The sequence below is a fragment of the Protomyctophum bolini genome, assembly GCF_963924005.1.
Source record: "Protomyctophum bolini genome assembly, chromosome: 10".
NCBI lineage: Eukaryota > Metazoa > Chordata > Actinopteri > Myctophiformes > Myctophidae > Protomyctophum > Protomyctophum bolini.
The window spans coordinates 29,163,654-29,303,664 of record NC_137871.1 but is presented as its reverse complement, the minus strand read 5'-3'; the positions used below and the strand labels follow the sequence as shown (position 1 = coordinate 29,303,664).

The following is a 140,011-nucleotide window of genomic DNA, read 5'->3' as shown; positions in this document are numbered from 1 at the left end:
AAGCTCACACAGCGCTGCAACAAGTTGGAGCTTGTAGATAGTGATACACGGATGACAATAAACATTACACAGAATATACACCACTTTGCATTAAAACAATTGGTTGTGCATAGGAGGCACTTGTGAAACTATAGCCGATTAATTTTATGGATGTGGAGGACTGCATGGTGTTGCGCTGTCGCTGTTGTGAAATGATCGAGTGGCATGCGGAGATTTGCAAACTCAACTCAGTGAACATGCATATAATAATATAAATGACGGCTGAGGCTGATTAAGTTTGCATATAACGGCCATGGGCCGTTATATGAAGGAGGGCGGTTATTACGCAAAATGGTGTCGGAACCTGGGCCGTTATAAGAACGAGTTTTTGTTTGTATACTGACCTGTTGTGATCAGATTGGCTAACAGATTTTACCCAGCATGCAATAGTTACTCCCCTGAACCTAATTTAGATACATTTAATTTACAGAATACAGTATATTCACATATTTGTTCACGTTGATAAAAAAGTATAGAACTAATTATAACTGTCATCATATTACACCGATATCATGTTTTATCCCCACTATAATGTATAATAATCTTAAACCAAACAAGGGTTGGGTTGGAACCACGGTATAGTAAAACATCTAGAATTACCCAGAATGCAAAGGGGTAATCTTAAACCATGATGGACAAGGGTTGGGTTGGAACCACAGTATAGTAAAACATCTAGAATTACCCAGAATGCAAAGGGGTAATCTTAAACCATGATGGACAAGGGTTGGGTTGGAACCACAGTATAGTAAAACATCTAGAATTACCCAGAATGCAAAGGGGTAATCTTAAACCATGATGGACAAGGGTTGGGTTGGAACCACGGTATAGTAAAACATCTAGATTTACCCAGAATGCAAAGGGGTAATCTTAAACCATGATGGACAAGGGTTGGGTTGGAACCACGGTATAGTAAAACATCTAGAATTACCCAGAATGCAAAGGGGGCTGCTTTAAACTCATTCGCAACCGTGAGTGTAAACACACACACACACACACACACGCACACACACACACACACACACACACACACACGCCCAACCTGGTGGCATGTAGGTCCCACTCAGTCATGAAATTTAACGGAGTACTATCTTAAGACGAATACAAATTACATGGTTGAAAAGTCATACAGTACATGCTAATTTTTAGAAAAGAATACCTAATCTTTCTCTCTATTCCCTCAATGGGAGAGAGAAGCTATGACAGAGAGGGCACCCGCATATAGGTTCCCACACCACAGGGGTACCATAATGATCTACCCTAACCCAAAACCATCTGAAAAAAAAAAAAAATGGCTGACACGCCCCCCCCCCCCCCCCCCATATGCCCTCAAAATCAATAGCAACAATTACAATAACAATGGTGCCTCAGGGTGCCCTTTATACTACTATAGTCCCCCCCCCTGAGTCTCAGTAACTCTGAGGCGTCATTGAATTTTTTGACAGGGTCTGACTGGTTTTTCAATCATGCTGTAATATTTATATTAGTAGTATTTATATAACATAAACATACATCCATAAATTACAAACATTGATCGTTGATGGAATGTGGGCCCGCAGTACAAAAACACACACGTACAGGCCTTTCCTCTCTAGACGTTGTAGAGGCATTTTCATACTCTTTTCATAGTCATACACTTGCATTGTGTGCTCGGCGAGCTGGACAACTATGCACTACTCACTACTGTATGAGAACACAAAGAGGGCTCCAAGGTGACATGGAGTGGGAGGCAATTCTTCATCTGTTGGAGGTAATTAATTAGGACGTCAAATTCAGAAAGCGTCCTTGCCTTAATTCCTCGACTTAATTGGGGAATAATTTGTTTTTTGGGAGCGACAGCGGATCAAAGGTAATGAAGATTGACACCTGTTATTTATCTGTGCCTCAGCTGCCCACCCCAGAGTTCTGTTTACTGATGACTGTGCCCTCCTGTAAGGTTACACACACACACACACACACACACACACACACACACACACACACACACACACACACACACACACACACACACTATCTCCTTGTACGCTGGCCTGTGAGGTCACAGGGGTGACATCCCCAGAGAGAGCAGGGATTGGTCTGTTGCCAGAAAGATGCCACCCTCGCCTCCGGGGCTGAGCTATAGATGACAGAACCTGAGGTGTCCTCTGTGGCTTGACTGGCCACTTCACCATGACACACCCATCTCCTCCAGAGAGACGACGTCATTGGATGACAGCTCTCCCATCCATAAGGCTCGACCACTGGAATGCCAAAACTAAAACTATACCAGTGTACACAAACAACAAGTGTAAAGGTCCTCACCTGTGACCTGGCGCACACTGCTCGCCATCAGATCACCCGCATGGTATTAAAGCTGCTGCCTGGATGTTGAGGTGAGATTAGTTGACCTCTACATTCTGCATTAAGCAGCTTGGTATACTCACATCTCACAGGTAGTGTGTAGCCTATCATGTGTGTAATACAAAGTGTCGGCCTACACGAGTGGAATAGACCCCCCACACACATGCAGCCACATGGGAGATCATCCACACATGCATGCACAATGCACATATACTGTATGCATGCATGCACGCATGCACCTTTGCCCAAACAAATTCAGATATGCATGCAGGGCATCACATCACAGCAAATACACACACACGGGCAGCTTCACACATTGTGATTCACAGAGAGAGCGAGATGTGGCCAGCGAATGGTCTGCAGGGTCCCGCGGCGCTGTGCTCTGTTGTGCTCCGCGGGAAAAGCGAAAGAGCCTCTAAGACCCAGCATGCTCTGAGCCTCTAAGACCCAGCATGCTCTGAGCTGCTGTCTAAGAGCCTCTAAGACCCAGCATGCTCTGAGCCTCTAAGACCCAGCATGCTCTGAGCCTCTAAGACCCAGCATGCTCTGAGCCTCTAAGACCCAGCATGCTCTGAGCTGCTGTCTAAGAGCCTCTAAGACCCAGCATGCTCTGAGCTGCTGTCTAAGAGCCTCTAAGACCCAGCATGCTCTGAGCCTCTAAGACCCAGCATGCTCTGAGCTGCCTCTAAGACCCAGCATGCTCTGAGCTGCCGTCCGCTCTGGATGCCTATTGTTTTGCCTCCACCGCTGGTTGTTGGATATCAGATTATTGTAGGAAAGCGCTGGTCGCCGGATTCTCCTTTAAACAGAGGGTTGAAAGAACACAGTAGGGGCTGTGTGTGTGTGTGTGTGTGTGTGTGTGTGTGTGTGTGTGTGTGTGTGTGTGTGTGTGTGTGTGTGTGTGTGTGTGTGTGTGTCGTTTGGGGGGGGGGGGGGGGGGGGGGAGCGTGGACAGCCACTGGTCTGAATCTTGTACAAAGTGGTCAATGAAGACGAGATAAAAAGGGGCTATCATTTGCATGTGACAGATTGGGCAGCTTGAAAGAGTTAAGCGAGAGTGGATTAAAGTGCCGGCACACATCCGTTTCCATTCTCTTAATCCGTTTTGACCTGAGATCAGATTCTAAAAATGTCTTCTACATCCTGACAGTTTTCAGAAAAAGCCCTGTCAGTCGTTCTTCGATTTTTCAAAAAAATAGCAGACCTACAAGCTCGTAGCGCGCCACCTATGAGCTTGTAGATCTGCTATTTTTCAATAGCTAAAGCAACTTGTAGATCTGCTATTTTTCAATAGCTAAAGCATAACATAATGCTAATACCAAAAGGGGTTCCCGCCCAAAATGGGTTAATCCTCTTAGTGCCCACTTTTGATATCTGTCCTATCTCTCGCCGAGGTGAAATATCAGATTTAGTTGCCAAGCTTTGACTATATCTTATTACACCCTTATCTGACACTGAGGGGTTGGCAGTTGGCACAGGGGTGCAGGGTGGAGCGCTGAGTGCAAGGGTGGGGGCAGGAGCAGTTGGTGTTGGTCAAAGCTGTGGCATCAGCAGTGTTAGAAATAATAAAACACCCACATGATTTGGGGTTCCTGGCATAGTGGTTATTGCGGTTAATCTAAAAAAATAGATGATTTATGCATCATCATTTCACTGGTGGATTATGCTCTCATGCTCCCTTGTTTACAAAGCCAGACAGAAAACTTCCACCGGTACCACTGGTGAGTTGCTTGTATGGTATGAATCACTCTGGGTGCGTGTGTTGGCAGATGTTTTTTGGGTGGTGTGTGGCAGAGGCAGGAAGCTGAAGGTGTTTATATTGATGATATACATTTTTGTGTTACGTTTGTATGCTTTGTTAATTAATTTAATACATAGGACCACAACGGAAACAGGTCCCAATGACGTGTTATCTTTTTTTAGCTTTAATGTCTTACTGTACCTTGTGTTGTTAACATTTCTGATCAAAAAAGTATGCAATCAAACAAAACCAGTGCAAAAACTAGTGGGAATATGCGTGCACAGTGTCACCGCAATCGGACGCTGCGTTCATGTTTTGCAGCATTTTCTACAAAATGGGCCACTGCTGAAAACTTTGGAAGCCAATCTTAGCCAATCAGGATGGAATATGAGAAATCTAACAGACCCGACTTGATCACATGACTATAGAGATCATGTGTATCGTTTAGTGTGAAATTGGGATACAATCTGAAGGAGTAGGCTTAATATTAAAAGAAAAGGTGTTTTAAATAAGTCGGCCTACTGGTGGTGCTATAAAGAGCGGAAGTGAAAAATACAAGGTTTGTCCTTGGCCTCTAGTCTAGGGAGTGTGCACAGATCAATGCAGTTATAGGTAAAATCAGGCCAGTTATAGCACCACCATGAGGCTGATTTGAGAAGTTTCAAGTGGCATTTGTTCCAGGAATGTGCATGCAAAATTTCACAGAAATCACACAATGTGTTCATGATTTTGCGGCATTTTGTTCAAAACCTTAGCCAATCAGGATGGACTATGAAAAATCTGAAAGACCCTTTCATTGAATGGCTATAGAGATACTGTGTACCAATGTGCGTGATGTTTGGACAAAATCTGTAGGTGTACTGTCAAAGAATTGCAAGAATCGGCCTCCTGGTGGCGCTATAACAGGCCCTTGTGAAAAATGTGGGGCAGAGGTTCGGCTCTGGCATCCAGGGAGTGTTTTTGCAGGAGTTTGGCTGCGATCAAGCCAACGGTGTCAGAGATTAGCTGTCCACAGATGGACGGAGTGTAAACTCCCCATGTCTTCGAACTGGTGGAGACAATAAACCTACAGTACTGTATACAACTACTACTGTATACATGGTGTCTGTCTGCAAACAGACAGACACCATTACTCAATTCACACCTGTGTAGATGTTATATAAAATATCAATTTGGACATGCTCATACTGCACTTCTAATTCGATGATATTCTTGCAACACTGGGAAAATACAACAGCACAGAGGTCACTGAATGATGAACTTGATAGTGCCTAGGGCGAGACTTGTTTAAATAGGCTATCCAGCCGTGAGCATGACAGCACACCCCAGCCGTTAATAGAAGATTTGAGAATGCATTAATAACATTAGAAATATCATCAGTTGTGCTGATTAGTGATTAGACAGAGTTTTGTCAGCAGCATTATTGGCTTAGGAATGGAACAAAAAGGGCAGGTATACTCTCTGATGTTATAACATGATGTTAACTGATGTTATTTTAACATCAATTGGTACTTGTGGTACTTCAGTATAAAAAGGTTGGGAACCAATGATCTAGCTCATTTGGGATCTGTACACTATGTACTGCTGCATTGTTGCTAATTGTTGGCACTAATGACATGACATTGACATACCATCACCACCTAACAAGTCAACTAAGAAAATGCCACAATTTTCCTTTGTGAGACGTTCTAATTAATACAATGCCAAATCAATACAACCATAGCTGAGGTGCCCATAAATACACAGGTGTAATGGCAGTATAGTTTGGAGCCATGACAACAGTATATTGATTGATGGGTGAGTCGGGTGGTCGGATTAAGGGTTGTGATTTCAAATTACCGTTATTATAATGCATAGTCTTTTAATTAAGAAAACACCCTGTGCCTTAACAACATAAATGCACCAACACTTTCTTCATCTCGGCATAAACCCCGGCAATATTTAGGCCTGAGTTAGAGCTAACACCAGCCTTGCTATCCTGAGCTACATTTTGGAAAAGAGTCCAGGCTGAATAAGAATAAACAAACTGTTGAGCTGAGATTCCAGGCATATCATGTCCCCATAAACTCCTAATAATACAAAATCCTGCTGTTCCAACATGCACCACTTGATTTTGAGTGCATAGTATTCATTCAGCCCATGCTGGGACTATGGGAGTGTGATTCATGCATGCTATGCGTGCCACGGGGATGCCAGTGATTTAAGCTTAGTTGCCTGAGATGCACTCAGTCAACGTAACGTCACGTGCACTAGGGGCAAAGTCTCCTGTTTCACTGTACTGCAGGTGGGTCACTGGCAGCCATAGGACAGATTAGAGAAAGCTACAGCGGATGATGAGTACTAGAAGACGTGTTTGTGAAATACCGGAGAGTTCTCTCTCAAAGGCACTGTAAAAACTCCAGTACTGCGATCCAACGTACTATAAAATGACATACATTCTGTATAGGCTGGCGGAATGCGATCATAATCACATTCTGCAACACTGCAAAACCAGAACAAAGCATTGCATAGTTTATAAGAGTAATGTACACTTTATTTCATCTAACAATTTAAACCGGATGACTTTATGTCTCTTTGTCACCAAGGACCGCCACTGGATGTCACCGCCTTAAAGGAATGCTGACAATGGGAGAATCTTCTGACGTCTAGATGAAATTGCAAATGCCGGTTAGTGAAGACACGTTAATGAGAGTGGGGAATGCAGGTGAAATACCTCTAACAAGCCTTTGTAGGCAAATCGTAAACGTGTTTCCAGGGAGAGCAGAGCACCGGGGTGGGAACTCTGATGCTGCACTGCCTCTCTTTCGCTCATTCTCTTCCTCGTCCTGTCTATTTCACCTACATACTCCAAGCATGGGGCTAGCTGGGCAGAAAGTAAGCCTGAATGAAACAACCGCCATTGAGAACTGAGAACACTTTTTTGTTTATTTATCTTCTTTTGCCCTTTGCACAATAGTACAGCCGCGAGGGGTGCTATGGAGGGGCTGGCTATTTAGAGGGGGGGGGGCTAATGAATCTCGGTTTACATATAAGTCAATTTGGCTTGTTTGGCTTGTTTTCCACCAGAGGGGGCTCAAGCCCCCCCCCTTGCCCCCCCTGGAGCCATCCCCGAGTACAGGTACGGGTTTCATGGTGCAAGGGAAAAAGAAAACAACAGAAAACCTTCTCATCCCCGGGACCTTGGTAGACATTAACCGACACATGGGGTAAAGGAATCCCCATAGCCGTAGGGCCAGATCGCCTTCTGTCCAAATAAGCAGCGGTGCCTATACTACCGAGTAAGACAGATAATGAAGCAAGGTGGTGCAGGGAACAGCAATTACATGAAATCCTGGGAGGTGGTATTATGGACTTCAGCATGCCTTGAGGTTGTACATCAGACTGAAGAAAAGTGGCCGAGGAGAAAAAGACAGGAATGAAGAAATAGTGGGAGATTCTATCCTAGGAGATTCTCTCGACTTTGTTACATTGTAACCAGTGGTCACCCCGAGGTAACTTAATGTACTTACTGTACTTACTGTAGCCAATTAAAAAGTCTTCCGACCAAAGTTTCAGAGATAAAGTTACTTAACCACGTAAGCCCATAGTACTAGAGATCTGGGCCGCTACGTGGCGGCCCTCACATCTAGAGTTCAGGTCATGTTCTGATGGTGAGCTGAGCATGACGACGTGGTCCGCTGGTTGGTCCGGCCTTAAGTCAATTTTTAAATGGATATTTTGTTGTACGAAAATACCCAATCTACAAACTCACAATGCCTAGAATCTGGAATGTTAGGTTCTTTTTTGAGAGAGAGCGAGTGCATTTTCGGGGAACGGCATCAGCCGCGGAACACCCGTGGCAGGCGGTGTATCGGCGGCATCAGTCCGACACTCTACCCCAAACCCCAACCCAGAAACCTAACTGCAAAGCATGGCATCAGTCCGACACTCTACCCCAAACCCCAACCCAGAAACCTAACTGCAAAGCATGGCATCAGTCCGACACTCTACCCCAAACCCCAACCCAGAAACCTAACTGCAAAGCATGGCATCAGTCCGACACTCTACCCCAAACCCCAACCCAGAAACCTAACTGCAAAGCATGGCATCAGTCCGACACTCTACCCCAAACCCCAACCCAGAAACCTAACTGCAAAGCATGGCATCAGTCCGACACTCTACCCCAAACCCCAACCCAGAAACCTAACTGCAAAGCATGGCATCAGTCCAACACTCTACCCCAAACCCCAACCCAGAAACCTAACTGCAAAGCATGGCATCAGTCCGACACTCTACCCCAAACCCCAACCCAGAAACCTAACTGCAAAGCATGGCATCAGTCCGACACTCTACCCCAAACCCCAACCCAGAAACCTAACTGCAAAGCATGGCATCAGTCCGACACTCTACCCCAAACCCCAAACCAGAAACCTAACTGCAAAGCATGGCATCAGTCCGACACTCTACCCCAAACCCCAAACCAGAAACCTAACTGCAAAGCATGGCCTCAGCTGCGGGGCACTGGCAGTGCCGAACGGACCGACTGTGCAGCGGAACGGAGCTGCCATAATCCATCCACCTACCCCGGCAGCGTCGCGTCTCTCTCCGTTTAATTTTCAAATGGGTTTATTTTAAACCACTTGAACCCTAGCATCCCTATTCTGTGGTGAACATTTGCCATAGATAGCAGATCTACAAGCTCACAACGTGAGAATATATTTATAGCCCATGGGAATACAGCCGGGTCAATGAAGTATATGGCCAATGTGAATATGGTCAACTAAGTATAGGGTTTAAGTGCTTAATTGTCCTTATCTGAAGCAGTTCTTGGTTCCATAAAGTCAACCTGTTTAATGATGTTGTCTTACAAATCAAACATGTAACTGATGTATTATCTTGATCTATAATTCAAGTCATTTATTGCATCACATTTTCTTCCCATAACTACTGAGGACTGGGGGTGTGGGTCGGAGGCGGTAAACAACGTATCTGTATTTGTGTGTATTTTGTAGTGTATGCAACTATGCAATGATGTTTTTGTTGTGTGTATCTGTGTCTATAGGATCCCTTGAAAATAATAATACATCTCATCAAGGGAGTCTGCGACTTTCCGTTCAAGACATTTTGATATGCTATACTGTACATCTATTAAAAGGAAAATAGTCTATTTTCACATACGCTATGTGGCTGAAGCTGAAGAGACAATGACATGTATTGACACTGGAATAGTCTTTTAATGCTCATCAGCCCCAGACAGTGGAACTACTCAGTGGCCACCACAGTGTGGTTGTAGCCTGTAGGGAACAGCTCCCGCATGTGAGTAGACATGTTCTCTCTCTAGGTCGTACTTGAATCACAGTGATCATGAAGGAAAGCGAACTCATCAAGCCCCTTAGCTGAATACAAAAAAAGTTTTTTAAATGTCAAGCATGCAACAACTCATTGAGGAACATCACACCAGTGTGAAGTGAGTGGTGCAACTCTGTGTGGGGGTCCCCAGGGGGGGTCCCCGGAAGTTCCAGACCCACAGGAACGGGGTGCGCGTCCAAAACGGTCGAGAAATGAGTTACTGTGTGGGGGTCCCTGTACTGTACTGTACCAACCCAAATCATCATACTGGATACACAGTTAATGTGTGTGTGTGTGTGTGTGTGTGTGTGTGTGTGTGTGTGTGTGTGTGTGTGTGTGTGTGTGTGTGTGTGTGTGTTAGGCTGCGCAACAGTGTCACTGTGAAAACCAACAAAAGCTATTTATGAATTACAGCAGAAGCACACAAACAAATTTAGCCATAATGAGGACCTCCAACTCTCCATGGAATTAAACACGGTTGACGGTACTGATGTTAGAATACAAACTGCCCAGTATCCAGACCACTATCTGAACCGGATGTGCAATTAGTGTACACTGAACAGCATGCAATGCTATGGCTTTCATATGCTATTTACTTAATCCTCTACTGCAGTGCACATAGGCATAGGAGTCTCCTAAGGAAAGCAATCTGCCTGTATCCCTACATTTTCTCCATCTGCAAAGGGAACTGCCACCTTTCCGTCGCTCTATACGCCACCTTTAATCGCCAGAGGCTTTGAAGACAGCTAATTTCCATACTGATTTCTTTCTTTTCTCCCGCCTCTCACCGTAATTCCAGACCAGGCACAAGGTGAGCGGACACGTCTCTTGATCTAATGGTGGAGGACTAATTGCATTCTGGGATACACGCCTGGAATTCAGAATGTTCGGTGTAAAAAAAAAAAAGAGAAAATAAATGTATGTTGTGCAAGCAGACCACATACTACATAGGGACAATTAATAACCCTCCTTCAGGGGAGAGAAAATTGGACTGTCCAGCCTCCCAAAAGGCTGCATTGCTGCCTTTATTGATATCTGGGGCCAGATAAAGACAGGCCTGCCATCCCCAGGCAGTGTGACTCCACTGGGGCTCCACTGTGACTGGACTGTTATAAAGCCAGGTTAGCCCGCCTGCACCAATCATAGTAGCACAAACAAGCCCCATACCACACTGAATGCTAAGCCAGATCAGTCTCTGGGGTAGTTTGTCAGGTATTGTAGGGATAAAAAAAAGCGCTAGATTATTCTCTCACACACTCACACACTCACACCCCTGCCATCTCTCACGACTGCAACCGCCCACAGCATGCAAGGTTCTCTCTATCCCTGTGGTTGGTGTACTCAGTGGGCAGGGTGAACGTCGGGTGTTGATAGGCTGATGTTCAAATCAGCAGAGCTACTAATTACATCTGCCTTATGGAGCTGGTCACTGTGCATCTGATCACTGCCGGAGCCCAGTATTAAGGTGATGAAGTGTAACATTTAATGCTGGCACAATCATAGGGCAAAGTCCCCATTACCACGAAGGCACCGGTGGCACATTATGAAAAACAATGAACACACGGGCCCTCTGTGCTACAGCATCGATCACAGACAACATATGGGTGCCCACAGGGGGGGTAAGGGGTGCTTACCCTCCTGGCGTTTGTTAACTACAGTGCCATGGACGGTGTAAGAGGACGTGTCATATCCTTTCAAATATTACATTTTTCATTGGCCGTTCGTGGAAAGAAGGGGGGGAAAGAAATCAACAATAGCAAGACCTTCTTTAATAGCTCCACTCAGGTTTCAATGACAATGCACAGTTTCCCTGAGAGACAGAGAGAGAGAGAGAGAGAGAGAGAGAGAGAGAGAAAGAGAGAGGGAGGCGCAGCAGGAAGATAAAGATAAGTAATATATAAGTCTAACATGTGTGTGTGTTTGTGTGCGTGCATGTCTGCACTATCCTCGCCATTATAACCTCTTTCTCAAGGAGGAGCACACAGCAGCTTGTTGAGAGGGAGGGTGCTAATAGAATTACCTCAGCTAAATCAGTAACAGCCGCACAGAGATTTCACATTTAGATGTCAGATTCGATAAGGGATGTAAAAGAAAAACAAATATATGTGACAGGTTCGAAACAAAGACTTCATTTAAAAGTGGCATGTGTCATTCTGCTGCTTCATGTGAGCTGGCACGCAGCAGATGCACAGGGTTACCAATATTTGCCACTGCACGGTGATTAAACCGGAGGGGGCAAAAACACGGTACACAGAAGTGCTAATTTGTCTTGACTAGAAAACAGCTGTAAACACCCCCAAGGGGCCGAGGAGATAAGCGCGGTGTTATGGAGATGGTATCAGATGATGCCCCACCCAGGCCCCCGTTGTACATTTTCAGGTTTCCCTCCTCCATGTTGCGACTATTAATCAAGGCTGACATTGAATAAACACGGCACCATAAAGCTAATTGACCATACACCAGGTGAACAGCAATCTCTATGTTCACAGACCTTGTCCATTGTCTGTTCGGGGTGTTGCGTTTGTGTGGATTTATTTTACAAGAAAAGAAAAGAAAAGAAAAGGAAAGAAAGAAAGAAAGAAAGAAAGAAAGAAAGAAAGAAAGAAAGAAAGAAAGAAAGAAAGAAAGAAAGAAAGAAAGAAAGAAAGAAAGGGTATAGGCCTCCCAACAAAGGGAACTGATTTTGCACATTGGGGTAATCAAATCAGAAAGAAATCTCTGGCGTGCCATTGTGTCAGTGATTGCACCTATTGTGGTATTTGTTACCAATTTCAGATTGCAGAATGCTAAATATCAGGCTCAAATGGTTAAGCATGCAAAAACATGGAGGTCTTCTCAAAACTGCTTCTGCTGATGTCCAAATTTGCTAACGTGTAAAAGTATGCTGCCAGCCAGGTGGTCGATCCCATTCACTTGAAAGAAATTGAATTTGTTAAGCGATAGTTTGTGGATTTAGAAGAGAAACTGCCTAGTTGAGAACACAGCTAACTATGTGAGGATACAAACACTGCACAAAAAAAAGAAAAGGTTCTCCTCACATCTGACAGATTATCTAACTAAGATGAGGGAACATATTACTAGGAGTTTTTAGGCTTGATTTTCAAATTATTAAAGCTCTCAATGGCCTCGCATCTTCCTACTACTGTACATGACTCTGACTGCCTGCCTAGATATGATTGATTATCATAACGGCATAATATTTAAGTTTAACAAATGGGGCACATGTGGCTGTAAACATGAGAGTACTTTATATAAAGTATCTTAATTGTCATCTAACAGGATAAATAGTTGAATTAATTATGCACAAATAGAACAACTTTCCCTTAACCATGTATAATTTCAGAAGCAAATGGATCATTGGGTTACTAATTATTTATCGTTTTAAAATCAACAAACTGCATTTGAAATTGCTGCAGCTTTTGATGAATGGCACCGCTACAAACCATCGCGCAACATCAAACAGTCAGACGCAACAATCCTTTCATTCATTTGCATCGCATTATCCCTTCTAACGAAGGCCACAATCACACATTCAAACAATAAAATCTGCATCCGTTCTCTGGTCATGCCAGGAAAATCTAACAGCAAAATCATCAGTGACAATTTAACCACTTTCATCCTGCCGTACCCCCTATTGGGCATGTCATTACATGTCATACTTAAACAGGTAAAATGGTGCGTTTGCACCGTGATGCAAGCGCATCACGGTGCACCGCTATTTTTGCAAAGGGACTTAAATTGTGTAAAGTGGTTAACTCTCAGAGTTGTTCATTTAACTCTACTACAGATTTTGCTGTGCAGGGAAGAGCAGTTGTTTCATTAGACCCGAGAGAGCAGGTCCAGAAAAACCCAATGACACATAGTATGACAGGGCAACATCCAAACCAAACCTGGGTGAACTCACAAAATGAAAATGTGCAGATTTGGTTCCGGTGCCAGGTGCCACCCCGTCGTGCAGCCACCCAGTGTGTCAACAGAAGTCATGAGGAGGAGAAGTCACATTTTTGGCCCAGCTAAAACTCAGGAGGATAACAGACCACATCTCAGTCTCAGGACGTACAGGCCAGCTACATATACTGTTCAATGCGAGATAACATGACACACCAAGCACAAATATATCCACTCTCAGATTCACGGAAATGAGGTGGAGGAGGAGGAGGAGGAGGTGGAGATGAGATGTGGGAGGAGGAGGAGAGCAGCATGGCATTAACACTGACTGAATGACACCCACCCACTGTGCGCTTCCTTCCTCTATTCAACCAGCATATAGGTTTTCTGGGCCATTGCATTTTGGGACATTAGGATTAGAAAACATGATTAAATTAAAAAGTGGCACAACAACCACCACAACCACCACCACCACCACTGGCACGGCAATACAAAATAGTTGGTATGGCATGAGAGACATTTATAGGGCAAAGTGAGTTACGTTGTAACTCGCGGGTGTGTTGGTGTGCCAGAGGTGCTGTCTGAGCCCCAAGATGGACAGTGTGAGCTGATACTAATTGATGTCTCATGGCCAGGCTCAGTGTGGAAGGGCGTGTCGTCATTGACGGCTGACCCATACATTTAGGCTGTCACTTCCCCTTCCTTCTAGTTTATGCTTCGTCGTACGGCCATGTCGCCCGTCGGGCAGGGGTGGGGGGGGGAGCTGGGGGACATTTTCTGCCTTTATTGATAGTCCACACTCCACAGTGAAGAGAAGAGCAGAAACAGAGACATGCAGCAATGTCCACCAGGCCTGGGACTCACTGTCAGGCATCAGAGCCTATAATATAAGGTATACCAGCTGTATAAGTATGTGCCTTAACCACTCTATCGGCACCTCCAAAAGCACTAAACATGCAGTATTATTTGCCTCCGGCAAGGGATGCTTAGGTGAAATCAATTGTTTAGGACGCTGCCTGGATGAAGACCATAGTAATAAGTTCATTTTCAGCCACGGCCAAAATAAGCTTGGCAATGCCTGTTGGAAATCAATGCTCCGCTGTCTGTCTCTGGGTATCGTCTGTTAGCTCCTTTAAATCCTGATTTATACTTGGTTGTACATCGTGTCCCTCCCTCAGAATACAGCGCATCACAAGCGTGATGCGCTGTGGTTCTTGTAAATCTGCTATTTTCAGTGCAAGATACCGGTGCGTGACAAAGTATAAACCAGGCGTTAAGTCCTGCGCCTGTGCATGGGCAAAGTTCCAATGTCGAGCAGGGCACAGGGTGATAACGCCATCGGTCGGCGGAGCTTAGATATTCCTTTCCAAGTCAGCAGCAGGGACAGACTACAGAAGTGTGCCTTTCCTTGGCAGCAGAGGGAAAAAGACGAATGAAATGAAATCAGTTATTCTCTGTGTACTTTCTACAGTACTGGTTCAAGCCTTAGACCACAAACGCTTCAAATACAGTATGCTAGGGAAGAAAATAAACCCTAGTGAGGTCGTGAAACTCACATGACCTTAAATTGTCCAGTTTTTCTCTGTCTTAAAGTTGAAAAACAATCCCACAACAGTACTGTAAACACAGGACAGGAAATCTAATGCTATATGATATCATATACACACACACACACACACACACACACACACACACACACGTCAGTCTTTTGACAACTTAATGTTGTGACTGTCATTCATGGTCAATAAATGCATAGACAAAAGCAGGGGCTCGCAACTCACTTTGTAATAAATGCAGCCATGCAGGGCAGACTGGAAAATGTCCATGTGCTTGCAAAGTCGCCATTGAATTTTTGCCAATCAGCTAAAGAAAACATACGTAAGTAAGCTTTTATGCATTCTTAATTTGGAGCGTAATGCCAATAATATCCGTCTTCCCTTTCAGACAGGCTCAACACACACAGCATACAATGGCTTTATATTTCTGATATACACAAAGAGGCTTGTGGAACTATATATTTCAGTGGTTAACCATCGATAAACAAACTGAGGAGAATAGATGTGAATCCAGCATGCAGAGTGATGACACGCTATCGGGCCGATTTCTCTGTGCTCAGATGACTGACACTTTAATAGATCAGATCAGATCAGATGGAGTGTCTCCCATCAGTTTCTCTTTCTTCCTTTCTCTTTCTTACCCCGACCCAAATGACGGTGATGAAAACAAAAACGGATGTCTACCAGCAGATACCCATCTTTACACCTACTCACAACTCAACAGTCCAGCATTCTGACATGGTGGCAAAATCAATAGAGCAGCACACAAGCATCAACAGCGAGAAGTAGTTGTTGTAAAAGTCTGATTTATACTCCATTTTCTGCGACACCCTCAAAAGACAGAGTATAAATTGTCTGTTGTACCAACAGTATATGCAACGTGCCACCATTCTCAGGGAAACGGTGACATACAGTAAGCTATAGCATTATGACTGCTTAAATAAATTTACACCACTTAAAATAATTATAATACTAATAATTTTATTTAAATAGGAAAGCTATACTGCAATGTCACCCAAAATAAAAGCAACAGGCACTTTGTTGTAAAAAATAAAATGCCACTCCACTAGTGAGTAATGCTCTTCCATTACTGTATAACTATATGAAAATTAAACATTGCAAGTTGCAACATAGACTGTGTTGCAAATTGCCTGACATGTGCAGCTTTTATGGAAACACAAATGAGACATAGTTATATTGATACTGAAAAGATAATATAGGATATACCTATATCTCAGGTATTTTCCTTCTGGAAACAAACGCATGGCCTAATATTTCTTAACGTGGTACATTGGAAGTGTTCAAGTTCAGTTCAAAGTCAAACACTGACAAGTCTCAACCCTGACAACCCTACAGTACATGTGGGACTGGGGGTAAGTCCCATGCGACATACACGCGTCATGTCCAGGGAAGCAGGAGAAGTAGCATGCATGCAGTGTGGTGTGGTGTGTTACCTTGCAGAGGAAGCTGATGTTGAAGCCAAAGGTCTGGGAGTTCCTGGAGCCGGCGTTCATGTAGTTGCCGACCAGCAGCACGAGCTCCAGCAGCTTGCTGAAGCCCTCGCTCTTCTTCACCTCCTCACAGGCGAACGTCACGTTCATGATGTCCTGCCGGATGTTGTTCACCTGCTCCTCGAACGTGAGCTTGAACAGGATGCCGTTGAGGCGCGGGCTCATCTGTGAACGGAGGTCACAACAAACAAAGGAAAGGTCATGTGGTCATTTGTGATGACGATGAACACCAAAATCAACTGACAAAGTAAACCGCTGAAGAGAGATCTTGTCACTGTACATATCTTGTATATGTACAGTAGTACGGTACACGCACGCACACTTCCCTCACATAGTTTCAAGCTTGGACATAATGGCCACTATGAATACAGATTGATTTTGACTTGCTCATTAGTGTGAGACACAAGTTTGAAAACTTCTCTAGTACATGTAGAAGAAAGGTGTAAGGCTACCTTGACTACCTTGAAAAGGCACGACACGCAGGCACGCACACACACACAAAATGTAGAAGCACACGCAGCATATATTTTTGCTAATACTGTAACAACCTGATTTTCTTATTGGGGCACTTTTAATTAATAATACAAACAAAAAAAATACAAACTTCAACATGATGTTGAGCATGACTAGGACAGTATGCACTGTTGTAATTTAATTTTGTTTAAAACAAAAGATACAGTGCATTACACACTGACTGTATTTATGCAGTACAGGCTCTAATAATGCATTGCATGGACCGAATAATAACGTGTTTGGTTGTGTTTAGAGGTAAAGACAATATATCATATAGCAGCCTACACATTTAGTTATTGAGTCAACATTTGCACGGAGGTAAAAAAAGAACAGCTGGGTCTGCCGGGCAACAAACTTTGTAGGCTAAATAACAAAAAGCCAAGCTGTAACAGGACGCTAGGTGTCACCCTTGTGACTTTAAATGGGGTTGCGCTCGAAGTGAGGCTGCCTTCTGAGGCAATCATTGTGGTGAAAGAGACTGAGCGGGGAGGGCAGAGAGAGAGCGAGAGAGAGAGAGAATGAAAGTCTGTGATGTTGCTGACTAAAAGCCCGAGTAGGCCTATATTTATTCGTTTATGACACACGAACGAATAAGTGAACCCAAATAGGCATATGTCATTTATTTAAATAATTCCAAGTAGAAACTGACAACAGCTATTTTGATGGGGTCTATGTGATTGTTGTGTGAAAAGATGAGTCGTCCATAATTTGACATACCGGTATAGGCCATTGATATCGACTAATGTCATAAATGACAATATGCAATTGAATATACAGTATATCGTGTGTTGTAACTTGTTAGAATAGGCACAACGGGTATAGACTAATTCACAGAGGGGTACCCTGGGCGCGGCCATTAATGAGGGGTAATCCATCCCTTTGATGAGTTACCCAAAACAAAACCTCAGACAATTAAGCAAGACTGTGTGTGTGTGTGTGTGTGTGTGTGTGTGTGTGTGCGTTTTACGTACGTACGTGCGTGGCATGCGTTGTTGCAGTCACAGTGCATGCATTATTTAACACCTGTTGGACTCCCCCCCCCCCCTCAGCCTTTCTTTATGGGACATCAACTTCCTCGTGGAGTCAAGTCTGTTTACTCTGTTACAGTTACAACAACATGAACCTACACACTGCTGCGAGCGTCCAAAGCGGTCCTACCGTCCGTGATGCGAGCAGAAGGTGTATTATTATGTCTACACTGCAGGGTCTATATCTTCTTCTACACGGTCAAGCAGGCAACAAACTCCTGAAAATACAGTCTGGAACAAAAAGCAAACACGGGTGGAGCTGATCAGCCAGCCAGGCAGGCGGAGAAAAAGAAAAATCGAACCCTATATACAATTTCAAAAAAATAATGTAGCCTAAATATAGCCTTCATGAGATTGAGCAATAACAGCCGTGTCAGGCTGAAATAATATAGCGCATAGTCATAATTGCAATTGCAAATCAAATATTGATCATATAGCAGACTTAATTATGTTGTCCAATCGAAGAAACTGGCAAACCGCAACGAAAAAGTATAGAAGCCAGTTTGGGTAAACCCTAAACCGTTGTGTGCTCTTTCCCCCTCGCGGACATCATCAGCCTTAGTAATACTTTGCTATACATCAAAATACATGTTAAATATTGTACATTATAATTGCCCATTCAGTCCGTCTACTCTGTCTGCACACACACAAGCTACAAGCACAGGTAGTTTGGCCGGGTGGTTTTTCATTGCTACTCCGCCCCGCCCACCAGCAAACCCAACCCTCCTGTGCACGCTGCGATTGGCTGCGGGGATTGCGGGTCCAGAGACTGAGCGCTCGGCGCTGAGCCGCGCGTTCACTTCAGTGCGTTCAGCCAGTGTGCACCGTGACGCCACAGACAGGAGCGCGTATTGGACCCAACTATACACAGCTTGGACTATAGGCAGCGAGCAGAGCCTCAACCACCACCACCACCACACTGGAATGGATATTCTGTGCTTATAGTTTTTTGCTGCAATCAGACATATATGCCTCATCTTTTGACAAGCCAGGCTCTTGCCCCGATTCCTCCCCGCACCGTCTGCTGGCTGCGTTTTCTGTGGATTCTTTACATGGACTAACTAACTATAACGGGATATGTGTGTTGCCTTTTTCCCCCCCTCCAAAGTATTGAGATATGGGGAAATTAACAAGCAAGTGAACGCTGCAGGACTTGTGGAGAGCTATAGGGGAGACGGAAGGTTAGCCTACATCTGCGTGCCTGGAATTAAAAATAAAGGTAGCCTAACCGTTGGACTTCAGTGTTACAATGAGACATTCCTACAACAGCATCGTTTGTCTCACAGCCTGAGATAACCGGACTTAATCTGTTGAATCATTTTTGCGACTGCAGATCCTTAATAGCTTTTTCAATGAGATGTGCGGTTTGATCGCATTTGATCGCCCAAGGAAGAAAATCTACAACTTGTAATAGGACGAACGTTTCGTTTCTTTTTTACCCCCCTCAATCTAAAATGGGGTTTAAATATTGTCTGGCATCGACACATTGCAGGGTGAAATTTAACAGAGACTTTTGAGCCCCATTATTTCATCTACAAGGAAAATATTTTTTTGGTGGATCTGTTTATTGGAATTGCCTTCTTTTTTTACCTGCAATTTTTATCTTCTTTTTTTAGCCTATTGAAAATGGACAATTTATCATTTGATTCGTGCGCAACATCAGTTTGCTGTCTGATAAGCGCTGCGATTTCCATGCATGTCTAAATCACTGCTCTGAGAGCATTCAGTATGTTTTCACATATCAGTCCTCTCTACAATATTTTGCACGCTGCAGTAGACCAGATGATGTGCTTTGCCCGAGAAGAGTACAATAAAGGACTTAGAATTGCACACGCCATGCTATAATTTGCGTAAAGACCAGCCATTCGTCATTAAAATATTTTCCCGAGCAGCAGTTTCCATGAGATGAATAATTGGGAACATTTTGCCTGTTATATCTGACATGCATTCGTGCGTAATCGTGCAGGCTTTTTAATGTTTATTTTTTTTAGGCTATAGACAAGAGGGGAAACTCAACAGGTATAATGCAATCCAAGGAGATGGAATTAATACAATTCATTTTTGTTGCACTTTTACTTTGTGCGGGGGCTGATGCTGTTATCAACCTTAAATATGGAATAAATGAGGAAATGAAGCCGGGCTCGGTGATTGGAAACGTGACAAAGGACGCACAGAAGCAGGGATTTCAGATTGCACCACAGCCGCCGTACTTGCGAGTGATTTCCAATTCAGAGCCGCGGTGGGTGGAACTCAGTCCAGCCGGAATCCTTACGACCCAAATGAAAATAGACCGGGATGTGGTCTGTCGGCAAAACCCAAAGTGCATTATTTCCCTGGAAGTGATGTCAAACTCTATGGAGATCTGTGTCATTAAAGTTGAAATCGAGGATTTGAATGACAACGCACCCAGATTCCCCACGAGTCACATTGACATTGAGATTTCAGAGAACGCTTCCCCTGGAACCCGGTTCCCCCTAGAGGGGGCAAGCGACCCGGATTCGGGGATCTTTGGAGTGCAGTCTTATTCCATCACCCCGAACGAGCTTTTCGGACTAGAAATAAAGACGAGAGGGGATGGGTCAAAAATTGCTGAGCTTGTGGTGCAAAAATCACTGGACAGAGAGACCCAGTCTCACTACTCGTACGAAATAAGCGCAGAGGATGGTGGAGACCCACCAAAGATAGGCGCGGTCCAGTTGAACATCAAAGTGATGGATTCCAACGATAACAATCCCGTTTTCGATGAGCCAGTGTATACTGTGAATGTGATGGAGAACTCGCCCATTAACACATTAGTCATAGACTTGAATGCAACCGACCCAGACGAGGGCACGAATGGAGAGGTTGTGTACTCGTTTAACAGCTACGTCACCGAAAAAACTAGGGAGGCGTTCAAAATTGACCCCAGAACTGGCATCATCACCGTAAACGGCGTGTTGGATTATGAAACGGCGCAGATATACGAGATCGACGTGCAGGCAAAAGATTTAGGTCCCAACTCCATCCCCGCTCACTGTAAAGTAACGGTGAACGTGATGGACGCGAACGACAACCCGCCCGTCATCATGTTACTGTCACTGAACACTGAGTTGGTGGAGGTGACCGAGAACGCGCAGCGTGGGTATGTCATTGCGCTGGTGCGAGTCTCGGACAAAGATTCGGGCTCCAATGGCAAGGTGCAGTGCCGCCTCCAGGGCAACGTGCCGTTCAGGCTGCAAGAATACGAGAGCTTCTCCACCATACTGGTGGACGGCAGGCTGGACAGGGAGCAGAGGGACACGTACAATCTGACCATACAGGCCGAGGACAGCGGCAACCCTCCCCTGCGCGCAACCAAGTCCCTAGTGGTCAAAGTCACGGATGAGAACGACAATCCCCCCCACTTCCTAAAGCCCCACTACCAGGAAATGGTCATGGAGAACAACCTGCCCGGCTCGTGCCTCCTGGCCGTGTCCGCGGAGGACCCGGACCTGGGCATGAACGGCACCGTGTCCTACACCATAGTCCCCAGCGAGATCAAGCACATGGACGTCAACACGTACGTCAGCATCAACCCGTCGGGCCGCATCTACTCCATGAGGTCCTTCGACCACGAGTACACGCGGACGTTTGACTTCAAGGTCCTGGCGAGGGACAACGGGAACCCCTCGCTGTCCAGCAACGCCACGGTGCGCATCGTGGTGCTGGACGTGAACGACAACACGCCCGTCATGACCAACCCGCCGCTGGTCAACGGCACGGCCGAGGTGTCCATCCCCAGGAACGCCGGGGTGGGCTACATGGTGACCCAGGTCAAGGCGGACGACTACGACGAGGGCGAGAACGGCCGGCTGACCTACACGATCTCCGAGGGCGACAGGACCTATTTCGAGATCGACCAGGTGAACGGCGAGGTTCGGTCCACGCGCATGTTCGGCGAGAACGCCAAGTCCACGTACGAGATCACGGTGGTGGCCCGTGACCACGGGAAGCCCTCCCTGTCGGCCTCGGCGTACATCGTGGTCTACCTGTCGCCCGACCTGAACGCACAGGAGTCTATTGGGCCCGTCAACCTGTCGCTCATCTTCATCATCGCCCTGGGCTCCATAGCCGCGATTCTGTTTGTCACCATGATCTTTGTTGCAGTGAAGTGCAAAAGGGACAACAAGGAGATCCGAACGTACAACTGCAGGTACTGAGTGGCGATGTGTAACGTCTCATGCGTAATTTATGTGTTTTTCTTTTTTTTAATTGGCAGTGCATCACAGACAGTGTTGTTGGTGTTGTTGTTGTTGTTGCTGTTGTGGTGGTTGTGGTGGTGGTGTATAGTGTATGTGTGTGTGTGTGTGTGTGTGTGTGGGTGTGTGTGTGTGTGTGTGTGTGTGTCTGTGTCTGTGTCTGTGTCTGTGTGCATGCATGTATAGCCTATTTTGTGTGTTAGACTAGAGGAATTGAGAGAGAGGATCCAGAAAGTGTGAGTTCCTCCTGGCTGGTTGTGAACGCACTGTTTAATGTCATGCTGCCTGTAGAGGCCTGGGTGTGAGGCTGATAAAGAAAAGACTCCAGGTTTTTAAAAATTAAATGAAGCTAATATAGCATGGTTTTAAATCAGGCTCTTTCTTTCTGGATAGGCATATCCCACTCCATGTTAAGTGAATTTGATTGATTGATTGAATCTTTTGATTGTAACCAATTGGGTCATAAATATGACTGGCCAGCTGGCGTGCTCAATGTGTGGGTGTGTTACCAGGCAATTAACGTCCTATAGCCATCCCACCATTCCTTCAGATTTATTATTTGAGCGCCCAACATCATGGCTGATTGAGAGATTGCAGCTTTAATCTATAGTCTGCTTATCAAATGTATAGAATTATTTATTCACGTCTACCTCATTATTGTTTGCTAAAACAGTGCAAATAAATAGCTACTCCCCCAGTCAACCTTTGCTTGTACAAAGACTTAAACATTGCTATGGTCATTGCACCTTTGACTTATCTAGGTACTTGTACTATTATCTTTCTGGATCTTGCATATGGAAAACTCTGTTTTGTTCATCAATCTGCACATCAGCTCTGGCTTTGATTTCCCCATACTACATTACCACTGTAAATTTACATATAGATTGGATTTGTGAATTTAACCTGAAGCCATAATCATATTTCGCTCCAAACCTAATTTTGTTGACATGAAGTTGAACCAGCCATTTCAAAAGACATGAACCTCCCCTAGGCTTACAGAAAGAGTAAAAATGGCCAATATAGGAATCATAGACATATTTATCATTATTGATTAGAAATCAAATGTGGTGTACTTCCTTTTGAGTTGTCATGGTCGGCTAGAGATGAGCACCACTTTTCTATGTATTCAAGGTTACCCCTCCAGCACTGGCTGAGATGAACATACGTTATTCATTTCAAATCCTCCCAGGAATGAGCTGTCATGGCATCATGCAATATAACTAATACTGCTTCATATGGTGACATTACCAAAAGCTTGTTGCTACAAGCAACATGTCATTTTCTTGCTAAACACCATCAAAAGCACTGTGGGTCTAATAGAAAAAACTCATATTCCTTCCTTGATATCGTTATATGGGATACAATGCCATACTGAGTCGTAATATAGCTTAATGCTTTGTTTAATACAAAACTTGTTTTATTTCATTCAGCACACACCGCTGCAACATACAACAAATTCAGTCTCAGTGATTTATGGTAGCGAGATGAAAATAAATAAATAACAAGGAAAACAATGAATGTAAAATTCACAACCACCCACGATAGTTCACCCTCTTAGCAGGAGCTTCTTTCCCTGCTGGGTGCTTTAATCAGCACTGGCATGTTCAGATGGCCACCTCCAAACTGTGGAGCACTGATTCACAATCTATCTTCTGTCAGTCTGTCTGACAAAAAAAATAATCTTTTCTCCCTTCTCAGATTTTCGATTTCAGCCTGGTAACAATGACAAAAAAAAAGATAGACTCCGTCAGACCTCCCATTACCCTCTGCAAAATCACTGGAGAAACGTTTTTCAGAATCACTGAAAAAGGAAAACAGAAATAGCGGGGGATGGGGGGGGGGTGGGGGAATGACGACGACGACAAACTAGACTAGAGCATGGTGTCTGAGCCAGGGTTATGTTAGGAAGAGACAAGCAGCCTCAGACCTGCATCGGTGTGAGTCACTGGCAGTAAAGCTAGTAGGGGCCTGTATGCTAAGTCTAAGGCTGCTATTCCAGACATTTAACTAGGCTATAGTTCTTTATAGTGCAATTGTATAGCTAAAAATTTAATTATACAATAATAATAATAATGAATGATCTCCAAAGTGGGAAGCCATGCAAATGCTTGATACTTTGTCAGATCTACATATGCTTGGTACATAGCATTTATAATGTTGCAAAACACGTGCTGGATAAAATAGAGCTTCTCTGTGCTTCTCAGGGCTGAGAGGTGATCACATATTTTCTCCCAGTCACTTGATAAAGTTTGACATATGTTCCTCATTTGGTCTGATTAGAGTCCAAATTTTAGTTAGCAAACAGACTAGATAAATTACATTTGAATCCTCCTGCACTCCAAATTGCGAGTGGAAGAAAAGAAAAAAAGTACATGGAATTAACTGTGGACTGTGTGCTTTGAATATGTTTGTGTGTACTGGTGGCGCTGCTCAGTCATTTAATATTGCTTTGCTTCCGTGGTTCTGGCATGTTTGCATTGTGTGCCTGTTTGCGACATGTTGACTGTCGAGCATGCAAATGTAAACGAATGAGGGGTGTTGCCGGTGGCTCTATTGCGCACCAGGTGCGGAACGACTCTTTCGTGTTTGCCGTTCCGGTCCTGGGCACAGTCGGAAGCTTTTTTGCTCTTTGGCCACGCTCGGGGTGGGGAGACCGCACCCAGTCTCCCCACCCTGATCATAGCGTAAAAGCAAAATGGCCGCAGACCAACGCTGTGACAATATGTCACTGACCCTGTGTATGAGCCTGCCCACCGTCGAATGGCACCCACCTAGCCGGCATGGGTTTTTGAGGGGGTGGGAGGGTACGGGGGGCGAACACTTTGGCTGTGTGGACCGGGGAGAGTGAGACGGAGCACTGCTTTATTGAGTCTGTTCAGTTTCTTCTACTTGCGCAGGGTGGCGGAGTACTCGTATGGCAGCCAGAAGAAGTCCAGCAAGAAGAAGAAGCTGAACAAGAACGACATCCGCCTGGTGCCACGCGACGTCGAGGAGACGGACAAGATGAACGTGGTGAGTTGCTCGTCTCTCACCTCCTCGCTCAACTACTTCGACTACCACCAGCAGAGCCTGCCGCTGGGCTGCAGGCGCTCCGAGAGCACCTTCCTCAACGTGGAGAACCAGAACTCACGCAATTCCGCCCCCAACCATGGCTATCAGCACCCCTTCACCGGGCAGGGCCACCAGCAGCCTGACCTCATCATCAACGGCATGCCACTGCCAGAGGTGAGACCCACTCCACTCTCTGCTCTGTCCTAAAGACTTGCCCTGGCTGCCTGCTGGGGAGGTGGGTGATAAGAGGCGAAGGGAGTGAAAGGAGACCTGTCGTCATGACCGGACCGCTTGGGCTCCGTTAACAAAATCCAGAGGCATGCAGCGGTCAGCCTTGATGCAGTGTTTTGTTATGGAGGGTGAACGGGTGGTGTGGGTGTGTGGGGGGGGGGGTTTGGGTTGAGGTGTGGTGTGGTGTGGTAGGAATGATGTGCAGATGTTTTTCTTTTTCTTTTCCCAATGCATTCAAAGGTCATGTTATGCAGGGTTTCCAGAGAGCCTGTGCTAATGCTATAGTGTGAGTGTCACTGTGCATCCCTGTTCAGGGACAGTTTGACCTTAACTCGGGTCTGTTTGAGCGAATGAGCGGGAATCCTTTAAGGGTTTTCTGAGGACCCATGTCACAGGTGGTGACCTTTGACCTATGGCTGAGAGAGCCGTGCCAAGCAGAATTTGGAGGGCTGACTGAATGTATCATGTGATGTGACGTCCCTTGTTTTAGTGTGTGTGTGCAGGCATTCTTCCATGTGTATATGCACTGAACAACTGCAACGGAACAGGCTTGAACACCTGCCAGTTGCGTTGACCCCGCTAATCAGCCGTACCACATGTCATTTCAGGTGCAAGAAGATAGCATAATTACTGCCTAAATGCTCCATCTCTGCGCTTGGCCAAGGCCTTTCTGCACTGTCGGCCGTTGAATTGCCCTGCGTGTGTGGTTTATTCTACTGACACGCCATGCGTGGCTGTAGCAGAGCAGTGGCTGTCCGACTCAGACGGCTATTCAACCTGGCACTGAGAATATAGACCAGCTGATCTTTAGTTTATAGATTTTTGCCTGTATGAACTGGTTTATTGGATTCTTTGGACAACCTTTCTCCCTGACCCACTTCTCATGTCCCAAAGGGAAGAAGGGGTGTTGCTGTGTGTGTGTGTGTGTGTGTGTGTGTGTGTGTGTGTGTGTGTGTGTGTGTGTGTGTGTGTGTGTGTGTGTGTGTCGGCCTACCTTGTTCACTCCCATAGTTGGCAACAATTGAGCTCCTGCTCCACTCACTTATAATTGATGAGTCCAATCTTCATTTGACATTCAGCGTGAGGCTGCTGGCAGGGTTGGTGGGGGCATGTGCCTTAAAACAAAACAAGAAACAGGAGATGGTTATCGATCCATTGATCGGATTCAGAGAGATCTGGGCACGGATTGGATCCCGAGAGATCAATGAGACCCACTTACAGTCATTGCTGATTTACTGGGACTGTCTGAGGTGTGCGTGCGTTTCAGTATGTGCGTGTGCCAATGTGCCACGCATGTCTGTTTGTGTGTGCACATGCATGTGTATGTCTGTCTGTCTGTAACACTCACAGAGAATGAGGAATAGTGGGATAGTCTATCAGCTGAGAAGACAGTGAAGGTGAAGGCCGGTTCAGCAGAGGATCATATTCCCTTCTGGGTAGTGGCACGTTGGTCACCACCCTCCTCTCTGTGACAAAAAACAACAAACAAACAATACTGAGTACAAAACGCCAGCAATAGCCTGTGTCTGTGGCTTAAGCATCCAATAAAAGCATCATTGCCACAGGATTAGGAGAGCCTTTATTTGTTTCGGCTAATGAAAAAGAGGAGAGGGAGACAAATATGACTACGGATTCATTCCAATGATCTCATATGCAAAGCATGGAGGTGTTTTGATGGGTCTATAATATAGACCCATCAAAACACCTCCATGCTTTGCATATGAGATCATCGGAATTAATCTGTGTGCGCGCACACGTGTGTGTGTGTGTGTGTGCGTGTGCGTGTGTGTGCCCTAATATTATTAGGGCCGAAATTGAAACAAGGAGGAAAGGCAGGAGTGAGGGAGGGAGGGTGTGAGCGAGGGAAAAAATGTGCATTAGTGCCAGGTGTCTGAGCCCCAAAGCATTTTCTCATTTTCTCAGAAGGCTGTTGATTGGCCTGATAAAGGCCAGAGCTGCTTAACATGCAAGTGCCACCACGCTCCGCCTTGCACATGACGTTGACAAACATCTCTTTGACCCGGCCTGGGTATATTTCCCCTGAAGAAGGAAAGAGCGAGAGAGAGAGAGAGAGAGAACACGCAAGATGTAAGGGGAAGACAGTGTGTTGGTGTTGTAGTGCGTATGTTTATGTGTGGGCATGTATATACTGTATATTAGAGACAGTGTTTGTGAGTGCTAGTCTGCGTTTGTGTGTATATGAGAGAGAGATCAACAGAGATAAAAGGGAAGAGACATGGTGAAAGCAGCATATCACGCCCTCCATCAGAGCAGGGCAGGTTAAAAGATTGCTACCATAGTGTTCTCCCTCCCCATTGTGAGCATCTATAGTAGCTCTATAATATCCCAACGTGGCTGCTGAGTAAAAACAGTCAGCGTAATTGCGACACCATTCACGGAGCACAAACAGAACTCCTGCGAAATGACTGATAATAGGTTTGTCACGATGTGCAGGTCTGGGCTTGAAACCATTTGACTAGTGCACGGTGCATGTCCCTTCAGCCTGGCTAGAACACTTGTGTGGCTGCACTGATGTGATTAGCAAGGCAGTTGTCCCCCACCCACCCAATTTTTTTAATTGTTCATCCGAAGGGCAACCTGGTAATTATCCATGATTCATGCATCCTCTTCTGAAGAGCTTTGGTTTTAACACGAGGGTGCAGTGCCCACTGCATGCATTTATTTTTGTCCTCTCTAGTCATTATTTGATGCAGAATTTACAATCTGTGCTGGAGGTAAAGAGGAGTGTTGTTTTCTTGTGCATTTCTTGAGGTGTTTGTCAGATGTATTTCACAAGCAGTGTTTGTTATTTCAGAAGGCTCTCATCAGCAATTGCGTGTCAATAGTCTCGCATCTCTAGTCTCAGAAAAATGCCACTCACACCTACAGAGCACAAAATACACCTGCGTGCGCCGTGCGTGCATGCGCGCGCGCACGCACACACACACACACACACACACACACACACACACACACTCGCTCGCGCACACACACACAGGTGCAGACGTTTGCCAAGGCTGCACTCACACAACAGTGACAAGTCTTCCCACAGGTCTTGGGATGTAGTTGCATCGTGTATATGTTGTATTCTCCCTCCCGAGACGGTGCATCTTGAACCCTCCCTGAAGATCCCTGTCCATTGTTTTGAAGTGCATCAGCTGCAAGGTGTTTGTTTGACCTGCAGCACTTAAACGAACGCTCATGGGAGAATAGAGCTGTCTTGCATGGCTTAATTATAGTGAATCACTTGGTGGGGGAGACAATTATACAGTAAAGGAATGGCCTTTGGCTAGAATGTGTTTTTGAATCCATAATGTGTACTCGGGCTCCCCACACCTGTGATTTCACATAATTAATATAGCAGAAAAATATGTTCCCTTGGATTATTGATTTATTCTACATTAGCCTTTACACAGGAAAGAGATTGCAGATTTATTTGATCAGGCTTCTTTATGGTGCTAAATGAAATATTGCAAAGGGGAGTTGGACTTTGTACTCCATTTGTAAATTGGCATATTAGCATAGTTTTTTACCAGATCCATTTATCTCCAGGTCTTTTTTATTATCTTTTTTTTTTATCTAGTTCAATGCAGTTTGCAGTACAAAGCAATTATCTTCCAGATGATTCATTGTGTTTGGAAAAAGTTAGGTAAACAGTTAGCATGTGGCATATTCCATTATATTGATTATTCACATCCCAAAGAGAACAGATCTACGTGATTTGTTGTGATGCGAAGCATTGTTAGTTTGCAGATCAGAGTGTAAATTTGGCTTTTATAAAGAAGACATTTTGGTGTGGCTGCTGAAGAAAACAACGGCGAGGGGCTCCGAGACCGCATGTCCCCTGCAATTACTTCACATCAGGACAATATGTACAGAGTGCATTCAGACGTTTCATACTGCACATGCAAAGCAGATGACACGCTGTCACCACACCACACATCTGCAGCAACTGCCAATCAGTCTCACACACACACACACACACACACACACACACACACACTTCCACTCGGCATGCATGCAAGTGCGAGCGTGTGTACAGTACTTGAGCACACACACAGTGCATCATTTATTGAAATCGGATGTCACATTAATATGAGATGGCTAACCCTGACCATACTAACGGCACACGCATGTTGTAGTCAACAAACTATACTGTAAAAATCAGTGCGAAGTGATGGGCGCTCTTATCATCACGCATCATCTTACAATATCTCATTCCAGCCAATCACAATTTGCGTCCTCACCCTCATCTTCAATGTTTGTGTTTTACACATTGTTTGTATTTACACAAACACTCAAAACTGACCATTCATTGTCAATGGCATTCAATGTTTATGTTTGCACAAACACTCAAAACTGGCCATTCATTGTCAATGGCATTCAATGTTTGTGTTTGCACAAACACTCAAAACTGGACATTCATTGTCAATGGCATTCAATTAGGACAATCAAATAATATAAGCCTAGTAATATAGGCTATTTTCACAACATTCATCTGAGGAACAAAGTCAAACTATATTTAATGCCTCAACTCCTACAAGTTAAAAAATATATATTCCAGATACCATGAAGTAGTTAAGAAAATATATCCAAAACAATCTTCTTTTTAGTCCCAACAAAAGCACCATTTGTTTTTGTTTTTCAGTTTCCGTATTGTAATAAAGCACCTCATCACACCCATTTAAACAAGGCAAGCTGTTCTCTAATATATCTACTTTCGCTTCTAAGCCACGCATACAGAGAGAGAGAGAGAACACATTTCTGACTATTTAAACAAGGTTGTTTTATATATTTCTGTGAATTTCATCAGGCTAATCTGTTTAAGCATTCTGAAGCCGATACAAGATAAACTAAAGGTCGTAGACCGCTACCATCTCAATGTGACGACTCGCGCAAAGGACTCTGAGGCGTTGGAGGAGCTGTGATGAGGGAGCAGCCACCACTTAAAAACACTTTGAATAAGAGGCCTCTCTTATCTCCAGGAAGTGGAAGGAGACTAATCAGGGTGGAGGAGAGCACAGGAGATACAACGATCACGTACAGAGAGGCAACGCATCCGTGACTACTGCATGAACTTGAAATTCAGTGTAGCATCTTTTTTTTTTATATACATCTGTTAAAAGAGTGGCGTACATACTAGCATTTTAATGTCTTCTTGCCCCAGAAAAAGTGAGCCGAGTGATAAGACGGAGCTGTCTTATACAACCCTTCAGATGTTGGCAAATTAACCTGGGAATTATTGAGAAGGGTTAACTTACGTATATACATTAGTGAGGCAGAGCCTTTAACCACTTAAACACTATTCTTACTAATTCCGTCAAAAACAGACAGACAGAGTTACAACTGTACTTGGACCGCTGTTTTCCATCTACGTAAATATCCTAACCAAAAACAGGCGATCTACAAGCTCACAACGTTATGTGTCTCAACTCAGCTATATGTTCCCCTCAGAATAGCGGTTGGGCTTCAAGTGGTTAAAAAATGCTCACATTATTCCAAGTGTCCTTTTTTATAAGGCAACAGAAAGCACTCGTGCGTCCGAGCTACAATATTTTGGCAGTGATGATGATACCGATACCGTTGGCAGCCGTTTGTTACATTTCCTGTGCAGTTACTCTTATAATGAATGAACCGCAGCAGTGTTGTACGTGGTGTGAGTGCCACAGTGATACTCAGCTATGACATCTGATTGACAGTCAGAGGCAGTCTTACCCTTGGTTGGGTTAATGTAACCTTGACCCGTAGGCCCATCTCACAGTGTTTTCTGTGAGATGTGTGACTGTGTGTGCGTGCGTGTTGTGGGGGTGGTGGTGATGGTGGGGGGCTAATGGCCCGAGGCACCCAATCACATCGGCCTCCTCCCTCAGGGGTGCCACCCTCTTGTTGTGATTAAAGCATGCATCTTCCCACAGAACAGCAAAAGTGTCAAAACACGCATGAGTGACAGGGTCTGACGTACGCATGTCAGTGTAGCCCTTAACTGCATGTGACCTATTAGCAGAATGCATAGCAAGGAACTTAAGGAAGGAGGTCTGTGGACACAGAGCAAGGGCCTGAAGAAGGAAGATCGAGAGGGAGAAATATGGAGACCTATTTTTAGAGGTCCAATGATATTCTATAACGTGTATTGCTACTGCCTGGCTCAAATGCTCTCTCTCTCTCTCTGAAATGCAGGATGCTCGGATGAAGCAGAGATACTAGCTATACAGTAGAGAGCCTATTATTTATTCAAAATTCTAACCAGGTAGAACTCCCAGGACAGAAAGATATGATCTTGTATTATTGTTGGCTTATACCTTTTCCTCCTCTGCTGCTTGGCCTATTAAAGACAACGTTCAGCTCTGTGCAGTGCACCTAACCACACTTGGCTGTTATGGTTAGTTAGATCTATTCAGTATGGATCTGATTTGTCATTTATGCCAAGCGTTGATTTAGCGAGCATCTTTTTCTTATCTTCAAGTCTCGGAAGTGCAACCTTCAGACATCAAACAGTCAGATCACTTGAGAATACCAGCACTCATCTGCGTCATTTTCTAAAATAGGATTAGCAGGGAGAGCACATGGAATTGCTTTGTTCTAAAAATGTTACAATACATATTTTGTAAGCACTAAGCAGTTTCATGTGTTGCCACCTGACTGCTTATTGTGTTTGTGAATATTTCTGTAGCTCCACCTCCCACAGTTTTAGACACACAATTAAATGAAATAAGCTCATATAAGCTGATCTGATTCTATTATTGTATCACCCATCCTAACTTCGCTCCTACATTCGGAATGATTTATCTCGGTTCTAAGACAACAGCACAGAAAACGAACATTTTATTTTACCAAGAGAGCCATATGAAAAGCATTAGCATTTATCTTTTTTATCTCACTGAAAACATCAAAGAAAGAATGTTTTGTGGAACCAAAATTACTCATGTAATGGTTTAAGTGCATCAACAATTTACATTAGACTCTGTTTATTGGACACGTAAATGCAATAAAGGGGGTAATGATGTTGGGTTTAGAGTGATGGGTCAAACCATAAATGAGGAGAGAATGCAAGGCCAACAGGCTAAATGGAGTCAGGGAAACGGACATAGTGATGATGTTTATCGCTGGAGAAGGGGACATCATTACGCACCTTGTTAAGCCCTGCAAGCAATGCAGCTTGGACGTAATTATCCATTTAAATGAGTTTCCTGCAGCACTGTTTTTATTCCTCAAATTAAGCGCTGTGACACAAATATGCCACATTCCGTTTTCTTTCACGGCAATCCTTGGACTCTTACATGTCCTGACCTAGAGCATGTTGACTTATGGAACGTTACCTTCGAGCGAACTGACTTAGAGTATCTGCCGTTTGCAGCTTCCCTGCACGCTGTCAGCCTCGAGAAAGTTACTACTTGGTAAATGGAGATACCAGCCGAGCATCATTAAAATTACAAAGCTGGTATTTTGACGTGTTGTTGCCATATTAGAGAGAAAATCAAACAAACTCAGTGGGTTTCAGTATTTCATAAATAAAATCATTTAGGAATGAGTGTGAATATCTCATCATAATCTTTGGTAAGACTTGAACCGCAGATATTCAGTATCAGGTTGTTGTGTCCTGCTATGTTAGAAATGCTCTTCATGTGCATGTGACACTTTTGTCATGTAAGACACGATTTCATTTTGTTTTCAGGCACAGTTGTGTGCATGTGAGTCTCCTGTAGCGAAGCACAGGCCATGTTTCTTAAGGGTCTTAATGAAGGCAAACAGGTCTCAGTAAAGCTTACATCAACAGACAGCTCCAGGAGAGGCAGAAAATAAATTCATTTAAACGATTTTTGTCTCTCTTAACCTCATCTCTCATTATCACAGATTTTACTGCCAGGGTTTGAAAACGCCTGCAGTTAAATTAATGTTAGAGGAAAGGTCAGCCTGCATACTTAAAACGCAAGCCCCCAGACGCGATGGCCGGGAGTAAAGGCTATTTGCTCTGGACACTGTATAAACCGAGATACTATTTTCGCCATTGTTTCGTGCGTGCGCCAATAATAACATGCCCATAAGCATTCATTACTGCTCTCCCTCTGGCTTAGGAATATTAAAGGAGAGTGCTTTGTACATGTACAAGCATGCACCATAGGATTTGACAACACCCCTCCGATATATTTGTCCCACTCAGCTGATAAGACAAACAAGGGACTCCCAGTCTCTCTATGGGGAAATTAACTTTTTCTATTTTTTTTTTCTTTCCTTATCTGAGCTGTTAAGAAAAACAAAACCTCCCATCCCATGAAAATGGCAGGAAGCAAACAAAAAACAAAAAACAAAAAACATAATTTCAGCTTTATAATAATAACCATCATTGTTCGGGTGCAAAAAGAAAAGAAAAAATCATCCAACTGCGGAGAGTGAAAAGGTATTAATTAAAAATTCACGGATAACGGCAGGCTCCTTATTTCTTTTCTCTGCGCTGTCTCAGTTGAAAAGGCAGACTTGCTGCTACATTGATGAGAGTGTTCCCACGGCCTTCTTGTGAGTGTTGATCCTGTGTTCTTTGAATGACAGGGAGACGGGGGGAGGGATGCAGTGGAACGTAACAATACTCATTGTGAGCTGCAGGGTCATTGAAAAGACTATTTTTTTTAAGGCAGCCAACTCTAGCACTAGCGAAGAGTGACCTTTCCAAGTATCCTGTCTTCTCGCCTCAAACAAAGAGGAAGCAGGATGATAGTTAGCTTTGCCCTCCATCAGATTAAATGTCAACTTTTCCATGCATAATTGTAGAATGTGGAGGACAAAGACTAGAAAGTGTGCTAATTTACTGGTGGTTGGATGTTAGTCGCTGCAGTGCAGACAAGTCACGGCACTCATGGACTTTCAGTGTGGCCTTGTTACACAACTTGCTATTAATCTAATCATCAGGTATATTTGGCTCTGTTCTGTCAGCGCTATCCCCCTGCTTTTAATTTTGACTTTGAATTACTGCTAATTCAGCTTAGGAGTGTAACAGAATCACTGTGCTGTCACATGACAACTTGCTTTGATGTTGAGAGAAATGGTAAGCAGGAAGATGGGGAGCTAACAGCATTATAGTGCAGACACAAACGCTGCATTATACTTTGTTTTTCCTTTTTTCTTTCCCTGCGGTGAAGCAAAACCATCCCCCACGCTGCTTTTTCAATTGAACAAATTTCATACAGCGCTTTAGTTCTTAGGACTTACAAACGGGGAGTTTGCATTCAGGAGTGCGGTGGATGCACTGGATGTTTGACGAGCGTGGAGGCTATTGGCAGGCGATCCATGGTGGCAGCAATATCGGCCGCCTCAGAGAGAAGGCAGTGGCATGGCTAGAGAAACAGCGGGCTGACGGAATTGTGCATTGTTCATCCACAGAACCAGAGGCAAAGCATGTAATGAGCTGTAGCGTTTTCTCCCAGCCAGCCTAATGGGCTATGACCGGGTACAGGGGCCTCCGGGAGCCCCTCGTATTCCCTCCGCCCCGTGTCGCCACTGTGACTCGGGCCTCAGCTCTCTTTCAAAGTCCGCTCCCCCCTGTGCCATCATCTTCTATCCTCCATTCCTTCTCCTATACATCATTCATTTTTTCTTTTTGCCGTCCTCCCTGAACCTTTGTCCCTGTGTTAGACACTCCCTATCCCTCTACCCCCCCCCCCCTCCCCCCTCCTCCGTGTCTCAATGCAAGGCATCCTTTTCTTCTTCATGATGTGTGTAGTACTCTGAGCACTCATTCTCATCCAGACTGACACCAACCAGAATAGCTCGTTGATGGAGGCGAGGGGGACTGCATTAAAAAGCCAAACACACACAGCATACTAAATAAAAGTTCAGGGGGAGAATGTGCTGATGTTAGGTGTAGTGGATTTGTTGTTGGAAGTCGGCTCATTTTCCTCTCAAAAGCCTGTTTTGCATTTTGATTATCTGGTTTTCCCTGAAAGCAATTCAGGTGGGCCTGTTTCGCTCAGATTTTGTTTTCCTGGGATTAGGGCTTTACAGAAACGGCCAAGGCGCATATATTCACACCCATATATCTAGTTTCCTGCGAAGAGGGAACCCATTTCTTTGCTTGAGTCATGCCAGGTCAAGTTGGAAATACAAGCAGTGCATGCGTGCCCTGGGAATAGATTAAATACCTAGCCGGTGCTGGGCACGTAGGGTGAAAACAGTACTAATGATAATAGCTATGATTGTCTTGCCGAGGGAGTGCAGAATGACTCCACCCGCTCTTTCTGAAGTCTCGCATGTCATTGGAAAAACAATACTTAGAGGGCTGAGTTGGTGTCTGGAGAGCAGAGCACAATGGGGCTTCGGCATTGACATTCCCATCACGTTCACCACTCGACATACCACGGCACAAGTGGCTGACTTAATGAATGAAAACGGCCACCGTCAGACGTCTCCGAGCATACTCCTTTCACTGGCAGACCCACCACCCAACCACCACCATCTCATCTACTCCCACACCCCTCGCTCCCCCAACCAGCTCCCTGTTGCTCTCCTCTGCCTGTAGTACCAGCTCCCAGCTCCTAACCTTTGGGGGGGAGCTAATGAGCTTGGAAGGCTAGTGGTGTGTGCTGTCTGTTCCTTCAGGGATGGAGATTGGAAATTATTCCCTACATGGAATGCACATACTACTGCACATTCTGATTAACGATACCCCTTTGGGAAGATGTTGAGAAAACATTACAACATATGTTTGACTTAAAAGTAAAAAAACAAAACAACTGGGGTATTCGTTCGTTAGGAAAGGCCTGACATGCACTCCATTTAACCAGTTTGATGCAGCTCATTTAACCAATCCTCCCTCGGCCTACCCCTCCTCTTTGTATTTATTTATTTCGGGGGGGAATCGGTTTTCTCGCCATGTTCTGTCATTCATTAATTTAACTTGTACAGCAAGGTATAACAAATGGACTCTTAACTGAAGTAAACACGTGTCTGGAAGATATGATGGAAAGCAAATTAAGTATAAAAACAAATGTCTCTTCTGGGGAGCATGGCAACAGGGTCACTATGGTGCTGTGCTCGGGGCGTTCTGATCGCACCAAAGTGCTGAGGGATCATTATGTTAAGGCAGGCTGACAGGGCTGTTAATATTACATATGTGGACAGGCACGTGTACCGTACACATGCACATGCCCTGCCAAGTCTTTACATTTGTTTATGCACACACACACACACACACACACACACACATACACACGTTGATTTTTAGCTACTGGGTAATATAAATGGTTTTTATATGCTTTGTCCGTCATGACGAGGCTTTTTTGAAGCTTCTTCATTACCGTAATCACTTAAGCCATTATGTAACCCGTAGTATAACAGTAAGACATCTACAAGCTCACAATGTGTCGTGCATGTTGTTGATTTCGTCGACTAAAACTATAAGATGAAAAATGTCCGTCGGCTTCCTTTTTCCACTGACGAAACTAAATGGAAACTAAATAAAAACTAAGCTATGATGACTAAGACTAAATATACTGACAATATCGTCAACAAATAAAAACTAGACTAAAATGTTAGGAAGGGACTAGTGGACAAGAGATCCAGTATAAGTAATTTACTAATTTTACAATATTGGTTGAATGCTGAAAAAAGTGAAAATAGCCGCGTTGTGAGCTTGTAGATCGGCTATTTTCAGCAAGTGTAAAATCAGTCATTATGACGGCATCAAGGCCCGCCAAAAAACATTTTAGTCAGGTTGTAACTGTTTAATAATTGTATTACACATTTTATTGGATTTGGAATTGGTACAGTATAAGTAAAGTAAAAACTGATTTAAAAAACATGTTGTCTTGTACTGATTAGTTACTTTCCCACAAATTCTAGTGGGAGAGAGGATTTCTAGTTTCAGTGCGTTACCAGCTCCCCCTTTTTTGTCTGGGTGCAATAGGCACCCGGTCAAAAATACCAATGGTGCTGAGGGGAGGACGACAGCAAAAAAAATTAAATGCTTTGACTTTTCATTTGTGTCACTCCCCCAGTAATGATTATTTTAGTGCCTAAGCCCCAGATTTGGCCTTGTTTTGGCTGTGGGAGGCTAAACAGGAACCGGGAAGCCTAGCTCGCCCTGGCTGAGAAGCTCGTTTGGAGCTAAGCTGCCTGGTTGCCAATGGGAGCCAGGTGCACAGCATGGAAGACAATGGGTGGGTAGGCATGGCACCCCGGCTGGGAGGCAGAGGGGAGAGAGAGATGGAATGGATTTTCAGTTTGGGATGTGACTGGAAAAGGATTGGGCCAGGCTGGTTCACCCGGTGACCGAATAAGAGACATTTTCTAATTATAGGCGGCCCTATGCTTGTTGCGGTGAGCCACGCCAAGCACAGAACCAGCTTGCATGAGCAATTGCATAAAGCTGACTTTTGGTTTAATTTAGAGGACTAGCTATAATCCAGACTAAGTCCCTTAAAGCTGAACCCCCCTCCCCTCTTCTTCCCTCCACCATTGGATTATGGGAACGTCTTTAAAAGGATAAGGGTCTGCTTATCATCGCTTCCCTTAACACTTCTTAGGGACTTGTGGGGGAGGGTGGCTCGGCGTGGCTCGCAGTCACCCAACGTGGCCGGTTATTTGTGTATTTGTGTCACAGAGATTAGGCATCTGACAACTGAGATCAATGATAATCACAATTCACCATTTTCAAAGCCTTAAAGTCAAAGCTCTATGGATCTTTGCATATATCTCCTCCACTCTGGAGAACATACAGCAAGAAAGATCCAAGTACAGCATTAGAAAATACTGTTCTAATGCAGTATGCATGCACTCACGCAAATATGGATTTAAGACCTAATGAATGGAAATTCAAATCAAATTTGCATATATATATTTTTTTACATTATGACAAATAAATGAAGATGCTGTTTTTCAAGAAATACGCAGGATACGCGTATACAGGAAATGTGGCAACTAATTTCTGTGTGTATGCGTGTGTGTGTGTGTGTGTGTGTGTGTGTGTGTGTGTGATGGTGGTGGTGGGAGGGGGGGGGCACACGTGCACATTAAGCAATGTGCACGTGCTTAAATTAATGTTTTGAGCCTTGACGACTCTATGAACCATTAAACCATCTCTGAACTATGCTGTGGCAGCACTGTTGCTATACTCAGCTAATAATAATCACTGGAGTATACATCTTTTTAAACGGCTAGCACACACACTGCTGTTGCTGCATGGTACCAGTAATTCATTGAGAGGCAGGAGAAATAGTCGAGGTTTATCCTTAGTCTTAGTGATTGTCTTTCTCGTGCTAATGAAGTGTTGTTGCAGGGACGATAAGAGAGAGAGAGAGAGAATGTGTTGTCAGAGGTGCAACAGGGAATAGGGGCAGATGTAGCACACGTGAGTGTTGTGTATGTGTTATTTGAGGTGCTATTTTTGAGTGTGAGGCTGCCGCTTGTCTCATCGGAGTGTGATGAGGTTGAGGTGAGGGAGCACAGAGAATTTCTCCTGGGCCCTGGTCGAGAACCTTGGGATGTGGGGCTGGGGTAACTGGGCTCTCAAGGCAGAGAGGAGCCAAGCCACGTGGGGACAGGGTAGAAATAGTGGTTACCCGAGTGTGAGTGCTTGTTTACCAACTAGGTGTCAAAATGTTTGACCCAGCTCATTAACCTGTGTGCATGTGGTCTGGATGGGCACATCCAGCACAAGGCACACCAATGGACAAAAATCTCTAATCTACGAGCTCTTGTAAATCGGCTATGTCATATTAGTGCGCATAAAGTATTGCTATAACTTAAAAGGTGATTAATAGTATATTATAATAATAATGTGTCATGTGTAGTTGTAGTTGTCACAAAATCCCAAGGCACACCTGGTCTTGTCTCACAGCACAACAATGGGGGAACCAGTGCCACTGATGTACAGTATCTCTGAAAACAACATTGGGTAAACATAAATAGCAACGGGCAGAAAACTACAAGGTGATGGGGCGGCCATTAGGCTACACCACACAGGTTAGATAATCAAACTACAAGGTGATGGGGCGGCCATTAGGCTACACCACACAGGTTAGATAATCAAACTACAAGGTGATGGGGCGGCCATTAGGCTACACCACACAGGTTAGATAATCAAACTACAAGGTGATGGGGCGGCCATTAGGCTACACCACACAGGTTAGATAATCAAACTACAAGGTGATGGGGCGGCCATTAGGCTACACCACACAGGTTAGATAATCAAACTACAAGGTGATGGGGCGGTCATTAGGCCACACCACACAGGTTAGATAATCAAACTACAAGGTGATGGGGCGGCCATTAGGCTACACCACACAGGTTAGATAATCAAACTACAAGGTGATGGGGCGGTCATTAGGCCACACCACACAGGTTAGATAATCAAACTACAAGGTGATGGGGCGGTCATTAGGCCACACCACACAGGTTAGATAATCAAACTACAAGGTGATGGGGCGGTCATTAGGCCACACCACACAGGTTAGATAATCAAACTACAAGGTGATGGGGCGGTCATTAGGCCACACCACACAGATTACATAATCAATTCCCGGCTGATTTCAACTCGGGCCGTGATCTGTCGTAGCTCTTTGCTCAAATCTAATCATGAATCTATTCTAACCACGTTAGCCAGGAGTCTGCTTGGCATTATAATGGCTTTTCAATTTCTATTATTTGGAGGACACTGCTGATACAAAAGTGAACTGATCAAAGAGCAGTTACCCGGGCATGCAGATATCAGGAAAACAGACGAGGGGAGGAGTGTATCTTCCTCTTCTCGCGCCTTTCCTCCTCTCATTACACATGCGGTCGGCATCCTCGCTAAATTGTTTTGCCTGACCTTTGCTACGGTTGCACTAATTATTACCATCACATGGGCCCTGTAACTGTAAGGCACACAGCTAATTACGCTGGATTTATCTGAAGGGACATGGGTGTCATTCTTCATGGGAATGTCTGGGCTGCTGTCAATGCGGGTGATCTAAACCCGGAATAAGGTTAACTTGGGTAATACAGTAATAGTAATTAGAGTTACAATAATTACAAGCATAGTTGTAATAACAATGAGGAGCAGGCTATTAGTAATAGGAGAGCCAAATGAGGCAGCTATAGACTTATGCAATATCGTATGTAAATGAGAGGAACTACAGTGCCAAAATAGAACGAGAGAGAGAGAGCGTGTTGTGCGATATGCATAATTACCTTATTACAGAACCAGATTGTTGTACTTTCCTTCCACTGCTCAGAATAGATGTGCGACAGTCTGCGGTTGAAAGACATATTTTCAAAGGCGTTTTGTGGAATTACCTATTTAATGTAGGGTGCAGGACCTCAGGTGTCACATCCCATCATCCCATCACACAAAGATTGGCTCGTACAGGAAAGCAATATTCTTTCAAAGATCCAACATGAATGAATAGGGGCAGTCGCTGGAGCTGTCTTTTCAGCTGGCGGGCAACTCGTGTAATGAGCCTAAGAGGGCTCCAATTATTCCACTTGCGATCAAAAAGGAGACGGAGAATACTTCTCTTCCCTCTTTTTACTTTGACATCCTACACCAAAAACAGCTTTGATAGGGGCTGAGGGAGAGAGAGGGGCGGGAGGGGGTTCAAAAGAGGATGGCTGGGGAGCGCTTGATCGTTTTGAACAGGCGGCAGTGGCGGTATGTACCTTTTCCTCCTGGACAGAGCCAGGACGTATTTCACAGCTCACACATTATTCTTTTGTTGTCTCTTTGTTGTCGCTTTTGTCGCTGTTGTTTGGATGTAATGAAACGACTTTTGCCAGCATGCGGTAGAGGTCTCTCGCAGACTCTGTCACCTGCACGAAGACACAAAAAGGAAGCTTTCAAATGACTGCAGGCCTTACACTGGACTCGATGGCCACACGCTGCCATATGTGTTCCGACTTCTGAGTGTTCTCATAGAAAGCTATTGTACAATTCGACACCGTTACGAGGTGTGCTCACTCACTGGAATAGCCTGTGTAACTACTGTACTGTCAGTGTCAGGTGCTTTTTATTTCTCAGACCGGCCTTGTTGTTTGTTTTGTCTGCTTAACGGCACAGGTCGTGTTCCGAGGGGTTTCATCATTCGATTGTGTGCAGACCTTTGTTTCTCTCATGTTCCCTTTTCATTTACTAAACTTCACACAAACTTCAAGTAAAAGCACATTAGGTGTCTGGGGTGGGTGCGGGCTAACTAAAAGGATTACTCTACACTTTAGAATATCAAACTACATCAGCCCAGAAGGAGTATGATTGCCTGTTAATCAGGAAGCCATGAATAAAGAAACAAATACTATTATGTACCGCTACATGACAGACTCAAAGAGGAAGTCACCAATCTGCATCAAACTAGATAAACATTCACCCCTAAGATATCATTTTGCGCAGATAACGGCTCAATGCGTGTACTTCCTGCGAACACATGCACACACACTCCACAACAACTCTCTGATAAGCAACAACCAACAATAATTACTACTTGTTGTTTACGGTGGCAGAACAAAAGGATTTATGGTCTTCATTTCAAGGAAATCAAGGCGTACGCAGAGTAGTAACACATCCATTGCAATGGGAAACTTTAAAGATAGTTTCATCATATTTCATATTTTATGTATGATAGTGACAGTGTGTGAGGGAGGGAGAGACATATATATATATATATATATATATATATATATATATATATATATAATATGAGACAGAGAGAGAGAGAGAGAGAGAGAGAAAGAGAAACAGAGAGGGGGAAGAGAGGGATGACAGGCAGAAAATTGAGCCTTGTGTGGGATTAGAACCTGGCTACAGGGACAGACTATAGCTTCAAACTTGATCACTTCATACTTCATCGTGCGACTGGAGCCGTGCATCGAAAATAGCCGACCTACAAGCTTAGGTCTGCGATGCGTCGTGAAGCTTTTAGGTCTGCCGTTTGACGCACAAAACCGCTGTGCAACGGAGCAGACATTAGGCTTTAATCATACGTGATATGCAGTCTTACCAGGTGAGCCAGGAAACACCTGACTTTAGAATGGAAATATATCTAGGGCTAAACAAGCGTTTGTTTGTGTGTGTGTGTGTGTGTGTGTGTGTGTGTGGGACTAATATATTAAAAAAAAAGAGTGTTGCACATAAATGGGCCTCCTGGTGGCGCTCGAAAAGAGAAAGGCCAATTAAAAAATGTCAATTGGCGCATTGCTTCCTCAGCCTAGTGGGAAGATGCGTGCACAGTTGCACTGCACTCGGGCCCTGCGTTCATGATTTGCAGATTTATTTACAAAACGGGCCACTCCTGAAAACTTTGGAAGGTAATCTTCGGCAATCAGTGTAGAAATCTGAGAAAAACAGACTCGTCTTGATTACATGACTACAGAGATCATGTGTACCGATTTGTGTGAGATTTGGAAGAAATCTGTGCGACTAATGAAAACAAATGTGTTTTGCAGAAACACGCTATAACAGGCAGATGTGGATGGATGCAGGGAAAATGTTTTTATATGGCCTCTAGGGAGTGCGCAGTTGCGCGGAGTTGCACACAGATCGATGCAGTTATAGGTAAAAACAGGAATTGGCCTGTTATAGTGCCACCGTGAGGCTGATTTGAAAAAAAGATTAGTGGCATGTCATCCGACTCCTCGGCTAGTGGAAATGTGCGTGTATAATTTCACGAAAATTGCACACTGTGTGTGATTTGTGGCATTTTGTTCTAAACGGACCAATCATGCGAGCTTTGGAAGCCAATCTTAGCCAATCAGGGTGGAATATGCGAAATGGTGCAGATCCGTGTTGATCACATGAGTATGGAGATAGTGTATACCGAATTGCGTGATGTATGGATAAAATGTGTATACGAGTAATCAACAGAAATGCATTTTGGAAAAACCGGCCTCATGGTGGCACTATAACGTTTTGGGGAAGAAGTTTGTCGTTGGCATCCAGGGAGTGTGTGAGCACAGTTTGGCAACGGTGCCGGAGACTAACTGGTAACGGACACACACACACACACACACACACACACACACACACACACACACGGACGGACGGAGTGCAATATACTCTCTCCCCATATGCCTTCGGCCTGGTGCAGACAACAAAACAAGAAAGATTACAAATTAAATTAAATGAAGTCAGTGTGTCTAACCTCTGTGTGAAATCCCCCCCCCCCCCCCCCCCCCCCCACGCACGAGTGTGTCAAAGACCTGCTGCATCTGGACCCCCCCCCCCCCCCCCCCCCCTCTGCTCTCAAGCTGCTAGCTATGAGCTCCCACACTCACAAAACACCCAGTGACGATTTACCATGAGAGTGTAACGGAAACTGACCCATATTTCCAGTCTCGGAGTTAAATGAACACTCTAGGTTTTTACTCTCTGCGCTCTCTGACAGAGACGACAGCAGGCGCCGCTCAGCCTTTATGCCCCTCTGAGAATGTGTGTGCGCACGTGTGCGTGTGTGTGTGTGTGTGTGTGTGTGTGTTTTACCGTAAATGTCTGTGATGGGTGTTATCCCCTGCAGACTGTGAATGTACAGTACAATGTGCAGTTTTCAGTGTGCGTGCGTGTATGCTTGAGTGTGTGTGTGCCATACACATCCCCGTCATACACTGAGGCTCTCGTATTTCTCAATTTTGCCTACATTTGGTTCTGAAATCCTTGACGCACAAGCAAAGGTGAAGCGTGCAGGATTTACATAATATTCAAATATTCAAACATTCAAACAGGCGGCTTAACACGATGCCATATTACAGGCAACAGTGAGAGTCGGACTACAAGTTCATACAGCGGCGGATGTTGTTGTGCACATGACGTCCTGACGGGACAGCTTGTCTCAGTCCTGTTAACCCATTCTGACCTGAGATCAGATTCTAAAAATGTCTTCTACATCCTGACAGTTTTCCATTCTGACCTGAGATCAGATTCAAAAAATGTCTTCGTCAGTCGTTCTTCGATTTTTCAAAAATCTATATTTTTAAATAGCTAAAGCATAACGTAATGCTAACACCAAAAGGGGTTCCCGCCTAAAATGGGTTAACAAGCTAGATGTACAGATGTGTGAATACCATGCCGTCAAATCCCAGTGCCGACAGCTGCCTAGAAGGACCACCCCAAATCCAAGTCGCTGTCAGGCAGAAACCTTGTATCTCCATGTTTCAGCTTTTTATGTTTTTATTTTATTTATATTTTTTGTGCAAAAGTACGAGCACGTTTGTAAGACTATATTTGGATTTGCCATTTCTGAAGGTTTTTGAAGGTGAAAGTGGTTAAGTGTGTCTGTGGGTTTTATATTTAACCAATGAAAAGCATTAACACGAGCTTGTGATTAAACAATAACTACATTGGATACACTGGAATACAGGTTATCTTTTCCATTTCCCGAAAGGTAAATTTTTTAAATACGTACAAGGTTTCCACCGGACAGCGACGACATATAAGTGCCAGATGTGCTTCATACTGAAGCCACGGCAAACAGGATCAGAAAGCTAACAGGCTTCCATTACGAGATCACTGATTGGAGCAGCGTTGTTGTGGTGTGAGCCGCAGATCGAGTCTCCCATCTGTTTGGAACAAAAAAAAGCTCCTTTCTGTAATTTGCTGGCATGGAGCCCGATCATATCCAAAACTGTTTGAGCCCCAGCTCTCTCGTTTGTCAGACAAAGCACATCGACACCGGTTGGGCAGCTGGTGTATGCAGATATAGTAGCGTGTTCAAGGGGGCGTGGGTCAGGTAGGGTGGATTTTGATGAGCATGTGTAAGTGTGTGTATGTGTGTGGCTACCTGTGCACTTAGCTATGAGTTTGTGCCTTCCAATCTGTGCCTGTTTATTTGTATGCATTGTGTGTGCGTGCGTGCATAGTCAAACTAACAAGTTCACAACATGCCACATTGCAATGCATTGTGAGCTTGTGGAGTTGCTATTTCTTTGACGTTTATCTCATTGATAATTTCATAAAGCATTAACAATCTAAATATACAGTGTAACTGTCAACTAAAGCCGTCAAATAAATGTATAAAGTATAGTGTAAGTATCAAGTAATGGAAATACTCCAAAAGAACCTTCAAATTGTACTTAACCAGAAAATAGCCGATAAGACAAGCTCACATCGTGTCGCGCTGTGCCACATTGTGAGCTCGTCCATCGGCTATTCTCAGCAAAAGCTTTCGCCACAATAACAGAAAAGATACTAGCACAGAGCCCTGGGGGACTTAAGTACGGGGGTTAAGTACTTACGTACTTGAGTAAATACACTTTAGTTACCCCCCCCCCCCCCCCCCCCGAGTTGGCATTGCATGTTTGTGGCCCGAGCACCTGAGAGTCAGTCAGTCAGAGCCCGGCCAGAACGCAGCCAACACAGTGTGTAAACAGTGGGTTTGTTTGAGCGAGTTGCCCGAGGGCAGCAGGATTAATGAGCGCTGATGAAGTTCCACTTGAAAAATCCTGGGCACTGCTATGCTGCCGTCGCCACTGCCTCCCCCCCACCCCCCCACATGTTTGCTGGAGAGGGCCAGTGGTGTGGCAGCGGCGTCTGGAGGCGGTGACTCATTCCCTTTACCCAGTGTCAGATTAAGGCATGTCAATAAACAGACCCACTCAATCCATCTCAGAGTGAGTGCATCCGCTCACAAGAGCCTCCCAGTCTGTAATGAGCTGCCGCAAATCTCCATCCAACAAGAATGTCTGGAAAGATGCCTTGTCACAGTGAGGGAGCGAGAGAGAGAGAGAGAGAGAGAGAGAGAGAGAGAGAGTGGGAGAGATAGTGGGGTAAGTAAAGGGAGGGGTGTCAGAGAGAGAGCGGTATAAAACAAACCTGCATGATACCGTAGCGACAGAAGGAGCGAGTGACAGACAAGGAGTGGAAGAGGAGGCAGCGGAAGGTGGGTGTATGTGTGGGTGGGAGGGGGGAGGTCTATCTCAAAGCTAATATGGCGGTCTGCCTCCTACAACAGTATTCAGAGAATGTAGAGAAGGCACACCTCAGAGGGAAGCTTTCTACACACTGCAGAGTGTGTAGAAAGCTACACTCTCAGTGTTAAATAGACACCCAGGATTTTGCAGTGTACTCCACCACATTGTGGCCTAATAACAAAACAAATGATTATGCGCCTTAAGTTAATATTGAAACGTCTGTCTATGTTGGTAATTGAAAGAAATATATCGTGCTGCGTACTGCATGACGACAAGCCTTCTTGGGCATATGCTTGGTTATATAATATGGGGTTTTTCCTGAATGTTTATTTTAAACGCCCAGCCCAGCGGAGGTTGGCTAAACCTGTGGGATTTACTAGTACACTAAATTGCTGTGTCCCCCTTCCTGTTCCACGTTGGTTAACGGATATAGGCCACAAAAGACGAGAGACTTGAGGAAAAAAAAGGAAAACACATGCAGGTGATTCTTTCAGGAAGCTAAAATGACTGAAATGAATAATGTTTGTCATGCCCATTCCCGGATGGACTCAGATCCCCCTAAATCTACCTGGATTAAATGTTGCCTTCTTGGCCTTCTTGACAGAGAATTCCACACACCTTGTTCAAAGGATCACCTACCTACCTTTCTTATGTGGCGCCAAGCCGACATTAACGGATTTGAGCATGAAGGGAGTGTGAAAACTTTTTGGCCTGACATCCAAATTAAGGAATATCCCTCGGGACTCGCCAAGGGGGAAGTTTTTGCTATTTGCGTTTGATTAGGTTCCACGGCTTTAGAGAAAAAGTAAGCCGATTTCTTTTTTGGAAGTATTTCTTTTCCCCTCCCTTCCTTCTGTTTAGTATGTAAAACCCTGATCTCAGAGAAGCATTCCGGCCCTTTCTTGCTCAAATGACAGACAGATAGAGCAGCTCCCTAACAAAACACACAGAGGACAGACACGGACATGTATAGATTCGCCTCAGACAAAGGAGTTAAGTCTAACCCCCCCCCCCCCCTCCCAAGTTAAGGGGGCGGCATGCAGTGATAGCACCTGCTGTATTCACTGATGCACTGCTAACCTGCGAGCACTTCGTCTTCATTTACATGATTTACATGAAGCCACAGAGGCTGAACCTAAACGCCACACCAGGTGCTACTCAGCTAACATTTGACTGGCATATAATGCCTAATTTAGGCTATGATGTACGAGGGTGCCGCATCCGTGCGGTGCCCTGTGAGCTTAGAGCGGTTATGTTCTGTCCACGATGCTGTCATACGACAAAGTCTAAATGGAGCTTAAGGCTTCATGGGTTGGAACAAAGACTCCTGGCTAAGACAACATAAATACAATTTTGTGTTTATTTAATTTTAGTTTTTTTACTACTTTATACTACTAGAGTACCGGTATATCCAGTTTGCAATACTTTCACTACTCCACTACATCTCAGAGGCAGATATTCTACTTTTACTCCACTACAATTATGTGAAAACTTGTTACTAGTTACTTTGTAGATTATGATTATTATATACATTTTGGCCATTTGAAAATAGACGATCTACAAGCTCACAATGCGCCGCAACGCATTGTGAGCTTGTTGATCTTCTATTTTCAAAAGATGTGATTGTGAAATGGGACATTATGCGTAATGAGTACTTTATACTTTTGGTGCCTTAATTTCTATGCCTATACTATTACTGTTGTACTTGTAACAGAGTATGTCTACATTGCAGTATTGATACTTTTAGTTAAGTAAGAGATGTGAGTACTTTTACCACCACTGGTGTCAGCAGACTACGTTGGAATGCAGACGTCTGTCGGGCTGAGAGGCATGGAGCTCGGTGGGGGGGAGGGGGCTATTATTTAAAATCTTTTCATCACTCTGAAAGAGGGGGGGAAATAGCTTTGACGTTGAGAAGCTCATGAATAATGAATGCCGTTGCTATTAATGTATGTATAATTAATCACATCCCTCCTGCCTACACTCGTATGGAGCCGATGGTCCTGAGTGGCATGGAGACCGGTGTACGCTATTGACTCTGCTTCACAATAAAAGACAGGGGTTGGAGGGGTGGTCGGGGCAATTTCCTATATCCAGGCCCGGTGTGGAAGGGGAGCAAGACAATAGACTCACTACCGTGCCCTTTCCCCCCCCCTCTACTCGCTTCACATTGAAGGGAGCAATTGTTTTTAGACAGAATGGGTAAATATTTGTCCTGTTTCACACGGGAAGACAGAATAAATGAGAGGGAAGCACAACCAGGAAGCGGCGTCGTGTTTACGTATCTTGTTTCATTGTGTTTACGACAACCGGTTTGCACAGTCGGCCCCAAACAATACCCCCATGCCACATGTGTCCAAGGTCACAACATGTGGCAGTAGCATTTGATTAAGTGTGCCAATGTATTTTTTTTTCCTCGCCTTGTTTTCTTTATTTTCATGAGAATAATGTTGTGGCACCTGAAGTCAAATAGAGCACTGTAATGTACGAAGTGCAGCAAAGCAAGGCAAGGCAGCTTAGAAAAGAAAGAAGGGAAGAAAAAAATAAAAATAAAAGAAAATACAGCTATTTCAACCCTTTCCCAAATCAGTCACTTTCATAAACGTGATTGATTCCCGAATGGGCAATTGGGTCTAGGGGGGGGGGGGGGGGGGGAGGGGTGAATTGATGAGTGATGAAGTGAAATGATGCCGAGAACGTGGCAGGTTATTCATCACATGTGTGCCCCCTTTTGTCACGATTGATTGTCTATAATTTGAGTTTGCAGGGGAGCCAGTTGATATTAAATGGTAACAACTCCCTGTATTCATCATGTCGTCGTCCCTAACCCCCCGTCCCTCCCATCCCTCCCCTCTCCTTTAGCAAGGCAGAAATAGAAAATGTAATCTCATCCACAACCGTGGCTCTGCCTCGGGCGCTCCTTCAACCTGTTTCCCGCTGATCCTCCCCGAGGGGCCCAGGCTCTACTAAAAGAAGAGGGGAATCTATAATCTAGCAGATGGCAGAGGATCTATGGGAAATTCTATAATAGAGAAGAAGGTGGTTCATGTGTGTGGTGTGCGCGCGCACGCCTGTGCCGTGTGTGTTTGTGTACACACATGCATGTGGTGGGTGTATGTGAGGTGGGGGTATAGTTGCCGAGGGACCTGGCAACGTCGCGAACAGGGCTGATATGCGCTTCCACCCTCTCACATTGGTAAACACTGGATATAAGACCCGCTCCCGGCAGGTGCTGTGGTGGTCTGCAGCCTTTGTCGTGGGCGGTGCCACACAGAGCTAGCCTTAGCTGCTCCGAGCAGAGGTGCTTCTGGGTGCAGCACTCTCTGGAGTGCCGTGGAGTGGAAGCAGAGTGGAGTGAGAGTAGGGGATGGGGGGACGCATTCTGGCCGGACAGAGTAGTAATTTTCTCCTGGGGAGGGGGGGGGGGGGGGGGGATTAGTACAGAGTGAGATTGCGTGGGTGTGCACACATACCGTAGAAGGAGTGTACGACAAGGATTGAGGTGAGGCCATTTGTTTTCACCGTCGAAATGTTGTGAGAAGCCACTGAGGGAAACGACGGCTCGCCAGGGCTCACTAAACATGCAGGCATACATTATTGTATGTATGGGGGAAATCCAGGGTGTTAATGTAACTCTGAAAGGGGGGAAAATGGTCAATTTTCTGGAAGGTTAAATGAGCACTGGATACTGTAGGGAATAAATCACCCAGGTACGTGAATAACTATGCGTGTAGACATCAGCATATATAGACACACACACACACACACACACACACACACACACACAGAATCTCCTCTGCAGCTACACCGCAGCACTAATGCAGGGAGGAATATATGCATGTGTAAACAAGTCGTCAGACACTGACCTTTCCTCAGCCAACAGAGGATTTGGACTCATTTCCTCTCCTCTATTCTTCACCTTCGTCATGACTCTCCATGCCACATCTAGCCTAACAACGTGTTATTTCTAATTACAAATGGCTTGCCCGTTAACTCCCACTGGTTCCCCCTCTCTCACTCTCGAACGCCGTCTGTCTTTTCCCCCAAGAAGAGGATATCAACAACAAGGCTCATTATTGTGTACAATGCCTTTCCTGGGCCTGAGGGAGTCCATGAATAGCATAAGCCTCAAACGCAATGAGCAAAGGCTAAGACCTGCGCACATTTACTATGAAGAAAAAAATATCTGCCATCTGAGGCTTGTACTGTACAGTATATAATATGTTTCTGTGATGTACCCTTGTGTGGTGGGAGATGAGATAACCAGGGTTCTCAGGGAGAGTTTTAAGTTAGAAGAACGAGAAGTTCTTGCAGCTAACTTAAGAGCTATAATTAGAGAGGCACGCTGACGCAAAGCACTAACTTCTCTAAATCAGATTTATTTAACTTCCTTCAAATGCTTATTTTTCTGCACAGGATTTGATATATCTTTGATATATACTTAAGCAAGGTTTTGTTCTACAAATGGCCGTCTGCTATGAAATTAACTAGCCAACAGTAAATAATGGACCGTGTGTATAAGGATACAGCCTAATAATGGACAGTGTGATGTGTGTAAAGAGCGTGACTGTCTGTGTGTTCCGTATAAAGACAACACCACTCCTCTATTGGAATGAACCATACGGACTGAATGATGACGATCAGGAGCCTGTCATCCTTTTGCAATCATTTCAATATTAATTTTCTGCTAGAGCGTGTTACTTCAATTTGTCCATAATTACTTTTTCCCAGCTTGCTTCCATGTTCAAATTTGACTTTAATTGCATTGGTTGATGTATCAGCCTAGATAATACATATATTAAGACAGATGTGTGACTCTCTCTCTCTCTCTCTCTGACATCTGTTGAACTGTCTGGTGCTTACTGGTGTAACCACTGGTGTCTGCAAGTCGGCAACTCCCACCCAATCTCCATCCCGTCAGTGGCTCCCCGTGCTCCCCCCCCCACACACACACACACACACACGCACACACACACACAGTGAATCCACATGCATCCAGAATACGGAACCAATTCGGAATCAAGTCACGCTGGGAGGAAGGCAAATCAAATCTTACGGCAGCAACTAGGCGAGGAGATTGTTTTTTCTCTCGCCAAGCCCCCATGTCCCCCCATCACCCCACACCGTTTACTGGAGGGGAACAGGCAGAGTGAAGAGGGGAGAATCGTGCTGGGGATGTAGCTAGGCCAGAAGTGTCTCTTGGGTCAAGCGCCGCCCCATCCCCCCCCCCCCCCCCCCCCCCCCCCCCTCCTCCCCCGATGGCCCTGACACGGCTATCAGTCATGCGATGAAACGAGGGACTACACTCCTCTCCCCTGGTCCTCCTAGATGAAACAGAACAATAATTAGGGGGATAGAGTGGCCCCTGCCGCCAAACTGGGGCCGCTCGGATCACAACAACACATTGTCCAACCTGATTAAGTAGCCATTTGCGGCGTTCTCACTGTAGTTAAGCGGCCCTCGTCTTCTGCTGGCCTGAAACTCGACCTCCCGGCAAGATGTATTGACATGGCCTCCAATTTAAAGTTTGGTCCGAGATGCAGGGGCGGACATTACATTTCTTTGCAGGAAGCCGAGGCTAATGCATCCGATTTGCCCTCAGAATAGGCACTGCACAGTGACTTAGAAATGCCCAAGGTTAAGCCCTCGCGTGCTTTGTTTGTTTACTCCCATTGACTATTTGATAATAGAGGAAATGTGGAGGATTTTATCTGTTCTGATGCCGCTGATTAATAGAGAGTCCGAGGAGGAAGCTATATTCTGCAGGCCATTTAACCACTTGAACCATAGCATCCCTATTCTGATGGGGACATTCACGGAAAATTGCAGAGCTATAATCTCACAACGTGTCACAATGCAACACGTTGTGAGCTTGTAGATCGGCTATTTTTGGCAAAGAGATTTGGAGTGGAGGGAAAAAAGTGTGGAGGACACAATCCGGTACAGCGAGTGCAATACCGACCCAGCTCCGATCTCATTATCCTTGTCCTCCCCGCACTCGTGAACAAGACCCTGAGATACTTAAACTCCTTCAACTGGCGTAATGACAATGACAAAAACATTGAGTGGCTGAATACAATGAAGGCTCTTCTTTAGTGAGTACATTCTATATTTTTAAGAGGGACCTTGGGTCAGTAGCACTGACACACCATGAAAACAGGAGCACATTTTGTTCCTCTCGAGGCTACATGCACGGGGGCACACACACACACACACACACACACACACTTAACCGACAGTACCATCCAAACCAATTATAGGTATAAGAGCCTGAGTGAAATTTAGAAGGAAATTTGTATCCTGTGTCTTTAACGAAGTTTTCTCCTTGCGTCTCCCACACCATGCGTGTTCATTAGTTTCTCACTGGATGCACAGCTAGGTGGAGAGGCAATATAATGAGTACTTACTGGGACCCAAATGGAACACAGGTGGCACACTCCATGCAATAGGACACATGCATTAACGTGTGTGTGTGTGTGTGTGTGTGTGTGTGTGTGTGTGTGTGTGTGTGTGTGTGTGTGTGTGTGTGTGTGTGTGTGTGTGTGTGCTCGCTTGCATGGGTATATTATAGCGTCATATAAATGACGATACAGTATATACCATATATCATGTGTCCTTTGGTGAAACATGTCACTTAATTGATTAATTAATGAACTAGTCGGTATACTTTTGCTGATAAACTCCTGTCTCCTGCTCATACAACCCCGTAAGAGCAGCAGCATAATTGCTGGTGCCAATTACCTTGATATTAACCAGACAGAAACAAAGGAGAAGCTCGTGCACGGAGTGGAGTGCAAACACGATGTACTTCAAATTAAGGGCCACTAATAAAATGCTAATTAAAATGGCTTTTTACAAATTATCTCCTCGGTACCAATGAGTTAAAGTTTAATTAGGGGTGGACGGTAAAAAGAGAGAGAGAGAGAGAGAAAGAGAGACAGACATAGCGAATGACGTTAACCTTCGGTGCATACAGATTGCATCACAGTCTAACAAATCTCAATCAGAGGCCTGTCCTGCCACAGACACTAATTACTATATTATCTGTCGACAGAGGTAATTAGGAGGCATAGAGGTGAGACGGCAAACAATGCCTTATTTCCTAGTGACGGAAGGTATTTTGGCAGGCCCGGTGGACACTGGAAATGGGATAGTGGGCGATAATTACCCCACTGACATATTACATTGTTAGGCTTCACAACTTTCCAGGACAAGAAGGGAAGAATATGAGTAGCAGAGCCTTGAAGATATCACTGCGTACAGCATGCTCATGTTAGCTTTGAAGCTGTCAGAAAGTGGCATTGGATGTCACGTCTAAACAAACACGGACATGTGCTTGGTAGCATTAACAAGCTCTTACATTTCTTCGTAGACTGCAGCTTGGGGGTGGGGGGGTTTAGTAGGAGCTATTTGCCAGTTAAAACACTGCCACATATTTTTCCTTCCCAGGACACATACAACTCCATACACAGACATTTACAGGTTGCATACAGGAGGGAATAATACAGGAAAAAAAAAAAAGACAAAAATAAACCTCAACCCCATTAACATCTAATAAGGGAAGTGTGTGTGTGTGCATGAGTGCAATTTTGAATCCAAATGCGTTCGGTCAGCGTGCACAGCAAGCAGCGCATGCATGGCCGCAGGTCCCTCAACAGCAGGGCTGTGTGGAGCAGGCGGCTCACTTGATAATCAGTGCCTGTGCTCTCAGCGCCTACATTAACCTTTCTTATCACAGGGGTGACTTTTTCACCACGGCTTTGATACTGGTACTGTGTAGACTTCCCGCGGAACTCCACCATTGACTTCCCAAGCTTTTATCTGGATAAAACATCAACTGGAATGGCACGTTATTTATTTATTTATTCCGTTTTATATATTTATTTCTAACCCTTTTTTTACTGCAGAAAAAAACCGGCATCTTATCAAAACTTTGCCGAAGGGTTGCATCCCGGGGCTTGTGGCGAGACTGAAAAGTCTTGAGAGGCTTTGATACCCTCTGGCCCTGTGACATCTTATCTAGTGCGAGTAGATGCTTGGCAGGCACAGGAGGCTGTACCTGCTCAATGTACACACACTCCTCTGTCAGCGCCGCTTACGCCGCTGCATGCTCACTGTGGTGAGGATGGGGAAAAGGGAGAGGAAAAAAAGGAAAGCGCCTTGAATGCAGGACGCCTTTGAACTGTGTTCTCTAATGTGGGTCAGAGATCCATCGTATGCAGATTCCGGGGAGCCTTTTCATCTGCAATTGCGTTAAAGTTAAGATTCCCCCGGTGCACCCTTAATTTCATCTCCTTCTCCCCCATTTATTTATTTAATATTTATACATTAATGTCTCCTTAAGAAAAAAATGACGAAAACGGAGAAAGGCGGAGAAAAAAAAGAAGGAAACTTCCCCTCTCCCTTGCTCTCTGCGATGTGCTGTCCAGTCTAATGACTCCATTTTAAAGAGCAGGGTCTGACCAGCAGTGGAGGAGCAGGCTGCTGGAGGGAGAGAGGAGGGGAGAGGAGGAGAGGAGAGAAGAGGGGAGGCTGTGCACACTGCAGCACTCTCCTTAGCTCTCAACTCCCAGTCAGCCTCTGTATGTGTGTGCTTTGAAAGAGAATAGGATTCAGCCCTTTGAAAGCAGAGGCTGCTCACCGGGGCTTTTGTGTAAAGTAACATTTCTATTGAAAGCCAATTACTGCTAACATTATTTTGGTTCCTTCCATAATTAAATGCACCTCTCTGTTTTGTCTCCCCCCCCTCCCATCCCACCCCACCCCACCCCACCATACCCCTCTGTTGCAGACGGAGAATTATTCCATTGACACCAGCTACGTGAACAGCAGAGCTCACCTCATTAAAAGGTATGTCTTGATTAGAGCTGTTATCAACCGTTGTTATCAGTAATTGTTTTGCCTAATGAAGGCCTATGTTTGCACGCACGCTTTTCATGTACACGGATGCGAGGGGAGGGCTCTGATTGCAATGCAGAAACGCACCATATGACTTGTTAATGTAGTTATTTGTCATCTTCAGTGCCACTCTTACTTACTCATACTTTCATCACGTCTATTCATCCGGTGCAAAAAAACAACAACATTTGAAACTTTGTGAAGGAATAAAAACTACCCATGTAACACGGTTTAAAGAAAAGATTAAATTATATCAGACACCTCATTGTTTGAAAACCTATAAGTAATGCCACAGACAGACTTCCTTTCCCAAGATAGCATCACCATGATAATCTATAATTAGGTTTTGTGGGGGTTTTGTTTTTCCTTTCTTTCTTTTCTTCTTCTTTTGAGTGCAGGACAAACGTTTTCATTGTGAGGAAGATAAGGTCTACTGAGAGACCACCTGAAGCCGGATATTAGATAGGGTTGTAGGAATGCAGGGGTCACACAATAATGCCCTGCAGGTCTGGACCAGTCTGTGACCAGGCCCAGTCTCAACGCTATAATTCTCCCCCCTTTTACCTGCAGCTATGGAGCACTGCCTTTTGTTTGAGTACCATGCGGGGCCTTTCTGAGGAGCCATTATTGCAATTTCCCTGTGAAAAGAGATTCCCAGTTAATGTAAACAAAGACCATTCAGGTGTGGTCCTCTGCAACACACTACAAAGAAATCCCCCAGGAGCCGGTGAGCCTATAGGCCTGGGACAGGTGCAATTACAGCGATAACATCAGGCCATCATTACCTAGCCCGCTCTCCCACGCTGGCCCAAAGTGCAAGAACGTGGAGGGGCTGTACTGGAGCTAAGGAATTGCACTGTCCTCAAAATGTTCCAACTCTCCTATTCTCCTTCACAGCTTCTCCTCCTCCACTATATTCTCTCTACATGCACTCTCTATGCAAGGCCACATGTTCCTTTATTCACCCATCTTTAGTGTTGTTTGCAAAGTGATGCTTGTTCCAGTGGGGTGGAAATTAAATTAGGGGAAATCACGCTCATCACGCTCATACTGTGCAGCTGTTGATTGTGTGCCCCCCCCCCTACACACACACCCTCTTTATTGACTATGAGACTACAAACAAGACAGATGCTCAGTTTGTATGCTTTCAGCATTTCCTACATCCATCTTCATTCCAGGAATTCCTGACTACTGCCAGCATTTGTTTGATTGTAGTGAGTGTCTGTTTACTGATGACCTTGAAGTCAGCGCCTCCATCCCAAAAGTCCCTGTTTCAAACAGCCTGCAGCTGCCATGCTATTTCTTAAGTTAAAAATAAAATAAAAATAAAAGCGGGGAATGGGAGATGGCCAGCAAACCTAAACAGTCAATCATGGCCAATCGGAATTGTATCAGAAAGAATCTGACAGATGTCGTGATCACATGAAAATCTGTAGTAGTAGTAGGAAAGTAGTAGGAAATGCAAAATGGCGAACATGGGCCTGGCCTATATGGGGACGGACGGACGGACGCGTGCACGGTTTTGTCAAAAAATATCTGTGCTGATCAGTCCAGCAGTTTACGAGTTTAGCTCTGGAAACACACACACACACACACACACACGCTAGCCTCCTGCAGGGCAGCATCGCAAAAATGACGCGGTATTTGCTCATACTGTACAAGTATGCGTGTCATGCAGTGAAATGTTGGTGCAGCAGTGCCAACTAGTCCAGAATGTAGTACTGTACACTACTGTAAGGTTAGGTACTACTAAGTAAGTTGTAATACACATGAGCTCAAAACGGATTATTCATCATCGGCTGTCAATGCTTTAAGAGACATGAAGCGGAGCCGCGTGAAAGGACAGAGAGGACGCGGGGAGTGGCTGACAGCTCGCGCCACGCCGTCGCCAGTGTCTGCAGGGCGGCCCGTGCCACCGACGGCGGCGACCAAGTGCGAGAGAAAAAAGGTGATGTGACAGTTAATCAAAATCTCGTCTCTCTTCCCCCTCCTGGCCCCCATGTAGCACGTCAACGTTCAAGGACCTGGAGGGGAACAGTCTGAAGGACAGCGGCCACGAGGAGAGCGACCAGACCGACAGCGAACACGACGTCCAGAGAGGCCACTATGTGGACACGGCTGTCAACGACGTGCTGAATATGACTGTCCCCCCCAACGTCTGCCAGCTGCCTGACCAGGGTAAGAAAACTTGTGTGCGTGCTCGTGTGTGCCTGTGTTTTTATGGAACTGAAAGAGCCTCATTATTATGAGTCTATTACCTCAGTTTCAAGATACGTCTGTGCATGTGCTTGCGTGCGTGTGTGCGTGCATGCGCTAGACTACCTATCTATGAGAATCATTTGCGGTGCATTATATCCTATTGCCGGATAAGACTCGAGATGTGCCGTGTTTTGGGATGCCGTCTCCGTCTTTGATGTCCCACCGAGGGTGGCTAATGTGCAGGATCTCTCCCGGCCAACGCTACTAGCCTTTGATATGGTGCTCGGCTATCAGTGTTGACAGTTATAGTGGCCATGTCTGCTTCTTGAGGGGTGCCCTGGCTTCAGGCACGCTTGAATGGCAGCAATTATAGTCTGACAAAGGTAGGAGAGTTGGACGTAATCTTACATGTCTCCATGTGCCCTCATCCATTATTCAGTAGGATCAGTTAGCGGAGAATTAACGTTGATGTTTCATTTCTGACTTGCCGGTCAAGAAAGGCTGTTGCTGCCAGGAGTCCGTTTAAAGGGTTCTGTTCGTCCTTAACTACTGCCAGTCAACATTCCAGAGTAGGATGGAGGGGATAGTAGCCAGGTCAGAAAGACAGAGTGAAAAAGGGAATTAGAGAGAGCCCGAATTATACATTGTCGAATGAAGCATGTCGCAAAAAGATTGATCTTCAACTGAAAAATGTGACAAGGTATTTGCCAATACATACCCATTTGCACATGCATTAACAGGCATTCACAGTTTAGACAGAGGGAGAAGGGATAGAGCGGTCTAGAGGTACAATAGTTTGCACCTGAGGATATTTACTCAGCTCAAAGGGAAGACTAAACACACGAGAGCTCTGAGTGTGCAATAGAGCACAAGAGTCAGTGTGTGGAAAACTATGAGCATTTCATCACCGTTCACAACCACTTACACTCTACTGGAAGTGACAACAATAATTAAGCGTTATATACCTACTAAAAATATGAATTGCTCATTAATGATAATCCCTCTCTTTCTCCGAGATAACCAGTAATTGTGCTTTTGTTTTCACCGTGTTCCGCTTTATGAACGCAAGTTGTGTACATACACATGAGTGTTCTATTTTCTCACTCCTCTGAGAAAAAGAAAAGAGAGGGAAAAAACCTTTACGGGTGCAAGACACAGAAGGAAAATAAATCACACTTGCTGTAAATGCACAATGAAATAATTCACATGGATGTTAGTTTAGTATTATTATTATCTGGTCTGTTCTCATCAGCTCATTGTGAAGTGTGTGTGTGGGCTTAGCTGAAGGAGCTGTAAAGGATACTTGTTAGCTCCAGATCCTCTGACCCATGCAGTTGCTCTGATACATTTAATCAACCAGGCATTTAACCCAAAGCCTTGTGGCTATTTGGCTTTTGTGTTGCGTGACTGGTATTGAGTATTGAATTTACAGAACTTCCATTTTGTCCTTCATCTCCATCAGTGTTGCCATGTCTGCATTTAAGGTTCTGTAAGGTTGCTTGCATGTTGTGTTTTTCTTTCATCTAAAGTGTAGTTGCTTTGGGCCAGTGGTTCTCCTTTGTTATGTCCAGGGGGGCAGTCAGACAGATATTTTGTGAAGCCACTAAGGAAATGAAAGTTCATATAGTATAATAAGTTCGCCTGTTGTGGCGCTGTCATTGGGCTAAAAAAAACCATGTATTTGGGCCCAACTTCACCTAGACTGTATTACCTTAATAAACATGGTCATGAATACTTTTTGCTTCCAGTCACTAGTTTAAAGTCTCATTTCTAATGTCATAATATTCTTTTTGGAAAACTATGGTCCCATTTATAAAAAAAATTACCATAAAGTCGCGCATGTTCTGAGGGGCGTGGCTACCGTTACAGTCTATGAAAGGGATCCCCCACCCACTCGAATCAAAATAAAAACCAACGAAGAAGAAGGGGGGAAGTCCCGCCTCGTTGTCTGGGCCAGCCAATGGGCCAGCTGGGCCCAAACGGATCTAGAAAGATGGCGACTTCCAGTGCAAGGACTGACAGGCTTCATTTTACGTTCATGTTAGACCCGCGGAACGCTTTGTCCATATTTTTTACAGTCTATGGTTATGTCAAGGACCTTTTGTGGCAGGTTTAAAGTGCCTTGTCGCTTCTTTTGGGCTTGTTTTCCTAGACCTGGTTGCCCGTTTGTCTCGCAAAATCTGGCAACACATCTCTATTAGGATTGAAAGCAAGGCTGATTGCATGAATGGACGTGCCTCGTGGTTGGTTTTGTGATGACTGGGATGGGAGATAAACACACAGTGGCTAACAGTCTGGAAATGGGTTACGGTTGGAATGGGCTCACACACACAGGGCTCTCCCCCATCGGCTCACACACGGGGCTCTCCCCCAGTGGTGTCACACAGTAATGAACAATGATAAGTGAGTTTGCTAACTATTTGGTGCCGGGCTGCCATTATTTCACAAGCTTATTTCACAATATTTTTGTGTCGCTTAACAAAAAGGGAGAAAAAAAAGAAACGCGTCCCGAGAGGACCTCTACTGCTACAATCTCATTATTGGAGACAATTATACGAGATGTACATGAGCAATATTACAAGTGGAGAGAGCTCTCGGAGGCCGCTCTTTTTTCATTAACGTTCGGGATGATTATATCTGTTTCAGCCAAATGGATGTGTGCCTCCTGAATGCGTAACACAATGCAGTGCTAGTAAACACAACAAGAGGCTATTTTCTTTCAGTGCTACGCAGTCTTTTGACCAGAGGGAATAGATAAGGACAGAAATATCTGTTTGGAATTGCAATTGGAAGGCTGGAATTTGTGGGTTTTATATATTTTTGTGTGTGTATTGCAGTCTTCTCCAAGAAGTCGTTCTGGCCACAAAAGAGACAGTTTACCCCTCCATGTCAGAAAAAGGGGCAGTGAGCACTGAAAAAAATGGCTCCGCTAGAGTCTCTTTGCCTTAACCCATTTTGGACGGGAACCCCTTTTGGTGTTTTAAACATTGTTATAATTTAGCTATTGAAAAATAGCAGATCTACAAGCTACAAGAACTTGTAGGTCTGCTATTTTTGAAAAATCTTTAAAATGTGCCTCAAATCTTTCCGAAAATTGTCATGATTTAGAATTTCTTTTTTTTTAATTTCGACGTCAGGCCTGGGTTAAAAAATGGCGAGTGGCTGCATTGAGGTAGCAGAATGATGAGAGCCGTTCATAATTATAAAATGAACTGACCAAGGATCTGTGTACACGCAGAAACGTAATGACATGGCAAATGGAATTGTCCCTCCATTACCATCTCAGCAGTCTAATTACATAGTTAAATTGTATGATGGTGTGCCATGGTTGACAGATTTGGAGTCTCTCTTCTATCTCTTCTATTACCCCCCTCATCCCCCCCAAGAGGACATTAGCCTCCTTATTCCTGTTACACATTCCACTGCACTGACTGACCCGGGTACAGAGGCACCAATCTCTGAGGCTCGTAGAACATGAGACCCACGGCGGCGGTTACAGTGACGCGAAGGCACGGTTTTCACTCTGAGCTCGTCTGTCTTAATTGACATAAATAAATGGACACCGACCGGTAGTTCTGTTGAGTGAGTGGAGGGAATGGTTCAGAAAACAAATAGGCACGTTCACTAAACACACCCTGCTGCTTAGCTGTCTGCTGGGAATAACTCTGGTGCACACAGTTTGCCTCTCTTGGCAGCTAAAGCAGAAAACAAGTTCAGAGTCTGCAATTGCCAAAGGACAACAACAACACAAGGCACAGACACAAAAGAAACGTGCTCTTTGTGCTTTTATTGTTCTGTTCTCTTGTGTTTATAAATGCAGAGGAGGATGGGGCGGGGCGGGGGGGGGGGGGGGGGGGGGGGGGGGGGTTGATGATGAGGCAGGGTTAAACTCCGAGGCTCCTTAAGCGCAGATGTTTACTTTTCTCAGTGCTGTGTTTAAAGGTGCCATTTACAAAAGGGGGACACCCCCGTCACCTCTACACAAAGACCAGCTACCTCCCACCGGCTGGGCAGACGTCGAGTGGGAATCTTTGCATGTACAGAATCTCATCTCCTCACATGAATGTGGCTTCCATGGCACAATGAGCACGCTTCCCTCTTCTCGGCATCCTTTGAGCACTTTATTATTACCGTCTTTTGTCCATTCCCTGTACTGTATGCGATATTCTCTCTCCTTCAGCGAACAGCTTTGACAATGCAGGCCGTTACATCTGCACTATCTGCCAGCGAGGAAACTTTTCAAAGCCGGGGTTTGGAACCAACACTGTTACAGACTATAGAAACTGGGGTGAATGAATGGCCGCTCTGCTGAAACCTGTCTGACGATGGGCTGGTTCTTGCTTTGAAAACACACAATCGATTAGATGAGGAACAGTAGGCTATCTAAGAGCAAATTATGCTACATCTCTTAGAATCTACAAATCAGGGGCTATCTTTTAACATGTAATTGCTCCTTCGTATCTCAATACAGTAAAACGGATGATATCACTGTAGCTATAGAGAAGCAGTGCCTGCACAAAATTAATTCTCCAGCTTCATCTTCATAGGCATGTCCATGAAGTGGAGGGGATTTGGTTGAAAATGTATGACATGCTAGGCTCTAGAAGTCCATTGTTATCATGGGAGAAGGAAGGGAGCAGGCTTTGAGAAGGCCTGGTGACAAAAGAGAGCTAAATCTGCTATTTTTCTCTAATGCCTTTGATTGTCGTAGCCCTCACACTTAACTCCTCGCGGATGTTGGATGAGCCACGCTTTTCCAGGCTCAAGATGTGTGTATTGTTATATCACTGAAGTTGTCTCTGCAGAGAAAGAGAGTGTAGTACAGTAGGTAGCATCTTAAGTCATCTCTTCTCGCGGCTTCCATTTTGTGGGCTTCGCGGTTCGGTGTCTCCTTTTGGGTAATATTTACAGGGCAGCGCAAGCGTGTTTTTGTCGAAGAAAAGAAAAAATACGTATCTTCCCCGCGGCCTATTACACTCGGAGGGACACAAAGACTGCTCAATTAGCCAGAGCAAGGAACAAGGCTCTTTCATTCCTGACATATTCCATAACCTCCACCCGAGAGGATATCTCTCATCTATCTGGTCTCTCCCTGTGGGCGTGTTCCTGAAGCATGAGTCCAGGAATGGAAGCCCCTCCGCGGGCAACATATCTCTCCGTTCCTCCATTTCAGGATCCACAGGGTCTCACCGCTCCTAATTGATTTCGAGTCTCTCCGTCTTGCTGCTTTCCTTTTCCACTCCATCTTTCTCGTTCTTTTTGTCTCCCCATCTACTGACTGCAAACATATTTCCAAGCCACATCTCTCGACCTTGTGCCAGTCAAGCAGTTACTCCTCTCCTCACCCACATTGAATTAAAGAAAAGAGTCACAGCACCTTGTGTTTATGCTGAAAACTCGCCCTAAATTTTGCATGGAAACATCTCTAGTAGTTCTGTGATCTACTAATGAAAACGCTGAAAGGTGTCAGAATCAGGACAGCAACAAGAATGGGGCCGTGCTGACAACCAGTGTGTGTGTGTGTGTGTGTGTGTGTGTGTGTGTGTGTGTGTGTGTGTGTGTGTGTGTGTGTGTGTGTGTGTGCGCGCGCGTGCGTGCGTATGGTGTGTGTGTGTGCGTGTGTGTGTGTGTGTGTGTGTGTGTGTGTGTGCACGCGTGCGAGAGAGAGACAGACACATGGAGAGGTGAGTTCAGAGTAAGCAGTCTGTGAGAGAGAGAAAATAAAAAGCTAGAGAGGAAATTATCTGTCTGACAGGTAGGAGTGTGTCTCTTTCCTAACCCACTGAGCGCAGCAGAGAGAGGACTCACACATGTGAGTGAATTACACATCAATCAAACCTCTGTACTTGGGCCTCTGGTTGGCTACAATGCACGATCAGTGTACGATGAGATTAACATACAAACATTATACCAGGACCATCCATTTTCTTTTTGCCTAATCTAATGTGGAACCTGTGGAGGCAAAATGGCTGACAATGACAAACGGCTCGATGCAACACGAGTATTAAGAACGATGCGGTGCCACGCCACTGTATGCACGCGCGCGCGCACACACACACACACGCAATCTGTGATGGATATTTATCATGAACTACCAAAATGCAAACTGTGCCTATGAATTATACAGGAGAGAATATATAGAAGTAAAATGTAATTTCAAGCTGTGTTGACCTGTGCTCATCTTCTCTTCTTTAGCTGAACATTTGCAAATTAAATAATCTGGCGCAGAGATTTCCTAGAAATATATCTGAAGTGAAGACTCTCACAGAATGAAAGTAGCCCCGCGGTGATAATGCTCTAGTTTGGTCATTTTGGCTAAGGGCCTATCATTAAAGATTAGGACCCAAACGTCACTCAAAAAGCAAGCTGCTCTATATTTTTCAAAGTCATATCATCACAGTAGGGCAGAAAACTGGTACAAAACTGTTACTTTTAAGGAAATCCACCGTAATAATTATTTAGTCACAAGCTCCGGTTAATACTTTTTATTGGTAAAACATTTAACCACTAACCACTTTCAACCCGGTGTCCCTGTTTTGGGGATGTCATTACGCGACGATTTGTAAACTTACGAAAATAGACAATCTACATACAAGCTCGCAATGCGCTGTGAGCTTGTAGATCTTCTATTTTAACTTATTTTGTGTGAAACTGTTATGTGACGAAGTATAAAATATGAATTTATAACGCCATGTAGTTTAATTCATGAAAGATCATAAAAACGATGAAACATACAAGGTTTCTGCCCGTCAAGTCCTCCCTCGTACGGTACATTTAATCGCACAGCGGGATGAGTAAATGCCAGTTACAGGACTGTTTGGGTTTTCCATTGAATTTCATCATGAGCGCTGCCTCAGGCACAATTACATAGAAGTGCACACATGCACAAACAGAGAGATACAATACGCATGGCGCGCACACACACACACACACACACACACACACACACACACACACACACACACACACACACACACACACACAGAAGGGACTTCATCTGTAGTCCTACGACTCCCAACATAATACCATAATACCATAATGGCATCCCCTGAACTCACATTCTGCCAAAGCCCTCCTCAATACACCCAGTGTATTTAATCAGCTTGAGAGGGGACTGGTTATCTCTCTGCACTTGTCATGGATAGCGTATTGAACATATCATTGAAAGAAATGCGAATGGTTCATTATTTTCTAGGGTTTTGCAATGAGTCTGATGTATCTCATTGCAGGCCCTCAAATGACAGCTCATTTTCTAGACAATCCTGGCATTCAGTTCACGGCGCGCCCGGGAGTGAGAAAGCGAGACAGAGCGTGAGAGAGAGAGAAAGAGAGAGAGACACAAACCAAGAGAGAGTGAGAGAGAGAGGCAGAGAGGGAAAATAGGGCTCCAGATCTCCATTGCTTATTCATGATGCTGTGGCATGCAAGGTGTGTTAATAATCTCCTCAGAAACCGAGTGAATCACAATTGTTTGTTGAACACCTAGCCAAGCCAGGCCCCAATCGACGGCAGATGGGAAAACATGGGGATGAGGATGATCCCAGACAGAGGGAGGGAGATTAAGCACAGGTAATATGCTAAAGTTAGTGGAGACCAAGTTTGTGCACGAGAGGATATAGCGCAGCTGAATTAGTGACATTCTGTTTGCGTGTGTACGTGTGTATTTAAAGGTTAATAAGAGAAGGAACGGTAATGAGAGTCGGATAGGGAGAGACGAGAGATGGCGCGGGAGGGAGAGACTGTGGCCAGAGGGGGGAAACAGTGAAATCCTAGTAGCACGCCCATTGCATTGTCTCCAGTCTGCCAGCCTATTGTGGTTCTGATTGATTCCGCTCCTCGTCTGCGAAGCCCACAGCGGGCAGCCATTTCTCCTCATCCAGACTGGTGTGTCACAGTCCTCAGAGGTCACGGCGCGGGCCACCACCCCTGCTCCATCCCAACACACACAGCTTTCGCTCTGGGCGTAACCATAGGGGGCTCTGCAGGGCGGGGCCGCCGCAGCTACATCATCTGTACTCAAAAGCGACAACCTAGGGGATCCAGAACTTGGCCTCGCGCTGATGACCCGGCCGGGGCCCCCCTCTCTCCAGAGGCGAGGTCCATGCCTTGCCTTCATAATGCCATGACCTATGGTAATGGTAGCCCCAGTGCTTATGACCTTGCCCGCGTTGCGACAGGCCTTAGAGGAGGCAATTTGGAAATGGCGTGTGATCATTGGCCGACACCTTGCCGTGTTACCATAAGCGACGGTCCACTGCGCTTATACAAAGGGCTAACTTGACTGGGACTCAATGTGTGGCTGTAAGCATGCAGGATAGTAGCAGGGTGACTTCCAAAGCAAGGCTTGTATTACAGGGATCCCAGGGTATATCAGACACCAGGCGGCCTGTGCTCCCTCTAGGCAGGGCTAGAGTCTGGCAGCCGGCCCAACAACCCAGATAGCTATAATCAACTCCATTAGCTGCCGCATTCCACTCCCATTTAGGACCCTCATAGTGGAACCATTGTTATACTGTAGGGCGTTAAGGACGCTGTGATATATTGGAACGTATGCAGCAGCACATGTCATACATTGTATATGGGTAATAGTTGCACACACACCAAAGCACCTGCACACGAGCACATCGGATGAACGTGTGGTGAATGGAGGGGGGGGGGGGGCTGTCTGTTCTGGGAATAATGTGTCTTGGGAGGAGGCACTCATTTTATCTTTCCCCTCTGGAGAGATTAAGAATATACTTTGCTCTGTTTAAGGGGAAAATCAGCTGTCGTCTGACAAGTACATTGTAAGCCCACAGTTTTCTGTCCGGAATACAAAGAGACATTTATCACTGCAGCTGGGGCAACACAGAGAGAGAGAGAGAGAGAGAGGAAGAGACACAGGGTGGGGTGGGGGACTCTGGTTCAATGCAGCAGCGTGCGTTTCTTCTTTAACCCCTATCACTTCAACAGAGAGAGAGAGAGAGAGAGAGAGGAAGAGACACAGGGTGGGGTGGGGGACTCTGGTTCAACAGAGAGAGAGAGAGAGAGACACACAGGGTGGGGTGGGGGACAGCGTGCGTTTCTTCTTTAACCCCCATCACTTCCTTACTGTGGGAAACAAGGTAGACCTCACTCTCTTTAATCCACATAAGATCCTCGTCCTCTTTTATGCTTAATGTCTCCGCCACCATTCTTGTCTCCTCTATCCTGCTTTTGTTTTTTATATCTTGCATATCTCTCCTGTATGCTCAAAACATTAAAAGCCTGGGTGGAATATCGTGTCATTGAAGCCATGTTGTCCTACCTCTCGCAATAAGGATGGCAACAAAAGGTTACTACCTTGGGGCACACAGCATTTCCATATCTTGCTTCCCCGATGCATATTCAGCGGGAACGGCTTTTGCTCATTCCAAATGCAGCCCTTTTTTCCACCCCTTGCAGAAACATTGTGCTCAGCCGAGGCTTATAAAAACATAAAGCTGGGAAGGCGATGTTCTTTGGAATCTTTATTATTTTATTTATTTTATTTGAGTGCACAGGTCGAGGGGAAGTCGTCCTTGCCTTCACTATCAATGCCATATTTCCTTCACCGATTACCATCGGTGTCCGCGTGCCGTCCCCTGTAAGACCTTGTCCGGATGAGCTCACTGTGTTGTAATTCAACATTTTGTGCAGGTCTGTCTACAGGAAAGCAGTCTGCGGATGCTAGCAAGTAGAAACACAGTATCGATGAGAGATGCTGCTGCAACAGAGATGGGCAGAGAGAGAAAGAGCGAGAGACGGTGTGTGTGTGCGTGCGTCTATGTGTGTGTGTGCGGTATGTTTGTAGACCCTTACTGCCTGCCCCCCACTTGACTATGAGGTATCTGTGGTTTCCACTGTCACAGTCTCACAGAAGCTGCACAATTTGTTTACCCAATGTATTTCACGATGAAAGAAGACAAAGGAAGAAAGAAACTCCCAGTGCACCATGGGAATGCAGATAAGCGTTTTTTCTTTCCCCCCCCCTCTACTCCACAATCCATCTTGTTTTGGGGATGAAATTCAATCAATTGATATAGTCCGCCAGCCAATTGAGATTTTTCAGCCCCCACTGTCCCCCTACCCCCTTTAACAGGGAGAATAAAAAGGTAATGGGAGAGGTCGGCTGTTAAGTTTAATGGCAGACAGGAAAGCTTCAGAATGGCTCTTTTTAATGATGTGCCTGTTCCTGTGCACTCCCCCATTAAAGTTGAGGCTGCATGCACAGTGTATAGGGGAGAGCATTATGTCCAGACAGTCTACTGGCCTCCATCACACACAGGAACCACCATAGGGGGTCCGGGAGGGACACAGCACATTATTAGCCACATTAACCCCATAGGGGGTCCGGGCGGGACACAGCACATTATTAGCCACATTAACCCCAACGTCGTAAAGGTCCAACATTCGCTCAAAATATAGGCGAACTTGCGGTACAAATAGCTGATCTACAAGCCTACTGTATACCATATTGTAGCTTGTAGATCTGCTGTTTCCAGCAAATAGATTTGAGGGAAAAAAGTTGGGTGCAGCCAAAAAACTATAGGCCCGTGGGGGACTCGGGTCAATAGACCTTTCATTCCAATGTAAATATTATGGACTTTACACATTAAACATTTTTCTACACAAAACACTACATCAAGACCAGTAGCAACAGCACTGAAACACCTTACAAAATACTAATAATAGTGATAATAATAATAATGATGATAATAATAATACTAAAATCATATAGGAAAACTATTGGTGGAGAGGTTTGTCTAACCCATGTTATGCTTAGGTGTGATTGGACCATAGCAGTTTGGGGAGGGGCTTAGCTAAAGGTCTATTGACTATATAGGGTTTATGTTAAAACAACTCTTGTGTACCTCTGCATGAACAGAAACAAAACATGATAAAACAGGAATCCTAGGCATCCTATAAGGCCAAATAACATGGAGCCCGCCAGAACCGTAGTAACCGTAGGATTAAATTAGTCATCTAGCCCGCCAGAACCGTAGCCTACGTTTTCCAGGGTTTATATTATTTAATCCATGTTTTGATCGGATCGTATCGATAGCTGCCTCTCATTAGCATAACAGTCAAAGTGGGACAGTGGCCGCGGCCATTTTGAAGATGCGCGCACATCCACTTTCAATGGCCTGTATCTCCTAATCGGCGCAATGAATGTAGTTTCTGGTGAAAACAGCAGGCAATGTGATACTTGCGGTCGGGTTTTTTCACCACCGACCGAGAGAACAACAACCGGTCAAGACACCACACACAGAATTTTGTCATTGTAACATCCGGTTACGGATATTTGGCTCTTCAAAATAAGGGTTGCGCGCGATAAAACATTGGCAATGCGCGATAAATAGATTAATTAATCCTGGCGGCCAAACGGATAAGTATCTTAGCAAACAGCAGTCTCATATGTTGCAGCACTCACAACAACAGATCCTTTAGAGCACTCACAATAGACGTCTGATTTGATTTACTGCCACATGGCTATTAGTTCCCTGGCCTCCCTGGCCTACAAGACGAGTCTGGGTCTTCTCTTGCACACAATCCCTTACTCTATACTCCAAATCTTGTTATTGTCTCACTTCGACTGTGTGTGTGTGTGTGTGTGTGTGTGTGTGTGTGTGTGTGCGTGCGCGTGCGCTGGGGGTGCAGCCTGGCTGTGACCCTTCATCCTCTCTACAGCATGGTCTTGTATCTGAGTGTCGGGCCCGGCGTCTCGCTTCAGCAGCGGGCAGGTTGATCCACAGCTGTCTCTAGAGGGAAAAGGGAATCCGGGGATCGAGAGGAGTGGGGGGGAATTGGATCTCTAACACCTGTCACTTCCACTCTACTGCACCTAGATGCACTGCCACACATAAGGACTTTTCACGTTACAGACCAGCATGGTATCGCGAGTGGGCACAGGACCCGGGGAATCCAATTACTGCCACTGTCAGAACCATGCCATCATCCTCAAGTATGCTACATAGTCATGTTCCTCAAATCGGAAAAGATGTGCCAATTAGTTCCTTCTCTTTTCTCCCGCTCGCTCCCCCACCTCCACTTCTGTCTGCATGTCTTAGATAGCAACACTTCCCCTGGATTTGCTCACCGCTGACAATCCTCTCTTTAGCACAGCAGTGGTGGGTGGATGGCTAAAGGAATACCATGGACACGGCCTTCTCACTGCTTGATATTAAGTACTATCGCATCTCCGCACCAACAATAACAGAAAACCTTGGGACAGAATCAGCAGCAGTGCTCCCAAATGCCTGCAACATGGCAAAAATGTATGCCACTCTATTGGCTATTGCTTTTCCTCTGTCCAATGTAGCTAAAGTATTTTGCCACACTGTCTGCCATTTCCATGACACTGTCTGTGAGGGTCAGTGAGAATTAGTAAGGCTCACCCATCAAATCCTACTGAGAAAATGGGGCCTCTCCTAATACACCTTCTTATAGGTTTCTGCCTGCACAGCTAAACCATAGCTCTTATATAGACACTAGTACACCACACTCAGCGGGCTGCCTACGGCCTACTTATAGAGGTTGTTAAAATTATTATAGGAAAGGAAGGTAGGAGGAAAAAAAGACTTGGATGGAAGGAAATCTGAGTGAAAACAGATAAAGAAATGGTAGAGTGAATGCTGGTGCCTGCGCCACGGAGATGAAATGGAATATAAGACACATAGTCCTCGCTGACACAGAGCGAACATGACTGAATGAGAAGGCACATTACATTAATTATGTAAGGATGCTCTTTCTGAGGCAGCCTTCCAGCTCCCAGAGAGAGAGGAAGTAGGCTGCCTTGGTGCGCCGGACCCAGCTGTTTGGACCAAGACACATGGATTTGTCCAGCTCAGGCTGGGCGATGCTCAGGTGGGCATTGTGTTTGTTTCCACTGAATATGATGAACCGACACTTGGCGGGGGAAAGGGAACAATATGAGCTCTTTATGGCTGCGAGAGTGGCGTGATTTCCTCCTGTGGACCGAGGCAGATTGTGTAGGCTGTTCAAAAGCGTGTTCAATTGCAAATCCATTTCCCACGACCATGATTGCCTTGGTCATGTTTTGTGAGAGTATTGTGTGGGGGGAAAAACATGGCTTTGGCTGACAGAAATAATCACACTGGTGAAACATCTTTAGTTGTATGGCTTCTGCAGAGCAAGTATGACATACAAGACTACAGTCGTGTTTCATTAATTGCAAACAATTCCTATATAGGAAGGAATCCTACCTACATACATACATTGCATATTGTGTACACTCATCTGGAATCCCACTGAAATGTCTTCAAGTTTGATGCTGCATGTGTTATTCTTCTGCAGTTATGACTTCGATCTACTAGCTCGCATGTCACAGTGAGACAATAATGTCGACCAAAATCGCAATAATCCTTTGAAATGAATTTGAATTGATATGAATTAAGTAATTCATTAATTAAAATTAATAAGAAAAGAAAAGGAAAATCATAAAATAAATAATCATATAAAATGTATTTATATGATTATTTATTTTATGATTTTCCTTTTCTTTTCTTTTTTACTTTTAAAACCACTGACTTAGACGAGCATATTTCAAATAGTCCTAGATTTACTACAATGAACCCCATCTCTATCCCATTGGTAGATTCAGTACTATTGTTGCATGGTCGTCTCGTTGGACTCTAGAGAAAGCCTCAGCAATGTGCTTCTCCCTGATCACCTCATCAAGTACCACAGCCTGTTTCCCCAAGCCCCTCCCCCATCCCTCAATAGCTTTCCACCCCACTCGCGGATGTAATTTACTGTCTGTTTCTGTTCCCCTCGTTCCTCTCAGACTCAAGGGTTTAGGAGCAAATTAGCTCGCTAGCTCGGTCAAGCTTAAACACAGAAATGCAGCATTTGTTCCAGTGTATTTAAAAATGTCCTCTGCAGATGCATGGCAGAGGAAGCAAGCCAAGCAGACAAAGATCGGCGGACGGGCGGGCGGGCTGGCATAGAGGAGTGGGCAGGCCTGCAACCCCCAATGGTCTGACATGCTGACCTTCGGGAGAGTGCAGAACTGGTATACGCTAAGCAATAGAGACCGCTTTCAATTTGAGGTCATCCATTATGCGGGAATTTTGGCAGTAATGAGCATCCTCTAATGACAAATCAGAATAATTTAACATAACGTTGCTATCAGGAAGAAACCTTGTATCTCCATATTTCAACTTTTTGTGAAATGAATGACCTACTTCACCAAAGGTCACACAAAAGTGCTATCTACAAGCTCGCAATGCATAGCGACATGTTGTGAGCTTGTAGATCGGCTACTTTCAATGTTTCAAAATTATTTTAAAATAATGGAAAAAATGAACATTTTGGACATACAAGGTTTCCATCCGACAGCAAGAATAAACTGATTTATTTCAGGAAAGAAAAAAACCCCATTGAGATTAAGAATCTCTCTTTTGCAACCAACCTTTTCAGGAAGACATAGGCCTATACTGTACATGTACATCCCTCTGTACAGTGTCTTTAGCCGGCTCATTACAAACTGTAAAGTCCTTACTCACTGCCGCAACCATAGACCTACATGATACACTGGTGCTCCTTAATATACAAAGGTATTCATGGTCAGCTTCCATCCTACCTTCTGTCTTTCAGAAATGTAGCCTACTGGGTGTACTACTTTCTGTTCCAAAGGCCCATAGTACAGAGACTAGAAAAAAAAGTGTCCCTTGGGGCACATGTCTCCACCAGAGCAGGTCAGGTTGTGGCCTCCTGGTGGCGCTATAATAGGCCAATGTGAAAAGGGTGCCATTTGTTCTTCTTATGCCTTTGATGGCAATTGGATGATTTGGGGCATTTTGTTCATAAAAATGTGTTTTGCAAAAATCCACCTGTTGGTGGCGCTATAACAGGCCAATGTGAAAAGGGTTGGATATATTCCTCAGCCTAGTAGGAATTTGTGTAAAATATTTCACGTAAATTGCACGCGGCGTTCATGAATTGAGGCTTTTTGTTCAAAACGGGAAGTCCTGCAAACTTCTGTCTTGAGCACATGACTATAGAGATACTGTGTAACGATTTGCGGGATTTTTGGACAAAGTCTGGAGGAGTAATAGCAAAAAAATGTGTTTTACAAAAGTTGGCCTCCTGGTGGCGCTACAACAGGCCGTTCAGAGGTTCATCGTTGGCATCTAGGGAGTGTGTGTGCAAAATTTGGCATGGATCGGGCCAACGGTGCCGGAGATTAGCTGGTAACGGACGGAGGGACACACACAGACGGACGGAGTGCAAAACATACTGTACTTTCTCCCCATGCCTTCGGCCTGGTGGAGACAAAAATAAAAGAAAGACATACCAAGGCACTTTCAAGCTTTCATGACGTAAGATGCTCTGTTTCTCACTTCATTATTGAACTGTTAAAAATCATGCCTACATTTTTCAAAGGAAATGCAAGTCTTATTCCTAAAATAAAAACGTATAATGGCTTAAGATGAGGGAGTAAGGGCCGATTCATACTCCTATTTTAGAGCCGAATAAAAGTCGGTTCAGTGCAATAGAGCCTACAATTTGACGTCATTTGAGGTTCGGGGGGGGGGGGGGTACCGTCCTAAAGTCGGCTCTTCGGTGCTACTGAAAATTTATGACGAGCCAAAATCATTTCGGCACTACAGTGCCGAAACAGCGGTAAAATAGGAGTATGAATCGGCCCTTAGAATGCCCAGATATAATACGATGCGTTGTGACCTCCTATTTACTGCGAAGAGGGCAAAAAGTAATGTTCCCATGCTATACAACCCCCTGGGGAACCCCGGTCAATGAAGTACATAGTGTTTAAGTGGTTGATGAGAAGGGTAACTGTAACCCTGTCCTGTTATTTCTATCAATACTCCACTACACTGGTTTGACTGCACGCAAATATGGCTTGGCATCCTAGCGGTTTGTTGATATACGGTATACAGTGTGCCATATTGGTATTGTTCCCTCTCCAAGGAACTTATCTTTATACCTTCCGTTCTCCGTTTATCCAAGTTCAGCCTCACCCAGTCTGGCTTAACTCTTCATGCATGTCTGCCTGGGTTAAATCCAGTTCAGCGCGACTGTGGAGGAAGCCTCAGGCTCAATGTAACGTGTGAAAGCCACCACATAAATTATTGCACTGGCTTGTCCAGGAAACCTACAGATCACACCAGATCAGTCATGATCACTTTGAAACGTGCCCCTCGGAGCTTTCCATATCTCCATATGTAATGGTGCGGGGCCAAGGATAAGTTCTCCGGGGCCTGCGATGACATTTATAGAGCCCTTGCTTAGGCACTGTGACCTCTAGCTGCCATTGCTGGTAAGAATAGAGCCACAGTATAGCGGGGTGTGGAGAGACACCTTTCAGGCAAAATAGAATTAGTTGCCAGGGCACTGAAACCAGCCCACCCGCGTATGTCATTGTGACAACAGGCTTGCCTCGTTACCACTACATCAAGCAGTCCATTGGCTAGCGCCTCTGCCTTTGCACGAAACAGCGCACTGCAATGACAAAGTGATTTATAAAACACCATAGCGATTGCTTTTTTTTCTCTTCTCCTGCCGCAGTTACACAGCTGTTAAGCAGATGCTGTTTGTACCAATTTAGAAGCTAGTGCATTGTTTGTCAACACCAGTTTGGAAATGCATTCTTTATACCGGGAGCTGCTACGGAATGTACGCACTGAGGTTGATGGGCCAACAGATAGTGAGGCGAGGCAGAAGGAGGGAAGAGGCGTGAAAGGAAACTGACGCAATTAAGTGCCGGCTTTCAAAATAATTAAGGAAAGCAATACTTGGTTGAACCAAACCCACCGGTATGAAGTAAGAATAAGAGCAAAGTGGCAGCAGAGTGAAAGTGGTAACTTTTTGTTTGTGCCACTGCATGTAGATATACAGTACCGTACAGTAAGTTAACATTGTCACTTTGTGTTACCTTTAGAGAAGAAAACAGGCAGGTTTGTGGGAAGTGATGCACTGTCAGACACACTCAGCAATGCTCAGTGGACTAGATAGTGAATGCCGTGCTGATAAATTGACTGGTACAGTAATGCTCATAAATGGAACTGGGGTCACATGAGCTCCATATGACAGTCTTAACAAGGCCACCCAGCGAGTCCAATTTCCTCAATAATTAATATTTGACTTGAAGTCTAGCGGGTCAGATAGACAGAAAATAGAGGCAGAGATTTTTGGGTGACAGATTTATTTAATTAAGCTGATGTATGCGAGGCAGTGATACTGATGAGATGAAAGCAGGGGCAGAGTTGGGGAGGGAGGAAGATTGCGGGCTCGCAAGGGGAGCTGCGAGGGATGTATGTATGGAGGGAGCGCATGTGCAGAGAGGGTTGATGTGACTGAACCAGATGCTGCGGGGAGAGAGAGAGAGAGGACTCAGTGCTGTGCCGAGAATAATGGCCTGGCGTGGCGCAGTAAGGGTGCCCCTCTACTGTTTGTAAAAACAAGACCATCACACTCCATCTTGCCGCTCCCTCAGGAGCCAGGCCTCCAGGCTGATTTATGGCCCACAGACTGAATTGGCTGGCTAGCATGACAGCAGCGCTTGGACTCTCCCTGGTGAGTAGTGTAGAAGGCAGCCTGGCCAGCCTTCAGCCTTAGTCGGCCACAGAACTATCCTCTAGTTATGGCAGACTAAGCTCCATTCTCATTTTGGATCAGCCGCGGCCCGGCTAATCGAGGCCTCCAGCAGACCTCAGCCTCAAAGAGAGGCCTCGGACGTGGATTTCCGAGCCACATCACCAACCGGCTGTACAGACAAAAAGTCCATCCCTTTATTCGACAGGTGCTCCCATAAATAGGAAGATATTCCACTTACCCCCTGCGGTTCCGCTGTCAGACGCATCAGAGGCTCTATCGAGAGACTGTCGTGACAATTTAGATGTAATCTTGATAATTTGCCACGTGGCTGCCAGGATAGAAAATTAATATAAGAGCAATTATTAAAACAGCCATTCCACTGTCAGAGAGCATTGTGGTGGCAAATGCAGACTGATGCCCTGCAGACATGACGGCGAGCCTTGGCCAACAGTCTGTCCTTAAGACGGGTCAGAGGGACTCCAGCCCCATTCCACTCATTCTCATTACGCAGCCGGCCACAGTGGCACTCATGCAGCAAACGGAAAGAGACTAAATGAAAATGTCAGACTTGTCCGTTCATTCGACAGATGCGATTCCAGTTCTCGTCCCGGGAATCCACATAGGATGGCATTGTCTAAAGACTTTTGGATGTGGGGCAGAATAGCAACAGCAGCGCTGTTGTGGAAAACTGGCAGCAGTCACAAGCAAAGTTTTTCTGGGTTTAAATTCCGCGTTTGATCAACTGGCAGGAGGATATTTTTATGGTGTTTGAACAAATGTATGTTCTATCAGTATCACCATTATTTGGTGTTATTTTAGTAAGAAAGTAAAGAAACCAATAGGATCAGCTCAACAGTAGTATACATTCTTTACCGTACTATGCTTCTGCTCCAAATTCTTTTTTTAGGACTCATCACGCTGTGAAGCTAAACTGACTGAATTGTGTCATATTCAAAGTCCCAATAGCCCTGTGGCTGCAATTAAACAATCCAAGAGAAAATGAGAGTGTGTCACCTGAATTTGTATTTGGCATCAAATCAAAAGTCCCTGGTCATCTAATCCACGCCATCTTTAGTGTAAACGACCACATTGACTGTTTCCTCCCACCCCTTTTATAGGATTACATCATTGTCTTTGACCTGGACTCTGGAGGCTTTTCAGCAGTGCTTTTGGAGGGAAAACAGCCTTAGTTTTCCAAGGACGGCTTCAATGGCTGCCAAGCGGGTTGCAAAATCTCTGATGGAAGCGCAGAGTTTGCAGTGGAGTTGTCTGTTATAATGAACACAGCCCTTCTCTCCCAGCTAGCAGCAAACAAATAGCACCTCCAGGTGTATGGCATGGAGGAATCATTATAAATGGCACGCGAGGGTAAATTGAGCAACGAGTGTGTCAGCGTCAGAGAGCGCCATGCTGGAGCCCTGTCTGCTGTGACTTAAAGTTCCGATGCCTTCATGATTGAGTGAGAATAGGGGAATGGAGTCAGCCGCTGGTAGATTGCAGCACAGGAGGCTGCAATGAGGGGGACATGTGGCCTTTCTCTCCCTTGCCGATGCAAACTGATGTTATTCCAGGTAACAACAACTGGCAAAACATGGCTAAGTCTATCAGGAGAGTTCTGAAGTATTTTCTTTTTGAAGTGGCAATATTTATGATTTGCCAATGCCGTGTTGCAACAGTCCATACATATTCAAAATGCTCCCCACTGCCTTCCCATGTCTTTGAACCCTGATTCAAAATTAAAGCAAAGCATTTGCTGAGGGACTTGAAGGGATTTTCTTCTTCTTTTTTTCAGCCACCAAAAGTTATTTCAATTTCAAATATGGAACACTGAAAAACGCAGCCAGCTTCTGCCTCCCGACGGAGCTCCTTTAGTAATTAATAGGTATTAAATCCTAGATAGGAAATATTCCCAGTGAGACAGTGTTCTGTACCGTACTTTAAATCTGCTCCTACTACTGATTGGCAAGCTTATTTTCCTGGTGACTTTGGATAGACCTTCACAGCAGGAGGTGCCCTGCTCGGTGCCTTTTCAGTTACAGACCTCAGCAGTGCTGCAGAAGCCATTTAATTGGTTCATCTCTTAGCATTACATTGTGTTCCTTCCTTGGGATGTAGAGAGAGATGCTGCTTTGTCGGGACTGAAAGACTGTCATTTTTCCTTCTATCACAGTTTTTGCTCAGCTACTTTTTGGGGGTCTTTGACAGTGACATCTGCTGTTTGTGGAGCTCCGAGAGGAGACAGGATGTGTCTGTGTTAATGGATCTTGGCTTTCATAACAATATCATTTCCAGCCAAATTGCTCCATCATACACTCCTAAAAAAGGGGTAAACGGGATTCTCTCCATACACATGGGCATCTTACTATAGAGCATAGAACTTCGGCATGCCTCTTTTGTGACACAAGACCTTACAGGCTTTAGAAAACGCCCTTCAATCCAAGGGAAATTGCATTCAGACTGATCAATAGTTTTTAGTCAATTAATACTAAGTATGGAGCGTACATTTTATTGTATCAATTGTGCACTTTAAACACATGCTCAATTGACTATTGCACTATGTCTTGGTGGCGTCATAAAAAAGATGCAAATGTGACGGAGTTGTAATTCTTATGTGGATTTGACTCCTTTTTGTGTCTTGGATAATCGTAAAATGACATAAGATGGTAATTGCTGTATGTTCCTGCACTGCAATACTACAAAAAGCATAATGTCCCGCTAGTATAGAATATCTACAGTATATTTAACGCTGTATACATACGTATACATACGATCCATCTCATAAATACATTACCCACACAGTTTGTGTGTGTAAAGCTGGATGAAGAAAAGGAGAGGGAGTATTAATCCATTGTGTGGATTAATATTGTGCTCTTTTTTCATTGCCCTGTATTTTGTTCGTAGTACCTGGTGCAGAACCTTTAGAAGTGATTACATGATCACATTCTGATTGGAACTGTGTGTACTTATTGTGAACTTCTTATCTTTACTGAAATCCACCAGCTTGATATCTTTTCTTCTGCATGGTTGTAAGGACAGTTGCTTGTGTCAAGCACATTTGCAATTACAATTTAGGCATTTAGCAGACGCTGACGACAAACTTAATCCAGACTAGAGCGATTTACATTAAGCAAGAACAAAGAATAAAAAAGCATGGTAATATATGGTAATACATAAAATCATACATAAGCTAAGATGTCATGCGCGTCATACATGCACATGATGCACATGATGCCACACGTTAAACAGGTTCAATGTTCAAGTTCAGCCTTTTTAAAGGAATTTGGAACCATAGACAGGTGCTGTAAAGATGCTTTCCTCCACAGGTCTGTTCATATTAGTGGGATACCTCATACCGTGTTACCACTTGTGATACTGACTTTTACTGATAAGAAGACTTTTTAAACGGAAGTCATTGTTCTATTTGGTATGCGTGTGTGTGTGTGTGTGTGTGTGTGTGTGTGTGTGCGCATGTTCACCTGGGCATTGCAATCACATCGACTAAATCGTAAGCCACTTTAGGCTACTGCAGTTGATGCAGCAGTGAATGCAGAAGTTTATTTGTAGTTCTGTTCACGCTATCTATCCCTGGGGACGGAGGGTTGTCTGAATTTGCATTTTGTGGAGCATTACGCACATTCACATACTGTACATACAGTATAGAGTACACACACACACCAACACTGAAGGGACAGTAGGTTATCCTCAGCCACTGTCTCACCATCAAATTGGAATTGGAATTGATATTGGCTACTCTCGATGCTTGAATGCTTGGCCTTTGTATTGTTGTTGTGATTCAGGGCCATCATCCGACCCAGCACTGTGGTTACGATAGATAGGGTCAAATAGCTGGTGAGACCCTTTAGTCAGTCAGTCAGTCATTCACTCACCAAGTCATCAGATTACACTTTATGATAGTCAGCTCTGGTATACCTGCCCCTGAAAATCCTGTCGCCAAAATCTTTAGATATCGATCCCCATGCAGGCCTTAAGCAGAGGTGCCCCTCAGAGTGCGGCAAAGATGGGGAGAAAAACAGATAATTAGTGATTTTAATTAGGTGATCTGTCAAGCTGCGAGTGCCAGATGTAAGCGCATGAACCAGGGTCGATGGCAATCCCTCCCACAACCCCTCTTGTCACCTTGGGCCTCTAGTCGGGAGGAGGGCACTTTGCCCAGGGAGAGAGACAAGCAATAGGGGGGCTTAGAAATGTGTCACTGCACATCTGTTTGTCAGTTTCTTACACAAGGCCGGGGCCAACTGAGAGATCACTAAGACATGTTGGCATAGAGGGAATTTAGAAGACAAATGACTATAGGACTGCTGCGGCTGAATCGTTTTAAATGAACTCTACACATTTTCATTAAGGCTACAAAGGATACTTTGCATTCGGTTTTGTTTCAAAGATAATGTGTGTAAATCCGTAAAATGCACTGTAAATACGTTGGCTATTTTCATTTCATACTTTGTGCCACTTTGTGAGTGAGCATGCCATCTAGCTTTCTTTAACCCATTGACGCCTGGTGTAACGTATACGTTGTTCTACCCTTGATGCCGGCCGTGCTCTCTGTGTCTCATCAGCTATTGCTATACATGTAGCAACATAACTATTTTTTTTTTAAATCATCAGAATTTGAAGGTTTTCAGAAACCTTAGGTCAGGCCCTAGAAGGCGTTCCCAGATTTGGCCTCAGGCATCAATGGGTTAAGGTCATTTCAAACATAAGGACATCTTGGATGTCCCTGTTAGGTTATCAGAGCAGATGGCTAAAAATGAAATATGCATAGATTCAAATGACTAAAGAGTGCTCGTGTGAATTAAAGACACTTTTTTTAGATAAGGTGGGAGGAAGGGAAAATGACAGCGCTTCCAGCTCAAACAACAGTGCATTTCTTGTTGTTATAATGATGCAAAAATTGTCTTGAAAGCCCTTCTCCTCCAACACAACAAAGACATAAAGTGTGCAGTTATACAGACTCAGACAAATCCCCTTTTTCACAACGGCGTTAAAACATCATTACATATTTATAACTCGGCGCCAGATGACAGAGACACAGCGAGAGATGAACCAGGCAACAATACCACAACTCGTCTGGTGTCTCTTTCAGTGAGATATCTGATTGCACTGTTTAAACTCCCCATTTTATCAAGTGTTGCTACAGAAAACCCAATTATGCACAAGCTGCAAATGGACTTTTGATTTAACAATACATCATTTAATTGGCACATTAGAAGTGCCCCATACTGGTGAAGCTGCATGAGTCTGATTTACAGCTTACTCCATTGTGCATCGTGTCTCGCACCGGAAATAGCTGAACTACAAGCTCACAATGTGTCATCACTCACATCAGGTTGTGAGTTTGTAGATCCACTATTTTCAGTGCAAGGCACCAACGAGAAACCAAGTATAAAGTTGGCACACCTCTTATGTGGAATTTAAAAAGAGAAAACAAATTACGCACAAGAATTTAAACTTGTGCTGATTGCCTTCCTTCTCCATTTACAGCTTTGACATGTTTCAATATAATGAAAGCCATAGAAGAACAAGCCTGGTGAAATCTTAAAAAGGGAATGCAAATGACGGTGGAATAAAAAGTGTAAATCTAACAATCCCATGTTCTCCCCCTCCCCCTGCTGTGTCCATGCAGACTCCACTGAAGGCTTCCACTGCCAAGACGAGTGCCGCATCCTGGGCCATTCGGACCGCTGCTGGATGCCTCGGGTGGCCATCCCGGCGCGGGCCAAGTCCCCGGAGCACGGCCGCAACGTCATCGCTCTGTCCATCGAGGCCACCACGGTGGACGTGCCCCACTACGAGGACGGCACCGCCAAAAGGACTTTTGCCACCTTCGGCAAGGACGGCCCCGAGGACGCGGATCGGGGAGACCTTAAGGGCAAGCGGACTCAGGAGTCACAGGTGTGCAGCCCCAAGGCCAACGGCGGGGCGGTCCGCGAAGCCGGCAACGGGCGCGAGGCGGCCAGCCCCATCACCTCCCCCGTGCACCTGAAGAGCCCCACGGCCAAGCCGTCGTCCGCCTACAACACGCTGAAGTGCCGCGACGCAGAGCGCATCGCCAACCACAGCCTGCTGCGGCAACCCGAGGGGAAAGACAGTGAACCGGCCGTCCGGGAGATCAACACGCTCCTGCACGACGGCCGCGACAAGGAGTCCCCCAGCAGCAAGCGCCTGAAGGACATCGTGCTCTAGCGAGTTAACTCTCCCCCATGCACAACCACACATGCACCGACATGCATACACATACACAGTGTAAACTCGCATATATATACCCCGCAATAGCTGTGTATACGCCGGAGAAAAAAAACCTAACAAAAAAAACAAGTCAGGCTGTGGATGTAGACAGACACCGCCCCATGTGCAGAATACGACATCCAAGGACCAGCTCAAGCCGCGGATAAAGGAACTGTAGTGCGCTGCAGCTAGCTGTGTGTTCTAAAGCTGAGGTAGTGGATGTGGCTTTGTTGTAGTTGCAGTACTTTTCTCCTTGTTTGCTTTTTGTTCCGTTTTCTGTTTATCGGTCTGGAGCGAGTGGACAGGCAGGTTACTGTTGACTACATGGACGAGGGCCGGTGGGGCTCCTCAGCCCCTTGCGCCAAAGCAGTACACGACCCGTGTGGACTGGACACCCGTGGTGCCAATTCTTGAAGTACAGTTATGCCTTTTGAACTACTTTTGTACGACAAACTGATATTTGCCTTCATTGGTTTTTTGCAGTTAATTCTAGCTGGCAAAAAGAAACCATCACTCTTTGTACAGTGAACTCCGACATTGTGACAAGCCCACAGGCAACAGACATGCACAGGATGCCTGGCAGCAACGGCCTCCGGTCGGTGCCTGCACATTCCCGTGCATACGGCAGGAGGAAAGGTAGATGCGCGCCACACTACGCAGTCTCATTTCCCCCTCTTGTTGTCTGTTGATGAGGGGAAGGTTTCCCCTCATCAACTCCGGATCCCTGAGGACATCCACGAGTCATCAGACTGTGAGGTCCTTATTTATGTTTTATCCAGATGGAGCTAAATTAACTCTTCTTTCTGGACAGCCACTAAAGACAGATCCTCGTGTTCCAACTGAGCGGTGTGGAAAAAAAGAATTATTGCTTTTGAAATCTCCTCTGCCCAACGTTGATTGTAGCCAGTGGAGCACAAATTAGAACTTTGTGCTCTGGTCTTGTACTTTTTTCTGACTTTTGACTATGGGGCTAGGATAGAAGGGATCGTCACTATGTCTTGCTATGTGAAACTCTGTATAGGGTTTACTATTATCATTTTTAATATCCTGTTGTTATGTGACAATCCCTTTAATGTTTTGTTTCAAGAGTAAAAAGGACAAAAAAAAATAAACATTGGTGTTCAACTGAAGCTACGGTAGCGTTTGTTACACAAACACAAAAATAATAAAAAAACACATATATGCCAAAATATATTTTATAAATAATTTAAAAATGTATAATGAGAATATTTAATGCTGTGTAGTTATTTTATCGGTAAGTTATACTTGAAATTAACTTGCTTTTTATTTTGTTTTTTGTTTGGCTTTTTATTGAACCTGGTTTTCTTTTCTTTTTTTATGAACTTGGATTATTCTTTTGTTTACTGTGTGACCCCTGGCAACCGTTGACTTGCAGTCTACCTTGTTGTAAAGAGTTTCTTATTGGTCAGTTCTCGTGCCATCAAGTTTCTGTGTGGGCTACTAGAAAAAATGTAAAAAGACAAAAAAAAAAGACAAAAAAAGAAGCAATTTCAGCACCAACGTTAGTGTGTCAGTTCAATGAGCTTAGAGTGAGATAGCAAAATAAACCAAAAAAAAGAAAAAAGATGCAAACAAAAACCTTAAAGATAGCGAGATGTTGCTTCACCTTAATATCAGAGAGAACAAGGGTTATGGTTGTTCTTCAGGCTGGTGATAGGGTGTCACCTGTTCTGTCTGTGTGAGAGTTTCATCAGACTACAAGGCTATGTTCAGTCTCGCAGCTCAAATCTGATTTGTGGCCTATCCAGATTGGAATGGTTTTTTGTATGAAACATAAAATAAAAAACAGATTCAACCCACATTTCTAGGTGGTTTGAAATGCAAGTGAGTCACAGTCTGGAGCACTTACACCGGGGCCTGATTTATACGTCTTTGTACGCTTCCCAAAAATAGCCTACAATCTCAAAATGCGTCACGTTGCAACGTGTTGTGAGCTTATAGATCTGCTAGTCTCAGTAAGCAACGCCGTCTCGCGACAGCAAAGTGTTACTCGCGCCTGCCACGCCGTTAGCACAGCATCCCTTACAGATAGGTTGACGATGTCTGGATACACACAAATCTGATCTGATCACTTGCAAATCAGTGTGGACTGTCAGTTCCAAAGATCAGATTTGAGACACAAATTGGATTTGCCTGTAGTCTGAACAAAAGCCCAAGAACCTTTTAAAACTTCAACTGAGAGTGTTCTCATGCAGACCAGCTTTGCTCAGCGGTATTGTCACCCTGTACCATCTGCTTTCAGTTGATCTCAGAGATAAGGCTGAGACCAGGGTGATTAAAGCACCCTGTAGGCACCATGACACAGGCTGGGTGGAATCGTACGTATGAATGAATCAAGGTACTGGAAGAACCCTATTGCACATCATCAGCAATGTGGTTTTCTGTTGCTTTGCAGTGAACTACACGAAATGATGGAAAATATGGACGACAAAGGATGAATTGCATACAACAACCTAGATCTTGTAGCTGAATGTTTTTGCTGGTCTCACCCATGGCTTCTGGCAACATGAAAATCGGAAATAATCACTGAATGTATACAGCAGCTTATAATTAAACTATTAAATGTTCTCCAATTTGTTTCCTTGTCTTTCCTGATCATACAAGAAAGTCACCTTTGATAACATCTGCCCTGAAATTACAATCAAATAAGAATGAGCAAACGGCTTAAAGTAAGTGTGCGTGTGTGTGTGTGTGTGTGTGCGGTGCGGTGCACATTATTGTAAATTAATGAGCATGACTGCAGCCCAGTGCACTGCAATTATCCATGTCTTTTGTCTCACCATAATTCATTAAAATCTATAATATGATCAGGATATCTGTTAAAGAAACTTCCGTGAAAAAGGCATGATAACGTGCAGAGTGATGACTATTAAATCTGTCACGATAAAATGGAAATTAACAGTTTAATTTCAGGCTACTTTCAAGTCGGCATTAATATTCCACACATCCCCTATTCCTCCCTCCCTTTATTCCCAAAGTAGGCCTTCGGGAATGCTCCGGCCTAAAGTCTTTTAAATTGTAAGAGTGGGTCACGCATGCCATTTCAGAGGCATTTAACATGCCTAAACATCTCTCATACTCCTGCGATATACATTCACCGATCAGGGCTGTAGCATCAGTCATTCTGAAACTCACTCGCCTTAGGTTAGTGGGCGAGTGCACTTATACAGCAAACAACATGATGTCATTATGACACTATCTCCCAATTTAAAGCAATATTTATTGATTAGCAGACTTTCCCGGGCTGAACTCTAAAAGCTATGAAATCAGTTGAAAGCCACTGCATTCTTCTCATATGATCTCTGCAACTCTCTTCCAATTTCCTTGACATTTTCACTCAATAAAAGGCCTCGCTTTTCACCTCACCCACATCCATACATTGCACATCTTTCCCTTGACTGAGTTAGAATGGATTGAGGCAGGAGGGCAGAGAGCAAACGCAGACCAGAACACATTCCAGTGTCAAAACCAGAGAGACAACAGCAGGAGCAAACCGCAGTTGACACACAGCTGCCCTCTGTGATAAGAAGAAAAGGCTGGCTTCATTTCTATAATTAATTTGCTATTCCCTCTGTACCCTCTGGTAGAACCGACATGAAAGTTGGTCTGAAAATGCACTCGCTGACACACGCATTAGCCTACAAGGAGAATTTGGTTTCTTTCAGCTATGTTCTCTCCTCGTGGGCGATAGGATCCCTGCCCAGCTCATAAGAATGACTCATGCTGTTGTAGTACTTTTCAGACCCCTGGGTCCGCCTATAATAATCTCCCCTCAACCTCAGGCTACTGCCTCTGGAAGGTCTAAACATCCATTTTAAAGGAACTTGTATCATTGCCATTACAAACTGGCTAAATAGTACAATGGCATACTAATTATTTTAACGCCTAGTGTGAAAAACGTATTAACTTCTCTCCCATATCAACAAGTCAAATCTTATTTGCTATTCGGGAGCCATATTTGTAATTACCCAAATTGGCGCTCGTCTGCGCATATTTAATTACTCTAAATTCACATTGGCCAGGGTGAATTCTCCCATCAAAGGTTACCGGGACGCACACACCCCTATTAGCGTGCTATTAATGTTTCAATTATCGTTTCGCCCGAATGGCGAGCAAGGGGGAATCAGAGAACAATTAAAATGATTTATTTCTGACACAGACGTGCATTGAAAAGAGCGGGAGTATAGGGCCTGCAGCTTTACATTCCTCCAATACAAAACTTGTAGCCATGCAGGCTCTTTAGCCTTCCTTGCTCACACCCCCCTTCCAAAATCAGTCCCACTGATCTGTGTTGCTGCCTCGGCCTCATTCTATCAAAAGGCCTTGCAGCTGCTCCTGCTGAGGGCCAGGCCTCATTGTGACCAACCATCCCCATTCATTCTACACACTGGGACCAGTCCTGGAGGTCCTCCCGGGGGATTAGGTGACAAGCGACAAATTGTTTCAACAGAAAACTAACTTTACATGAAATGAATGGATAAATGCCTAAATAATGAACCTTTGTAGAAGGGACTAAACAGATATAATACGACAAGCTTGTGTAGGCGATAAGAAGCCTTCCGTGGTCGAGATGTTGTGTGAAGGCCATGTGTTTATCTCTAACCTTAATGTAATGTACTTAGAGTACAAATAGTTAAAAGAAAAGACTACCCAAATACAGTTTGACTCTGACTCTGTCAAAATGCCAGTCACCCCTTCAAAAAAGACTAAAGAATGATTACTCCAGTCGAGTGCTCCAGTTTATTTTATTTTGGTAGTCTCTGAAGTGCCATGTATTACTTTACTGATGCAAGTTGTCCCTGTTGAGCACCGATGAGCCCTTCTACCTTCTACTGGTTGAAGTGCGCAGGCCAGAAACTCTTTACCTACCAAAGTAAAAGTACTAATTGTGCACACTGCACAATGTCCCCATTTCACAAGTTTTCAAAATGCATACAAATCCAGAAGGAGTGAGTGCATTTTCCGGCAGCGGCCCTCGCTGTCCCTCTAAAAAGCTTTTGAAAATACAATAGCCAAAGTATATATTAAGGCTAAAGTGGTTATGTTTTACAATAATGAAAATCCACAAAGTAACTAGAAACTAAAGATTTCAATAGTGTAGTAAAAGTACAATATAGTATTTGACTCCGAAATGTAAATGTAAAGTTAAATAATTGAAAATGGGAAAAGTGTACTTGAGTACATGTATATAGTTAATTTACACCAGTGCTTTCAGATGTATTGATCAGCTATTCAATGTGGCAGGAAGATCCAGACTGTGTCCAGGACAACAGCTTCATATCACTGTTTTGTATTTTCTGCTATTCTCTAGTATTTCTTTGTTACTGTATATTATTGCTGCTATTCTTTATTATTTTTATTATTGTTATATAGTATTGTTAGAAACTTGAGTGAGTTGAGGAACCAAACCTAATAATTTATCTCTGTACAAGATTAAACTTGAATCTTAAAAAAACTATGAAGAGCTAGTGACTAAATTAATAACTATTGGATCCTTTGGAGCACAACTTATCTTTTTCAACTTCGCGAAAAGTGAAAAAGAAATAAACATTTTGGCCCATAAAAACGAATGATTTTCTTTAGCCAGTTCTCTACAATAATTGCCATTTCAGGCATGTAAATGAGGGGCGGACTGCAGTCAACATCTCGTCTTTCATTCGCCAGTCAGATCTCAGCTGGAGCTTCAGCGCTAGAGACAAGCTCTCTGAAAAGCAGGTAGAGAAAGCCGGCCAAAAAAGCATTTTGACAGCTGTCCCTTCTAACAATCCATGCAAAATAGTATAATAAAAGAAAGAAAAATAAACCGACTTGGTTCACACTTCTGTAATTTCCACAAGGATCTTGCATTTTGCATCTGTAGCAATTGTTACCCATGCAGTGGCCTCTTTGTTATGATATGTGGCAGTGTCCCTTTAATTGAAAGGTCACCTAGTGAATGAATCATCAGTCAGTGCTGGCGATAGTTCAACAACAAAAGGAGCCAAGTACAGCAGAGTCCCCTGAACAATCTGTTTGGAAGAAAAGTTTGCACCGATAATTTCCCTTGTGAAATACAGTGTTCTTGCTAAGCACATCGATCAAAGTGTGCTAATCGGGGAACTTAAAGGATAGGTCATTGCCCGGAATGGACAAGAGAGCAACAGTATTTTTGATCAATATACAGTAGACTCCACTAGCTTACATTGATATTGAATTGAATTGATGCCCGTCATAGAAAAAAGGTTAAATTCAACTATGATTAAGTGTTTCAGACGCATTTAGTGTTTCTAGTATTGAGGATATTAAACAGGGTTTTTGAAAGGTGTAGTCAAGACACCAACAGACTGGTCCCATTAGCCACACCTTTAAAAAAGATGATTATCGTCACCGCAGTAGAGTAATCGGATGGCCACTGGGCTGAGTCCCTAGCTCCCTATGACTGTTTTCAGTCCATCTGCACAGGTCTTAGACTGGGCCTGGTTTGAGATCCGAGGTTGTGAGTGGACTGGACTCTAGTTTGCAGCACACAGCCCAGGAGTCAGTCAGCAGCACCATAACCAAGTGCTGCAGCACAGCCTGCAGAGTCATTTGAAGGTGACAAAGCTCTGAGAATAGCCCTGACACTATTGCACAAAGCCAGAGTGATGTTTGAGGAAATTATAAAGTCTCTCTGTGAGGTATTTTTACTGGTAGGAAGGCTATGAATATCCCGAGCAAGAAGACTAACCTTTCTTCGTGGCTTTATATTGTATTGAAGAGGTTAGTCTTTGTCACAATGAGAAGTGGGATGGTCATTGCTATCAGTGAGAAGACTGATTACCCTCTCCATCTCTCCGACACCACTACATATCTAATAGGCCTGGCCTGTGGCCATTTCCCTTTGTCGCGGGCACAATGGAACTTTGATCGCCACTGAAATCAGCGGCTCAAACAATGGCCTGCATTCACGGAACACTGCCGAGGCCTCAGTGAGATAGGGAGCAGAGGCAGCCACATTCCTCCAGCAAGCTTTAATTGGAAGTGATGCTAGACAGATGATATCATAACCATTAGAGATGCCCTGATAAAAAACTGACCTGGTAGCTGCTCTGACGCTCTTCTGTCTGAGAAGCCCCAGGACCCCTAAGCCTCCCCATCCCCATTCCCCAATCACCGCCTGACCCCGGCCACCTCTCTCAGCCCTTAATGCCCAGGATGCTGGCTTTGGGGCTGAGGAACAGAGGCTGTTGACCTCCCCCTCTCTGGAGGATAAAAGCGCTGATAGCAGGGACTAGAAATTAAAGACTGTGGCCTTTGAAAGCCTCCATTATTGTCAGCGGGAGCAGGGCAATGAATCTCCCTGGCCCTCTCCACGGACGTGCATTATCGGAGGGGTGATTATTTGACCTAAACTACCTGCCTGCCAATGATTTATTTTACCCTGGCACAGGTAAGTTCCCTGACCTCTCTGACCTCCTGGGAGGAAAAAGAGAGAGGATCAGACTTCTGTAGGACTTTGTATCGCAGATGGCACGTATGTAGCCAACCTTTCAAGCGCATCAGGAAATGGAGTGAAGCACAAAATGTTCAAAGTAACTTTAAAGAGGACTTCATAGAAACCAGTTTTAATCTCCCTTTCCGTCCAACTCAAATATGTTCCTCTGTCCCTCCGGAGAAAAAGCCTTTTTACAAGAATATACAGGGACTTAAAATGATCGGATCAATTGTTCCACTGCTACAGTAATTCAGAAAAGATGGATTGCAGTCCAAAGTGAGACCAGAATGTGCTGTGGAAAGCTAAAATCACAGGAGCATGTCACTTTAAATGTCAGTTCTCATGGTTACTGAGGTATGCTCCCAGACAAGGGAACAGCTTTCTGAAATATGCAATATCTTCGCAAACGTTCACAGGAATGTCCTTACTATTTTTTTGCCTGTCTGTTCAGAGCTGATGTAAAAGGTCTTGTGACTCGCCGCTTAGTATAATGTAGGCTCAATAACGGACCTCACGGGATAGCACATGGCTCTAGATTTATTGTCAAAATAATTTGACATTTTAATGTGAGCACTGTATTTATAATAATAATAAAGCTTTATTTACATAGCACCTTTCAAAACAGCGTTACAAACTGCTTTACAAAAGGGAACAAGAACACAGCACACAAAGCAGGACAATTTAAAACAATGCAAAAAAAGAATTCAAATACAACGAAAATTATATACAGAATAGTAGGAAGCTAATTGGTAAAACACAATCAGGAGAGGTTAGGGTTAAAATATAGCCTATAAAAAAAGTTAGAAGAAACTGAGAAATATTTTGCTAATATATCGCTAAAAGCTCCAAAGCGTTCATATTTTGAACGAGAGGCGGATGAGGAGCAGAAATGAAGCGCTTAGTATATCCATCAGATCAAAACCACGGAGAGCGCCCTGGATTAGCAGATACGAGGCATTCTTTCTGCCATGCTAACAGGCTAGTGAACGGGACGCTAATATGAATGAAGAGCGAAGCGTACGGTGGCCTTAGAGTCTCACTCAAAAATTAAAATAAAAAAATCAGAATATTATTCTCTCGCCTGATATAATTGAGGATGCGCTGGGACGTGTACACACGTCCTATGCATCCGTCGATTGGATTCCCTATGACGTGGTGTGGACATGTCCTATGGACGGAACCTGTTAAGAGATGATGGGCAGCGGCATTTTGGACTAACTGGAGACTGTGGATGGATTTTCTTTGAGAGAGTAGAGTAGTAGCATCTTGGTTAGAGTGGGTGACAACATTATACTATTATTATTATAATACAAAAATATGAAATTACCTATAGGTTCCAACCTGGAGGCAAATCTTAAAATGGCCACCAAAGTAATCAAAAAAGTCAACCAAAGAACAAGACTCCTATACAGGATCTCCTCACTGGTGAAACACCACAAACAACACAAAACCACCTTGAAGACCTTAACAGGAGCCCTCGTACAAGGTTTCTTCGACTATGCATGCACCTCAAAGGCCCTTAAAACAGGTTCTCCAGACTTCCCAAAACAAACTGGTCAGGATACTACTTGGCCTCACTCCCCAAACCCACCTCACCCCTGCCCATTTTGACTGGGGAATGGCTTAGGGTTGACGACAGAGTACAGCATCTTGCAAGGGGTCTGGTTCACAAGATTCTATACACCGTCTAAATACTTCCTTAATGTCAATTGTCAACGAAGTAGACAGACTCCACACCCACAACACCAAACCATGTGCAACCCAGATTTGGCACAAACAACTTAAGGGACTAAATTAATTTCGCTCCTATACCACCAAAATGTGGACCGCCCTATCAATGGTCATTAAGACATGCAAATCCCTTGACTCCTTCAAAACCGCTCTCAAAGGGCACCTACGGACCGCTGCAATTAGAAACTGGCCCCCGTAAAATCTGAATCCCACACCCACCCCTTTATTTTTAAAATACTTCTGAGGTGGAAGAATGATGACTGAACGACCTTCTATATATGAGGTTGGAAGTTGAGGTCTGGGTCAAAAATGACACCTAGGTTTCTACATAACAGTGGGATTTCGATTGGGATGTAGTGGGCCGTTATTAGGTTATTTTCAAAACATATTTTACAACTTACAATATCCCCCCTGCAAACATTTTCATAGCGAAAATACCAGATCTACAAGCTCACAGTGCATCACATCACGAGGCATTTTGAGCTTGAAGATCGTGTAGTTTTAGGATAAAAAAAAGAAAGAAAGAAAGGTACTATGTTTACCCAGGGTAACTGGACTAAGCTCAAGAACTTGTTTACAGCCAGGCCCTGCTCATAGAACATTTCATGGTAGGGGTTCAATGCCTTGTTCAAGGACACTTCAACGGTGGTAATTTTAACGTGCCGGTCCGTGGATACGAACTAGCGACCTTCCGATATCAAGACCGCTCCGCAAACCGTTTGGCCACCGCTGCCCCCTAATACTGTATAGGGAACCCTGTCAACATGCATTTTACAACATACAACTACAGCTTCAGTTTATTGTCACATCACCAAGCTTACAGCACATATAAAGCATGGTGGGTGAAATTATTTTGTGCATCAACCTTCCATTGAATTGTAACCACAATTCATGGGAATTGTATCCCGTCTACATCCGAATGGCTTCTAACCTATCACAGGCTGTTTTATTGAAAGCATCACACCCCATGCCTTTTATGATGGATTTATTTTCACATCTTCAACATACTGCTTTTAAGAGTGCCGTTGTAAATGACACTCATAAGCACTGGCCTTATCAATTTTTATGGAGGTACAGGCTTCTGGTCTCAGAACAAAATGAGCTTGGCTGAGCAAACCGTGTTTCCAGTGTTTGATGGTGAAGGAGATTGCAGCAGGTAGTTGGGTTCTTTTGGACAAGTAGCGATACCACAGGGTAAAATACTTTGTTACAAGTAAAAGTCCTGTATTCAAAATCTTACTTAAGTTACATTTTTACAAAAGTGTTAGCATAGGAACTTAGGAAGTATGACTCTGGGGACTCCCGACCAGGACAGGCTTCAGACACGCCTCCTCAGTTGACTTGGCTCAGATCTGAACTAATTTGATAATGCAGAATGGCTATGACATTGACATATTGATCATTAATTACTTAGGCTCTATTTTATACTTGAAAATAGTGAACTACTTCACCCTGATGTCCCTATTTTGGGCATTGTTGTGTGGCACCTCTAGTAGCATATAAGTGGTTAACTGTGAAATAATAAAGAAAAAGTGGCATCTATAACCATGCTTACCCATTTTCAGCCTCGATACTGCCATCGTATCTTATTGACAGAAGTGGTGCTGGAGTTAGTACCGGAAGGGAATGTAGCCACTTCCACATCTATTTTGATGAAACTTAAAGTGTCACTGAAAGAGAAAAAGAGGAGACATTTGTATGAGAGGCATGGGGTGGTACGGAGAGAGAACTTTTTCCACACTGCACATAAGCAGTATCAGTAGGCGGATAAAACATTGGCCTTGTTTTGCCCTGTACTACTATACACTAATTAATAGCACTGGGATACCTTCTGTTCTGACAGAGCTAGGGTTTATTTCTTCTTCCCCTCTCGACCAACTGTAGAACACCATTGTGTGTAACATCTGAAGATTCTGAACCAACTTAATGTGTTTTGAGGTAGACACATCGGCCTGCTGTTACTGGGTTGAATTTTGGCTCCTGAACAAACATGGTAAACACTGAGTAACCTGAAACAATTGAACTGTGCCTGCCTCCATTCTGTCCCGGGCTCACAGGCAATATACAAGTAAAGTACTGTGATGTACACTACCAAAGCAGAGCAACAACAGCACCGGCAATCTGGAGACAATTCAATACTGTGGCTGTGCTGTGATAATTGTGATTCTTAGGGGACATGAAAAGGTGATAATCACGTTGAATTTCTCTGTCGACCGTGGCGTGTTCTGTTCTCTGCTGTGTGTAGTTGCCAATACTTTCTAAAAGGACATGCTGTACATTGTACTTTGCTAAACCTACAGTAACATCACAACCCCATTACCTTTTGTTGAGGTTACAAAAAGCCTTGTTTACTCTGTTCACTGCGAGAAAATACGATTTGTTTCTCAAATAAGATCTTTAGGTCCACAACCAGCTTGTGCACATGACCGAGGCTTCCAAATATACAAACTAGGAGTTTTCTCCTGTAAAAGCAGTGAAGTACATGCTGTACAGTACATGCTGTCCTCCAAAACCAACACTCTGACATTTTAGTATTGTCAACAATTAAATCGGGGGGGGGTTAAGCTGTAATATTACAAATGAATCATCACTACACAGACAAAACATGCTTTGCTCTGTCTACGCTTGTCTATGCTTATAATGAAAGGCTCAACTCAAAATAGATGCAATACATTTTGGTATCAGATGTCCTATTCCATCATGCCTGCGTAAAGCCAGCTACAGTATATGCATGGCAACTAGAGATGTCCCGATACTGTATCGGTATCTGCGAATATACCGTTTTTTGTTTAGACTAGTCATTGGTTAGACCAGTCATTAGTCCTACAACTACAACCTATCTCAAACCCTCACCCTAAACCTAACCTCCCACAGGGCAGCACACCTAAACCTAACCTAACCCATGTCTAACCAATGACTAGTCTAAACTAAGTATGCACCCCGGCGCAAAGTAATACCTCGATCAGCATGTTCAGGTGTTCTCTCTGCATGTTTCTCCAACTCTCTCTCTCTCTCATATTGACCGAGGTCTACCTTTATCATCCTCCACCTCCTCCGTTTCTCTTTGTGATCAAACTCTTGTCTGACATCACCCCACAACAGTCAGAAACCTTTGCCTAACAACATTGATTTGCGCTGTCTAAATAATGCTTATCTAATATGCTGATTTGCACTGAAATTATCAGGCATATCTGATGTGTAGGCTTGCATTATGTAAATATAGCACATGTAAATAATGCAAACTACTTGCACTCTAACAAGTTTTACAGAGATACATTAATCAAACTTATAAAAGATTTATATACAATAAGCATGCCACATAGATACTGCATGTGCATGCATAATAGAGTGTGGAAGATGTTCATCTCTAATGTCGCCTCATATTGCGACGTAAATAGTTTTTTCACTATTAATTAGAGTTGGTGTCAAAATCTCCTCAATACACTTTAGTGAAGTGCACGCTGCTTGCTTTTTTCTATGTTAATTAAATCTCAGAACAAAAGTTAGAGATCCGAGAACAGGTGTGTGGAGTTTCCAGTGCAGCAGGTGGAGGAAATTGGATAGGGTTTCTCCTGAGCCCAGAGTTTCTGTGATGGCTTCAAACAGATCCCTCCACAATAGCAGAGAGGAACTTGAAATGGTGACAGGAATAAAGACGGTGAGCTTGAGAATACAGCTGAGGGTATGTATGCTTGGCTAGTATTTGCGTCGACAAAAACATCTTCACAGATTGACACGCAGAAATGACACATAGTCCTTTTAGAATACATTTTAAATGTGTTATTTAACTCATTTGCACTTCATGGCATAATAGTAGCAGCTGTATTTTTAAGGGATCAAGCCCGAATGGACTTCTTGGTCTTATTGTATTTGTCTGTTTTTTTCTTCCTCTTCTGCCAAAAATAGCAGTTCTGGCTCAACCTTAACAGGCAAAACTTTGGCCAAAGGCCATGGCACTTGTTTACACATGTGCTGTGCTTAAAAGCATGTCTGGATTTTGGGCTGATAAAGCTCATTATAATCGACACAGCCGGATACACCATGGTGGATTCAAACCCAGAAACTCTGTGGTGGTGGGCAGGGACTTAACTACTGCGCCTATTGTTTTGTATGGTTTCTTTGAAATGCGTAGTGTGTACAGTAAGCCTACTGTACGTGGTGGCATCAAGTACTGGCGCAAATGTAGTTTTTTTCTATAGGAAGTCCTATCTTGACTTTCCTGAGCCAATGTGACGCAGCCAAGCAATGCAATGCAACCATTCTTGGAAGTGACACAGTAAGCCCCAGGGAATAAGTGCCTTTGTTTAATGTGGCCTCATGAAGAATAAGTAGCCTGGTGTGTTGTTTTCCCCAAGCACTTCAACAATGCCTGGGTGATACCACCAACACTGCATAACGCCATATTCTATATGGAACCACAGAGAGAGAGAGAGAGAGAGAGAGAGAGAGAGAGAGAGAGCGAGAGCGAGAGCGAGAGCGAGAGCGAGAGCGAGAGCGAGAGCGAGAGCGAGAGCGAGAGCGAGAGAGAGAGCGAGAGAGAGAGAGAGAGAGAGAGAGAGTTAGAAATTAGAAATTCACCCTCATACTATAGGCATGCATTCCATCACCGCGTCACTTGGGAGCATGCTTTCCATTTCAACAGGATTGCTACTAATGAACCTACACCTCAATTTCCAACGCTTCCAACGCGGTTTATGGAACCGTGTGTGCCACCATTAAGGAGATAACCATAGGAGATTTCAAGGAGTCTTAAGCCCTAATTTACGGCCCGTGGCATGATGGTGTAAAAAAAAGAAGACCTACAAGCTCACAACTTGTCGCATCCGTGGCGCTTTGTGAGCTTGTAGGTCAGCTATTTTAGACACGTGACACTGCTGTACGACGAAGTATGAATCAGGCTTCAGTGCCGCAGTGGTTCACATCATCAACCCTTTCCCAGAATAGTGTGCTTGTGCACCATTACTATAGGAGAGGATTGTGCAGTGAGACCTAGCCAAATGAAGATAGATTGTTCCCCTCTATGCCTGGAGAAGTAGCACAGATTAGATGCAGATCAACAATGTATCCTGATGCTTTTGATTTGGAACATAATTGCCAACATACCTATTTCATTTCTTATGTTCCAAACAAATTAGCTGCATTAGACATTAGACATTAGGATATTGTGTTTTTCTACTGGGATTACATTACAGTCAGAGCCAAACATAACATTTTCCTCTTCCTTGAGATGGAAATTAAGATAGAATATGAATGACGGTGTGTTTTGTGTGACAATACACAAACGTGCCCTTCCTTGAAGCATAACATTTCTCTCCCTGAACACCAGAATTTTGTATCAACTCACAGATGATACGGATATAACAGAGACCTGCATTTTGTCTGGAAAGAGAGAGTGGAGAGAGCAACGGACTGACCTCATGCTTCCTTCAATGCATGAGCGCCCAAGTCGATTATTTTCACCTGAAAATGACGTGGAGGAGAGAACACGCCTCCAGCACCCACAGTGTCCCCAGCGGGTATTGAACCCAGTACCTTCTAGCTGTGAGGCGACAGCACTACCGACTGTGCCACCGTGCCCCCTTGAGATTTAATACTATACTTATGCCTCATGTTATAGTCAAGTCTCAGGAGTCAACAAAGTCAACAAAAGATATTGGCAGCTCATATCAAATTCACATTTTGTACACAAATCACGCCAGATTCACACTATTGTATTTTATTTAGTTAATAGTTAAAGTATACATTATGGATCATTGGAGAAAATATAAGCATAAAACGTAAAACGCTCCTATGGCAAGAGCTGTTTTTCGACACAATTTTGATGTTCGTTAATATTATTCTGTTGACGTGGTAAAACTAATCATCTGTGTCATTTAGATACAAAAAAATAGCAGATATACGAGCTTGTACTATTTGTTTACATTTCTGAAATTTTTTGAAAGAGTTTTGAATTTCCAAAAAGTTTGAGAACTACTGATTTAGATTGGCATTTGGAGAATCGGCCTCAGATCTTAATGGGTTAAATCAAATACTGTGGACAAGATATTGTTTGATATGAGCTGACAGTATTTTTGTTGACTATTCTCCTGAGACTTCACTACTTTATAACATTGGCATAAAATAGCATTAAATGTATTCTCATGCCTATGTCCTTTTTTGTCTGAATAAGGAGTCAGCCCAGCTCCTAATCCAGACAACAGTCTTGTCAAAACTTCACTATTGTAACTCCCTCCTTACTGGCCTACCGGCATGTGCACTTAAGCCTCTCCAACTGATCCAAAATGCTGCAGCTCACTTGGTCTTACTCTTCAACCAGCCAAAATTCGCACAAGTCTCCACCCTTCTCCGCTCCTTCCATTGGCTCCCGGTCGCTACCCGCACAGAATACAAAACTCTGCTGGCATTCAAAGCAACCAAAGGTATAGCTCCCCCATATCTAGTATGATCGAACCCTACAAACCCTCCCGCGCACTCAGATCAGCCAACGCAAGGAAGCTGGAAGTACCTTCACTAAAAACGTGGGGACAACGCTCCACACGTCCCAAACTCTTCTCCCTTCTGGATCCAAAACTACTCCATCATGGCCCGTAGCACTTGCCCTAGCCCCTTGATAGCACTATATGTAGACTTATAGCATGTTACGTAGACAGCACTATAATTGCATAATGTTATGTAGTCATAGCACTTTATAGTATGTATAGTATAGTATGCATAGTTTATTATAGTCTCTTTATATAGATACTCCACTGTTACGTTCTTAGCTTACGCATGTTTCATGATAACTACTTTTTATGTATGTGATGTATTGCCATGCTTTTTGTTCTTGCTAAATCGCTCTGGATTGAGAGTGTCTGCTAAATGCCTAAATTGTTATACTGACAGAGATCTCTATATTATGGGCATAAAAGAGACACAGGTAGACAGACGGATACATAGATCTCCATTATAGGCATAACAGGGACACAGTTCGACAGACAAACTTTAAAGCAACAGACTTACTAGGACAACAACCTCAAAGATGCGTCAGTACTGATGCAACAGAATTAATGTGAAACCCTGTCGTCCCATTAAAGAGGAGATGTTCTGGTCAGGTCTCTATTGATGTGTGGAACACGAGGTTGGTTCGCTGATGCACTCATGGCTTGGGTCCTCTCAACAGGCAAATCTGTCTGTCCGGCTTCTGGCTCCATGATTTATGTTGATAATGGTCATTCATCAACACTAATTGGCAAGGCTAATTTCACCACTGAACTCAATGGGAAGATTACACCAGCTAATTAGTGGGGATTACATCTCGCAATTATTTCTTTTACTTTTCTTTGGTCACTGTGAGCACTGCAATATAAAAAACACCTGGTTGATCTCATCTTGATACCAATGTGAACTTCATTGTACCAAAAGTAAAGCTTCTCCAGTAATACTATGTCCAATATAATCATCATTACAGAAGAAACAAGCCTGAGAATCTCACTGTAGTCGTGCTGCAGACCATTGGGGGGAAACAAAGAGTGTCTCTGGGACCGAGGCAGGCCTTCATTATAATTGGTATTTGGCATGATTAATGATAGTTGCAATTTGCTGTGGAAAAAGTACAAGCTCTGCAGAGTCTTCCGGAGGAAAGAGCAGCCCGCGCTGAGTGGAGGGATATAGGTGTTCCACACCACACGCCAGAAACGAATAGTTTCCTCATGGGGGCCCATGCCTGGTTTAGGCAAGGGAGGGCGGTGTTGGACAGTGTCTTGACTGTCTTCAGTGCGGGTGCAATTCCCCCGAAAATCCTAATGGGGGCCCTGGCCCTCGGGCCCCCACAGACTCTACGTCACTGCTACACGATGACCAAAACACACACTCTGTCATGTTGCTATGTATTGTTGTGCTGCCTTTCTAGGATCACCAGAAACACAATGACTTGATTCCCTTCCGATGAAAAGTCACTTAATTTTTTATTTTATTTTTTGCATGCCTGATCATTATTTTCTCATTTTGCATTCATTTCATCAAGAGATAATGTATCTCTGCCCGCTTTAATGAAGTGATAATTCCACTATAATTAACGTAATCCTGCAGCAAAGCAAATTTGCCTAATGACTGCTGCTTTGATAGAGCTGGTGCAGAGGAGAATGTCCGCACCGGGACTGAGGCACTCTGCCAGACACTGGGAGGAAGAGAAAAGCAGTGCCCGCCAGGCAAAGGGTGGAGAGAAAAGTGTCTGGATGGGGAATATACTTTTGTGACCTCAACTTCCTCTAGTGGATTACAGGGGGCCCCCCTATATGTGAGCCACAGAATGAGAAGTGCTAATAGGTCAACTGGAGGCCTATTTCCCTCAGTGAATGAAAGCCTTCACCCTTTTATATCCGACTATACTGACTATACATGGGAATGATGGGCCAGGTGAGAGACATGGTGTTTGCATTTCATTGGTGCCGGCAACTTTGACACTTAATTTGTTTGAATGGTGTCCGAATCATGTCCTCTTATACCCCCTTAGTTTAATTTGACCAAAGCATACAGTTAAAACACAATGATGCCCATTTTCATTTAGATCTAACCAATCTAAATGCACACAAATTAAGCTTTGCCTCCACCAGTCCAGCCTCCATCTTTCTGTCAGTTGCATGACTCAAAGGTTAAACTGAAAGTCAGGGTATTGCTTTTCAGATGTTTTTGTGTTTGCTTGTGTGTTTTTGTTTTGCACTACAAGATTAATCTACAGTACATGACATCTTTCACAAGAAATAGTTAAGAAAGAGAGAGAAACCCCGGAAGGCTTATTAGTGTAGGCTATACGGTGCTGCTTTCCTATCGGGCCATGGCTCTTTAGCCAACTACATAATGTACCTTCGGATTTAAACGATTCTATTTAACTATCATCAATATTTAATTTCAATGGTCTTTTGTCAGGTGTGTGCTGTGAACAAAAAGTATATCTCAGCCTTATGTCACAAATGTAACCAAAGGAGAAGGAACAAGGAACACTGACACTTATACTCTGGGAAATGCCCAGTTTAAAAAACTTGAATGTAAAAATGTCCCATACTGCTGCGGGGCCGTATACAATTTCGCCCAGGGCAGCATTTGGCCCGCGGGCGGCAGTTTGGACACAGCTGCCATAAAGCATTACACTTGGTACCACTTGGTAACGTACGTGCCATTAGGAGGACTAGGACCGCACAATGTTCTTTACATTACATGTCTTTGGGCCCACCCGGCTTGTACGCTCATGGGTGTTTCTATCACAGTCCCTGATTTAGCTTAGCTTGCTGCTTGGCTAATACAGGGAGCACCTTAAGAGCAGAGCCAAGTATATGTATTCCATTTGTTGCAATAAATGCTTAAATCTATGATGAGAGAGTACCTGACTGGCACGCGCACACACACACACACACACACACACACACACACACACACACACACAAAATAGAACACTGACTTCCGTTTTGCTGCTTGAATGGTCAAATATATTATAGATGAAAACTGAATAAAAGTTTGCAATGTCAAATTTTCCACATAGTGGATTTTCTACCAGAGATGAATAATGGCAGCCTGCGCAGTGCTTTCAGTAATGGCACATAGGTCAGTGGCCAGAGCTGATAACTTCCGTCAAGGTTTATCTCATCATACCAGCAAAGTTTATTAAGATTTTTATGCAATGGCTGTTACCTCCGTTTCTCAGGAAAGAAAATAGCTGTTATTTGGCTCATTTATTCTCTTAAATAATGAAATGTCTTTCTTTCTTCAAAACTAACCTTGTCGTTCTGATTCCTTCTGAATTCTATAATATTACAAAATGAAAACAGAAAAACAGAAAAAAAGAAAAGAAAAAACTCAACCCCTCAACATTGACGAAGATCTCTGAAAGAGCTCCTTGTCTACCAGTTACAGAAGGTGGTATACGGACATACTGATTCACTTCAGTTTGCATACTGTACAAACAACTACTGGGTTGATTATGCTGTCCTGTCATTGTTATTTTTGGCATCTGCCACTACCATGAGATGAAGGTCTTTGACCAAAACGTTGCCAATAAAGTTCGTATTGCAAGTGCAGACAGTGTGCAGGTCTTTGTGCACTTTATGTGCATTTTTCTGAAGGCATCTGCCACTTGAACTAAGTCGACTTGATTGATTGACATCAAAAAGGGCCTGTCACCTCAAAGCCATAATGCAATACTATGACATACAAATGTCAGTAGAATTACAAATTCAATCCAAAACCCTTACCTATTCCATTTTTCTCCCTCTATTTACCATTCCAAGTGCATTATACTGTACGTAACGCCACCGCCGCTATTCCAAAGCGGCGGTACATTTATAAACTACAGTATTTTCAGCAATGGGATTCAATTTTTTTCGGTGGGTAGATCTTGTTGAGCTGGTCATTTTCAAAGCTCTCAATTCAAAAAAGTATGGGCACCCCTGATGTACAGTATTTATGTCCACAAGAATGCCTTGTACAAAGTCAGCCACACACACACACACACACACACACACACACACACACACACACACACACACACACACACACACACACACACACACACACACACACACACACACACACACACACACACACACACACACACACAAGATCTCCTGGCAGAGATAATAATCTCCTCCACCAAGGATGTCATGTTTTCATTTGTCTGTCGGTGATCAAAGTATCTCAACCTGTTTCTGTGTTCTCTCTGTGTAAAATCTCTATACTTTATCTCCCCGCAATCTGATATTGTTTTATTACACCTTGAGGCAAAATGCTAAGATATTATATGACATGCAATGAATGGTTACTGTCATCCTACACAAAATAAACCGTCTGGGCATATACGATATATCACTCTCTACACATGTTGCTTCAGAGAAAGAGTGTGTGTGTGTGTGTGTGTGTGTGTGTGTGTGTGTGTGTGTGTGTGTGTGTGTGTGTGTGTGTGTGTGTGTGTGTGTGTGTGTCAGAGGGGGGATTGGGGGACGGGGGGAGGGTGTATGATGAATTCAGTTTTTATATAAAAAATGGAAAATGGCACAAGGACACTTGGAACTGAACGTTCCGGAGAAGTGCATCTGCTAAATGTCATACAGTAGTAGCTAAATGAAAACAGGGCTAATAATCATAATGGATATTCATTGAGGAAACATGGAGCTTTTAGTTTGCATAGAGCTGAACATACAGTAGGAATGACCCCCTCAAGACAAACGTAGTCTGCAGATTCTCACCAACTTTGCTGGACTCAGTTAAACTAATCATTCTGCCAAGCTATGTACAACTAAATTTGATTTAGAAACAATTTGTTTGGCGCATTAATACTGATTTGATGTGGTAACAGATGTGTGCGTATAGTATATTTTACAGTGGCTTCAAATATTATGACACAGTCAATCCTAGACAAGGACCCTATCAATTTTATACGGTTCAGTGTGTGTGTGTGTGTGTGTGTGTGTGTGTGTGTGTGTGTGTGTGTGTGTGTGTGTTAGTTATTCGGTTCAGTTTTAATATACTTTATGATGGAAATAAAGTTGTCCAATACTACTAGTAATTAACAGTATATACAGTAGCTGTTGAAAAGCATTGTGATTGTTTTGTACACACAAGGATACACAGAAATGCATATCATTTTATGACAAGTAAATAATTGCATACTGTAGATAGATGTAAATCTTTTTGAGATTATCAATACTTCACACGATTATAGGCAAGAAATGTATGAAATGTGTATTTACTCATGGCAATTATATCATAGTTAGCTGACTCAATTATGGTCTCTGTAAAATTATATGGAAACTAGATAAAGTGCCACTCGGGCCACAGGTCTCCACCAGGGCAGGTCAGGTTGGATGATTTGTTTTGCAAAAATTGGTCCAATTTTCTGACTACACTAAAAGTCAAGTTGTATCTATCGGGGGAAAAAAGGAAAAGAAAACTGGAAGAGCCTTGTGAAGAATTGTATCAGTAAGAATTTGGAAATTGTCCTAATTTAACCAGGAAAAAAAAAATTTAACTTTGTTTCGACATTTTAAACAAAAACACAGAAAACAAAACACAAATGTAAAAACTAGTGTTTAATGAGATTTAAATCAATGACAGGGACACGGAAGCATCTGGTGTTAGTGCTGACCAGTGAGATGCAACAACAGCTCAACTAACCTCACAGTCCAGCTGTGGGTGATTGTGCTGCAATGCCAAGCATGAGACAGGGTGGTCGCTCATTAAAAAACCACCAATTCTCTAGAAGAACAATGGCATTCGGCCCAAACAGCCTTCACAATTCCGGGGATGCTGCAGAGCCTTTCACCAGAGGGGGTTTGTATCAATTAAGGAGCTTGTCGAGTACTCCCTTTTAAAAAGGGACTGAATAATTTAAACATCTGGTCTAAGATGCTATTAACAAAGGTGACACAGCAGGTCTCTGTTGTGGTGATGTTTATAGAGATGTGATTTAGTTATAGGGACTAAATGGAGGAAGGGAAAGGGGCGAGGACATAGGGCAAAAGCAATGGCATGCGTTGTGGTGTCCAAGGTATAGAAAAGGATGACTTAATGCAATAGAGCAGTTATTATCGTACAATAAGGCTCACTCTGTACCATGGTGGGAGAGGCATAAATTGGCTCTGCTTATTCTCCCAATGCTTCCAGTGAAAGTACGGTAACTTATGAAGGAAGGTCAGGGGGGCGGACCCCTGATGGTTAATTGAATCCTTATTAATGTTACTCACAGGTGTCTGAGGCAGAGGACTAACCCGACTGCAGGCCTAGTTATAGGGGCATTTTCACATTTCAATGTTTTAAACCAATTATAGGTTTTTCCTAGTTTCATTGCCGTTAAATAGTCGGCAAAGTAACCCATTTAATTTCACCTTGGATGTCCCTCTGTGGTTGTCTGCTCCGAGGACGCGGCATAGCTCCCTTGTGAGGGTTCGATGTATTCTATAATTAATAATTCATCACATCCATGGCTAAACGGATAGGAGTCTGGCGGTGTGCTAAAGTGAAACTGACACAGTAGTATAGTTCTGAGCAGTCTCTTCACTTTGTCCTAATGAGGCGTTTATGGTTGATTATGTAATGCAACCATATCAAACGTCGCATCTACGTTTTCCCTTTTTCCCTGTAATTCTCAGCCTGTTCCCTTCGGAGACGTTTGGAGCTTCATACCACTGTAATCAAAATCAAGGAGGTTTTTCACCAAATCAGCATAATATGATGACAAACACACATTGTCTTGATGATTCCTATCATTTGGCCGTGTATATCAAGCAGTGAAAGTATGAACGAACACACACACACACACACACACACACACACACACACACACACCTCCTGGAGTGTCTGTAAACGGTTCCTCTCTTACAGTGAAGATAATTAATGATGAAAAAGGTCATCCTCAACAGACATCTTTGAAGATATTCCGTCTCATTCTCTCAAACACCATAAGACAAAGAAAGATCAGATCATTAAAAAAAAGATAGGCTGAACAGTAAGTTGTTAGGACTGGGGTAAATCCGTAAATCAATTGTATACACAACTGTTCACAGTGTTCGCACGCTGTCTCAATCAATGCCTATTGATTTATTTTGTTAAAATTACAATTTGATTTCAGCAGTTTTCATGCCCAGAATGTATGCAAATCACATGATGATGAAACATACTTTAGTTTCATATCGAGTATATTTTTGTCAGGAAAAAATGTTGCACTCATCTTGGTTTGTTATTTTCACTTGGCTCATACAGTATTTGGTTAACCACTTAAACCATATTTCAATAACAAGGCTTCCCCTGGGGTCTATACTTTCCATATAGCGTTCTTTTTCCCCCACCTCTACCCCAAATCAATTTGCCAAAGTTGAAGATCTACAAACTCAAAAGACATCATGTTTCGACATGTTGTGAGCTTGTAGACCTGACATTTCTTTACTGTTATGATGATGCCAAGAGAAGGGATACTGGGGTTCATGTGGTTAACAGTTAACAGTAGACTGACAGAGAAGAGGAGTGACACGCAGCAAAGGTCATGGGGATTTGAACCCGCGGCAGGCTGTCAGGATGCATTAGCAGCCTAGGTGCCCGGACGTCTACGCCAGCCGTCCCGGGCCACAAATCTTCTCTTCCGGGGGTCCCCTGGTACAATGCATTGTCAGATGGGCATCCAATTTGGGGGTCCTTTAATAGCACGAAAAAGTTTGATAACTACTGATTTAGACAGCATTTGTAGAATCGGCCTGATGGGTCTTAAAATGGTTTAAAACTCTGCCACACTTTGCTGCATCAACGTGTCAAAAGGGATGAAATGATGGGAGAGGCAGATTGAATACAGACAGAGAGGGTTCATTTGGATGCACCAACTCCCTGGTCAGAACAGGAGGAATTAAACGCTGTTCCCGGTGTGTCTTGTCAGTCAGTTGGGGGGATTTAAGTGCTGTTCCTGGTGTGTGTTGTCAGTCCATTCAGGGAATTAAATGTTGTTCCCGGTGCGTCTTGTCATTCAGTTTGGGGGAATTAAATATTGTTCCTGTTGTGTCTTGTCAGTCAGTTCAGTTATTTTGTTTCCGGTTCTGGCCTATCCATCAAAAGTTTTAGCAGAATATTTTTATTATTTAATTATTTAGACTGGTCTTGTGTCCATTTTGTTCCTTAACACTAGCATGTCTGAGAGGTCATTTTGACCGTTTTTATTATTATTTTGAAGTTGATTATCTTTGCCCATGAAGTTTTCAGAAGGTTCCCCTTCCATGACCATCATCATCCATCATCATTCCATCATCTCAGAAATGTTTGACATCTGAAACATTTTCTAAATATGAATTTAAGCACATGCTACTTCTGTCTCATTTTACTTCAGACAGGAACCATATAGCATCTATTCTCGCCATGTCATAATAGCGACATTTGGCAAAAGAAATAGTTGCCTGAATATTATACTGAAAACAAAATCTAGTAGATATGCTATTTTCGGCTAATGTCACACAAAGATTTGGGCTGGCAGACCCCCTGTAGTATCTCTGAAGGTTAGGACCCCCTGTTGAAGACCTCTGGTGGGTATAAATGGATGCAACTCAATGAGCATTACAGTCACTGTTGTTTTCCTCGACTAATACTATGACTAAAAATGTTCGTCGACTACCTTTTTTCACTGACGGAAACTAAATGAAAACTAAGCTACGATGACTAAAAGTAAGACTAAATAATAACAATTTCGTCAACAAATAAAAACTAGACTAAAATCTTAGGAAGGGACTAGTGGACAAAATATCCAGTATAAGTAAGACACAAGTCTCACTTGCTTTCATGCTGAATATATCAGATATACAACGCGTAGATCGGCTATTTTCAGCAAGTGTAAAATCAGCCTTCAGGACGGCATCAAGGCCAGCCAAAATACATTGTAGTCGACTAAATCAACTGTAGATTTAGTCGACTAAAATCGCATGACATTTAGTCGACTAAAAATAGACACTAAAACATTCCAGGTGAGTAAAATGTGACTGAAACTAAATGAAAACTATTCAAAAGACTATGTCAATCAAATCAAATTTTGCTGCCAAAAACAACACTGATTACAGTCCAACTTAAATATTATTATTATTTCTTGCACCTTCATGACTCTTATACCTTTGCCTGCTTGGCACACCTTCATGAATGATTACTCTTAGCCTATACTTCAACTAGAAGGACATGGTTTAATTTGCAATGGTTTCATGAAAAAAGGCAATAATCGATTTATGACAGCAAGTAGACTACAAAACAAGACAGCATGAATAATTCTGCGGTCTTCTTATCCAACATTATAAATAAATAGCAAGTTACTAACTGTACAGTTTGTGAATTAAAATGTTTCATTCTCAAAATGCCTGTGATCATGTTGACTATTGTGGAGAATGACGTCCATCTCCTTTAGCCAAATGGAAATAGCCATCTACACGTTTCACATTTCTACATCCAGACAGAGATGAACAATTAATTACAAATAAAACTTTGCTAACAGTGCGTTTGCTAATGCTAAAATACAACGGAATGAGATTCACATTTGACATCCAGTATTGCTCTCCATATAACACTGTTAAAAGATATTCAAGACAGCCAGCTCCACAGGATGCTTGGTTGCCCATTTCTTTTATGTATTTGCCACGAGTGCTTAGGATTACGTCTAGGGCTCTGATCCTGTCTAGACAGGAAAATAAGGTGTCACCGTGGCTCTGCATGTTGACAGAGCACACATCCCAGCATGATTCCACCTCGCCAAGTAGAGCCTAAAACCCTGACTGGAAAAGCCCTAGTTACGGGCCCGACACTGCCGGGCCGACCCCCCACTGGCGCACAGGCTTCCCAGTCCATATGACATTAATATTCATTTTCTTGGTTTTAACGAAGAAGGAAACAGGCATGGTGTGCCCCGGGAGCGCTGCGTTTAGCATCAATGGAGACACAGTCAAACAATCAAATACAGGGGGATGAAGTTGGCTGTCTCATTCCCCTGGGCTCCATATTAATGAGACAGCGCCACACTGCAGCCAATTACAGCCACTCGCAGACAGATGCCTTCGGTCCAGGACAACCTACTGTTGGTAGACCCAACACCCCCCCCACCCCACCGTCCTCATTTCCTGCACATGAGCATACATACATCATTTCCGTGTGACAGAAATCTATACAAACATATGCATTATGCATTGGTAACACCCTTTAAATGTTATTTACGTACAATGGGTCTGGGTGAGGGGTTAAAAGACTAACATAACTGAATCCAATGGTTTGCTTTGAATGTTTGCAGCAGCGTGAACCGCAAAAACTCATTTTGGTATACAGTATCTGCGGTCAGCTGATAAGAATGGAAGATGAAGTTTTGGAACATAAACAATGTCAAGAGCATACCCATGCAGTTTAAATCAATAAAGGAGGAGTTTACACAAAGTCTACATGAAAGATTGCATATTTTTGGAATGAGTCTATAGAAAACATAACGGTCTTTGCCCGTTGTTCTAATACCTTTCAAAGGTTTCATCTTGTCACAAATCTTGAATCTGAAGAGGGCAGTTTTAAAATGATATATCTTTTTATACTTTTATCAGGAGCCGATGTGTTGTGTATGCTTGGAAGCTAACTTTTCAACCTGCCCATATAAGTCTATGACACTCATAACACCATTGGTGTATGTTCTTTGCTGTGGTTGGTGGCTGCTACAGCATCACTGTTATATAAGCATTGTAAATAACACCCACTCTGATTTGAGTGCTAAGGTAATACATAATACCATTCAACAGTCAATTACTATTCATCAAAAAGCACTAGGCCTTTAAGGTGCCATGAGTAAAGCTTAAACAGAAAATTCTCTAAAAGAGAGTAAAGCTGCCTCATGAAAGGAGGCTACTGTATCTCTTGGATCATGGCGGCTAATATAGACATGACACTAGATTAATTCAAAAGATAAAACCCATAATACATCAGTGAAGCAATCACAATGAAGGCGGCATTCCTTTACAACTGCCATGTCAAACTGCTGGAACCTTTCATGCACACTACATTATTTAGAATAGATTTTAACAATGTAAGCCCTCTATACTTAGTACCCTATACATGACCCGAGTTGGCTATGTGCTTGGTACCATAGATATTATAAAATAAATCACACCCATGTGAACTGAGTGGTGCAACTCCGTGTGGGGGTCCCCGGTGGGTCCCTGGAACCCACAGGAACGTGCCCAAGGCGCCAGCCCGGTTCCGGCGAGCCACCCCACGTCCGAAACGGTCGAGAAATTACAGAGTGCTACAATGAAAACAATTGATGCTGAGGAAATTATTATAGCAGACTTTGACCAGAATTTGGATAGTGATATAGTTTAACGTAATACTTTTTCTATTGAGAATGTTTGATTGGGTATTGATTGTTGTGGATTGACTAATGTAATAATAGGATGTGTCTTCTACATGCATACGGATAAAAGCCCCAGCAGCCTAGTCCAGTCTCCCTGTGCTCTTGAAAGCGCCACACTGTAGTAGTCAAGGAGGCTTTGTCTGGCCTGTACGCGATGGCTCATTAATTGTCCATTATGAAGCTCAGAGTCAGACAGGGGAGAAAAGACTACCTGCCTGGCATCAAAGTAGCCTCTTTATTGAGGGGCACAAGGAAATGACCCCTTAAACTGACTGTTGGTAGCGAGTCTCCATTACAGCATTGTAACAGCAAGCAGCTGCGTCTGCTCTGCTGTGTCCTGAACCACAGAGTCAGCCTCTCGGTCAAGTGCCCACCGCCAGAGTCCCTTAAGAGGAGGATGTCACACAGCCCCGATAGCATGTATGCACAGAGTGGTGGAAGGCAGCTATAGTACAGTATACGCACATTTAGTTTTTTACGTAAAAATATTAATACCACAATATAGAAATAAGTACAAGTTTGATATTCAAAATGTAATTACGAGGGGGGCAGAAAGCACGCTGGCTGGATCAGCCGGCTAGTTGTGAGCTTGTACCGTACATCGTCTATTTTCAAATAGCCAAAGTATACAGTATAGGACTGAAGTGGTTAATGCATTTTCCTTTTTTAATAATAATCAAAATCTAAGTGACTAAAGTTTTATAATAATTGTAAAGGAGTAAAAAGTACAATATCTGCTGCTGAGATGTAGAGGAGTTACAGTAAAAGTACTGAAAACTGGAAGCTACAGTAAAGTAAAAAGAAAAAAAAAACTCACAAAAGTACAGTACTTGAGAAAATGTAGCCTACTGTACTTACGTTACGTTACATCACTGCATGCACCTAAAGCACATTTACATGTAGCCGCTCTACGGAAGTAAAAAACAAGTGCTCAAAAGTTGTTCCCAATCTATTTCCCATTACCAATACCAACATTTTGCCAAATTTGTATTTGTTTGTTATTTGTTATTTATTTGGGAGGGACAGCGCGTATTAATGAAAACAATCAATGTTGTGTAAACCAGACACCAGATGTAGAAAGAATGCTAGTCTCCATCCGTAGTTCCAATACAAAAAGAGCACATAAACATTACTAAAAGTGTACAAACGGAAGACGAAAAACAACAGTTAAAAAGGGCTTAGTAAGGACCTAAAATACAGGACACTCAAGAAAACTAATAAATCCTGCCATCCATCCCTTTAGTTGGACCTTAAAATTGGACTCTCTCTTGTGTTAGCGGGTCGATTGTTCCAAATTGCGCTTCCTTGAACTGAAAAGGAATTTTGCGCAAAGGCTGTGCGTCTCTGGACTGCACGTCACAATCCCCTCTGGTGACGGTCCTTTAAATCTTTTGTTTGTGTCTACCCGTTTCTGACAATGTACTGCATAGGGACATGTTTTGTTTGTTTGCATTTCTTTTTGTTTGCAAAAATATCATCTTGGGAACAAAATGTGTGTGCATCAGTATGACATGCAGTGGTTGCAGTAAAACATGGCGTTTCTATATGAAGCTTACATCTGACTTTTACCCTTTTAATGATATTTTTTAGCATCATCGTTTTGACATAATATGAATGACCTGGTGAAGGTGTGGAACCAATGTTGAGCAAAGCCTTATAAGCCTTATAATCAACATAATCATTATTACATTTAATATATATATATATATATATATATACATACCGGTATATATATATACACATACAGACATGCCTGAAACCTAATGTATACTTTGCACCGTCTATTTTCGGTGTGAAACACTGCCATACGACAGATCATAAATTAAGCATGACTTTCCTCAAAATAGAGAGAGAAAAACCCATCCTGACAAGACCAATGGGGACAGAAATAAAAAAATAAAATAAAAATAAAAAAATAAAAGTTGAGACTTCCATGATCTGGCAGCTAAAACTGTGTGCAGAAAACGAGTGGCCAATTTTGAGAGTGCATGCATGAGGCAGACAGACGCCGATGGGGGCCTGGGGACCTGGGAATCGTTGGGCTTGGCTAGTATTCAGGGTATATCAGGGACTGGGTAGTGCGATGCATGGCTCGGTACAACCGAGGGGACCGTGACTGGAATTAATGCGCTGTGATTGAGCCGATTGCCAAGGTTACTGCAGAGAATCAAACAGGGGAATGTCACAGGAAGTGTTGTGTTGAGGAGCACAGTATCCTGGGTCACAGCTTATACCAAGGGGATGCTAATGACGGCGTCACTTTGAGAAAGGATATACTTTCTTCTCTCAGACAAGTGCTATAGCTATTCAGATGAGAGGAACCTTTAAACAATTTGTGAAAATACAATAGCCGATCACACACGATCCATGCTCACAATGCGACACGTTGTGAGGTTGTATATCTGCTATTTTATTAATATTTTAAGTTTTGAAATGTTTTTCACCTAGTTCCATGTTCATAATTGAGATACCAGGATTAATGGCTTTCATTACTGGAGTGTCCAGCAATGCTTTTTCAAGATAAACTAGGCATTGATTATTATGCTAAATTATCTGTTAAGGATTAATGTGTTTACTGGCATGCATCTTACATGAAAATATGTTTATAATGTTTACTATAGAGCTAATGCAGAATGACACATTAACATCTTGTGTCAAGCTAAACATAACTTTCAAAGTACTGCACATGTATATGGTGATAACTTAAGCATGGGCATCAGTGGCCCGGGAGACAGTCAGGTTGCCGGTTCAATCCCTGGCTCCTCCTGGCTGCCTGTCGGAGTGTCTTTGAGCATGCAAGACACTGACTGAACCCCTAATAGCTATGATGAGCTGCTTGACTAAGACTTTGACCTCTTTATTGATAATAAACATGCATACATTGTCACACCATTATCAGAAGGCTAGAAATGCACACAAAGAAATCCAGCGGCTTATTTCCATTTAAGTCCTTTCATATCCCTTTCATATACTGTCCGTGCAAAATGATGATGCCAAAAGCGTCCTTATGTGCATGTCAATCCAAGCACCCATATTAGGAGCAAGACAATGTCCTTTGGTTGGTGCTTTACACATAACCATAGTTTGCAATGTGGACAACTCTAGCTTTCCTATATTCTGGGGTCAAACATGCAGTGAAAATAGCAGATCTACAAGCGTAGTGAGCTGGTCGATTGGCTATGTCTATGACAGTGAGGTTTAAGTGGTTATGTGAAAAGGAGTACATTTGAATTGTCTGAAAGACTCGGAAAAGCACCATGTACCATTCCCATGTACGTATGTGTAGTGTACACTGGGAAGTTGGAATGACTGTCAGTATACATGAACAAGGATGTACTTACAAACGCCAGTGTTGGAAGAATGCGTTTTATTTAAGTAAAAGTATCAATACTGCAATGTAGATAATACTCTGTTACAAGTAGAAGTCCTGTATTAAAAATGTACGCGAGTAAAAGTGCAAAAGTATCGGCATCCTCAGAGAGAGATCTCTGGTACTCACATGCAACCGTACAGCGCAACCTACTCAACATCTCTGGTACTCACATGCAACCGTACAGCGCAACCTACTCAACATCTCTGGTACTCACATGCAACCGTACAGCGCAACCTACTCAACATCTCTGGTACTCACATGCAACCGTACAGTGCAACCTACTCAACATCTCTGGTACTCACATGCAACCGTACAGTGCAACCTACTCAACATCTCTGGTACTCACATGCAACCGTACAGTGCAACCTACTCAACATCTCTGGTACTCACATGCAACCGTACAGTGCAACCTACTCAACATCTCTGGTACTCACATGCAACCGTACAGCGCAACCTACTCAACATCTCTGGTACTCACATGCAACCGTACAGCGCAACCTACTCAACATCTCTGGTACTCACATGCAACCGTACAGTGCAACCTACTCAACATCTCTGGTACTCACATGCAACCGTACAGTGCAACCTACTCACCATCTCTGGTACTCACATGCAACCGTACAGTGCAACCTACTCAACATCTCTGGTACTCACATGCAACCGTACAGTGCAACCTACTCAACATCTCTGGTACTCACATGCAACCGTACAGTGCAACCTACTCAACATCTCTGGTACTCACATGCAACCGTACAGTGCAACCTACTCAACATCTCTGGTACTCACATGCAACCGTACAGTGCAACCTACTCAACAAGTCAACATTAGTCAATGCTCTCTAACCTGACTTGAGTGCATCACTCCATGTCCCTATAACTCAATCAGGTCCAAGTGCCTAAATGCATTTAAATCTGACCAGGTCATAGTTCCGCTCAAAAAGGTTCAAGGGTTCAAAGATGAAATTATTGTCAGTTCTGTACGCAGTTAAAGTATTACAATAAGGTAAAAAAAATCTGAATAAACAGGAAAATAGCAAAACAAATAACCATTATAATAAGCAGCAGTATGCAAGTACGTACCTGCACAGCCCATAATGTACTGTACACTGTACAGCAAAGGCAGTATTTTATTTCTTACTCTGAGATGAAGAAAGAATGTTGATGCCTGTCAACAATGATCCTTTCATGAACAGAAAGTGTATAGGAAGATCTAAGGAGTGCTGCCATTAAAACCATAATCACTGCTGCGTGTTTTCATATACAGTGCTTCAAGAACTACGATCAAAGAATCACGCGTCGTCTTCAAAGACGCCTCCTATTGTGATGTGCCATAACAACCTGGCTGATCTTAAAGGGTAACAAAGTGAACCTAGCTAGTCACAGTTAAGTTACACCTCTCCTCATCTTTGATCATCCAGTTTGAAATAATATACTCAAAAGGGATACATTGTATTGTATAATAGTATTTTGCTAACAATTCCACACTATAAACTAACAGACAAGCTTCCACTGACAGCAGCGGGGGTTATGCTGCAATTAAACCTGATCTTTCCCCAAACAAGAGCCACATGCAATGGCCCCTAATTACAAAATAAGCAGCACCACCTGGGAGCAGCTTATAGTGGCGGCGGCCTCGGATGCTTCAGTATTACTTTGCATTCAGGGCACATCTCATAATCATAGAGAAATAGTTCGGATGGTCCTGCCAGGCGCAAGACTGTAATAACTTGACTTATGTAGTAGTCCGCTGCTGGCTGGTGATTCACAGATATTGGGGATATGCTTACATTACTGTTTTATTAACGGGAGGCGGCAGTTCACCCTCCTTTAGAAGCCAATTTGATTTAGCAAAATATACAGTGCAGAGAGATGTGATGGATGGATTGGGCTGAGAGCAATCAGGAGAGCTCCCAACGGCGGAGTTAAGGCCGCGCAAGTACAGTATGTTTAAAAACATCCCACTTAGAATTTTATGCCATCTTTTGGAAATAATGCTTTGACCAGGACTTTAATATAAGTCAAACGATGTAATGTTTCAATTACATTGTTTATACATACTGCAAGCACCCACACCAGAACTCTTAATAAATCAGCTGAAATCTACTTTTCAATGACACACACATTACATTGAAACAAACACTATTTTGCTAATGTATTCATTTTAAGTCAGACCTTGGATTTGTTTTGTTATGTTATGTTATTCCGGATCATTTACACCTATTCATCACAAATGGTATACAAGCTCCCTAAGAGGCCCATTGGACAACAAGAACAAAAATAGCTTGCGCGATCAATACCATTATTCTACATTGTATTGTATTGTTAAATACAAAAACATTAGTTTCAAATTAGGCAAAATACAACTTTAAACGAGATTTGGGCGGTACACATTGGGCTGACACATTTCTGCTACAAATTACCCTCCACTCAATTCAATTGTAACAAGAATAATGTTGGCAGTATGCTAATCGTGTACAACTTGAGTGAAGACCAGTGGCGCAAGTATTATATGCAAACCACTTAGGAGCAGTTTGAAATTAAGCACAAGAAAGACTGCAAATAATAAGAGGTAATGCACAATCACTATGCAACAGTGTCCATTTGTATGCCCAGTCAGTTGCACACCAACTGTATACCCAGCATACAGTTTTTCAGCAAGGAGAAAGGTCTATTGTATTTTAAATAGGCCTTTACTTTTTTCCAACAAATGTTACATTATCTTTTACTTTTGTCATGTTAAGTTGCATTAAATGAAATCAATATAAAAGGAGGTGATATGTACACCATTCTCTGAAGCAGCGGGCATTGCTTTCAGCACGTTCCATTTAACTTTTCCCCCCCTTATAGGTAAAAATAAAATAAAAGATGCTATTCGCCTGCAGATAATTAACTACAGTGAAATTGACCTACACCCCCCTTTGGCAATGACTGTCCAACCTCAAATAGGTCACTCTCCCCGCTGTTACCCAAACACCTCCCTGTGGATGAGGTGTGTTCCATAGCGACAATGTTCCATTATTGCGGGCCTGAGCAGCACGATGTGAGCCGTCACCAGCTGCCCTTTGCACTCAGGGCTGCTTCCTGCAAGGCAAAAGGGAGCCTCTCGCCTGGTCTAGGTCAACTTCCCTTTCAAACCGAGAACACATCAAGCTACAGGGACTGCGGTCACCTCTGAGCCGCCCAGGTGCCTCAAATAAAGCCTTGGCCTTCTAACCCGCCACAATTACTGCCCAGAAGACTAGTACAGGTCTGTTTGTGTCTGCAACTGCAAACACGCGAGAGGGAACTTTGACGTGAAAAGAAAAGACGCGGTTGAGATGTAATATTGACACATTTAGACCAATTGCTCATGTCTGTGTTCCGCAATTGGTTATCTGGAGAGGAGAACACAGGTCTGAAGTGAACCGTAATTTAAGTCCAAACTACAGTAAATCCAATTCCCTGCTGTCTCCCCATTCATTCGTTCAAGGTAAACACAGACTGCTTTATATTTTCTCTCAAGAACACAGCCCTTTACCTTGGAGTGATTCATGACTACAGCATTGATTGTCTACATACTGACAATACTTCCCACACTATGATCCTCAGGCACAGTACAGTTTATTTTAAATCAGAGTGTTCATTTGAAAATCTCCAACTATACACCAACAGTGAGTTTTGTACACACAGTGAAGTATTGTTTACTTGCCGTGTATAACCGCAAAGCCTGATGTGTGTGTATGTAATGTTCATTTAATCAGGAGAATCACATTGACCTCTTTTTGCCAGTGAGACCTGGTCAATACAGGGCCAAAGCAGTACAACAAATAACAAAAGGTGCAACAAATTCAAACATGACACAAATTCAAACAAAAAAGATACAACTAAAACAACTAGCACTGAATCCGAAATCTAGATGAGCAGGAAGGACTGTTCTGTAAAAATATAAATGTATTATTTACTGTATATACACAGGCAGCTTATTACCCAGGCCAGGATAGCCTTAAACTGCAAATAAAATGTCCCAGTGTCATTAGAGATGGCCATCACAGTGTGACGTGTTGTGAGCTTGTCAATCTGCTATTTCTGCTAATGTTTTCCCAGAATACAGATGCTTTTAATACAGATGCGTTTAAGTGGCTAAACTGTAAATAAAAATGTAGCAGTCATGTGTGAGACTTGAGACGGCTAGTTCACTCTTGGACCGCTAGCATTTATTGATAAATTATGATATAATTATTTCCCTGTTCAGCTCTTATTTTGAAGAGCCACAAATCTAGACCGGATGTTATGATCTTATGTTGGGGTGTGTGACGATGCAACATCATTCCATGTTTACCACGGATGCTGCTTTAACATGATGCGGAAGGATCACATCGTCGGCTCTGGGCTGTGGAATAAACCTTGTTTTGACCAAAAATGGCATCTGAGACAAGGAATCCTGTGTTATTGACAGCACCAGCTAGCAACCCAACACTAACGTGAGTAGCATTATGTCTTGATCAATCAAAAGCAGTATAAAAGCCTAATTGCCGTAGAGCTATGCCAATGGCGTTAAGCATAGCATTGATTAATTGGCTTTAATTGGCGTAGAACTATGCCAATGGCGCCAAGTGGGTTAACCATATACTTAGTTGAGCGCCATTGTCACACACAGAAAATGGCTGCACTATAAGCTCACAACACATAGATCGGTGGTGAGCAACACAAAGAGCAACACAGTATTAATCAGGCATAAGACCCTAACTTAGATTACCATGGTTTCATCCTGTGTCTATGTTGCTTCCTGGCTGCACTTACTGTGAACTCCCATCTGTAGCTTTCAGAAAGTAATATAATCACGCCTGATTGAACTAGCCTATCTCTATTTTGCCATTGTTTCGTCACAACAAGTTACATTTGTCTCCATCACTTTTATGTCGCACTTCTCGGTTCACTCGAATATAATCCTATCCGTGAGTGATTTCATCAGAATTGGCAGCCAGCGAGGCCGGTATGATTTCATCAGGTTCAGATGTTGGCCTGACAGCTCACACCGCTGCAATCAGATTAAAGGAAACGTCCGCTTCAGATGGCACATGATGTCATAGCATGTCATCATAGGTAGTGGTGGATCCATCCTTGGCGTCTGAAATATTGGCCCATCAAGGTCATGTTCCCTTTTGGGTCAGAGCGCCGTTAAATTGCCGTTGGAAGGTCTAGAGAGGACCAAACTGGAGTCACATGAGCTGGATGTTTAAATGATGTATGACACGTTGCTGTCACTGTCATTCAGTCACACTTGATGTTAATGCTTTTCTGTCTAACTTGATGTAATGCTTTTCTGTCCAATTCTCATCTGCTTGCCTCTCCAGTATACAGTACAAACAGCAGTTTAAAGTCGGTGTCATCATTTATAATGATGGCTACTTTATACAAGCTTGTGCATTCTCCAATCAAACAAACAATCAAACCAAAAGAAAAATACATGAAACGAAAATGTGCATAAAGCAGCTTGTGTTTACCGTCAGTTGTATCTTAAGAATGTGCCGCTATTATGAGAGTCAAATGAATCCTAATGCAAAGTAAGAGAAACATGAGAGCTCGACAAAGAATAGAAAAACCATTACTGTCATAGTTTTCACTATACCTCAGACTGTGTGTTCTCTGGAATTAATTTTCAAGGACAGAGGTTCAGCAAATATTAAATTTCCCCAGATGGCCATCAGTCAAGCCATCAGTGATAGTTAGTAGATAGTATAGATAGTAATCAGTGTAGATAGTAAGTTATCCCTTGAATATACTGCAAACCTGTCTTTTTGGAGATGAAAAAAAGGAATAGGATAAGGGGCTACAGTATATTTTATTTTTATATAAACAATATGGAGATGTCTTAAGATTGCTCTGATGAAGGCTCATAGCCGAAATGTGTAAGCGTTTGTTTATTGGTTTTGGATCTAGAACTCCACTGAGAAAACGCATTGTTGATGCGCAACCTCTTTTTCTTATTTACCGGCATGTCTTAAGATTGCTTAGTGCTTTTTGTGGGATCACTCCCACAATTTAAAGAAAAAGAGCAGCGAAGTTAGACTATTTGATCACTTTCACCTCCTCTGTGCTATTTCTAAACAATACTGTACACATTCTGCAGAAATAATTAATGCTAGCTTATGGGTTGGAGTCCAAAGCAAACACTTTAATGCAAGCGATAATGTATGTTTAACTATTGAAACAGCCCGGACGGTTAGCTCAACTGCCTGGGCACCTAGGCTGCCGAGCCAGCGGGAGGGCGTGCCGCGGGTTCGACTCCCGAGCCCGACGGCCTTTGCCGCGTGTCACTCCCCATCTCTCTCCAACTTTCCTGTCTGTCTACTGTTCCCTATCAATAAAAGGCAAAAAGCCAAAAACAAAACACTGAGACGAAGTTGAGGTGTTTAATCATCCTGAAGGGCTGCATGAGTACACGGCTACTTTATTAATAAATTGAGCCAACCCAAAAGTAACATCAAAACAAGGTATTTAGGGTATTAGGGTAATGAAAGAATTCCGTAAGTGACGCGCTGGCTGTCTGCCTAGCTGAAACACAGTCGTCTCGGAAAACAAGGAAGTGAGTGTTGATCAAATAGAACAATGTTCGGATACGGCATCGTCTATTTCTCGCTTAAAATGTTTTCTTGAGAGCAATGTTTAGCTGTAAATGACACTGTCTTTGTTTACATGACTTTCATGTTGGATACAGCATAAAATCAGAAGCAGTGCAGCCAGGTGCTCCAAGGCTTTGATTGGTCTGACTCTGTTATAGTCATTATCAAGAAATAACACACTGCTGAATTCAGTGATTGACCAATCAGAATCAAGCATTCGACGAAGCTGTGTAATACATTGAAATAATATACTGTATATAGCTTTGTATATTTTTCACACAGCTCGTAGCTACGATGCCTAGAATTATTTAGTAAGAAACCAACGTTTGGACCTGTCAGGGAGGTCTTCTTCAGGGAACACCACCAGTCAAGTTGAACCTCACATCAACAAGGCCTGCAGTAGGCTATGCACTGGACAAAATGAGCATGACATTATTTAAATAAACTAGATGCACGAGGAAATGACAGAGGGATAAACCGTATCCAACATCAACTTTAACTACCGCCCGACAGGAGTTTTCAAGTTGCACGGTAAGACAACATTAGTATTATTGCCATATTGGGTGGGTCGTTAAGCTGTGTATATGTTCAACAACACAGCCATGCAAAATAACTGACAGCTATAAGGTGACGAAAGCTTGTCTTGCATAGCAACGGTTGCTGAACTATTTGGATTGGCATTGGACAATCACTTTGTGGGGTGGGGTTTGGCAAAGTGCTAATTGGAGAGGTGTGTCCTCAAATCAAGGTCATCAACCAATTATCACATTTTAGCAATCAAATTATACAGTGAACATTTACAAAAAAACATCAACAATCTAGAACAAATTTAGAATACACTTATCTGAATAGCCTAACAAGAGAGAGACACACATCCAAACAATGTGTAAAAACACTCAAGGGTTCTATACCACAATCATAGTTGAAAGCCTAACCTTAGGATAAATATGAAAATATATATAACACATAATGTATGCATGCAATATAAGTAGGGTAAGCAAGAAAATATGATTTATATTTTCAAAAGAACATGTTTATGTTTCTGGCAAATCATGTATTGTAGTTGTTATTGCTTTAATTGTGTTTTGCTGAAGATTATTGTTCTTGTCTGTTGCACAGACACATTCTAATGATTAACTTCAAAGGTTTCACAACCAACAGATCCTAATCAATAGGACCTATTTCTAGAGAGAGAGAGAGGGGGGGGGGGTATCCATTAAATGTGAGCTTTTTGCTTGCCTGTCATGTCTCTCTCTGTATCTATTTTTATTAATTTATTATTGGGACTCTCTTGGATGGTTTATCCATTAATCATTTGATGGTGTCATTGGTGTGAACTAATGGCAGTTACCCAACCGAGATGTAAATTGGGCTTCAAAGATTAGGTTTATTTTTAAAAACTCTGACAGCCGGCGTTTGTTATCCATGTTGACAACGTTTAAACACGTACCCCCACAATACAATAAGGAAGACGGAATGTGGAATTAATCACATGTTGATTCTTTATGCACAAATGGAACAATGTCATGTGACCTAATCATCTGCCTTTGAAGTGTAATGGCCTATGCTCATGAAGCCCGAGTTCACCTGTGAATAATGTTGACAGTTTCATTTCAAAGGCTGAGGTATATGTTTAGGTATATGTTTAGGCTCAACAAAGAGTATCTGATTAAAAGAAGTGCAGGGCTGGGCTAACCAACGTTGAATACGCACAAAACAAGTTAAAAGTTAAACTTTTTTTAACCACTATAACTCTCTTGGATAAATTGAGTCGAGTTAACTATACCACTTTTTTCTGTCTACTCCGTCTACACAGAGTTTTACCAAAAATAGCCGATCTTACAAGCTCAAACTGGGGTTCAATTGGTTAAATAAGTTAAATTTTCCTTTTTCTCAGAGGCCTGCATCGCGACGAGTTGTGTGTTCGGCGTGCGGCTCCCTCGTATGAATCAGGCTTAACATCTCTGCCCAGGGGGACATCAGGACACAAAGGCGGCAGGCCGGGTGCGTTCAAAGTGTATGCATTGCAATGCATCTCCGGTGGGGGATGGGGAGCACAAAACAGGGCTCCGGGAGGTCAACGGTCTTACTGCTACCACCGTCACTTTCACCACGCCAAAACAGAAGGCAAGGAGGTCAGCGCAGCCCCCCACGCGTATGAAAAGAGAAAACAATGAATTAGCCCACCTTTGTCCCCTTAACATACACAGCCCTTTTCCCACTGGGGCCCGGGGTTCATTGTTCTCCGGGGTCTTAACAGGTCACAGGCTTTGAAGGAAGCCCAAAGGCGCGGGTAGCACCCATCGCCTATGCCTGTCGCAACCCTTAATCCATGGACGGAAAACAACTGTTGCTATGCTATCGCCACACAGGGATATTAAAGCCATTTATCTAGGCGCCCTACCACTGCAGAGACAGCTTGGAGGAGCTCTGATGCATGTTTAATACGCTAATCACACTCACTCCCCAGGACCCAGTGTTCCTGCCCTTCTCTCTCCGTCTCTCAGATAACTTTGATAACTCTCTCTTTTGCAAAGGCACACACATCTACAAGTAGCACACTCACAAAACAGGCACACACACACAACACTCAAGTGTCACACGCACGGGCACACACGCACGGGCGCACACACACAACACTCAGCGTCGCACGCATGGGCGAACACACGCATCACTCAGTGTCGCACGCACGGGCGCACACACACAACACTCAGCGTTGCACGCACGCACGGGCACACACACACACACACACCCCATTTTCAGGAGCCATCAGGGACATTTTGGGGGTATAGAGTCATGGTGAGAGAGTATGTTTTGCAACCTGTCGGTCCGTGTAAAGCTAATCTCCGGCGCTGTTGGCCCGGTCGATGCCAAACTGTGCCCTGGATGGCAACAAAGAACATCTGCCCAACATTTTCCAGAAGGCCTGTTATAGCGCCACCATGAGGCAGAGCTTTACACGGAACACATTTTATTATATTACTCTATTTACTATAGATTTTATCCATACATCACGCAAATCGGTACACACTATCTCTATAGTCGGATCTGTCCAATTTTCCATATTCTATTCTATTCCAATTGGCTAAGATTGCAGGATTGGTCCGTTTTGAAAAAAATGCCTGGCCCTCAAATCATGAACACAGCGTGCGATTTCCGTGAAATTACGCACGCACATTAAATGGTGCATTTATATAGCGCCTATATCCAAGGCGCTTTACAGAGATTGTGCATTACATTCACCTATTCACAAACACATTCACACACCGATGCCAGAGGAAACCATGCACATCCGGAGCAATTAGGGGTTCAGGGTCTTGCTCAAGGACACTTCAACACTAACTCTGGGGGAGCCCGGGTTCGAACTGGCAACCTTGTGGTTCCCATCCAGTCACTCTACCCCTGAGCCACTGCCACCCATGTAGCCAAAACACTCTAGAGCCGATCGACAACAACGGGAGGTAACTGGAGCTACTGCGACTAGCGACGGGACCGCAGTGGGCCGTCTAAGACATGATCTTTTCTTAGAATTGGACGGGATGATCGATGCGATCGGTTTTGATATCAATAACCTCCGTCTTTTTGATAAAACTTCGTCCTGGGCACTGGGTGTTACTAATTGAAAGGACGGTGAACTTCGTCCTGGGCGATCGGGGTGTTGCCCTATTATAGTGTCTCTGGCTGGCTGTGTCCAAGCATGAAAATAGTGTTTGGTTGGTTTCCATCACCAAATGTCACTGTTGTGCAGTCTAATACACACACACACACACACACACACACACACATTAACCCATACAGCGCTAGCATTTATTGAAAAATTAGGATCTAATTCACGCCAGCATTTCTTCCAGTCGAGCTCTTATTTTGAAAAGCCACATTTCCATTCTACCGGAAGTAGTATTAACCTAGGACGCTGAACGGAGCCTGGGGAGACCTTGTTTACAATATGAATCCAAACCGGTGCTCTGGAGTGCTCCACATCGTCGGCTCTGTGCCGTCAAAGAAACGTTGTTTTGACCAAAATGCCATCTGGGACAAGGAATAGGAGATACAGGCCAATGAAAGAAACAGATGCACTATAAAAGCACAATTTCCATTAACTGTATATAATGATGATTTTGGGTGTGACATAGTACAGTGACAGTACAGTACTGTCTCAACTGTTTCGGACGCAGGGCGGTTCACCAAAACCGGCCCAACCCCCTGGGCACGTTCCTGGGGGTCCTCGGGGACCCCCACACGCTAAGTGTCGTTTCGGACGCAGGGCGGCTCGCCGGAAACGGGCCGGCACCCTGGGCTCGTTCCTGTAGGTCTGGAAGCACTTTTTCTAGTTCAGTTATTGTCCTTTCAGATATTTATTCTGTGCCTTTGACTATTGCCAAATAACAATAGCAAATAGCAAGATCACAGCAAACCAAACAAATAATAGTGAGAAACATTAACAGTCAAGTGCCACCTTCTCCCACACAGAGGTCCGCTTTTGTAATTAATGACAGTGGATGAGAATGATCAATGGACCCGGTCTCGTGGCGACACAAAGAAAAACTGCTGCGTCATTTTAACACTGAAAAGGGTAAAAAATAACCCTAACTCTTCACCCTTACGGGTCCAGTTGGACCATTCTGGATTTTACTGTGCAGCTGATCCAGTACGTGCCTAAAAGAGGGTGTTACATCGATTAATTCCTTATAACTCGGGACTCACAAATCAATGCCATGCAGGTTTTCTCGATACCTATCTGATGTAATTTGTCTTTATTGCTCACAGACAATGAAAAAGCACCAGACATTAAAGCAGACATACAGTGTGTGTGTGTGTGTGTGTGTGTGTGTGTGTGTGTGTGTGTGTGTGTGTGTGTGCGCGCGCGAGCGCGCGCGCAGGGCATGGGGTATGTAGGAGAATACATGGGCTAGTTTTAATGGTTGCATTGTTTAGATGAGGCGCTATATGATCTAGGCCTGGATGGCTACAGTCATTTTTCATCTATCATTATCGTTTTTATTGTTTGCTGTATTATTAATACCTGTTAAATATTCATTTCCTGCTGCATTAACAATTTATCCAAGAGCCATTAAAAAAAATTATAATTTAATGACGCTTTTCTTGTATCCAGAAGGAGCCCCCGATACAACAAAAAACATGCGGTAGGCCTATCCGAGTGCATGTTAAGAGGTGCATCGACCAAGACAATTACTGATGGACTGATGGTATCAGATTGGATAAGACAAAGGCGATGTGGGCGCGTTTCCAGAGAATAAGCAAGGGGGGGGACTTTAACTATCTTCGCTTCCACATATCAGAGCATACAAGCACTTTCACTGATCATGATGGCAGTTATGGCATCCACTCCTATACTTCCCCAAACAGTAAAATAAATTGTACTGATATGATGCTTAGCATGCAACAAACAGATGATTGATGGATCAATTGACACAGCGCTCTCATTTGAAGCTAGTGTGTTATGAATCGATAGGTTTTAATGATTCATAGGGGAGAAGTGTGCATGCTTGGTTATTAATGTGGGTGCCGCTGCTCCCTCCCGACACAAAGGAATGTGACATTGTGGCGGTTGGGTTGCCAATCATTTGTAATACAGCACAGCACTCACTTATCCATCCATTTTTTATTGTTATTTTATTTTTAGAGTTTGTCAACTTGAATTCAATACCTACCTGTGCCGCTTCTAACTTTTCTTGAAATTCAATATATAACTCTTGCAAAACGTGATGTCATTCATCAGGCATAAGATTCGTAAAAGCAGCATTTGATATTTTCTTAATTACATTTTCGATGACGGGGGCAAATATTCAGGGAAGAATCGCAGATTTACAAGCTCACAATAATTGCGTTGTGAGCATTGGCTAGTAGTAAAATAAACAACCACCTTGAGATGCCCTCTTGTAAACCAACCAGCTAACCTAATCTACATTCTTGTGTAGGACCTGAAGACTGTAGAACCAAGACTGTGTGGCTTCAGTCTTGGTGAAAAGTGCATGCCGTTTCTGACAACTCAATCTTACAGAGGAAATAAAATTGGGATTTATAAAATTCAGCTGTAGATAGTCCCAGAAATAGACCCTCACTGTTCACAATCCACTGTGTGCTGTGTACGCAGAACACTATGTGAGCACGCTAAAATTGCAGTTCATTAATCAACTTCATTAAATAAAGTATACCTTCAGACGGTATATGCATAATATACGGGCAGGTACTTTACCTCGGTGCCACCTGAGCGCCCCATCCTGCATTTCCATGTATGCACTGCAGTACCAAATGTCTGAGTCTATGCTGCTCACTGGCACTGACACTGGCACAATTAGAGATGCAGAAAGCATTGCCTTAAATAACAATAGAATTGTATATGCAGTTAAATTATGCCATGAAAGCAGTGCAGCATGTATTTACCACCTTTACAACCACTGTCTCTCTCCCTCACACTCTCTCTTATACATATGCATCGTCTACCTCTCCTCTCTCCATCCTTCTCTCAGATTTGTGTCATTCCAATTGCAGTCTGATTGTTAATTCCTTGTGTCAATCATGTCTGTATCGCCAGTAAATCAAATATTGCGATTTGAACTAGGGCTATCCACACGCACACCAAGAATGATAACTATAAATATATAATAGGAAAAAAAACTGTCATTGGGATCACTTTCAGAGTGATTTGATAGAACACTGACAGTCAATTAGAATTCACCCGAATTTACAGGGTGTCACATTCAACACATCATGTTCAACACATCACTCATGTTCAACATGGCAGATGACATTTCTGAGAGACTCATCGTTGAGGTTCAAAAAACAATTAATAATCTTGGATGGATTATCTATTTTTCAGCCGATGAGTGCCTGGGGCGGCAGCACCAGCCAATGACTAGTCTAAACTAAGTATGCACCGCAGCTTTTATTCATAATTTTGTATTCATAAGAAATATGAATAACAAGTTGAAAGACTGGCTTTTATTCATAATTTCGTATTTATAAAAATACGAATAGCAAGTTGAAACTGCTGTGCTTCTGTCAGCATCACATGAGGTGAGGAGAGCAGCGACAGACAGACAGACAGACAGACAGACAGACAGACAGACAGACAGACAGACATTGTTTGTTTCATGTTCAAAGACCTCTCATCTTTGCAGAATCTAATGACTCCATACTCCTCTGGTTGTCTTTTTATCTACAGTATGTGCAGCGTACAGTACAGCAGTAACATGTCACCAACAGTCATTATGGGGCTCTGGAACAACTAGAGTGCAGCTATTTACAATTACAATTTAGAGACTTAACAATAATTAAGGTAATCACATGCAGAGAGACAGTGCTGTGCTGTGCCTCAGTAAACTAGGATCACAGGTAAACCAAGAACGTAGCTTCAGTCGAAACAAACAATAATCTGTACGTTGAAAGTATAGGACTGCAGGTAAACAATTAACCTAAATTGACCTATAGCTAAGCACCTCCCCAAACTTCTCAACTGGTCCAATCACAGCTAAGCATAACATGGGTTAGACAAACCTCTCCACCAATAGTTTCCCTATATGATAAAAAAATTAATGCCACGCACATATTTTTCCAGTGTATATGGCAGGCCTTGTTGACGGATTTGGAAAAGATTTTGAAGGCCTGGTTCCAAAAATGAACCAGTATTTAATGTGAAAAATCCATGATATTTACATTGGAATGAATGAGCCTGGCTGGAATGTGTCCAAGTGTGAGAGGGCGGGGCTTTGCTAAAGGTGAATTACATTTTTGGCATTGTGGACAAGAAAAACAAACCCAAGTAATAAAAACATGAGAAAGAATGACCAAGATTAGTCTACACGGACTCAGCAACGCAAAGCAGCTGTGAAGTTAGTTTTTTTACTTAGATATAGAATAACAATTACAGGTACAATGCAACTTTGACGAGTTGACATTTTAGGCTCAAGCCTTGGGTGATTGCATGATTGTGAGTGACTAGTTAAATCCCATGAGGTGGAGGGACAGGAGCATTGCAACTGGCTAGTTCATTATATATAGCCCATGTCCCAGACAGACAGACAGGTGCCTGATTGACTGGTTATAGCCTCACGGGACGTGTATCCCATAGCCTGGAGGGACAATGGCACTGCTATTATTTATTCACAAAAATGACATACTGTAGTTGTTCATTTGAAAACTACTCAGGAACCATGGCCTGCTGTCAGCGTGCACAAGAAATATGACACTGATTGGCCTAGTATCACTGTTGCCAGATTTTGAAAATAGGATGTACAAAAGTGGTCTTTGTTATGGTATATACCACTTTTTGTAGAGTGGTATACCAAAGACCGCTTTTGGAGCTCGCCCCTTAAGGAAAATATCTGTTTAAAATAAAATAAATAGAGACAATTGTACGGGCGTTCCTGCCTGACAAAAAGTATTTTCAGATGGGGGGGGGGGGGGTCTGCAGACAAATACATATTAATATGGGGGCCCTCTTTATGAAAATGTTTGAGAACCACTGATTTAAACATTAGGAAGCAAGCCTACATGTTAGAAACAAGCCTACCAAAAAATACAAGCCTATAATTTAAAAGCACATTTACAGAAAAACAAGCCCAAAGTCGCTTATGACAAACGACAACTCACCTAATCCCCTAACTTAACCATAACCGCAAGCACGGGAGCAGACGCTAGTCCGACATGCAGACGCATGTCGAACTAATGCTCAGTTGGAATTACATGCGTTCCCCGACTAGATTAGCTGCGAACAGACACACGTTGCAATATGTCAGATACATGAACTACTGTGACTAGCTATGCGAGACATAAGGTCAAATTTAAAATATCCATCATTGATCGTTAACATTCAAACAAAACATTTCCAGGTCATCTTTGCGATAAACATGCATGTGCCATGATTTTTTTTTATAGTTCTTCATGTGCTTATGAGGTGACAGTACTTCATTAGACCCCTTGGTGTGGTTGTTATGTGCAATGATGTTGATATTCTTGGAGGCTGAAACCTTGACAGTCAAACGTGCCAATGAAAAAAACAGTGATATAGTGACATCACAATATCATCCCCTCCCCTAACCCCTCCCCCTTTATCATACAACAACAGCTGTGTGTGCGGCTTCAGTTCAAGTGGATCACCATTCACCACCCACCAGGCAAATCAGGCATACTTAATTAACTGGTGGGCGTGTCCTCATAAAAACAATTTTTACAAATACTGTACAATCTTTTGAAAAAATACTTCCTCCTTTATGTAACAATATCTGATGATCATGTTTTAGGGTGGAAAAAAATCATGGCATCTGCAGTTGTTCCCATTGTGTAATGACATTTTCCTCACTAATTCGAATGTACTTTGACGCGTGCGTGCGTGCGTGCGCGTGTGTGTGTGTGTGTGTGTGTGTGTGTGTGTGTGTGTTTGCGTGTGCAGTTGTTCCATTATCCAACTTGTACAATGAAAATTGAACAAGGAAGTTGAGAGCTGGAAACAGAGACAGCTTGTCTTCAAATGTACACGTTTTGAAGCATGTTGACTGCAGTGCTCAAAGGAGAGCTGAAATAAATATAAAAACAAATAGCTTAAATAATGGACATAATTCATAATTGTTACACAGTGATATTTCTGCCACTTTCCCACAACTGATTGTGAATAAATTACCAATGTGTGTAAAAACTAGAATTATTGTCTCCACCAGGCCGGAGATAAGACGGTTTATTTTTTACATCACATTTGATTTGGCTTTTGTTCTAGACTAGAGGTTCTAGACACTTGATTTATATTGAACAATTCTTTGCATTTTTCATTTAAAAACAGTTTTGCTGGTGAAAACCGATTAAATAATCTATTATTTTGATACCAATATGGAATTTTTATGGCCGATATGGTCGATTACGATTATGCTACCGATTAATTGTGCATCACTACCTATAATTCTTGAATCGTAGATCCCTATTTCGTAGATCCTTTTCCCCCTGTATTCCTTGGATCATGATGCAATGCCCCATAACGCCTGTGGGAGAGTGCAATCATCCAATCTGCTGAGCAACTCAAAACAAGGGTGAATACCAACCATTTACCATTTAGGCAACTTTTTTGGAGGCACTACCCAGATGTTTAGCAAGTGTTTTTTTTTGTTGCAGTACTGATTTTATCGTAGTAAAAATATTTGTAGCACTGCATGGAAGCTCAACTTGATAACAGATAATATAGGAAAAAACTTGAATTATTGCCCAAGGCACCATGCACACAGCTGCATTGACGAGGTGAAATTTCATCATATAACATTTAAACAAATTTTGACCCAAAAACTGGACCTGTTGTGGGTGCACACTGCACAGTAACAATCCTATAGTTCCAGTTATCTCTGACCCAGTTTTCATCTGAACCTAATCAACACATGGAACCTTGAACAAGAAATGTGTAAATTCAGCTTTGTTTTAAGAAAAGATGAACAATATCTCTCACTAATAATTAGTGGAACGATGGTATTATGGACAAATTTGTCCATAATACCAAGTCCAGGATTTCTGTTGACCGTATTGTCCAACAACAGTGTAGGATCTCCACAAGCCTGTGTGAAACAGCTTCTAGCTCTCTCTCACTCCTGTTTACATGCAAAAGAGTCCCAGAAGTCTCCGCCGGTCATCAATTTATTGGCTTAGGAATGCAACAAAAACAAGGCTTCATGGGGTAATTGATAGAAAATAAGTAATTAAGTACATTTAGATTCCAATACTTTTGGACTTTTACTTGAGTGTTTCTACATTGCAGTATTTATACTTTTACTTAAGTAAAACATAAACAGTATTTCTTTCACCACTGGATGAGCATCCGTCTCTCTGTGTCGAACTCGTACCTTTAAGTTACCTCAGAGGCGAAAGGAACAGGACAGCATGCATTGTAATGTAAAAAAACACCTGTGTGAAGTGAGTGGTGCAACTCCGTGTGGGGGTCCCCGAAAGTTCCAGACCCACAGGAACTCACCCAGGGAGCTGGCCCGGTTACGGCGAGCCGCCCCGCGTCCGAAACGGTTGAGAAATGACGGAGTTACTGTGTGACACCCAGCTGTGTGACACACTGACACCCAGGTGTGTGACACCCAGCCAGCCAGGGACCCGGGGACACACAAAGCTGTCTATAGGAGTGGTTGCACCACTTAAAAGAGACTTGGCATGGGGTGTGGGGGTATGTTTTGTAGATCATAATATTGTGAATATTTGCACTCAGGTGCAACTAACTGTTCATTAAAAGTTGCTTACCCAGCTAGCTGAATTTGATCTGTCTATTGACTACAATATATTGGCAATTTTAATTCCTTGGAACTCTCTGGGCTTTGACAAGTCAAATGGGTTTAATCAAGGCTGTTTGGTTTACTTTAGCCTACTGTATTACAAAGTACTGAACATAATAGCCGAGGCTGTGGAGAAACTACACAAGCCTCATTACAAATACATGAAAGCTTTGCCAAATATTGTCACAGCTTGACATATTGCATACACAATGTTACAGTGGGCATAGTGTAATATTATAGTTGCTAGTATTACTGAATACATTAGAAATGCCTCTATTTAAGTAAAATTGTCTATTTGAATTAAAGCTCTCCTAAATAAGGTTGCAAAAGCATGCTGCTTGGGCTAAACGGGCATGTCTGATTATACTGTACTGCTCTTTACTTAACACTGAATTTATTTTTGTTTCATTATACAGGCCAGAGATTAATCCACTGAAGGATATATTTATTTATGAAGCATGTTAAGAGAGCGAAGAGAACAAACAGTAAATATTAATATTGTCATGACAACAGAGCAAAAGTCAAAGTTCAAGAAAAACAACTCTTTCCATGCAATTTATTCATAATAGGTAGTGGGGAAGTGGCCATAATGGCTTTATAACAGATATGAATTGTGTAATTTAGGGTATTTGTTTTGTTTCGCTTTCTTTTGAGAACTGCTGCCTACATGGTTCAAAACATGCTTACCTATTACGATTATTACATAATCGCTTAATAGAGGGTATGCACATGCTTAAAGTGAATGACACATCGAGTGGCAAAGCAACAGGCAAAGTGAGTTTAACATTGTTTAATGCAATCAGATAGGACTTTTCTGTGTGGCTGTATGGGCTGTCAAGGCCAGGAAAGTAGTTTTTTGCCGCATACCCTCTATTGTAATTATTAGTCTTCATAATCATTTCCATGTTAGAAAATAGTGTAAATAGCACAATTTCCACAATTCATGTTTATTTTTAAGTATAAAGTAATTAAATATATGGCATTTGTCATATTATCTTCCCTGTGCAACCTTTTGTTTACGAAGACTGAAAGTCAAACAGAAATGTAATCGCTAATTGCAATTATTTGAGAGACAATTAAACGTCAAGTAAAACTCCATAATCGTGACAGACCTATTCATGCCATGATGCTGAAGGACACTTCTACCAATGAGAGCACTGTCTATGAAAGGCCAAAATCTGTAAAAAAAAAACGGATATAATTGAATGGAACACGATGAATAGCGAGTGATTGAGTGATCACGAGGGAACATGTTTCAATAGCTGGTGATACAGTACCTCCACAACCTCCACAGTTGTTGAGCAAGCTTCAAGGTTTTAGCAATTCATTTTCACAAGCTTTCCATCAAATGCCTGGCGTAGTCGCACGCAGTGTCACACGCCAACAACAGAAGATCTACAAGCTCACAATGCATCACAGAGCTCAGGTGTTGTGAGCTTGTCGATCTGCTGTTTTCGGTGCACGACACAGACTTGCGGCAAAATATAAATAGCCTGTGTCATTTCTTTGTGCATCGTATTATAATATACTATCCAAGAGGACGGAAAATAAGTTGACCATGAGGTAAGATATTTAATAAAAATGGTTAAAGGCAAACTACAGCGAATTGTGGTCAGCCACAATGCAGCCCACAGGAGAGTGCATTATTGAGAAATGAACATTAGATCCGAGCATGGTTTTCCAATAGATTATTAATCTGTTCCACAGTTATCTTATCTGCCATGCTCAATGTGCCTCCATTAACACAGATGCTGTATTACTACTAAAGAAGCTAATAGGCGTGACAAATATCGGAAAACTATACAGTATCCCATTAACAGCTAAACTCCCTCATCAATATTAAATTAATTGTTTAGTTAAAGCAAGATACCATTAAGTTGCACACAAAGGGTGTGATCCAATCAGTAATGCTGTACCAGCTACAGAAAAGAAAGGCGTACAGTACAGTAGCCGATTGCAATTTCAGTGCTCTATCTTCTATCTTGTATCTTACAATAGCTAATGCATGCACACAATGTTGTGAATGCAAAAAACCTTTTTGGAGAGCGAACTGTATTTAAATGCTGTTGACACCCGACACACAGACCATCATGAAACGTGAAAGTGATTGATGTTCTGGAATGGCGGCGGCCTCCATTATGCTTCATTTATTATGCTTCGCTCATGTACCACGTCACGCGACAGAGTCTAAACCGGGCCACACACTCTCATTGTTTGTCTGTCGGTGGATGTCAGCATCAGATTGCATGACATTCTGTACAGAACAGATTGCCACAGCAATCTATTCATCAGCTGCACTAATGAGTGTCTGACAGATGTTATGCTGACAGAGGTTTACTCTCAAAGATGATTAAAAAGTACACAGCTTTTTCTCTTTTCTTTCTCAGCAGGAAAGCTCGTTCATTTATGATACCATAATGATATCTTCCAACCCCTGTACCGGTAAACAAAAACATTCATTAGGTTTCTAACAGACTGATATATTCATAGATTCTCGGGTTAGATCAATCAGATAACTTGATCCTTTTACATCCACTGATGTCTGTGAGAAATGTATTAATAGTGTTGCATCATTTGAATATATTATCATGATAATGCGGTGTTCTTGATTTACATTGCTATATTAAGTACAAACCCCAAGAACGTATCTATTGTGATCGAGTATTCTTCCAATGTTATGTGGCAGAGATATATATATAAAAAAATTATATATATATACACATCATTTCTTTTACACACCATGGCATATATTGAATTTTGAAACGACAAAAGGTCCTCTTCACATTTAGAGGCAATCTAAACTGTATTATGACAGCATTTGACTCACAGCACATTGCCAACATCCCTGGAGGTAAAGCTCCTACATGGATGTCTTGAGGGACTTCACAACACCAATACAGAGGGATAACAACTTCTTGCCATAAGAAATTGATACAACACCAAAGCAAATCTGCCGCTAAGAAATGCTCCTTCTGGCTTTCAACGTTTGAACTTAAATGGCCTTTTCAAAACACCACCGGGCAAAACATTTTCAGACTTATTTCACTGCCACTATCACTTAAGGATTTAAATCTGCACCGGGCCAAATTCTGTAAATAGGCTTTTCTGTGAGGCGAGGGGATACTCATACTGTATACACCAACAGAATGAAATATGAGCTTACAGTAAAGATACTAAAGAATAACCCTTCTCATCAATCGTAATTTATGTTTTCATATAAATCATACATTGTCTCCTTAACAACCCCATCTCATTATTTGGGACTAACGAACGCGCTATAATCAAGCAGCGCTGATGGCATTTTTATTTATTGATGAGTAAATCTAAATGTAACACCACCAAGTAATTACAATGCATCTTAACGAGAGCTTCAATTTACATCGCTTGATTGCCAAAGAGAAAAGCTATGTTTTGCTGTATTCCATAATTGATCATTGAAATTAATTCCCTAAACGTTCATGATACACAGACAAGCCAAATTTATGATAATTTACCAAAGAAAAGCCCTTAATACAGTCTCTGCTAACTGATATATGACCCCAGCAAGCATTCCATTGAATGCAGTGGTACAAAAAGTATCAATACTGCAATATCAAAAATATTTAAAAAAAAAAGTCCGGAAATCTAAATTTACTTGAGTAAAAGTACAGTAAGTATTGGCATTAAAATGTATTTAAGTATCAAAAGTAAAAGTACTCATTATGCAGAATGTCCCATTTCACAAGTTTTCAAATACAGATCTACAATGAGCTTGTAGATAGTCTATTTTCTAATCGCCGAAATGTAGAGCTGAAGTGGTTAACCCACAAAGTAACTATATACTAAAGTTTTCAAATATTGTAGTGGAGTAAAAGTACAATATTTGCCTCTGAACTATCTCCATGTATATGAGGTTCATATTGTACTTGAACCTGCAGCTGGTACGCAACTTTGGATACTTTATAGAAAAGCGCTGTATAAATCTGAGCTATTATTTGCGACCACAGGTCGCATTTACTATGAAAACGTGCATTTCCCGTCAGTCCGTCTGTCTGTCCCCTCGCTTTACACGAGTGTGATTTATTTGCAGCAACACCACCGTGCAAGCCAGCTAAAACTCACAGACACTACTACACTAATAAGGCACATGGACACTCAGAACACACATTAGTGCATTACACTGCAGAACACAGTTCACTACACACAGCTCACCACTTAATACTGCAGCAAGTGTTGTAAAATGTATGCTAATTTCAGTGTAATAGAAAAAGCAAGTAAGTGCAATGGGGTCCAATGTAACAGGAGTCCCCATCATAAATGATAAATGCTATACAAGGTAATTATCATGGGTATACCGAGCATGCAGTTTAGCCAAGACAGTGCATGGAAATGCATTGCGTAAGTAATATTGATTGCATAAATAATATTGAGAGGTGCATAACTACACCACTGCTACATTAGGCAAAGCAAGGCAACACGTAGCAAATAGGGTGGCAACAGCACGCTGCAGTAATGCAATAACGGCAGAAAAGAGATTTGCACCATTAATGAGGGAATGAGTACTGTAGCGTAGTACCACACCATCAATATAGCGGTCGAGCCTCAGGTAGTGGCAGGGTATCACCAGTAAGTTAGTCCAACATAAATATCCCAGAGATACAGAGTAAAATGTGAAGGGTGAGGGTGTTGAGAAGAATAAGGGACACATTAGGAGGCGGAGAGCTTAGCTTCAGGATAGGGGCTCTAGCATGCAGGTGACGAGCTTATGTGGGCAGCAATGGCCTCGTACCATCTCCTCTGTGACTGCCTCGTACCATCTCCTCTGTTACTATCTCCTCTGTTACTGCCTCGTACCATCTCCTCTGTTACTATCTCCTCTGTTACTGCCTCGTACCATCTCCTCTGTGACTGCCTCGTACCATCTCCTCTGTGACTGCCTCGTACCATCTCCTCTGTTACTGCCTCGTACCATCTCCTCTGTTACTGCCTCGTACCATCTCCTCTGTTACTGCCTCGTACCATCTCCTCTGTTACTGCCTCGTACCATCTCCTCTGTGACTGCCTCGTACCATCTCCTCTGTGACTGCCTCGTACCATCTCCTCTGTGACTGCCTCGTACCATCTCCTCTGTTACTGCCTCGTACCATCTCCTCTGTTACTGCCTCGTACCATCTCCTCTGTTACTGCCTCGTACCATCTCCTCTGTTACTGCCTCGTACCATCTCCTCTGTGACTGCCTCGTACCATCTCCTCTGTTACTGCCTCGTACCATCTCCTCTGTGACTGCCTCGTACCATCTCCTCTGTTACTGCCTCGTACCATCTCCTCTGTTACTGCCTCGTACCATCTCCTCTGTGACTGCCTCGTACCATCTCCTCTGTTACTGCCTCGTACCATCTCCTCTGTGACTGCCTCGTACCATCTCCTCTGTGACTGCCTCGTACCATCTCCTCTGTGACTGCCTCGTACCATCTCCTCTGTTACTGCCTCGTACCATCTCCTCTGTGACTGCCTCGTACCATCTCCTCTGTGACTGCCTCGTACCATCTCCTCTGTGACTGCCTCGTACCATCTCCTCTGTTACTGCCTCGTACCATCTCCTCTGTTACTGCCTCGTACCATCTCCTCTGTGACTGCCTCGTACCATCTCCTCTGTGACTGCCTCGTACCATCTCCTCTGTTACTGCCAATGGCAGTTTGGTAAAAATAAAAAAATAAAAAGGAAGGGGGCAACCACTAGTCTGTAGAGATCCTGACCACTTCCCCCCTCACTCTGGTGATGCAATAAGGCTTTGATGGAGGGTAGCTGGTGATGTGCAACATGGCTTTGATGGAGGGTAGCTGGCCGCCAGTGATCTTCCCCACAGAGTAGATCAATTAAGTAGGGCTGCAGCTATCAATTATTTTCTGAGTGATTATTCTATCGATTATTTATTTGATTAATCAAATAATCTTGAAGCACGTTTTTTAGGATAACTTGTTTACATCAACGAAACGACTACATCGATTGATTAGTGTGATTGAACCACTTAAGCCCTATTTCCTACTTTGTCGTACAATATGGTGTAGCACAGAATCTACAAGCTCAAAATTGATTTCACAAAACAATATGATTGTTTTAAAATAGATTAAATGGATAAATTGGATTAACTGTTGCACACATTCCACATACTGCAGTCGAGCGTGGGAGGAGTAGGAGGAGGCCTAAGGGAACCCAACACTGACGGAAGCTGTAAGGAAATTCTGAAGATTTAAAGGGTAGAACCAGTCCAGGACTGGCCAAGAGCCACGGAGCTTCTTGAGCTGCCTATGGGAAGAACAACCCGCTTAGTAAGCTATAGAGACAGAGGTCCCCTAGGTGCCTGAAAGACTCTGCTACGTATGTCTGTTCACAGAATAAACGACTAATAGAGCCAAAAGTCCATTCAAATGACACTGAAATACCTCCCCATAGACCATGACGGAGGGGCGCCGTCTCTATCGAACTTGAGCCACGTGAAGCACCGCAGAGCGAGTCGCCGTGCTGAGCGTTGCTATCCGATAGGCAGAGAACAGTAAATAATATATAATCCGAACTCACCCAACCCCAACCAGCCACTGTGAAATCACACTTCCGTGTTTGTGAAAGCCACGCCTCCGTCAAGACAGACTTTTAGGTTCTTTTAGGCTTTTGCAGTTTCATTCATATCTACTATTTTCTGTGAGACAATGGTCCTGGTGGCCGGGAATCGAGACTGCGACTTGTTATCAGGCACGAGCCCATACGGTATATGCGCCCTAAACACTCGGCTATCGGCTCACCCCAAGGTTACTGTGGCAACATTTTAATGTCATGGTGAATCATGGAGGAGGGGATGCCTGACCTATTCAGCAGGTCTATGGTCTCCAGTATCATTGGCAAATGTCTACACTACAGTGAGCTAAACAGTTGCTGTCGACTGAGCAGGAGCTCAGGAGTGATGACCTGTCATAATCTCCCCCTTTCCTGCCACTATAGCCTTTTGGGGGTTTTACGAACTTGACTCTGCAAGAGGCTAGCTGTCTCTATGACAGGGTGTGTGTGTGTGTGTGTGTGTGTGTGTGTGTGTGTGTGTGTGTGTGTGTGTGTGTGTGTGTGTGTGTCTGTCTGTCTCTCTCCAGAGCTAATCTCACAAACCGCTAGACCGATCAGTGCCAGACCTTCTATCCATACTGCCAGTAGAGTACACCACAGAATTAACTATAAAGAAATGTTCAAAAATAGCAGATGTACAAGCTCGCAAGCTTTTTTTTTTTTTAAATGGATAAAGTGGTTAAAATGATTGTGATGCTGTATTAACAGATTTTGCTCCCAGGAATTGCTTTGCATTCATTTCACTATGGAGTTTAAACTTGCTCTGCGCTTTGCTCAATTTATTAACTGTCAGTCACCCGCACAACAGAAGTAGCCTATGTCCACAACATTTATCTCAGTAAAAAAGCTGTTTTAAGAAACTGGTATACTTTAGAAAATGGTTAGCAGAATTGTAAAGTAGGCTTATGCACAATTTGAAATTGAAGGGGACAAATGCCAAAACTCTGTTCTCTCCTCCGCGTCATCAGTGCCCATACCCTGGGTGGGGTCGGCAAAAGGGCCTTTCGATGTTCTCCCCATAAGGTAACCTCACAAAAAACATGCAGTAATCCTGGTCTCTAAACTGCCTCCCCCTGGCCAGCCAGGGCGCCTGATGGAGAGGAAAGGAACTGGTTGGAAAAACATGCTACTTCCAGTCTTCCACACGCTACGTCCAACCGGGGAAACTCCCCCCTGTCAGGTGAAAAGAAGCGGCTTAGACTCCTCATGCATAGAAGGAAGCATGAGGTCAGTCCGTTGCTCTCCTCTGGTTGGCAGAAGGAGTGTAGAGCCCAGGATTAAATTAGATAATTGATGAATATATATATTGGTGAATATAAAAAGGTTGCAGAAATCGTGGGGAAAGAAAGAAAGAAAGAAAGATACATTGATAATAATAATGTCAGATTAATTATTTATGTGCAGCTAGATATGGTATTGAAGTATCATTGCAAAGAGAGAGCCAGAAGCTCTCGTTCCATTAAAGTTCACTTTTCACCATCGATTGCCTATGACTATACAACAGGTGCCATTTTGTCGGCTCTTTCTCCCCCTTGGGATATGAGAGCCATGAGAGAGGTGGACTAAAAATGACTGCAACGCTAGTAGAGGTCCCCGATGAGCTGTATGTAACCCAAGTGACAACACTGCAGCCATGTGAAAGAGCAGTGGTGTAACAAGCAGTCACATTGTTGAGGGGCGCTAGCCCCTCTTATGCCCAGCTTTGTGCGTTTGTGCGTATAAGCCTACCCCATAGCGATGCGTTTGATCGGCTGAGCACAGAATGTGAGGATAATAATCACACCTGTGTGAAGTGAGGGGCGCTCTTATCATCGTACATCGTCCATTCATTGTCAAAAAGGAATGTAATCTGTGTGATAGGACAATAGCCGATTTGCTCGTCCACATGACGTAAATTCTCCATTCATTGTCAATGGCATATTGGCATTTAATGTTTGTGTTAGGACAAGAATCTACACTATAGCTGAATATAGGCCCTCAAAGAAATGACAGAAAATTGTGATTGGCTGAGCACGGAATATGAGGACAATTAAAAATCACACCTGTGTGAAGTGAGGGGCACTCTAATACATCATCAAATATCATCTCAGCGGACACAGGGAAGCTGGAAGTAGCCTCCCTAAAACACTGGGACAACGCTCCACACATTGAATGTGAAAAATACAATAGAAAATACAGAATAATCGCTATAATAATACTCTATATCCCTAGTTCCTACTGTATGTGAAAAGAGCTCTGGGCTTTCTGCTTACTACAGTACAGTGTATAACATTTGATGAATTACTTATATGTATTGAGATGCATGCAGTTACAACATTGTAGCTCTGGAAGAATATACTATTTGAATTTCACACACACACACACACACACACACACACACACACACACACACACACACACACACACACACACACAATCAATCAAGGAAGGTCGCATGCATAACAAGCGTCTCCATTATGAGGGTTATCGGTTCTATGTTGCACTACTGACATCACCAGGGCAGCGGTGGCCGACCGTTTTGCGGAGCGGTCTTGATATCGGAAGGTCGCTATTTCGTATCCCCGGACCGGCACGTTAAAATTACCACCGCTGAAGTGCCCTTGGACAAGGCATTGAACCCCTACCATGAAATGTTCTATAAGCAGGGCCTGGCTGTAAACAAGTTATTGAGCTTAGTCCAGTTACCCTGGGTAAACATAGTACCTTTCCTTTCCTTTTTCCTTACCTCATCTATGTGGAATTTTTATTCCTTGATTTATTGTTTTTGACTCTATATCAGGCTCTGCATTGCGTAGTTAGCCTGTAATATTCATAAAGTCTTCTTGGGCCCTTGTTTGCAACCCTTTACATTAGCGGAGCGTGGCCATATTAATGTGATGAAATCCACCCACATACACACATTACCATTAAAGAGAATCAATATTAGATGTGAAACATGTGAACTAAGCTAAATAGAATACCAGAGATAGCCTGCTGCTCATGCCAAAAGCATGAGCTGTCATGGAACTTGGCTAGCTGAATTGGGTTAGTAGACATTCAATAACAACTTAACGCAGTAGTTCTCAAGCCTATATCCATGTCAAGGTACCCCCCAAATAAATATGTATTCTATTCAGCCTACGACTCCCATCTGAGAATATTGCCGAGGTCCCCCATACAAGATTTTCAGATTTTAAATGTTTTTTTTATATTTCTCTCTCTTTTGAAAACCGCAGATGTACAAGCTCACACCACATTACACCGTGATGCGCTGTGAGCTTGTAGATCAGCTATTTTTTGAATAGCCAGAGTTTAGCAGACTGGGTCATTATTATACTTGACATTACTGCAGAGTGAGCACCGTTGTCCAAAGCAATAAAGTGGTTTGATTGGTTTTTGAGGAAACCACGGGATTCTAATGGCTTGAAACTTGCTTGAAATATAATTCAATACATACTTTCACCGAATTGTTTCGGGGGTCAAAGTTAAGGAATTGTTGTCTTTAGTGAAATGCAAAGCGTGGATTGATTTGAAAACACTCGCCAAAAATAGTCCCTGGAGAAGATATTGATTTAGGAACATAATTCAACAACCAGGACTTAACCGTGATCAGCCATCATTGACTGATATTTTTCAGGTTCAGTATTAAATGCTATGAATGTAGGAAACGCAAACAAATACAAAATGAAATAAACAAAGCAAAGCAAAGGGAAACATGTATGATATATGATAGAAACATGTATGATATATGATAGCAGCCGAGAACAAACAATGACATTTTATTCATGGCGGTATGGAGATAGCACAAGTACTGTATAGCAGCTCCACTGCTATACACTGTTGCTCAAGAACGTACAGTACATGTCTGATATCTCCTGTAAAATGAGCTGTCTCCACTGGCACAAG

At 43.4% G+C, this 140,011-nt stretch overlaps 1 protein-coding gene across 2 annotated transcripts; it reads left to right on the top strand.

Moving 5' to 3' along the window:
• Nucleotides 1–18,767: 18,767 nt before the first annotated feature.
• On the top strand, nucleotides 18,768–83,817 carry pcdh19 (protocadherin 19). Of its 2 annotated transcripts, none has more exons than XM_080774614.1 (5): nucleotides 18,768–22,112; nucleotides 25,056–25,383; nucleotides 55,091–55,149; nucleotides 57,203–57,375; nucleotides 80,618–83,817. In XM_080774614.1, exons 1-5 carry the CDS (start codon nucleotides 19,966–19,968, stop codon nucleotides 81,175–81,177), a joined length of 3,267 nt encoding a protein of 1,088 aa, XP_080630740.1. In that variant the 5' UTR covers nucleotides 18,768–19,965; the 3' UTR covers nucleotides 81,178–83,817. The 2 variants fall into 2 exon arrangements, with proteins under 2 accessions (XP_080630740.1, XP_080630739.1); XM_080774613.1 differs by having other exon boundaries at nucleotides 25,038–25,383.
• Nucleotides 83,818–140,011: the final 56,194 nt, after the last annotated feature.

Excerpts from the sequence above, each read along its gene's own strand:
- pcdh19 (XM_080774613.1), top strand. The coding sequence starts at position 19,966 with ATGCAATCCAAGGAGATGGAATTAATACAATTCATTTTTGTTGCACTT. Across the intron at positions 22,113-25,037 it reads ATCCGAACGTACAACTGCAG|TTTCTTCTACTTGCGCAGGG; the intron begins GTACTGAGTGGC and ends GAGTCTGTTCAG. Across the intron at positions 55,150-57,202 it reads AGAGCTCACCTCATTAAAAG|CACGTCAACGTTCAAGGACC; the intron begins GTATGTCTTGAT and ends GCCCCCATGTAG.